The sequence below is a fragment of the Panulirus ornatus genome, chromosome 15, assembly GCF_036320965.1.
Source record: "Panulirus ornatus isolate Po-2019 chromosome 15, ASM3632096v1, whole genome shotgun sequence".
NCBI classification, from domain to species: Eukaryota; Metazoa; Arthropoda; class Malacostraca; order Decapoda; family Palinuridae; genus Panulirus; species Panulirus ornatus.
In genome coordinates, this window is record NC_092238.1 from 24,370,238 (window position 1) to 24,514,416 (window position 144,179).

The window sequence follows — 144,179 nt, forward strand, 5'->3', positions numbered from 1 at the left end:
TTATTATTATTGTTATTATTATTATCATTATACCAAGTACCTGTGCTCTAGACTAAGGTGTGTAAGTACTGTACTGTATTAGTGAAGACAATACTGTAATCAGTAAGTAAATAAAGTCATATCATGACTGAAGTGGTTATTCTTATTCCCGAAATTCAACCATCTCATAAGGAGTTCCTGAGTCTCCTGTGATGTGTCCTACATGTTATCCTCTTACTCCTGTCGCTGGCTTCTTCAACCCGTAGTCTCTTTTGACTTTCCCATCCGAAGAAAAAAGAACAAGTATGCGTATCCATGATATCCTATTTCCATAGTCCATGTCTGTCTGCACTCCACTATCCATGTATTTTGAAATTTTGATATCCATTTAAGTAAGATCAAAGCCCATGTGTCCCCCATCATGGTGACCCCTGCCTGTCCTGGTGGGAACTGTACTAAGCCCACTCACCATTACCATCTAGCTGCTACTCATGAAAACCCAAGTCCGCTTTTCTAATGAGGTATTCCCCCACTTCTAAAAACCCAACACCCTTCATAAGGACTCAGTATCTTCTCATAAGGCTCCAGTCCCCTCATGTCCAGCTAAAGCATGACATTCATTCAAATCTGTTCATTGCTCAGTCTTTAGTCTGACTGCTGCCATGATCAGTGTTCCACTGAGAATAACTTTATCTTAATCCCTGAAACTTTTGACGTTCATATGGTTGACATGTGATGACCTAACCTTGGGTGCTTTACTGGTAACTAATTTCGGACACTACAGGAGACAGTTGTACCCCAGGTACTAGTGTACTTCAGGTACTGTACAGATGGCTATTGTACCTAAGATAAATCATGTCTATATACATGAGGAATAAACTCTTAGAGAAACTGCAGAACAAAGAAAGGGCAGCAAAGGTTTGAAAACACTGCTGGGAACCATTCTGAATGTGTCATGATGATGGTGAAGGAACTTACTGAAAAAAAAAAATTCTTGTGATCCTTAAACCCTTGAGCATCAAACAACCCTTATATATGATGACATGACCCTTGACCTAACCTACAAGAACTAGGGTCATGCCAGTATATCTCAGGGTCGTATCATCGTCTTCAAGGACTTAAGTTAGAGTAAGAAAGTTGAGACCAGGAAATTGAGGATAAGACGTGGAAGTTGCTGGAACTACTACAAAGACCTTGCAGTTCCTGGCAGATGTTAAATCCAAACATAAACGGGAAAAGAGACGTTGTTAAGAATACGAGGAACTAGTTAATGGAATAAAATCGATATTCAGAAAAATACTTGAATGTAAGGTTAATGTGGAGGCTTTGGCTGGTGCAACAAAGAGGCCAACGCTGGTAAATTCTTGTAATGGTCATCTTGCTTGGAAAAGGAAAGAATAACATCAAAAGACAAAGATGCTTTAAAAGACCATCTGCAACATACATGTCAAACATTTAAAAAGAAAGTGTAAAACATTTTTTTTGTTTGTTATCTTAAGTTTGGGATCTCTATGGAGCCAAAACGAGGTGTTATTTGTGATATATCTAATGGCTATTCTCTTGAGCTTTATCATTACCCTAAGAGCCAGAGAAACCACAAGGTACAAGAATCTAACGCTACATGCAGGCATTTCAGTGGAGCACACTAGTGACAGTGAAACAACCATTTCAGTTTCACCATCTTCCTTAAAGACTGACATAAGTTTATAATAATGATTTTTCCCCTCGAGAAAGCGTGTAGATTAATTTCTTCGAACAAAATTCCCCTATCAGCTTTTTTGTTATGATAGATATCTTTTTATTCAAAACTGGCTTATGTACAATTCTTGCATTGAATTCTTGGATAATTCAATTGATATCAGTAATTGAATTCAACACGCTAGAAACTCAAAAGCTCTATGATCCCTGATATACAGTGTGTGCTTAGTTCGCACATACCACTTGTTTGGAATTATCTATCATTGTTTTTAGCGAATATATTTGTCGTCCCTCTTCCCCGCCCCTAGAAGTACATTTCGAGCACTTCCTGGATAAACTCATTACCCCATGTAATAGTAACAGGGGAAAGATTTACAGAATCTATGGAAGTTATTGATAACACTGGGAAGGTTATTGTAGTAGATATAAAGTATGATTTGCACTATCTATAAACATGTAGTGCTTACTAACAGTAGTCCAACAGGTAGATTTTATAAAATCATTCAAATACTGAGAGAAAATTTATGGAAATAAATCAGTGTAATAATTGAGAAAGAACAGAAGCCGTACAACACGGAGACAGAAGTCGCAATAACCTTTTTAAAAAATGGTAGTTCTGAATGTAAATGTATTGCTAGTAAATGTGTGCACGTTTTTCTGGACTGGTGAAGGTTCCGCCGCACGACGCTAGAGGGCAACACTACCGAACATCACAACCGCTACACCACAACCCAGCCTGAGTCACGCGTCTCTATTGGTTGTTTATAGAACTTGAGAGCAATAGAACAACAGCAGCGTACTAGCCGCGTTATTTATCGTGTATTAATTGAATTCTTCCATATTGCAGTTGAAATCAGCCTCCAGGTGAGTGTAAGATGACCACGGGTGACATTAACTGTTAGAACTTGATCATTGTTTATCCCAAAAAGAGAAAGGTGGGACACACTGTCAAGTTGCTACAACTACATTGCCGTGTCATAGGTGTACATGGTAGAGTCTTACTTCAGCTATTTAGTTGAATTTAGGACGTAGTGGCTTGGTTTTTGGGATCATGTCTGTAGCTGGAAGTCTTTGGGTAAAATCTTTTTGATCTGTTCATAGCAAGTCTTGGACTGATATGCGACTTATTAGTCGTTTTCCCTTGGTGTCTGATGGAAGGACAGTAGATCGCATGTATATTTTGACTGAAAAGCAAGGCAAATTTAGATTTTAGGGAAAGGTAGGAAAGGTTTTCGTGTTTCTTTTGATTTCTCGAGGTTTCACCTAGTATAACGCAAGGTTCTTTAAAAGGAGTATGAAACTGAGATGGACCTTAATTGTTTGTATTTGAAGTATACATGACCGCTGTGATATGAAGCATTACCGGTATAACCTATTCTTCAATACTAAGTAAAATGATATGATAGGGACTATTAATGAAGATCAGGGAAAACTTGGTGTGATTAACAGGTAAATGTTCAGCAAACATTTGCATTCGTGTCAACTTTGAATTGAATACTGACTTTGTGATTTACCATGAGGGTTTAGTGTTTAGAGAATACACTAATGATTGCAGAGTATTATTTAGAGCTAAACGTTATACTGGAAATATTAAAAATAAGACAGTTATGGTGTATCAAGTTAAATATAGGGTTAATTAAAGCAAAGGTAGGCAGTGCACTTGTAGAAGTATCAGTGGCGCTTATGAGAACCTCACCTAATGTCTCCCCCTCTTTTTTTAGTTAGCTGAGATGGCACAGGAAATAAAAAGAGTGTGTTTGAGAGAGCAGAAGAGGGTGTGTTGTCACCTAATGTCTCCACCTCTTTTTTAGTTAGCTGAGATGGCACAGGAAATAAAAAGTGTGTTTGAGAGAGCAGAAGAGGGTGTGTTGAAATGGTTTGGTGACATGGAGAGAATGAGTGAGGAAAGATTGACAGAGGATATATGTGTCAGAGGTGGAGGGAACGAGAAGAAGCAGGAGACCAGATTGGAGGTGGAAGGATGGATATTGTTGTCTAAGATTAAACCTCCTTACATCTCAGGAGGTGCGGGCCCTATGTTCTAGGGCAGCCCAACGGTGGTGAGGGACCTAAGCACTGGGCCAAGAGGGTTGGTTGGGCTTGTTATCCCACTTGGAGTGAAAAAGATTTTGAGTGATCGGGGCCTGAACATACAGAAGGGTAAGAGGTGTACAAGGAATAAAGTGAATTGGAATGATATGGTATACCAGAGTCCACATGCTGTCAATGGACTGAACCAGGGCATGTGAAGCATCTGGGGTAAACCATGGAAAGGTCGGTGGGGCCTGGATGTGGATAGGGAGCTGTGGTTTTGGTGCATTACACATGACAGCTAGAGACCGAGTGTGAATGAATGTGGCCTTTTTTTGTCTGTTTTCCTGGTGCTATCTTGCTGAAGCAAAGGTCAGTGATGCTGTTGCCTGTGGGGCAGGGTAGTGACAGAAATGGATGAAGGCAAACAAGTATGAAGAATATGTACATGTATATATATGTATATGTCTGTGTATGGGCATATATATATTTTATTTATATTTATTTTGCTTTGTCGCTGTCTCCCGCGTTAGCGAGGTAGCGCAAGGAAACAGACGAAAGAATGGCCCAACCCACCTACATACACATGTATATACATACACGTCCACACATGCAAATATACATACCAATACATCTCAGCGTATACATATATATACACACACAGACATATACATATATACACATGTACATAATTCATACTGTCTGCCTTTATTCATTCCCATCGCCACCTCGCCACACGAAATAACAACCCCCTCCCCCTTCATGTGTGCGAGGTAGCACTAGGAAAAGACAACAAAGGCCCCATTCGTTTACACTCAGTCTCTAGCTGTCATGTAATAACGCACCAAAACCACAGCTCCCTTTCCACATCCAGGCCCCACAGAACTTTCCATGGTTTACCCCAGATGCTTCACATGCCCTGGTTCAATCCATTGACAGCACGTCGACCCCGGTATACCACAACGTTCCAATTCACTCTATTCCTTGCATGCCTTTCACCCTCCTGCATGTTCAGGCCTCGATCACTCAAATTCTTTTTCACTCCATCTTTCCACCTCCAATTTGGTCTCCCATTTCTCCTCATTCCCTCCACGTCTGACACATATATCCTCTTTGTCAGTCTTTCCTCACTCATTCTCTCCATGTGACCAAACCATTTCAAAACACCCTCTTCTGCTCTCTCAACCACACACTTTTTATTACCACACATCTCTCTTACCCTATTATTACTTACTCGATCAAACCACCTCACACCACATATTGTCTAAACATCTCATTCCAGCACATCCACCCTCCTGCGCACAACTCTATCCATAGCCCATGCCTCGCAACCATACAACATTGTTGGAACCACTATTCCTTCAAACATACCCATTTTTGCTTTACGAGATAATGTCCTTGACTTCCACACATTCTTCAAGGCTTCCAGAATTTTCGCCCCCTCCCCCACCCTATGATTCACTTCCGCTTCCATGGCTCCATCCACTGCCAAATCCACTCCCAGATATCTAAAACACTTCACTTCCTCCAGTTTTTCTCCATTCAAACTTACCTCCCAATTGACTTGACCCTCAACCCTACTGTACCTAATAACCTTGCTCTTATTCACATTTACTCTCAACTTTCTTCTTTCACACTTTTTACTAGACTTGGTCACCAGCTTCTGCAGTTTCTCACATGAATCAGCCACCAGCGCTGTATCATCAGTGAACAACAACTGACTCACTTCCCAAGCTCTCTCATCCACAACAGACTGCATACTTGCCCCTCTTTCCAAAACTCTTGCATTCACCTCCCTAACAACCCCGTCCATAAACAAATTAAACAACCATGGAGACATCACACACCCCTGCCGCAAACCTACATTCACTGAGAACCAATCACTTTCCTCTCTTCCTACACGTACACATGCCTTACATCCTCGATAAAAACTTTTCACTGCTTCTAACAACTTTCCTCCCACACCATATATTCTTAATACCTTCCACAGAGCATCTCTATCAACTCTATCATATGCCTTCTCCAGATATATATATATATATATATATATATATATATATATATATATATATATATATATATATATATATATATATAGATATATATATATATATATATGACTGCCTCAACCAGGATTTGAGCCTATGCTCTCAATCTTGGGCAGCCTGTGAATGCATCGTAGTCAAGAATTTTAACTGCTACATCATTATTTACTTCAATTTTCAATAATGTAGTCAAAATATACTTTGGTGGTCACTCTTGAAAAATTCGCTGCTGAAAATTCGCTACCCACTGAATGTCAACAAACGTATGACAGTTAGTGGCTATGCGATCCTATGTAGATGTGTATAGTGTTGATATATTAACATGATCATTTTGGTTATTCAGTGAAGCTTTTATAGGTTCTCTTGATGTTTTATAAGTGAATTAGGTACTTTTACATTTATTCCACATATTTATTGAGTTATTTATCCTTTCATTGCTATTGCCTTTGTCATTATGAAGTGGCCCTTTATCTAGCATGCTGGCCACATAGTCTGTAAGCTACATACCCAGCATAATGGCTACCTACTCAATGATAGAATTGCTGGCCAGAAACCCGGAAAGTATTTATTAATGCTATATGTGCATATATACATACTTGCATAAATGGTAATTTGTTCATAGTGTGGTATTACAAAAATATCCTCCTTTCAATACTTATAGTTCAGAGGTGTTTTCATTATTGATTACAAATAAAATGTCAAGTAATAATGAGTTGCACAGGAATTGACAAAAAACTATTGAGGCAAAAGGATTATGATTTAAACTATAGTTTAACCATATTTGTCCAAAATTGATCTGAATCATATGTTAAGGCAGTTTGGGTTAGAAAGGACATTTTGTTTTGCAAATGAAAAGCAGTGTTGCTTGGATTTTGCCTGGCTTAAGGCAGACCATGTCACCCTTTAGCAAATTTATAGACTCCAGAGAGATCACCCTCTGTTGTTTTAAGCATGTATATTTTGACATTTTAATAAGTTTAAAATTATTTTTGTCTCCCAACAGTTTATTAAATTTTTCATGGATTTAGCAGTGTATGGCATTTGTGAAACAACATACAAGAGGGTAATGTTTATTGAAAACTGGGTGTACTAGCCTTTTTTTTTTTTAGTATATTTCTTAGATGCCTAGAAAAATGCAATACAAATAAGTTTTACTGTAAAGTCCTGGGCTGTTTGGGCAAACCCAGTCGTTAAGTTTATACTCAGCAGTACAACAATTTTTTAAGTTAGTTGCTTTTTCCCTATTAATTGGTGAGCTGATGAACAAAAATTATAGGAACTCAACATTGATAATTTAGAAAGTACTGTAAGGTATATTTCATACCGTGTAATTTTTTTCCTCATAATTTTTGTTGAAAAATTACATTTTCACATTTAGTTGATAATTGCTTCTGTGGTTGTCTTAACAGAATCAAGGAATATTAGTAGAGATGGCAAGTGACAGTGACAGTTCAGATGATACCCTCATGTCTCAAGCTCTGCCAACAACTAAAATTCCAGACAACTTTGATCCATCATTTCCTCCAGCTTCTGCAGAGGAGTACCTCCAACATGTGGTGTAAGTATCACAAAGCAAATGAGGGAATCTGACCATGATGCTTTTTCCATTACACCTAAAGATTCATATGAGAAGAATATGTCATAGAGATTTGCAATAGGTAAGAATAGCAGTAACATTTCATTGGATGTAATACATTAGTGATATACTGCATCAGTTATGGACAATGCCGTCTGTAGAAGCTCAGAAGCCTGCCATATTTTTATGAAGTTCTGGAGGGTCTTTGGTTCTTTAAGCCTGTCTAGTACAAATAAGCAGATGGGAAGGGGGAGTCAAGTGATTTTTAAGGTGAGGGAAGGTCATCAAATTCAAATTGAATCCACAGAATTGTTGCCATTCTAAAGTCTTTAGATAATTGCAATTGCTCATTTTGAGAATATCAGAACAAGAAGTTACTGTAAACTGATGATATGAAGTGAAAAGGGAAGTTTATCAAAGAAATATAATATGTTAGCATAACTTTGAATTGAAAAGAGAAGTAAAGTAACTTGTAACTGTTGGGCAACAACACCAGCTAGTCTCCTAGTATTTATTTCTTAATAGGTACTATAGGACTCCAGAACTTTTAAGTAAATTTATTTAGACAGGAAAGGGAACAAAAACAGACAGTTGTGCCTAGATCTATAAGGAAGAGCATTTCATGAAGCAGGGAAATAAAAGCTATGGAAAATTTATTTGTTTAAAGTACCCAAGGGCTCTTTTAAGAATGAGTGTTGGTGATACCCAAGATTTCTTTCTAAGTAAGAGTCCTAGTGTTATCCAAGACCTCTTTCTAAGAAATAGTCCTAGTGTTACCCAAGACCTCTTTCTAAGAAAGAGTCTCAGTCTAACCGATGACCTCATTTGAAGAAAGCCCTGGTGTTACCTAAGACCTCTTGCTAAGAAAGATTCTGAGTGTTACTAAAGCCCTCTTTCTAAGAAGAGTCATGGTTTTACCCAGGACCTTTTCATAAGAAAGAGTCCTGGTGTTACCCAGGACCTCTTTCCAGAGGCTCCTGCAGCTCAAAGGTGTGGTACTTACAGTAAAAGAAAGGTGACTGCATTCAGATTGAGAAGCTTTTGATGAGACTGTACTCCCAATGATACTGCCTCGCAAAAAGTGACTTTGCATTCATGGTGTAACACCCTACAGGCAGAGTCTGTTAAAACCTAAATGAAGAATTAAAATTAGTTGCTGTTATTGAGAAACAGGTTCAGAAGTTAATATGGTTGAAGGAGGAAATAATGTAGGTGAGAAATCAAATCAGAGAGCGGAAGTTTCATGATATGGTACGGGAAATTAGGATTCTGAAACATACAGTCAGAGAGCTTGAACAGAGAATCAGATCTGGTAAAGAAATTCAGGTATGCATTATGTAACCAGAGGAAAATAGAGAAAGTATTGTGAAGTGAAAAAGGGGAGAAGGGTCTGTATGGTTGTCCTGAAGACTTTTAGAGAAAAAGCTGGTTCTGGGGTTATTCAATAGACTCAGAGTACAAGTTCAAGCTGTGGAACAGAGATGAGGGGATATTCCATCATTTGTATGCAGGGAAATAATTAAAGTTGTAAAAAGAATATGATCTGTTAGAGATGAAACAACCAAGAAAATGTATGGCCTGGTTGATGGTCGGTTTAGAAAAGTACAGATTATACTGGATCAACATTTGTTAGCTTAAACAATGGAAGACTTGGGGTTTACAAGGAGTGTGTGATATTACAGTTAAAGGGGTTGGTATGAGAGGAAGACCATTAGTGACATGGGCAAATAGTGTAACAGTACTGGAGAGAGAAAAATGATGGAAGAATGTGTTGAATGGTGTATGCAAGGAAGGCATATAAGGACAGGAATACATGGAGATGCTTTTTCCTTGGCCACCCCTTGATAGGAGTTCCCAGAGGGAATGGGCATCAGAGATATGGATAGATAGATAGAAAATGAGAGTTGGGGTGAGAGAGTATCATTAAATTTTAGGAAGAATAAAAAGATGTTTTGGAAGGAGGTAAATAGAGTGCATAAGACAAGGGAGCAAATGGGAACTTCAGTGAAGGGGGCTAATGGGGAGGTGATAACAAGTAGTGGTGATGTGAGAAGGAGATGGAGCGAGTATTTTAAAGGTTTGTTGAATGTGTTTGATGATAGAGTGGCAGATATAGGGTGTTTTGGTCGAGGTGATGTGCAAAGTGAGAGGGTTAGGGAAAATGATTTGGTAAACAGAGAAGAGGTAGTAAAAGGTGTGGGAGATGAAAGCTGGCAAGGCAGCAGGTTTGGATGGTATTGCAGTGGAATTTATTAAAAAAGGGGGTGACTGTATTGTTGACTGGTTGGTAAGGTTACTTAATGTATGTATGATTCATGGTGAGATGCCTGAGGATTGGCAGAATGCTTGCATAGTGCCATTGTACAAAGGGGTTAAGAGTGAGTGCTCAAATTATAGAGGTATAAGTTTGTTGAGTATTCCTGGTAAATTATATGGGAGGGTATTGATTGAGAGGGTGAAGGCATGTACAGAGCATCAGATTGGGGAAGAGCAGTGTTGTTTCAGAAGTGGTAGAGGATGTGTGGATCAGGTGTTTGCTTTGAGGAATGTATGTGAGAAATACTTAGAAAAGCAAATGGATTTGTATGTAGCATTTATGGATCTGGAGAAGGCATATGATAGAGTTGATAGAGATGCTCTGTGGAAGGTATTAAGAATATATGGTATGGGAGGCAAGTTGTTAGATGCAGTGAAAAGTTTTTATCGAGAATGTAAGGCATGTGTACCTGTAGGAAGAGAGGAAAGTGATTGGTTCTCAGTGAATGTAGGTTTGCAGCAGGGGTGTGTGATGTCTCCATGATTGTTTAATTTGTTTATGGATGGGGTTGTTAGGGAGGTGAATGCAAGAGTTTTGGAAAGAGGGGCAAGTATGCAGTCTGTTGTGGATGAGAGAGCTTGGGAAGTGAGTCAGTTGTTGTTCGCTGATGGTACAGCGCTGGTGGCTGATTCATGTGAGAAACTGCAGAAGCTGGTGACTGAGTTTGGTCAAGTGTGTGAAAGAAGAAAGTTAAGAGTAAATGTGAATAAGAGCAAGGTTATTAGGTACAGTAGGGTTGAGGGTCAAGTCATTTGGGAGGTAAGTTTGAATGGAGAAAAACTGGAGGAAGTAAAGTGTTTTAGATATCTGGGAGTGGATTTGGCAGCAGATGGAACCATGGAAGCGGAAGTGAATCATAGGGTGGGGGAGGGGGCGAAAATTCTGGGAGCCTTGAAGAATGTTTGGAAGTCTAGAACATTATCTCGGAAAGCAAAAATGGGTATGTTTGAAAGAATTGTGGTTCCAACAATGATGTATGGTTGCGAGGCGTGGGCTATGGATAGAGTTGTGCGCAGGAGGGTGGATGTGCGGGAAATGAGATGTTTGAGGACAATATGTGGTATGAGGTGGTTTGATCGAGTAAGTAATGTAAGGGTAAGAGAGATGTGTGGAAAGAAAAAGAGTGTGGTTGAGAGAGCAGAAGAGGGTGTTTTGAAATGGTTTGGTCACATGGAGAGAATGAGTGAGGAAAGGTTGACCAAGAGGATATATGTGTCAGAGGTGGAGGGAACGAGGAGAAGTGGGAGACCAAATTGGAGGTGGAAAGATGGAATGAAAAAGATTTTGAGTGATCGGGGCCTAAACATGCAGGAGGGTGAAAGGCGTGCAAGGAATAGAGTGAATTGGAACGATGTGGTATACTGGGGGTCGACGTGCTGTCAATGGATTGAACCAGGGCATGTGAAGTGTCTGGAGTAAACCATGGAAAGTTCTGTGGGGCCTGGATGTGGAAAGGGAGCTGTGGTTTCGGTGCATTATTGCATGACAGCTAGAGACTGAGTGTAAATGAATGGGGCCTTTGTCTTTTCCTAGCGCTACCTCGCACACATGAGGGGGAAGGGGGTTGTTATTCCATGTGTGGCGGGGTGGCGATAGGAATAAATAAAGGCAGACAGTATGAATTGTGTACATGTGTATATATGTATATGTCTGTGTGTGTATATATATATGTACATTGAGATGTATAGGTATGTATATTTGCGTGTGTGGATGTGTATGTATATACATGTGTATATGGGTGGGTTGGGCCATTCTTTCGTCTGTTTCCTTGCACTACCTCACTAACACTGGAGACAGCGACAAAGCAAAATAAAATAAATTAGATAGAAAAGGGAGGTATTAGAAACAGTAGGAGATATGGAAGTCGGTAATTCAGCAATAAAGAATTTAGCTGAAAAGTGGATGGCATCAAAATTGGAAAAATTAGCAAAGCCTGAGGCAAGTAAACACAATATGCTGATTGTTTTTGCATTGGAAGATCATGCACCTGAGAAAGAGACTTCTAATTCTGTTTCCTCAAAATAAATGACCTGTGTTGTGATAACCCATGCCACTCCCCTCAGCTTGCTGCTAGTTTCTGTAGTCTCCCTGTTTTCACAATCTCTTTGGACAGCCCACTGTAAAAATTACAAAAGAAATAAACCATATTTTCATTAATCCATAGTAAAAACTCCTTTATAAACTCAAGATAGCACTCAAAGCAAGCAAAAAGACCTGCAGGAGACATCTTTGTAAATATCATTCATCTCACACTTAGAAAGTGCACAGCAGAGTCACATATATGACCAAGGTCAGGATGTTGAATACCACAAAGTCACCGAGGGGAAAGTAACTGAAATACTCTGTGATAGACAAAAGACTGATATTTACACAATGCCACCCGCATCATTTTTGAAAGCAGGTGTCCTTATGTGTATCATCTGAGGTGTATGGGAAAAATTGAGATAGTCTGTATGTACAGCATGTAGTGAAAGGGTTGACAGCACATGCATATGAACAGCATCACCGTCTGCCACTTCAGATTTCCCTCTATCACTTGTCTATAACTTTCTCCCTGGGGATGTTTTTCATTAAACATACAGTGCAACTTTTCATACGTAGAGTGTACAACCATTTCATATCATCTTGTCTCCTATTAATTGTAAAGTAAGTAAGTCTCTCTCTCTCTCTCTCTCTCTCTCTCTCTCTCTCTCTCTCTCTCTCTCTCGTTTCATTTCATCACCATGAATGAGTTACATTTTTAGTAATCACAGTCTGTAGATGATTTGTTGCTAACATTGAGCACTCCTTCTCTGTTATCACTGCAGCTATCCAAAGTAGTTCATCTTTTGTTAGGAGTCTTTCGTCGTCTTCTTGCTGCCTTTGGATGATCTTATGTATTTTATTTATAATAACTCCAGGACTCCTAAGAAGAGGTCTTAGTGTTGCCCAGGATCTTTCCAGAGGCTCCTGCAGCCAAGCACTACTTCCAGTAGCAAGGAAATGATGGACTCCTTTGGAGTAAGAAGGTCTGTGACAAGGCTGTACTCCCAATAATTCAGCCTTACCATAAGTGACTTTTCTCACTCAATGTACCTTCATCCCATCGGAGTCCAGTAACACCTCTTTTGATAATCAGGTAATACATAGACTAAGTTGATTCATCATATGAGACCACATTCACCATTCACAAACTGATAAACACTTAAACAGTGGGCATGGTCTCAGACAGCACACAGAAAGGTGTATCACTACGAGTATATTCGCCTTGTCCAACACTAAGTGAGCATCCAGAGAGAGTTTGAATGATTTGTTTGACAGAAGTGATGTTTGCTTCTTTTTATTGAGCTTGCTTTGTGTCTGTTTTTTCCCATACACAGGCATCATGTTGATGTTTAGAAATTTAAGTATACTTAAAAGTGTTACACCTGTCTTACTAATGTTCTTGATGAAGGAGATTGGCTGGCAAGTGTGGGGAGGATATTGAGGGGTTTGTGTATTTATACTGAACTCTGCTTTAATTTCATACACACTTCTCCATGCAAATGCATGGTGTTGTTAGTGAATAACACTGATTTAAGTAGAAGTGTTCCATCTTTCACACTGCAAACAAGCTTGAGAACATTGAATGGCTGGCGTATTTGGGAGGGTCTTCTAGCTCTTTGCATTTCAAGTGTTACGAAAACCATCTGTTAGCTCCATGATTTCACGAAAAGAAATTGGGCTTCATTGTTACTTAATTTCCAGCCCTGGAGTTCACCTGTTATGGAGACTTTTGCCATGGCCACCCCCTTGAGGGAGGTCCCATAGGGAACAGGTGTCAGAGATAAAAGATAGATAATTACTTACTTTCCTCCACAGGTGCAAGGTCGGTGAGGATGCCTCTCTTGCAGGCCTCTCTCCTTCATGCATAATTCCACAAAAATCTCTTAAAGTTGCATATCTTCACATTTCTCTTGCTATTCCTCTATTTACTCCCTAACTGATAAGTAAAGTAAATTTTTCTCCAGGTTAGTAACTTAGGTCAGCAAACAGTCTGCATATTTTTCAAAGGGTCCCATGCATGCACAACCTTTGGCTGAATGGTGGTTCTAAGGGTACTGAGGAGAGCAGAGTTTTTCCCATCACTTTCCAAGTGAATGAAGAAACCTTTATAAGCTACTTTTGTTATGATAAGTGGCAGGAAAAGTAAGCACATCAATTGTTGTAGCTGCCATTCTGTAAGAGCACATCAGTCATTGTCAGCTGCCATTTCAAGATGACATTCTAAGATTAGGTTAATATTTCATAGTTTTTTATTACTCCCATCTTGGAAATTTGACATTATTATTTTTTGTGTAAGTTTGTAAATGCACTGATAGATTGACTTTTATAATGATATTTAAGGCAGTTTTTCTGTATCTTTCGAACAGATGGGAGGCCAGGAATTGCCAAGAAGTTGTAACAGTTAATGTGGACAGGCAGAAACTTAAGAAACCAGGGAATATCATTAAGGTTAGTTGGGTACCTATTTCTTTATCTGTCTTTAGGGTGTATGCAAGGGTCTTAAAGCAAGTGGTAGTTCTGCAGTATGCTGCATTTGGGGAGGGCATGGGAAGTGAATCAATTACTGTTTGCAGATGACATGGATCTGATGGGAGACTCCAGAGAAATGCCAGAAGCTGGTGACAGTAAACTCAGTCACCAGCCTCAGGCTCGTAATGCCCCATCTCCTGAACATTCTCACCTATCATACAATTATTTAATTTTTTGTATGCTATCTGGATTTACCATTTTGTCATTCATTTAATTAGTTCATTCATGAATTGTATAATTTACAAATACCTCACATCTTTCTTATCAAGTTGCTTGATTAATTTCATATGTCCTCTATTTGTTTTATCCCAACATCTCTCAAAGAGGTGTTTTTTCTGTAAGTGTCATCAGTCTGTTTGAAAAATTTAAAGGTTATTATCAGGACACCCCACACTCTTTTCACTTTCAAGGCAGGCAATTTAAGGTTTCTTACTTTTCCCTGTAACACCCCTGTAACTCATCACTTAATTCCAGTATCATCTGTATTACTTTCCTGTGGACCTCTCCTGTTAGTTTATTATGTTTCTTTAGGTGTGCAGACCAAAATTTAGAAGATTAATCTAGTTTTGTCCTTGTGTAAGATGTGAACAGCTTGCTGAATGTTTCCATATCAACAAACTTAAATGCAATACTGATAATTAATCTCACACACTTGGTTTGTTCAGGTGGGACTCTGACAAGAAGTTGGGGATGATCTCAAGTCTTTCTCATACACAAATTCCAGCAGCTTATTTTCTACTTGATGATAATCATATCAAGGCCTTCTTTTGGCAAAACCTATCTTCATTACTTTGCATACATTTATATGGGTTGAATTTTGTCAGCCATGTACTAAACCAACTTTGGAGACTGTTTAGGTCCATCCACTCATTTCATTTACCTCATAACCTTTGCATCATCTGCGAACATATTTACATAGTTCATATCATCTGGCAAGTCATTTACTTTGAATAGTAGAAGTAATGGTCTCAAGACAGAACACTAATAGTAATCTGTAGGTAACCTCATTTTGAGAAGGCTCTTTTGAGATGTCATTTTTACCTACCTTATCTATCCATCGAAAGAGTCTTCCTTTTCCTATGGTGATACATCTTCTTATGAGTCACTCTTGCAGTATAGTTTTAGATGCTTTCTAGCAGTCTAGATACAAACAGTTTGCATAGCTTTCCCTTTTGTTTAAGAGAACTAGTTCCCTCTTAGAAATATAAGAGGTTCTTACACATGACCTCTTTTCTCTGAAACCATGTTCTCACTCCTCTAGGTAATGTCTCATATGTGGAAAGACATCCCTTTGTTATTTATTACCTTTTCCAGAACCTAACAGACCACATTTAACAGTGAGGCCAGTTTGTAATTCAGTGCCTCTTCCCAGTTTGCTTTTTTCAACTCTAAGGGCACTTTTCTTCTTTCCAATGACATTTTGAACAGCATTTCAAGAGGTTTGCATATTATATCAGCATCTATCTTCAGTACATGGTGAATGTTCTTTGAGACCATAGGCCTTATATAGGTCAAGATCATTTAGTATTCTCTCAGTATCTAATATATATCCTGGTGTTTTCTACAGCCTTCTCTCTACTTCATCTCTTCTGTGTTGGGGCTGTTGTTTCATTCACCATAAAAACACTTTTAAACTTAGTTATACGGCTCCCCTACAACTCTTCCCTCAGAATCCCTTAACAAGATTAGTAGCTCTTTATCTGAAGATTTCTTTCTGATGGATTTATGAAAGAGTTTTGGATTTTGTCCCGACTTACCTACAGAATTCTTTTCAAAGTTTCTTTGTTCCTTCCTTGTTTTTTTTTTTTTTTTTTTTTTTTTTTTATACTTTGTCGCTGTCTCTCGCGTTTGCGAGGTAGCGCAAGGAAACAGACGAAAGAAATGGCCCAACCCCCCCCCATACACATGTACATACACACGTCCACACACGCAAATATACATACCTACACAGCTTTCCATGGTTTACCCCAGACGCTTCACATGCCTTGATTCACTCCACTGACAGCACGTCAACCCCTGTATACCACATCGCTCCAATTCACTCTATTCCTTGCCCTCCTTTCACCCTCCTGCATGTTCAGGCCCCGATCACACAAAATCTTTTTCACTCCATCTTTCCACCTCCAATTTGGTCTCCCTCTTCTCCTCGTTCCCTCCACCTCCGACACATATATCCTCTTGGTCAATCTTTCCTCACTCATTCTCTCCATGTGCCCAAACCATTTCAAAACACCCTCTTCTGCTCTCTCAACCACGCTCTTTTTATTTCCACACATCTCTCTTACCCTTACGTTACTTACTCGATCAAACCACCTCACACCACACATTGTCCTCAAACATCTCATTTCCAGCACATCCATCCTCCTGCGCACAACTCTATCCATAGCCCACGCCTCGCAACCATACAACATTGTTGGAACCACTATTCCTTCAAACATACCCATTTTTGCTTTCCAAGATAATGTTCTCGACTTCCACACATTTTTCAAGGCTCCCAAAATTTTCGCCCCCTCCCCCACCCTATGATCCACTTCCGCTTCCATGGTTCCATCCGCTGACAGATCCACTCCCAGATATCTAAAACACTTCACTTCCTCCAGTTTTTCTCCATTCAAACTCACCTCCCAATTGACTTGACCCTCAACCCTACTGTACCTAATAACCTTGCTCTTATTCACATTTACTCTTAACTTTCTTCTTCCACACACTTTACCAAACTCAGTCACCAGCTTCTGCAGTTTCTCACATGAATCCTTCCTTGTTATCTTGCAGTTATCTCATTGCAAATGCTGGCTGGCTGGAGTGCCACTGCATAGTTTGAAACTCCTTTTCTTTTTTAATCTTTTATTAAACCATTCCTTCCCCTTAACATTCTCTCTGTATCTGTTATGTGGTTTCCCTCATATGTACTCTTGCAAATTTTTCATAATGTCTCATACAATATCTGATTCTCCCTCATGTAATTTTGGCATTTGAGACCACCAACAAACCTTATATTTCAGAAACTGGTTAAAGCCACAGCTCCACAGGGGTATGCACCATCCTCTGAAACCCAGCAGGAACTTTTAGCAGCATTTTCCAAACTCCGATCACAAATCACAAATTTGCGAACTTCAAAGCAGATTCCCCCATCTCCTGTTCCTTTGGTAAGGTGCTCCTTGGGTAATTGAGAATTTTTTGGTCTCGTGATGGAAGCATAACAACATAGATAAGAAGAACCTGTTTGAATTTAGTGACAAATTATTGATGTGCTGTTGGTAAGAAAAATTTGATTCATGGAACATTTTCATGTTGTCCATGGAAAACTCAAAATGAATTCAAATAAATACTCATTGCAGCATAGTTCTAACATGTTGGAGGGGCGGGGTTTGGCTTGTTTCCTCCCTCTCAGAGAAACCACGTCAGGTCTTTCATTAATTGAGTGCTGTTGCTTTTTTTCAGTTATTTAAGTCTGCATGGTTGTTTTGTATTACCACTGATATTATCTCTGGTAATATACACCTGAATGGACAATGTACACACTTAGCACATAAATTGGATTATCCCGAAAGTAGGTCTGTGTAGGACTTGAACCTATTATTTCAAAATTTGCAGTTGGGCACTGTTAGTGACATTAATGATGCATATATTGAATATTTAGTTTTTTCATTATCAAGTGAGTAAGACATCTTTTTTTTCCTTATGATTAATGTTTCATCAATTCCATTTGGTGGTTTCTATGTTTTATCCAATAGCCACGTATCAAAGATCGTGAGGAGTGGTGTAAGCTGTGTTTTGGCAATAGTTTCCAGTTGGCCTTATTGAAGCATTCCAGTAATGATGCAGCCAAACCCCCACTGGTGGAGGGTCAGCAACCACTTCTTAGTATTGTCCTTAATATTAAACAGGTTGGTTAATTAGTGTGATCATGTTATCTAAGTAGTTAACAAAATTTTATTTGTCCCATCCTGCTTGGAATGGGGCTAAAAAGCCTTTCACCCTCCTGCATGTTCAGGCCCCGATCACTCAAAATCTTTTTCACTCCATCCTTCCACCTCCAGTTTAGTCTCCCACTTCTCGTTCCCTCCACCTCTGACACATATATCCTCCTTGTCAATCTTTCCTCACTCATTCTCTCCAAGTGACCAAACCATTTCAAAACACCCTCTTCTGCTCTCTCAGCCACACTTTTTATTACCACACATCTCTCTTACCCTTTCATTACTTAATCAAACCACCTCACACCACATATTGTCCTCAAACATCTCATTTCCAACACATCCACCCTCCTCCGCACAACTCTACCTATAGCCCACACCTCGCAACCATGCAACATTGTTGGAACCACTATTCCTTCAAACATACCCATTTTTGCTTTCCGAGATAATGTTCTCGCCTTCCCGCCTTCCACACATTTTTCAACATTCCCAGAACTTTTGCCTTCTCCTCCACCCTCTGACCCACTTCGGCTTCCATGGTTCCATCCACTGCCAAATCCACTCTCAGGTATCTAAAACACTTCACTTCCTCCAGTTTTTCTCCATTTAAACTTACCTCCCAATTGACTTGCCCTCAACCCTACTGTACCAAATAACCTTGCTGTTATTCACATTTACTCTCAGCTTTCTTCTTTCACACACTTTACCAAACTCAGTCACCAGCTTCTGCAATTTCTCACCCGAATCAGCTACCAGCACTGTATCATCAGCGAACAACAACTGACTCACTTCCCAAGCTCTCTCATCCACAACAGACTGCATACCTGCCCCTCTCCCCAAAGCTCTTGCATTCACCTCCCTAACAACCCCATCTATAAACAAATTAAACAACCTTGGAGACATCACATACCCCTGCCGCAAACCGACATTCACTGAGAACCAATTGCTTTCCTCTCTTCCTACTCATGCACATGCCTTACATCCTTGATAAAAACTTTTCACTGCTTCTAACAACTTGCCTCCCACACCATATATTCTTAATACCTTCCACAGAGCAACTCTAGCATATGTCTTGTCCAGATCCATAAATGCTACATTTGTTTTTCTATGTATTTCTCACATACATTCTTCAAAGCAAACACCTGATCCACACATCCTCTACCACTTCTGAAACCACACTGCTCTTCCCCAATCTGATGCTCTGTACATGCATTCACCCTCTCAATCACTCAATATATATTCACTCAATATATATATATATATATATATATATATATATATCCTCGATAAAAACTTTTCACTGCTTCTAACAACTTTCCTCCCACACCATATATTCTTAATACCTTCCACAGAGCATCTCTATCAACTCTATCATATGCCTTCTCCAGATCCATAAATGCTACATACAAATCCATTTGCTTTTCTAAGTATTTCTCACATACATTCTTCAAAGCAAACACCTGATCCACACATCCTCTACCACTTCTGAAACCACACTGCTCTTCCCCAATCTGATGCTCTGTACATGCCTTCACCCTCTCAATCAATACCCTCCCATATAATTTACCAGGAATACTCAACAAACTTATACCTCTGTAATTTGAGCACTCACTCTTATCCCCTTTGCCTTTGTACAAAGGCACTATGCACGCATTCCGCCAATCCTCAGGCACCTCACCATGAGTCATACATACATTAAATAACCTTACCAACCAGTCAACAATACAGTCACCCCCTTTTTTAATAAATTCCACTGCAATACCATCCAAACCTGCTGCCTTGCCGGCTTTCATCTTCCGCAAAGCTTTCACTACCTCTTCTCTGTTTACCAAATCATTTTCCCTAACCCTCTCACTTTGCACACCACCTCGACCAAAACACCCTATATCTGCCTCTCTATCATCAAACACATATAAAAAATATATCTATATATATTTTTTTTTTTTTTTTTTTGCTTTGTCGCTGTCTCCCGCGTTTGCGAGGTAGCGCAAGGAAACAGACGAAAGAAATGGCCCAACCCACCCCCATACACATGTATATACATACGTCCACACACGCAAATATACATACCTACACAGCTTTCCATGGTTTACCCCAGACGCTTCACATGCCTTGATTCAATCCACTGACAGCACGTCAACCCCGGTATACCACATCGCTCCAGTTCACTCTATTCCTTGCCCTCCTTTCACCCTCCTGCATGTTCAGGCCCCGATCACACAAAATCTTATTCACTCCATTTTTCCACCTCCAATTAGGTCTCCCACTTCTCCTCGTTCCCTCCACCTCCGACACATATATCCTCTTGGTCAATCTTTCCTCACTCATTCTCTCCATGTGCCCAAACCATTTCAAAACACCCTCTTCTGCTCTCTCAACCACGCTCTTTTTATTTCCACACATCTCTCTTACCCTTACGTTACTTACTCGATCAAACCACCTCACACCACACATTGTCCTCAAACATCTCATTTCCAGCACATCTACCCTCCTGCGCACAACTCTATCCATAGCCCACGCCTCGCAACCATACAACATTGTTGGAACCACTATTCCTTCAAACATACCCATTTTTGCTTTCCGAGATAAGTATCTTGACTTCCACACATTCTTCAAGGCTCCCAGGATTTTCGCCCCCTCCCCCACCCTATGATTCACTTCCGCTTCCATGGTTCCATCTGCTGCCAGATCCACTCCCAGATATCTAAAACACTTTATTTCCTCCAGTTTTTCTCCATTCAAACTTACCTCCCAATTGACTTGACCCTCAACCCTACTGTACCTAAGAACCTTGCTCTTATTCACATTTACTCTTAACTTTCTTCTTTCACACACTTTACCAAACTCAGTCACCAGCTTCTGCAATTTCTCACCCGAATCAGCTACCAGCACTGTATCATCAGCGAACAACAACTGACTCACTTCCCAAGCTCTCTCATCCACAACAGACTGCATACCTGCCCCTCTCCCCAAAGCTCTTGCATTCACCTCCCTAACAACCCCATCTATAAACAAATTAAACAACCTTGGAGACATCACATACCCCTGCCGCAAACCGACATTCACTGAGAACCAATTGCTTTCCTCTCTTCCTACTCATGCACATGCCTTACATCCTTGATAAAAACTTTTCACTGCTTCTAACAACTTGCCTCCCACACCATATATTCTTAATACCTTCCACAGAGCAACTCTAGCATATGTCTTGTCCAGATCCATAAATGCTACATTTGTTTTTCTATGTATTTCTCACATACATTCTTCAAAGCAAACACCTGATCCACACATCCTCTACCACTTCTGAAACCACACTGCTCTTCCCCAATCTGATGCTCTGTACATGCATTCACCCTCTCAATCACTCAATATATATTCACTCAATATATATATATATATATATATATATATATATATCCTCGATAAAAACTTTTCACTGCTTCTAACAACTTTCCTCCCACACCATATATTCTTAATACCTTCCACAGAGCATCTCTATCAACTCTATCATATGCCTTCTCCAGATCCATAAATGCTACATACAAATCCATTTGCTTTTCTAAGTATTTCTCACATACATTCTTCAAAGCAAACACCTGATCCACACATCCTCTACCACTTCTGAAACCACACTGCTCTTCCCCAATCTGATGCTCTGTACATGCCTTCACCCTCTCAATCAATACCCTCCCATATAATTTACCAGGAATACTCAACAAACTTATACCTCTGTAATTTGAGCACTCACTCTTATCCCCTTTGCCTTTGTACAAAGGCACTATGCACGCATTCCGCCAATCCTCAGGCACCTCACCATGAGTCATACATACATTAAATAACCTTACCAACCAGTCAACAATACAGTCACCCCCTTTTTTAATAAATTCCACTGCAATACCATCCAAACCTGCTGCCTTGCCGGCTTTCATCTTCCGCAAAGCTTTCACTACCTCTTCTCTGTTTACCAAATCATTTTCCCTAACCCTCTCACTTTGCACACCACCTCGACCAAAACACCCTATATCTGCCTCTCTATCATCAAACACATATAAAAAATATATCTATATATATTTTTTTTTTTTTTTTTTTGCTTTGTCGCTGTCTCCCGCGTTTGCGAGGTAGCGCAAGGAAACAGACGAAAGAAATGGCCCAACCCACCCCCATACACATGTATATACATACGTCCACACACGCAAATATACATACCTACACAGCTTTCCATGGTTTACCCCAGACGCTTCACATGCCTTGATTCAATCCACTGACAGCACGTCAACCCCGGTATACCACATCGCTCCAGTTCACTCTATTCCTTGCCCTCCTTTCACCCTCCTGCATGTTCAGGCCCCGATCACACAAAATCTTATTCACTCCATTTTTCCACCTCCAATTAGGTCTCCCACTTCTCCTCGTTCCCTCCACCTCCGACACATATATCCTCTTGGTCAATCTTTCCTCACTCATTCTCTCCATGTGCCCAAACCATTTCAAAACACCCTCTTCTGCTCTCTCAACCACGCTCTTTTTATTTCCACACATCTCTCTTACCCTTACGTTACTTACTCGATCAAACCACCTCACACCACACATTGTCCTCAAACATCTCATTTCCAGCACATCTACCCTCCTGCGCACAACTCTATCCATAGCCCACGCCTCGCAACCATACAACATTGTTGGAACCACTATTCCTTCAAACATACCCATTTTTGCTTTCCGAGATAAGTATCTTGACTTCCACACATTCTTCAAGGCTCCCAGGATTTTCGCCCCCTCCCCCACCCTATGATTCACTTCCGCTTCCATGGTTCCATCTGCTGCCAGATCCACTCCCAGATATCTAAAACACTTTATTTCCTCCAGTTTTTCTCCATTCAAACTTACCTCCCAATTGACTTGACCCTCAACCCTACTGTACCTAAGAACCTTGCTCTTATTCACATTTACTCTTAACTTTCTTCTTTCACACACTTTACCAAACTCAGTCACCAGCTTCTGCAGTTTCTCACATGAATCAGCCACCAGCGCTGTATCATCAGCGAACAACAACTGACTCACTTCCCAAGCTCTCTCATCGACAACAGACTTCATACTTGCCCCTCTTTCCAAAACTCTTCCATTCACCTCCCTAACAACCCCATCCATAAACAAATTAAACAACCATGGAGACATCACACACCCCTGCCGCAAACCTACATTCACTGAGAACCAATCACTTTCCTCTCTTCCTACACGTACACATGCCTTACATCCTCGATAAAAACTTTTCACTGCTTCTAACAACTTGCTTCCCACACCATATATTCTTAATACCTTCCACAGAGCATCTCTATCAACTCTACCATATGCCGTCTCTAGATCCATAAATGCTACATACAAATCCATTTGCTTTTCTAAGTATTTCTCACATACATTCTTCAAAGCAAACACCTGATCCACACATCCTCTACCACTTCTGAAACCACACTGCTCTTCCCCAATCTGATGCTCTGTACATGCCTTCACCCTCTCAATCAATACCCTCCCATATAATTTACCAGGAATACTCAACAAACTTATACCTCTGTAATTTGAGCACTCACTCTTATCCCCTTTGCCTTTGTACAATGGCACTATGCACGCATTCCGCCAATCCTCAGGCACCTCACCATGAGTCATACATTAAATAACCTTACCAACCAGTCAACAATACAGTCACCCCCTTTTTTAATAAATTCCACTGCAATACCATCCAAACCTGCTGCCTTGCCGGCTTTCATCTTCCGCAAAGCTTTTACTACCTCTTCTCCGTTCACCAAATAATTTTCCCTAACCCTCTCACTTTGCACACCACCTCGACCAAAACACCCTATATCTGCCACTCTATCAACAAACACATTCAACAAACCTTCATAATACTCACTCCATCTCCCTCTCACATCACCACTACTTGTTATCACTTCCCCATTTGCGCCCTTCACTGAAGTTCCCATTTGCTCCCTTGTCTTACGCACTTTATTTACCTCCTTCCAGAACATCTTTTTATTGTCCCTAAAATTTAATGATACTCTCTCACCCCAACTCACCTTTCTCTTGACCTCCTGTCTCTTTCTTTTATACATCTCCCACTCAATTTCATTTTTTCCCTGCAAAAATTGTCCAAATGCCTCTCTCTTCTCTTTCACTAATATTGTTACTTCTTCATCCCACCACTCACTACCCTTTCTAATCAACCCACCTCCCACGCTTCTCATGCCACAAGCATCTTTTGCGCAATCCATCACTGATTCCCTAAATACATCCCATTCCTCCCCCACTCCCCTTACTTCCATTGTTCTCACCTTTTTCCATTCTGTACTCAGTCTCTCCTGGTACTTCCTCACACAAGTCTCCTTCCCAAGCTCACTTACTTTCACCACCCTCTTCACCCCAACATTCACTCTTCTTTTCTGAAAACCCATACAAATCTTCACCTTATATATATATATATATATATATATATATATATATATATATATATATATATATATATATATATATATATATATAAATATATATATATATATATATATATATATATACAAGTAGTGGTGATGTGAGAAGGAGATGGAGTGAGTATTTTGAAGGTTTGTTGAATGTGGTTGATGATAGAGTGGCAGATATAGGGTGTTTTGGTCGAGGTGGTGTGCAAAGTGAGAGGGTTAGGGAAAATGATTTGGTGAACGGAGAAGAGGTAGTAAAAGCTTTGCGGAAGATGAAAGCCGGCAAGGCAGCAGGTTTGGATGGTATTGCAGTGGAATTTATTAAAAAAGGGGGTGACTGTATTGTTGACTGGTTGGTAAGGTTATTTAATGTATGTATGACTCATGGTGAGGTGCCTGAGGATTGGCGGAATGCGTGCATAGTGCCATTGTACAAAGGCAAAGGGGATAAGAGTGAGTGCTCAAATTACAGAGGTATAGGTTTGTTGAGTATTCCTGGCAAATTATATGGGAGGGTATTGATTGAGAGGGTGAAGGCATGTACAGAGCATCAGATTGGGGAAGAGCAGTGTGGTTTCAGAAGTGGTAGAGGATGTGTGGATCAGGTGTTTGCTTTGAAGAATGTATGTGAGAAATACTTAGAAAAGCAAATGGATTTGTATGTAGCATTTATGGATCTGGAGAAGGCATATGATAGAGTTGATAGAGATGCTCTGTGGAAGGTATTAAGAATATATGGTGTGGGAGGCAAGTTGTTAGAAGCAGTGAAAAGTTTTTATCGAGGATGTAAGGCATGTGTACGTGTAGGAAGAGAGGAAAGTGATTGGTTCTCAGTGAATGTAGGTTTGCAGCAGGGGTGTGTGATGTTTATGGATGGGGTTGTTAGGGAGGTGAATGCAAGAGTTTTGGAAAGAGGGGCAAGTATGAAGTCTGTTGGGGATGAGAGAGCTTGGGAAGTGAGTCAGTTGTTGTTCGCTGATGATACAGTGCTGGTGGCTGATTCATGTGAGAAACTGCAGAAGCTGGTGACTGAGTTTGGTAAAGTGTGTGAAAGAAAAAAGTTAAGAGTAAATGTGAATAAGAGCAAGGTTATTAGGTACAGTAGGGTTGAGGGTCAATTCAATTGGGAGGTGAGTTTGAATGGAGAAAAACTGGAGGAAGTGAAGTGTTTTAGATATCTGGGAGTGGATCTGGCAGCGGATGGAACCATGGAAGCGGAAGTGGATCATAGGGTGGGGGAGGGGGCGAAAATTCTGGGAGCCTTGAAGAATGTGTGGAAGTCGAGAACATTATCTCGGAAAGCAAAAATGGGTATGTTTGAAGGAATAGTGGTTCCAACAATGTTGTATGGTTGCGAGGCGTGGACTATGGATAGAGTTGTGCGCAGGAGGATGGATGTGCTGGAAATGAGATGTTTGAGGACAATGTGTGGTGTGAGGTGGTTTGATCGAGTAAGTAACGTAAGGGTAAGAGAGATGTGTGGAAATAAAAAGAGCGTGGTTGAGAGAGCAGAAGAGGGTGTTTTGAAATGGTTTGGTCACATGGAGAGAATGAGTGAGGAAAGATTGACCAAGAGGATATATGTGTCGGAGGTGGAGGGAACGAGGAGAAGAGGGAGACCAAATTGGAGGTGGAAAGATGGAGTGAAAAAGATTTTGTGTGATCGGGGCCTGAACATGCAGGAGGGTGAAAGGAGGGCAAAGAATAGAGTGAATTGGAGCGATGTGGTATACCGGGGTTGACGTGCTGTCAGTGGATTGAATCAAGGCATGTGAAGCGTCTGGGGTAAACCATGGAAAGCTGTGTAGGTATGTATATTTGCGTGTGTGGACGTATGTATATACATGTGTATGGGGGGGTTGGGCCATTTCTTTCGTCTGTATCCTTGCGCTACCTCGCAAATGCGGGAGACAGCGACAAAGTATAATAATAATAATAAAATATATATATATATATATATATATATATATATATATATATATATATATATATATATATATATATATATATATATATTATTTATTTTATTTATTATACTTTGTCACTGTCTCCCGCGTTAGCGAGGTAGCGCAAGGAAAGAATGGCCCAACCCACCCACATACACATGTATATACATACACATCCACACACGCACGTATACATTCCTATACATTTCAACTATACATACTTATACATACACAGACATATACATATACACACAGGTACATATCCATACTTGCTGCCTTCATCCATTCCAGTTGCCACCCTGCCACTCATGAATTGGCACCCCCCCTCCCCCACGTGCGCACGAGGTAGCACTAGGAAAAGACAACAAAGGCCACATTCGTTCTTACTCAAGTCTCTAGCTGTCATGTGTATTGCACCGAAACCACAGCTCCCTTTCCACATCCAGGCCCCACAGAAGTTTCCATGGTTTACCCCAGATGCTTCACATGCTCTGGTTCAATCCATTTCTACTGAACTCAGTAGAAATTTAAGAACATGAGTTAGACAGTGTTGAGAATACAGAATTTTTTCTCTTTAAAAACTATTTTTCTACTTCTTCATGGCCTTTTTTTCCCGTGTGGTTAGGAACCAGTCATCTTTCATCGTTTAATAATTACATTAGAAGCATGAGCAGGATTTTCAAATGAATGATAGATAGCTTTTTACTGTCTTTTGAACTGTCTTGTATCCTCAGGATCATTAAAGCTGGCTAATGTATTTGTATATTTTTATGTGCCACCTGTTTCTGTGTTACACATCATAGATAGGTAAATCTATATATTTTTTTTTAATTCCCTTTCCCTCTCACCTTTACATGCACAGAGAGGCCTTCAAAACTTGCTGGAATGGCATGCCCAGTGGCTGGAAGTGTTGGGGTTCTCAGAAGCACAGGGGCGCTGGTTTTACGCTCTTCTTGCTTGCCTGGAGAAGCCTCTCACTCCTGAGAGTTGCTCACAGATACGAGACATTGCCAGTATGTGTGTGCAAATCAGATCATCTTTAGTAAGTGCTTTTATTTATTCATATATTTATTTATTTTTTTTTTACAAATTGCTGAAAACCTATATGATATAAAAATGCAAGAAAAGTTTGTAAATTCCATAAATGCCTTCTGGCACTTTTATGTTCCCCTTCATAAATCATATTATTGGTACTTGTGTGCCTTATATAAATGTCTTGTTTGGGAAATATGGCATGACATCAGCTCAGTTTCCAAGTGTTGCTTGCTTCTGAATGTATTGAAATTTTATAAAAATTTGCTAATTTTAAACCCTTTTGAAATCACGTGAATTACATACAACTTTGCAATCATGACTTGGCCCAGAAAAAGTCATCAGATTTATTGTTTCTTATCATGCAGTACCTCGCACACATGAGGGGGGAGGGGGATGTTATTGCATGTGTGGCGAGGTGGCGATGGGAATAAATAAAGGCAGACTATGAATTATGTACTTTTTTTTTTTTGGTCGCAGTCTCCCGCGTTTGCGAGGTAGCGCAAGGAAACAGACGAAAGAAATGGCCCAACCCACCCCCATACAACATGTATATACATACGTCCACACACGCAAATATACATACCTACACAGCTTTCCATGGTTTACCCCAGACGCTTCACATGCCCTGATTCAATCCACTGACAGCACATCAACCCCGGTATACCACATCGATCCAATTCACTCTATTCCTTGCCCTCCTTTCACCCTCCTGCATGTTCAGGCCCCGATCACACAAAATCTTTTTCACTCCATCTTTCCACCTCCAATTTGGTCTCCCACTTCTCCTCGTTCCCTCCACCTCCGACACATGTATCCTCTTGGTCAATCTTTCCACACTCATTCTCTCCATGTGCCCAAACCATTTAAAAACACCCTCTTCTGCTCTCTCAACCAAGCTCTTTTTATTTCCACACATCTCTCTTACCCTTACGTTACTTACTCGATCAAACCACCTCACACCACACATTGTCCTCAAACATCTCATTTCCAGCACATCCATCCTCCTGCGCACAACTCTATCCATAGCCCATGCCTCGCAACCATACAACATTGTTGGAACCACTATTCCTTCAAACATACCCATTTTTGCTTTCCGAGATAATGTTCTCGACTTCCACACATTCTTCAAGGCTCCCAGGATTTTCGCCCCCTCCCCCACCCTATGATCCACTTCCGCTTCCATGGTTCCATCCGCTGCCAGATCCACTCCCAGATTTCTAAAACACTTTACTTCCTCCAGTTTTTCTCCATTCAAACTTACCTCCCAATTGACTTGACCCTCAACCCTACTGTACCTAATAACCTTGCTCTTATTCACATTTACTCTTAACTTTCTTCTTTCACACACTTTACCAAACTCAGTCACCAGCTTCTGCAGTTTCTCACATGAATCAGCCACCAGTGCTGTATCATCAGCGAACAACAACTGACTAACTTCCCAAGCTCTCTCATCCCCAACAGACTTCATACTTGCCCCTCTTTCCAAAACTCTTGCATTCACCTCCCTAACAACCCCATCCATAAACAAATTAAACAACCATGGAGACATCACACACCCGTGCCGCAAACCTACATTCACTGAGAACCAATCAGTTTCCTCTCTTCCCACACGTACACATGCCTTACATCCTCGATAAAAACTTTTCACTGCTTCTAACAACTTGCCTCCCACACCATATATTCTTAATACCTTCCACAGAGCATCTATATATATATATATATATATATATATATATATATATATATATATATATATATATATATATATATATATATATACTTTGAAATGTATAGGTATGTATATGTGCATGTGTTGACGTGTATGTATGTGTTTGTGTATGTGGGTGGGTTGGGCCATTCTTTCGTCTGTTTCCTTGCGCGGCCTCGCTAACATGGGAAAAAGCGACAAAGTATGATAAAGTATGATATATAATAAAATCATGAAATTAAATGAATACATGAACAAGTAAAGGATATGTACAAATGAGATCTAACACAACGTATATGGTCATGGTATAATGACAAATGTAACGTATAGATCACCCATTAGAGGCAGTGGTTTGTTGGTTGAGGATTAATAAGGAATGAGCCCTCAAACAAATTTAATGATGACGCTTATTACCATTTAAGAAAGAAATGCATCTAAATGATTTTACATAAAGTTAGCTAACATAATTTGCATGACCATGGTATAATGCTAAAATAATGCATAGATCTCCCAAGATAGGTGATGGAGGAGGTGATTGAAGGTGCAGCAGAAGTAGAGTAATATTACTTATCACTGTGTATGGGTACTATGTACACTTTTTTTAATGCTGGTTTGCCATTTCCCATATTAGTGAGGTAGTGCCAGGAATAGACAATGAAATGGCCTCATTCACTCACATCTCTTGCTTTTATGAATAATGCACCAAAATCACATCCCCTTATATAGAACCAGACCCCAAAAACCTTTTCTTGCTTTCCCTGATTATTTTGTATCCTCTGTTTTTGCACATAACCCACCCTATGGTAATGGGAATGTAATTAGTACATGGGTAGAAAATATGGCAACCAAAAATCTACTTAATGAAATAATCTACGTAATGAAAGATTTGAGCATTCAAAGTTCCCGCTGCTATGTTCACTGAGCATTGTCACCAGTGCTTGACCCATAACTACCACCAAGTCAAACATTAGTCTTCAATTAGTCTTGGTTCAAAACTCTGTGTTCAAAATATTTATATGATTGATAATACTGTAAAATATATTTTTCAAATATTTTTTCTCCACGGTTCTTTTTATTAGTTTCTTGACTAGTGCTTGAATTATTGATTATCTATATAATCAGTAAGATTTTTGAGAAAATAGGTGAAAGATGGATTTTTTTAGTTCACAAACATCCTACTTCAAAATATTCAAATTATAATGTGAATAATAGTCCTATTTTTTCTATATTTTGTTACACATTCTCTTCAGTTGGTTATTTCCTAACTCAGCAACTAATAATAATTCATGTAATTAGAAAAATATCGGTGAAAATAGGTGTACTAATGGAAGTGTTACATGGAACATGAATGCTTTCAATCCCAGAGGCTAACATCACCAACAGCTAAAACCATTCAACTTAGTGAATGATACAGTAAATGTATTCCTCATACAATTTTTCTTCCCATTTTTCTTCAGTAGAATCTTCCATAATGTATGAATAAATAAAGTACAAATTAAGAACTTTTTTCATACTTGATTGCCATTTCTCACAGTGAGGCAGCCCTGGAACAGATGAAGAAAGGCCATCTGTTTACATCTAGCTCTCATGTGTAATGCACTGAAAGTACAGCTCCCTATCACATCCAGGCCCTACAGACCTTTCTGTGATTTACCCCAGATGCTTCACATGTCCAGGTTCAGTCCATTGACAACATATTGACCCCAGTATACTCCATCATTCCAATTCACTCTATCCTGAGCATGCCTTTCAGAAAAATATAAGAGAAAATAGCTGAAATAAAATTCTATCTTAGCTTATATCTCCGTCAGTTCAGAACCATCGAGGTATAATCGATGATTCACATGGTAAATTTTATTTTTCATGCAATTAAGTTTAAATTTATAATTCTCTTTAGTAAGCTCTTACTCAATGCATGATTTAATGATTATCTATGTGTTCAGTAACATTTACGAGAAAATTGCTGAAATATTTAGAATTTTATCCATCTCTCACTCGTCTTGTGTTCCAGTAGGTTCTTCCCCAAGTCTGTCTGTCTGTTTATATGTCTGACACCCATTTCCTCAAGGGGGATGACCATGGCAAAAGAGCGTCCATAACTGGTGAACTCTAGTGCTGTTTTGTTGCCTTCTGTGCATCACCTTTAACAGGCCACTAGCAGAGGGCAATTCTAGCACAGTGTTTCCAGAGGCTCCTATTTAATGTTCTTAACAAGTGAGTCAGTTGTTGCTTGCTGATGAGACAGCGCTGTTGGCTGATTCGAGTGAGAAACTGCAGAGGTTGATGACTGAGTTTGGAAAAGTGTGTGAAAGGAGAAAGTTGAGAGTAAATGTAAATAACAGCAACATTATTTGCTTCTGCAGGGTTGAGGAACAAGTAATTTGGGACGTAAGTTTAAGTGGAGAAAATTTAGAAGAAGTGGAGTGTGTTAGATATCTTGGAGTGGACTTGGTAGTGAATGGAACCATGGAAGCAGAAGTGCGTCACAGGGTGGGGGAGGGGGCGAAGGTTTTGGGAGTGATGAAGAATGGGTGGAAGGAGAGTAGGTTATCTCAGAGAGCAAAATGGGTATGTTTGAAGGAATAGTGGTTCCAACAATGTTATATGGTTGCGAGTCATGGGCTATAGATAGGGTTGTGCGGTGGAGGGTGGATGTGTTGGAAATTAAATGTTTGCGGACGATATGTAGTGTGAGGTGGTTAGATTGAATATGTAACAAAAGAGTATGAGAGATGTGTGGTAATCAAAAGAGCAGTTGAGAGAGCAGAAGAGGGTGTGTTGAAATGGTTGGTCACATGGAGAGAAAGAGTGAGGAAAGATTGACCAAGAGGATATGTGTGCCTGTGGTGGAGGGAACAAGGATAAGCGGGAGACCTAATTGGAGGTGGAAGGATAGGGTGAAAAAGATTTTGAGCGATTGGGGCCTAAACATACAGGAGAGTGAGAGGAATAGAGTGAATTGGAACGATGTGGTATACCAGGGTCGAAGTGCTGTCAATGGACTGAACCAGAGCATGTGAAATGGTTAGGGTAAACCATGGAAAGGTCTGTGGGGCCTGGAAGTGGATAGGGAGCTGTGGTTTCAGTCCATTACACATGACAGCTAGAGACTGTGTGAATGAATGTGGCCTTTTTTGTCAGTTTTCCTGGCACTACCTGGCTGAAGTAGGGGGGTAGCGATGCTGTTTCCTGTTGGGCAGAGTAGTGTCAGGAATGCATAAAGGCAAGCAAGTATGTATAAGTACATGTGTATGTATGTGTATGTCTGTGTAAATGTGTGTATATGTGCATGTATGGGCATTTATGTATATGCATGTGTATATGAGTGTATGGGCCATTCTTCATCTGTTTCCTGGCACTACCTTGCTGATGCAGGAGACGGCGATCAAGTATAATAAAATATAATACAGAGTTCTTTTACCTAATGTATCTACCTAATATATCTCTGTGGTATTTCTGACTAATGCTCCTGCCTAATTTTCGTACCTACTACTACTCCCTAATGCTCTTGCCTGATGTTCTTACCTACTACTTCTATATATTGCTCCTACCATTTTGTCAGAAGGCAGGGCAAGAGCATAGCACTCATCACAGTAAAATCTAAAGTTATGAAGAATTAGTTGTGTGAGTTCAGTGTTGTAACACAGAGAGATTGTATATTTATGTACAGAATGCCAGCAGTCCACATTTGTGTGAGGTAGCTTGACAACCCCAGATGTGCTGGCTTGCTAGACAGCCATCACGAAAAGATAATAGGAAAATAGATAACTTCATGGGAAGTGGTAGCTGTATTAGGGTGAAAAATGAATTGTGTTATAGTCAGATTCTTATGATGTTTCCTAATTTCCAGACATCTTCCGACCACCCACATCTGCCTCATCTTAATGTGATCATCTGTATTGTGGCCAGATACTTTAACCAAGAGGATCTTGCTGATGGATAACTTGTGGAAGATAATATAAACCGTTGTATATGCTTTCTTGTCCTTTGATACTGTAGCATTCATATCAGATACTATAAGATGATGATACATATGGAAAAGTTTGTGTTTTGATATAAAGAAAGATTTTGATGATTCATCTTTTTGTGGAAGATGCATCGTCATTTAAATTGTAAACTTAGCTTTGAGTGCTTTAGAAGTAAAAGAATGTATTTTCAAAGGCTCCTGCAGCCAAAGGTTGTATTACTTCACGTAACAGGTAAATGCAGACTCCTTTGGAGTGAAAAGTTCTTAGATGAGACTCTGTGCCTGACAATACAGCCTTGCTAAAGGTGACATTTCAGTAGTGTTGTATCCTCTTGCCATTTTTGCATGTTTGTGAGGTAGTACCAGGAACAGATGAAGAAAGACCTTATGTACTCCATTCTCTAGCTGTCACTGAAACCACAGCCCCCTGTCCACAACCAGGCCCCACACACTCTGTTTCCCTTGGCTCCTTGATATTCTCTGGTTCAGTATAATAGTAGCACATTGGCCCCTTTCTACCCCTGTTTATTATGTTCCATGAATGCTTTTCACCCTCCTGCATGTCCAGGGCCTTAGCACTCAGAATCTTTTCACTCCATCCTTCCATCTCCAATTTGGTCTCGCCCCTTCTCTCTCTCTCCCCCCAACTCATAAATTTTTTTTGACCTCTCTCATTCTTTCCATATCCAGACCACTTCAGTATGTGCTCCTCAATCCTCAGAGATGGGGAGAAAGCATACTACCCACATATTTCCTGTGTATGTTCTGGATGTTATGGCTATGAGTTAAACAAAGCTCAAGGGTAAAGGGAAAGAATGGTTTGGAAGTGTCTTAGGAGTAAAGTCAGGGTTGGTGAGAGGACATTAACTAAGGAAGGAGTAGCATTACTACTGAAGAGGGTGTGTGTTAGAATGTAAAGAAGTAAATTTTTGATTGATATGGGTTAAATTGAAAGTGAGCAGTGATGATATGATTGATTATTAGTGATTATGCACCTGGCTGTGAGAAGAAAGATCATGAGAGGCAAGTGTTTTGGGAACAGTCAGCAGTTTTAATGTAAAATACTAGGTCTTGAAGAATGTGTGGAAGTCGAGAACATTATCTCGGAAAGCAAAAATGGGTATGTTTGAAGGAATAGTGGTTCCAACAATGTTCTATGGTTGCGAGGCGTGGGCTATGGATAGAGTTGTGCGCAGGAGGATGGATGTGCTGGAAATGAGATGTTTGAGGACAATATGTGGTGTGAGGTGGTTTGATCGAGTGAGTAACGTAAGGGTAAGAGAGATGTGTGGAAATAAAAAGAGCGTGGTTGAGAGAGCAGAAGAGGGTGTTTTGAAGTGGTTTGGGCACATGGAGAGAATGAGTGAGGAAAGATTGACCAAGAGGATATATGTGTCGGAGGTGGAGGGAACGAGGAGAAGAGGGAGACCAAATTGGAGGTGGAAAGATGGAGTGAAAAAGATTTTGTGTGATCGGGGCCTGAACATGCAGGAGGGTGAAAGGAGGGCAAGGAATAGAGTGGATTGGAGCGATGTGGTATACCGGGGTTGACGTGCTGTCAGTGGATTGAATCAAGGCATGGGGTAAACCATGGAAAGCTGTGTAGGTATGTATATTTGCGTGTGTGGACGTATGTATATACATGTGTATGGGGGGGTTGGGCCATTTCTTTCGTCTGTTTCCTTGCGCTACCTCGCAAACGCGGGAGACAGCGACAAAGTATAATAATAATAATAAAAAAAATATATATATATATATATATATATTATTTATTTTATTTATTATACTTTGTCACTGTCTCCCGCGTTAGCGAGGTAGCGCAAGGAAAGAATGGCCCAACCCACCCACATACACATGTATATACATACACATCCACACACGCACGTATACATTCCTATACATTTCAACTATACATACTTATACATTTTTTTTTTTTTTTTTTTTTTTTTATACATACACAGACATATATATATATATACACACAGGTACATATCCATACTTGCTGCCTTCATCCATTCCAGTTGCCACCCTGCCACTCATGAATTGGCACCCCCCCTCCCCCACATGCGCACGAGGTAGCACTAGGAAAAGACAACAAAGGCCACATTCGTTCACACTCAAGTCTAGCTGTCATGTGTATTGCACCGAAACCACAGCTCCCTTTCCACATCCAGGCCCCACAGAAGTTTCCATGGTTTACCCCAGATGCTTCACATGCTCTGGTTCAATCCATTTCTACTGAACTCAGTAGAAATTTAAGAACATGAGTTAGACAGTGTTGAGAATACAGAATTTTTTCTCTTAAAAAAACTATTTTTCTACTTCTTCATGGCCTTTTTTTTCCGTGTAGTTAGGAACCAGTCATCTTTCATCGTTTAATAATTACATTAGAAGCATGAGCAGGATTTTGAAATGAATGATAGATAGCTTTTTACTGTCTTTTGAACTGTCTTGTATCCTCAGGATCATTAAAGCTGGCTAATGTATTTGTATATTTTTATGTGCCACCTGTTTCTGTGTTACACATCATAGATAGGTAAATCTATATATTTTTTTTTAATTCCCTTTCCCTCTCACCTTTACATGCACAGAGAGGCCTTCAAAACTTGCTGGAATGGCATGCCCAGTGGCTGGAAGTGTTGGGGTTCTCAGAAGCACAGGGGCGCTGGTTTTACGCTCTTCTTGCTTGCCTGGAGAAGCCTCTCACTCCTGAGAGTTGTTCACAGATACGAGACATTGCCAGTATGTGTGCGCAAATCAGATCATCTTTAGTAAGTGCTTTTATTTATTCATATATTTATTTATTTTTTTTTTACAAATTGCTGAAAACCTATATGATATAAAAATGCAAGAAAAGTTTGTAAATTCCATAAATGCCTTCTGGCACTTTTATGTTCCCCTTCATAAATCATATTATTGGTACTTGTGTGCCTTATATAAATGTCTTGTTTGGGAAATATGGCATGACATCAGCTCAGTTTCCAAGTGTTTCTTGCTTCTGAATGTATTGAAATTTTATAAAAATTTGCTAATTTTAAACCCTTTTGAAATCACGTGAATTACATACAACTTTGCAATCATGACTTGGCCCAGAAAAAGTCATCAGATTTATTGTTTCTTATCATGCAGTACCTCGCACACATGAGGGGGGAGGGGGATGTTATTGCATGTGTGGCGAGGTGGCGATGGGAATAAATAAAGGCAGACTATGAATTATGTACTTTTTTTTTTTGGTCGCAGTCTCCCGCGTTTGCGAGGTAGCGCAAGGAAACAGACGAAAGAAATGGCCCAACCCACCCCCATATAACATGTATATACATACGTCCACACACGCAAATATACATACCTACACAGCTTTCCATGGTTTACCCCAGACGCTTCACATGCCCTGATTCAATCCACTGACAGCACATCAACCCCGGTATACCACATCGATCCAATTCACTCTATTCCTTGCCCTCCTTTCACCCTCCTGCATGTTCAGGCCCCGATCACACAAAATCTTTTTCACTCCATCTTTCCACCTCCAATTTGGTCTCCCACTTCTCCTCGTTCCCTCCACCTCCGACACATATATCCTCTTGGTCAATCTTTCCTCACTCATTCTCTCCATGTGCCCAAACCATTTAAAAACACCCTCTTCTGCTCTCTCAACCAAGCTCTTTTTATTTCCACACATCTCTCTTACCCTTACGTTACTTACTCGATCAAACCACCTCACACCACACATTGTCCTCAAACATCTCATTTCCAGCACATCCATCCTCCTGCGCACAACTCTATCCATAGCCCATGCCTCGCAACCATACAACATTGTTGGAACCACTATTCCTTCAAACATACCCATTTTTGCTTTCCGAGATAATGTTCTCGACTTCCACACTTTCTTCAAGGCTCCCAGGATTTTCGCCCCCTCCCCCACCCTATGATCCACTTCCGCTTCCATGGTTCCATCCGCTGCCAGATCCACTCCCAGATTTCTAAAACACTTTACTTCCTCCAGTTTTTCTCCATTCAAACTTACCTCCCAATTGACTTGACCCTCAACCCTACTGTACCTAATTACCTTGCTCTTATTCACATTTACTCTTAACTTTCTTCTTTCACACACTTTACCAAACTCAGTCACCAGCTTCTGCAGTTTCTCACATGAATCAGCCACCAGCGCTGTATCATCAGCGAACAACAACTGACTAACTTCCCAAGCTCTCTCATCCCCAACAGACTTCATACTTGCCCCTCTTTCCAAAACTCTTGCATTCACCTCCCTAACAACCCCATCCATAAACAAATTAAACAACCATGGAGACATCACACACCCGTGCCGCAAACCTACATTCACTGAGAACCAATCAGTTTCCTCTCTTCCCACACGTACACATGCCTTACATCCTCGATAAAAACTTTTCACTGCTTCTAACAACTTGCCTCCCACACCATATATTCTTAATACCTTCCACAGAGCATCTATATATATATATATATATATATATATATATATACTTTGAAATGTATAGGTATGTATATGTGCATGTGTGGACGTGTATGTATGTGTTTGTGTATGTGGGTGGGTTGGGCCATTCTTTCGTCTGTTTCCTTGCGCGACCTCGCTAACATGGGAAAAAGCGACAAAGTATGATAAAGTATGATATATAATAAAATCATGAAATTAAATGAATACATGAACAAGTAAAGGATATGTACAAATGAGATCTAACACAACGTATATGGTCATGGTATAATGACAAATGTAACGTATAGATCACCCATTAGAGGCAGTGGTTTGTTGGTTTAGGATTAATAAGGAATGAGCCCTCAAACAAATTTAATGATGACGCTTATTACCATTTAAGAAAGAAATGCATCTAAATGATTTTACATAAAGTTAGCTAACATAATTTGCATGACCATGGTATAATGCTAAAATAATGCATAGATCTCCCAAGATAGGTGATGGAGGAGGTGATTGAAGGTGCAGCAGAAGTAGAGTAATATTACTTATCACTGTGTATGGGTACTATTTACACTTTTTTAATGCTGGTTTGCCATTTCCCATATTAGTGAGGTAGTGCCAGGAATAGACAATGAAATGGCCTCATTCACTCACATCTCTTGCTTTTATGAATAATGCACCAAAATCACATCCCCTTATATAGAACCGGACCCCAAAAACCTTTTCTTGCTTTCCCTGATTATTTTGTATCCTCTGTTTTTGCACATAACCCACCCTATGGTAATGGGAATGTAATTAGTACATGGGTAGAAAATATGGCAACCAAAAATCTACTTAATGAAATAATCTACGTAATGAAAGATTTGAGCATTCAAAGTTCCCGCTGCTATGTTCACTGAGCATTGTCACCAGTGCTTGACCCATAACTACCACCAAGTCAAACATTAGTCTTCAATTAGTCTTGGTTCAAAACTCTGTGTTCAAAATATTTATATGATTGATAATACTGTAAAATATATTTTTCAAATATTTTTTCTCCACGGTTCTTTTTATTAGTTTCTTGACTAGTGCTTGAATTATTGATTATCTATATAATCAGTAAGATTTTTGAGAAAATAGGTGAAAGATGGATTTTGTTAGTTCACAAACATCCTACTTCAAAATATTCAAATTATAATGTGAATAATAGTCCTATTTTTTCTATATTTTGTTACACATTCTCTTCAGTTGGTTATTTCCTAACTCAGCAACTAATAATAATTCATGTAATTAGAAAAATATCGGTGAAAATAGGTGTACTAATGGAAGTGTTACATGGAACATGAATGCTTTCAATCCCAGAGGCTAACATCACCAACAGCTAAAACCATTCAACTTAGTGAATGATACAGTAAATGTATTCCTCATACAATTTTTCTTCCCGTTTTTCTTCAGTAGAATCTTCCATAATGTATGAATAAATAAAGTACATATTAAGAACTTTTTTCATACTTGATTGCCATTTCTCACAGTGAGGCAGCCCTGGAACAGATGAAGAAAGGCCATCTGTTTACATCTAGCTCTCATGTGTAATGCACTGAAAGTACAGCTCCCTATCACATCCAGGCCCTACAGACCTTTCTGTGATTTACCCCAGATGTTTCACATGTCCAGGTTCAGTCCATTGACAACATATTGACCCCAGTATACTCCATCATTCCAATTCACTCTATCCTGAGCATGCCTTTCAGAAAAATATAAGAGAAAATAGCTGAAATAAAATTCTATCTTAGCTTACATCTCCGTCAGTTCAGAACCATCGAGGTATAATCGATGATTCACATGGTAAATTTTATTTTTCATGCAATTAAGTTTAAATTTATAATTCTCTTTAGTAAGCTCTTACTCAATGCATGATTTAATGATTATCTATGTGTTCAGTAACATTTACGAGAAAATTGCTGAAATATTTAGAATTTTTATCCATCTCTCACTCGTCTTGTGTTCCAGTAGGTTCTTCCCCAAGTCTGTCTGTCTGTTTATATCTCTGACACCCATTTCCTCAAGGGGGATGACCATGGCAAAAGAGCGTCCATAACTGGTGAACTCTAGTGCTGTTTTGTTGCCTTCTGTGCATCACCTTTAACAGGCCACTAGCAGAGGGCAATTCTAGCACAGTGTTTCCAGAGGCTCCTATTTAATGTTCTTAACAAGTGAGTCAGTTGTTGCTTGCTGATGAGACAGCTCTGTTGGCTGATTTGAGTGAGAAACTGCAGAGGTTGATGACTGAGTTTGGAAAAGTGTGTGAAAGGAGAAAGTTGAGAGTAAATGTAAATAACAGCAACATTATTTGCTTCTGCAGGGTTGAGGAACAAGTAATTTGGGACGTAAGTTTAAGTGGAGAAAATTTAGAAGAAGTGGAGTGTGTTAGATATCTTGGAGTGGACTTGGTAGTGAATGGAACCATGGAAGCAGAAGTGCGTCACAGGGTGGGGAAGGGGGCGAAGGTTTTGGGAGTGATGAAGAATGGGTGGAAGGAGAGTAGGTTATCTCAGAGAGCAAAATGGGTATGTTTGAAGGAATAGTGGTTCCAACAATGTTATATGGTTGCGAGTCATGGGCTATAGATAGGGTTGTGCGGTGGAGGGGGGATGTGTTGGAAATTAAATGTTTGAGGACAATATGTGGTGTGAGGTGGTTAGATTGAATATGTAACAAAAGAGTATGAGAGATGTGTGGTAATCAAAAGAACAGTTGAGAGAGCAGAAGAGGGTGTGTTGAAATGGTTGGTCACATGGAGAGAAAGAGTGAGGAAAGATTGACCAAGAGGATATGTGTGCCTGTGGTGGAGGGAACAAGGATAAGCGGGAGACCTAATTGGAGGTGGAAGGATAGGGTGAAAAAGATTTTGAGCGATTGGGGCCTAAACATACAGGAGAGTGAGAGGAATAGAGTGAATTGGAACGATGTGGTATACCAGGGTCGAAGTGCTGTCAATGGACTGAACCAGAGCATGTGAAATGGTTGGGGTAAACCATGGAAAGGTCTGTGGGGCCTGGAAGTGGATAGGGAGCTGTGGTTTCAGTCCATTACACATGACAGCTAGAGACTGTGTGAATGAATGTGGCCTTTTTTGTCAGTTTTCCTGGCACTACCTGGCTGAAGTAGGGGGTAGCGATGCTGTTTCCTGTTGGGCAGAGTAGTGTCAGGAATGCATAAAGGCAAGCAAGTATGTATAAGTACATGTGTATGTATGTGTATGTCTGTGTAAATGTGTGTATATGTGCATGTATGGGCATTTATGTATATACATGTGTATATGAGTGTATGGGCCATTCTTCATCTGTTTCCTGGCACTACCTTGCTGATGCAGGAGACGGCGATCAAGTATAATAAAATATAATACAGAGTTCTTTTACCTAATGTATCTACCTAATATATCTCTGTGGTATTTCTGACTAATGCTCCTGCCTAATTTTCGTACCTACTACTACTCCCTAATGCTCTTGCCTGATGTTCTTACCTACTACTTCTATATATTGCTCCTACCATTTTGTCAGAAGGCAGGGCAAGAGCATAGCACTCATCACAGTAAAATCTAAAGTTATGAAGAATTAGTTGTGTGAGTTCAGTGTTGTAACACAGAGAGATTGTATATTTATGTACAGAATGCCAGCAGTCCACATTTGTGTGAGGTAGCTTGACAACCCCAGATGTGCTGGCTTGCTAGACAGCCATCACTAAAAGATAATAGGAAAATAGATAACTTCATGGGAAGTGGTAGCTGTATTAGGGTGAAAAATGAATTGTGTTATAGTCAGATTCTTATGATGTTTCCTAATTTCCAGACATCTTCCGACCACCCACATCTGCCTCATCTTAATGTGATCATCTGTATTGTGGCCAGATACTTTAACCAAGAGGATCTTGCTGATGGATAACTTGTGGAAGATAATATAAACCGTTGTATATGCTTTCTTGTCCTTTGATACTGTAGCATTCATATCAGATACTATAAGATGATGATACATATGGAAAAGTTTGTGTTTTGATATAAAGAAAGATTTTGATGATTCATCTTTTTGTGGAAGATGCATCGTCATTTAAATTGTAAACTTAGCTTTGAGTGCTTTAGAAGTAAAAGAATGTATTTTCAAAGGCTCGTGCAGCCAAAGGTTGTATTACTTCACGTAACAGGTAAATGCAGACTCCTTTGGAGTGAAAAGTTCTTAGATGAGACTCTGTGCCTGACAATACAGCCTTGCTAAAGGTGACATTTCAGTAGTGTTGTATCCTCTTGCCATTTTTGCATGTTTGTGAGGTAGTACCAGGAACAGATGAAGAAAGACCTTATGTACTCCATTCTCTAGCTGTCACTGAAACCACAGCCCCCTGTCCACAACCAGGCCCCACACACTCTGTTTCCCTTGGCTCCTTGATATTCTCTGGTTCAGTATAATAGTAGCACATTGGCCCCTTTCTACCCCTGTTTATTATGTTCCATGAATGCTTTTCACCCTCCTGCATGTCCAGGGCCTTAGCACTCAGAATCTTTTCACTCCATCCTTCCATCTCCAATTTGGTCTCGCCCCTTCTCTCTCTCTCCCCCCGACTCATAAATTTTTTTTGACCTCTCTCATTCTTTCCATATCCAGACCACTTCAGTATGTGCTCCTCAATCCTCAGAGATGGGGGAGAAAGCATACTACCCACATATTTCCTGTGTATGTTCTGGATGTTATGGCTATGAGTTAAACAAAGCTCAAGGGTAAAGGGAAAGAATGGTTTGGAAGTGTCTTAGGAGTAAAGTCAGGGGTTGGTGAGAGGACATTAACTTAGGAAGGAGTAGCATTACTACTGAAGCAGGAGTGTGTGATAGAATGTAAAGAAGTAAATTCTTGATTGATATGGGTTAAATTGAAAGTGAGCAGGTGATGAATGATTGATTATTAGTGATTATGCACCTGGCTGTGAGAAGAAAGATCATGAGAGGCAAGTGTTTTGGGAACAGTCAGCAGTTTTAATGTAAAATACTAGGTCTTGAAGAATGTGTGGAAGTCGAGAACATTATCTCGGAAGCAAAAATGGCTATGTTTGAAGGAATAGTGGTTCCAACAATGTTGTATGGTTGCGAGGCATGGGCTATGGATAGAGTTGTGCGCAGGAGGGTGGATGTGCTGGAAATGAGATGTTTGAGGACAATATGTGGTGTGAGGTGGTTTGATCGAGTAAGTAATGTAAGGGTAAGAGAGATGTGTGAAAATAAAAAGAGCGTGGATGAGAGAGCAGAAGAGGGTGTTTTAAAATGGTTTGGGCACATGGAGAGAATGAGTGAGGAAAGATTGACCAAGAGGATATATGTGTCGGAGGTGGAGGGAACGAGAAGTGGGAGACCAAATTGGAGGTGGAAAGATGGAGTGAAAAAGATTTTGAGTGATCGGGGCCAGATCATGAAGGAGGGTGAAAGGCGGGCAAGGAATAGAGTGAATTGGATCGATGTGGTATACCGGGGTTGATGTGCTGTCAGTGGATTGAATCAGGGCATGTGAAGCGTCTGGGGTAAACCATGGAAAGTTGTGTGGGGCCTGGATGTGGAGAGGGAGCTGTGGTTTCGGGCATTATTGCATGACAGCTAGAGACTGAGTGTGAACGAATGTGGCCTTTATTGTCTTTTCCTAGCGCTACCTCACACACATGAGGGGGGAGGGGGATGGTATTCCATGTGTGGCGAGGTGGCGATGGGAATGAATAAAGGCAGTCAGTGCGAATTGTGTGCATGGGTATATATGTATGTGTCTGTGTGTGTATATATATGTGTACATTGAGATGTATAGGTATGTATATTTGCGTGTGTGGACGTGTATGTATATACCTGTGTATGGGGGTGGGTTGGGCCATTTCTTTCGTCTGTTTCCTTGCGCTACCTCGCAAACGCGGGAGACAGCGACAAAGCAAAATAAATAGATAACTAGGTCTTAGTGATGGGCGATTTAAATGCAAAGGTGAGTAATGTGGCAGCTGATGGTATAAGTAGTGAAGGGCATGGGATATTTAATGATATGAATGGAACTGATGGACAGCTTATGGAGTTGTGTGCTGAAAAAGGGCCACTCTCTGAAAAAGTCTTGTTGTTGTCTGGGAAGTTTTGTAAAGCCACCTTTGGTGTGGTTGTATTGTCATCACTTAAAAGAGAATACTCTCATCAAAGGACTTCTCATTTCAAAGAAGTCCTACACATTATTGCCACCTGAGTGTAGCGTAGCCTTCTAGCTACAGGATCCTGGGTAAAACCAGGACCCTTTCAAAATGTGGCACTGGAGTTCACAGTCTACAGAGACACTGGTGCCTTGGCCACTCTCTTAAAGGGATTTCCAGTTAGGAACAAGCATCAGCTATAGAGTCATGGAGTGATTATAAGTTGAAATATATATTTAGCCGTTTCCAGATCATGCCTGAATGTGGATAAACAGCGTGGAAGAAGTTGCTCACAGTGAGGTGGTCTTATAGGCTCTAAAAGATTTTTTTTTTTCCATGCTACTGTAGCAAGAGCAACTTCAAATTTAAAGGATCCTAGAGTTGTAAAATAAAATATTTTTATTTATACTTCTGATTAGGGCTCTGGTTGCATTATATATGACAGCTATAAGCACAATAGGCAGGTAAGAAAAAAATGTACACTGGTCATATTCCAACTTAATTGAACATGTTAGCAAATCAAGTACACTATGCTTTTGTTCTTGGCTTTCTAATGACAGTGTACTTAAGGAATTCTATTAGTATTTTTGTTTTATCAGTTTATCATACTAAAATCCTTCCTCTATTCACTTCATGCCACTGAGAGTGTTGTTATAAAACATTAAATCCAAAGACTGTCACTGCATCATGTTTTAAAATGTAGGACTTTACTCTTCAATTGTGATGATTGGGAGTAAGTAAATCAGAACACATTTGGCTGATAAAATGCTCAACACCTAATACCTTGTAATTGATTTTTAAAAGCATCTTGACTATTATATTTCATTTGACAATATTTATGTACATGATTTTGGTGTAAACAAAAATTGGATAACCTCTACTTATAAATATTTGAACTGATGTAAATTTACATAACATTGGCATAGACTATTATAGTCTGAATATTAAAATATATGGTTTGTCTACCAGTAGCTTCATTACCTTCAAGAATCTCCTGTGCCTTTTTCTGAGAATAAACTAGAAGGGATTAAGGTTGTCTTTTTATATTTTTTTTTTTTTTTTTTTTTTTAGAAATTTGCTACTTTGCCAGATGTAAAACATGCAAAAAGTTGGAGCAATGGTAAAAAGATTTTGGAAAAGTATAAGAAAAACCAAACCCTGAAGACACAGAAGGAAGAAAGAATAGTTCCTATGTATCTTCCATGTTGTAAAAGGTAAGAAAGAAGGGGGATGGAAATTTTTCTCAATATATTGCTTGAACTGAGGAAGGCCATGAGGATTTGTCCTCTTAAAGCTCAAAAGTTTTTCCGATTCTATGGGGCCTTTGTTATCTTTTCCTAGCGCTACCTCGCACACATGAGGGGGGGAGGGGGTTGTTATTTCATGTGTGGCAACGTGGCGATGGGAATGAATAAAGGCAGACAGCATGAATTATGTACATGTGTATATATGTATATGTCTGTGTGTGTGTGTGTATGTATATATGCGTGTGTGGGCGTGTATGTATATACATGTGTATGTGGGTGGGTTGGGCCATTCTTTCGTCTGTTTCCTTGCGCTACCTTGCTAACGCGGGAGACAGCGATAAAGCAAATAAATATAGCGAGATGTATAGGTATGTATATTTGTGTGTGTGGACGTGTATGTATATACATGTGTATATGGGTGGGTTGGGCCATTCTTTCATCTGTTTCCTTGTGCTACCTCACTAACGCGGGAGACAGCGACAAAGCAAAATAAATAAATAATGCTAAAGAAGATTGTTGGATGAAAAGACTTGGTTGTTGGAAAGTGGCTTATTTTAGACAATTTAATGTTGCTGAAAAAATAGAGTGAAGATAACAGAAGGTAGTGAATGAGTTTCAGACTGTATGTGTACGTAGCTCTCATCACAAGAAAACTTACAGTTATGAAGAATGAGCTATGTGAGTTAAGTGTTAAGGTTATGCATGATATGTTTGTGGACAGAATGCCAGTAGTCCACATGTGGGTGAATGAAAGAAAAGACAGCTATCTGGGTCAGAGGAGCACATCTTGACAACCACTGAACTGCTGGCTCACTATGCAGCTGTCACTAACCCTCCCAATACCCAGACAGGTAGTACTGGCAATATACCTCCCTGGTCACTTAGTATATCGAAGTAACCAGCTAACTAAGCCATGCTATGGAACTGAACCTAATTTCCAGAGCAGGGAAGTAAAGGCATTACTACACATCCACCACATTCCTTTTCTAACTTAATGCTACCACCTTCCTTTTCTACCCGATACTTTAAACTACAATTTCACTAATATCATATCTATAAAAATAACTGGCTATTCCATTTTACTAACAATTATAACAGTACTGAAAGGTAATAAAACCTACATACAACCTTTATGAAAAGAAATTACAATACAACAAAGAATATACAAAATAGAATTTTAAATCATCAAGCAAACCATTCGGATTTTGGAAATTTATCATTTTGTGAATCTTGATAAATACTAAAGTTGTACCTTTTATAAACCTTATCTAAATTTCAGCTTCAGGATGTTCCACTGGTCCTCCCTTCTGAACCCAGTCCTCAAAAGACCCAGCATAAACCCTGTTTGAACAAAATATTTCATAAGTTAATCAAAAGCTTTCATCAAATGCATGATTTATCTCACACCAACTATATTAATCAGAATTATACTGGTAAATATGGCTTACATTACTTCTAACCATATGATGGGAAAACATATTAAAGAATAAAGAAGTTAGCTTCTTTAGTCTTTCTTTTATTTTCAATCCAGTTTCAGCCTTTTTTCATCAAAGCCATTTAATTATCTCAAACTGAAAAATGTCAAGCAAGAAAAAGAGTAATGCTAATTTAGAATAGTGCAATTTTTCTAATCTTTCCTAAAGATACTTTAAACATACAAACCATCAGTTTAAAACCCGACTTCGTATGATGTATTTCCTGAGTGATATCTTTATTAGCATCTGTTCTTCCAACATGGGGCTCATGGGCTGAGGAAGAAACTCCATAGCTTGAGTTAGAGTTAATGTGCATCACAGGCACACACTAATCTCTAGGTAAGGATTGGCACTGGATGAAAGGAAGTACAACCAGAGAACTCACTCCAATGTAACCAATCACTTCCCTACAACTAATTGTAGCACAGCCTTGAAGCTACAATGGTACTGGGGTTGCATCATTAGAAATTCAGTATTGTATACTTTTATATCGAGTAGGATACATGTAGATACTAATTTAGTAATAATTTAATCATGTTTGGCCTGGTTGAGTAGTCAACTAATAGAGTGGCAGACGACTGAGGTAGTGGCAACCACTTTGTTTGGCAGTATAACTCTTGTTTTACTGTAACTGTCTAGAAAGGCCAGATGTATGTGAAAAATACTGAAAAAATTAGACATCTTTCTCGACATAAGCAAGGCTTATGGTCCTGATAGCATCCATCCCAGTGTACTGAAACAGTGAGCCTCTGAACTTGCAACTGTGCATGCTCATCTGTTCTGTTTCTGCTTATAAACCAAAACTTTTCCTTCTCCTTGGAAACATGCACTGATACATCCCATTCCTAAGAAGGATGACCATTCTGACCTGTCTAACTATCATCCTATTGTTCTGACATCTACCATTCCCAGAGTCTTTAAACCCTCAACTTCCATATCCTTAAACACCTCAAAAATCACAGTATTCTCTCTGATCACCAGTATGGCTTCTGTAAGGCAAGAACCACAGGTGATATTCTTTCCAATCTTACTAATGTTTAGCCATCATCCCTGAAAGATTTTGGGAAGTCAGTGTACTTGCCCTAGACATATCTAAGGCTTTTGATATGATGTGGCACCAGGGTCTCATCTCTAACTCCCATCTTTTGGCTTCCCTCCCTCACTTTGCTCCTTGATATCTAGCTTCCTCTCCAGCTGATCTATCTTTGTGGTTGTTGACGGATCAGCCTCCCCCCTTTTCTCCAACAACAGCGGTGTCCCTCTAGGTTCTGTCCTGCCCCATACACTTTTTCTCCTTTTTTCACTTATTTTCCTCTCCTCCACAAATAATCCAATGCACTCATACGCTGATGACTTAACACTGCATGCATCCACATCCTTCAATTCTGCTCAATCTGCATCTCATCTTAACACAACTTCCTCAATAAACTCAGATTTGGACAGGATACCTCAGTGTAACAGACAAAATCTTGTTAAGATTTATGCCTCCCAAGACCCAATTTCTATCCATCTCTCTATCAAAAATTTACAATTCTTGTCTCTCCTTTAACAGTTCTGTAAGTCCACCTCTTGACTCAATGAACATACTTGGTATTACTGTAACATCCACTTTTTCCTGGTAATCCCACATTACAGGAATACATAGCAGAGTTTGCCTTAAGAAACTGGGTGAACTGTTTAGATGCTCCTTTTATACAAGGAAATTACTTGTCCGTGTATGGAGTAATGCTCTCACATTTAGGGTGGTTCTAGCTCTGTATGCTTCCATGACAGAGGTAAGTCAAAAGGGATTCAATTTATAAATTGTCCCAGGCTAACTTCCAAACCTGATACCCTTGCCCTATGCCACAATATTGGTTCACTTTCCCCTCTTCTATAGGAAGTACTTTGGTTTTTGCTCCCAAGAGCTGGCTGCTCGTGTGCCCACAACACTAGCTAGACTACACAATACTCGACAAGCTGCTGCATCACAATTATTGTGTGGCCATCAGCAACTCAAGGGTGGGCTGTTTTGATACCTGCTTCTTTCCCTGTACATCGAAGCTATGGAACTCGCTACCTTCTCATGTCTTTCCCAAAAACTATGACCTGGCACATATCAAAAGACAGGTCTTTCACTTCCTCCAAAATATGTAAATACTTTCCCTTGCCTTTTCTTTTTCCATTTCATAATCCTCTCTATATTTCAATTAAGGCCTGGCTTTGATGTGGACTTCTGTCCATGACTGGAGCCTTCAACATAAAAAAAAAAGTTTTAGCTTCCTTTTATGTGTTTACCTGGAAAAGGATGAGAATCCAGTCTCACCAAGCTACCATAAGTAGCTTTTATGGTTGTTAAAATATTCAAATTTGACTTGCATGACATGAGATACTGACAGAGAGTGGGTGTGGACCAAATTAAGCTATACATGCCTTCTAGTTACAACATTATATGTATTTATTTATTCATTTATTTTGCTTTGTCGCTGTCTCCCGCGTTGGCGAGGTAGCGCAAGGAAACAGACGAAAGAAATGGCCCAACCCACCCCCATACACAAATGTATACACACACACGTCCACACGTCAACCCCAATATACCACATCAATCCAATTCACTCTATTCCTTGCCCTCCTTTCACCCTCCTGCATGTTCAGGCCCCGATCACACAAAATCTTTTTCACTCCATCTTTCCACCTTATATGTATAAGCCACTAAACTTATTCTTACCTGACATTGTTGTAGCCATATGCCATCATTGCTAACTGAGCAGTTCTGGCACGGATACCAGCCAGACAAGAAACAACAATAGGCTCATCCAGTGAAGGCTTCTCAAATCCAAGTTGCACTGCAAACTCTTCATCCGGAAGAAGGATTTGTGGTCCAAGTGTCTGCACTGTAATTATATATTAACAAATAACTTTACACTATCTAACTTCCAAAAGGTCACCTCTTACCTTTACAAAGAAGATTCTAAAACCCCAGATGCATAACAAAAAAAAGCAGCTTCATGGTTATCAAAGTTTTACAATTAAAATAACGGCATAAAAATTGCTATATATGTGTCAGAAGTGGTAGAGACAAGAAGTAGACCAAATTGGAGATAAAAAGGATGGAGTGAAAAAGATTCTAAGTGATCTGGACCTGAGCATGCAGGAGGGTGAAATGCATGCATAGGACAGAGTGAATTGGAATGATGTAGCATACAAGGATCGACATGCTATCACTGGACTGAATCAAGACGTAAGGTGGCCGGGGAAAACCATGGAAAGATCTGTGGGCCATGATTATGGATGGGGGTTCTGGTTTCATTGCATTACACATGACAGCTACTGAATGGATGTCAGTGGAAGCAGCCATTTTTTGTCTGTTTGTGGCACTACCTTGCTAATGAAGGAAAAAGGTGAATGTGAAAAAAAACGGTTATTTATTTGTTTATGATGTTACCTTTCCAAGGCAGGGATGGCAAGCATTCAAAATGTGCATGAAATCAAAGCTACAGAACTTTGTCATACACAATACCCCAACCCCATATCATACTACCTCATACTACAACAAAACTATGTAAACAAGAAGCACATACCACAAGGCCATAAAAAGAAATATGACCCAAACTTCTTACAAGTAGTTGACATCATAAAACAAAGAATCATGCTGATACAAAACCACCTACCACCAACAGAGATCACAGAACAAACAAAAATCCTAAACATCATCACTGACAAATAAAAAGCAAACTGACACTCCTCCCTGAGCACTGTGAACCACAAAATGCACGGCAACCAACTATGGCAAATGACAGAAAAATTCCACACCAACAAAACCTCATTCCCTACACTTGAAGCACTTTTGACACAATACAACAATAATGCTTCTGTTTGTCCACTGATGATGATACATCTTTTCCAGAATGACTTTCCACTCATAGTATAAAGTTATGCAGGCCTTTGGCTACACCAAAAGGATATCTGGCAAACAAGCATGCCAAGCTGCATCAAACCCAACGATAACCAGCTCCAGGAAAAAAGTAAAAAGCCATGGACAACTGCTGGCCATCGTGGGACTTAGCCCTACACCAAGTTTCCTGCCCCAAATGAGTCCTGTATTCCCTGCTTCCACTTAGAGCACAAAAAGGAGAAAAAAGAGGAAAACTGACTGTAAAAATTACAGAAAAATAAGTTTCCTCAGCATAGCCAGCATGGTGTACATATAAGTCCCAACAACAAGATTTTGCCAGAATAGGAGGATTAGCATGTACCACTCATCACATGTCTTGCTTGCTGACTTATACTGTTCCTGTCTGCTCCCACTCTGTGTAACAATCAATGCGAGGGACATCAGATTATTATCTTCAACCAAGAAACTAGTTTTCCCTTAAATTTTTTGTTGTCACTCCAATCATATTTTTTATTCATACAGGTACTTCATCATCCCTTTGGATGCATACACAACTAGACTTCCGGAGATTCTGGCAGCAATGTTTTAAATTCACAAATGATATCATGACTCCATCTCATCTACAGATGTCATTAGCAACCTATTAAAACAGTTGGAAAAAATACTATGCATCAAAGTCACCCATAAACTAATAAAAGAGAGTGTAATTGCATCATCAGGGAAAGTAGCCAGATTTACACAGAAACTACTGTAGTCAATTTTATCACAGAAGAAACAATTTCTGTTTTAGTGTCTATATATTTGATAAAAATTGTTTTTTTCATTTATTCATATCAAAAGCATTTTGTAATGTATCTATCTATCTATCTATATCTCTGATGTCTGTTCCCTCCATGAACTCCCTCAAGGGGGTGGCCACAGCAAAAGAGACTCCATAATTGGTGAATTCCATTGCTGTTTCTTAGCATTTAGTGCTTTCCCCTTAACAGGCCACTGGCAGAGGGCAACTCTAGTGCAGTGTTTCCAGAGGCTCCCACCTAATGTTTCAACTGACTACTACCGAATGTTTCTGACCAATTTTCCAACCTATATGATATGTTTATTGCTCCTATCATTTTGCCAAAAGGAAGGGCTCATGCATAGCACTGACCTTAGGAAAATCTAGTTACAAAGAAAAAGTAGCTGTCAAGTATTATGTGTGAGAAGGAGAGACCGCATGTTCATGGACAGAGAGCGAGCAATCCACATGTGGATGAGGCAGAAAGAAAAGACAGCTACCTGGGTCAGAGGAGTGTAACTGAACAACCACTGAAGTGCTGCCTCACTATACAGCCATCAGTAACCTTCCCAATACCCATGTGGGTAGTACCAGTAATATACCTCCCTGGTTGGTGGCTGCCTACCAAAAGAAGGAACAAAGAAGAGGGCTACGTGCGGTATTTCCCTCTTAGGCTCAGTCCTCTGTTCTTAACACTACCTCACTAATACAGGAAATGGTGAATAAATATGAATAAATAAATAAATATATATTTATATTTATCTATTTTGCTTTGTTGCTGTCTCCTGCGTTTGCGAGGTAGCGCAAGGAAACAGACGAAAGAATGGCCCAACCCACCCACATACACATGTATATACATACACGTCCACACACGCAAATATACATACCCATACATCTTAACGTATACATATATATATACTCACACAGACATATACATATATACACATGTACATAATTCATACTGTCTGCCTTTATTCATTCCCATCGCCACCTCGTCACACACAAAATGACAACCCCCTACCCCCTCATGTGTGCGAGGTAGCGCTAGGAAAAGACAAAAAAGGCCACATTCGTTCACACTCAGTCTCTAGCTGTCATGTAATAATGCATCAAAACCACAGCTCCCTTTCCACATCCAGGCCCCACAGAACTTTCCATGGTTTACCCCAGACGCTTCACATGCCCTGGTTCAATCCACTGACAACACGTCGACCCCAGTATACCACATCGTTCCAATTCACTCTATTCCTTGCACGCCTTTCACCCTCCTGCATGTTCAGGCCCCCATCACTCAAAATCTTTTTCACTCCATCTTTCCACCTTGGTCTCTCACTTCTCCTCGTTCCCTCCACCTCTGACACATATATCGACTTGGTCAATCCTTTCCTCACTCATTCTCTCCATGTGACCAAACCATTTCAAAACACCCTCTTCTGCTCTCTCAACCACACTCTTTTTATTAGCACACATCTCTCTTACCCTTACATTACTTACTCAATCAAACCACCTCATACCACATATTGTCCTCAAACATCTCATTTCCAGAAAATCCACCCTCCTGCACACAACTATATCCATAGCCCACACCTCGCAACCATACAACACTGTTGGAACCACTATTCCTTCAAACATAGCCAATTTTGCTTTCCGAGATAATGTTCTCGACTTCCACACATTCTTCAACGTTCCCAGAACTTTCGCCCCCTCCCCCACCCTATGATTCACTTCCGCTTCCATGGTTCCATCCGCTGCCAGATCCACTCCTAGATATCTAAAACACTTCACTTCCTCCAGTTTTTCTCCATTCAAACTTACTTCCCAATTGACTTGACCCTCAACCCTACTAAACCTAATAACCTTGCTCTTATTCACATTTACTCTCAACTTTCTTCTTTCACACACTTTACCAAACTCAGTCACCAGCTTCTGCAGTTTCTCACATGAATCAGCCACCAGTGGTGTATCATCAGCGAACAACAACTGACTCACTTCCCAAGCTCTCTCATCCACAACAGACTGCATACTTGCCCCTCTTTCCAAAACTCTTCCATTCACCTCCCTAACAACCCCATCCATAAACAAATTAAACAACCATGGAGACATCACACACCCCTGCCGCAAACCTACATTCACTGAGAACCAATCACTTTCCTCTCTTCCTACACGTACACATGCCTTACATCCTCGATAAAAACTTTTCACTGCTTCTAACAACTTGCCTCCCACACCATATATTCTTAATACCTTCCACAGAGCATCTCTAACAACTCTATCATATGCCTTCTCCAGATCCATAAATGCTACATACAAATCCATTTGCTTTTCGAAGTATTTCTCACATACATTCTTCAAAGCAAACACCTGATTCACACATCCTCTACCACTTCTGAAACACACTGCTCTTCCCCAATCTGATGCTCTGTACATGCCTTCACCCTCTCAATCAATACCCTCCCATATAATTTTCCAGGAATACTCAACAAACTTATACCTCTGTAATTTGAGCACTCAAGAGAAAGGTGCAAGAGGAGAAAAAGAGGGCAAATGAGAGTTCGGGTGAGAGATTGTCATTATATTTTAGGGAGAATAAAAAGATGTTTTGGAAGGAGGTAAATAAAGTGCATAAGACAAGGGAAAAAATGGGAACTTCAGTGAAGGGAGCAAATGGAGAGGTGATAACAAGTAGTGGTGATGTGAGAAGGAGATGGAGTGAGTATTTTGAAGGTTTGTTAAATGTGTTTGATGATAGAGTGGCAGATATAGGGTGTTTTGATTGAGGTGATGTGCAAAGTGAGAGGGTTAGGGAAAATGATTTGGTAAACAGAGAAGAGGTAGTAAAAGCTTTGCTGGCTTTCATCTTCCACAAAGCTTTTACTACCTCTTCTCTGTTTACCAAAACATTCTCCTTAACCCTCTCACTTTGCACACCACCTCGACCAAAACACCCTATATCTGCCACTCTATCATCAAACATTCAACAAACCTTCAAAATACTCACTCCATCTCCTTCTCACATCACCACTAATTGTTATCACCTCCCCATTAGCCCCCTTCACTGAAGTTCCCATTTGTTCCCTTGTTACCCACTTTATTTACCTCCTTCCAAAACATCTTTTTATTCTCCCTAAAATCTAATGATACTCTCACCCCAACTATCATTTGCCCTCTTTTTCACCTCTTGCACCTTTCTCTTGACCTCCTGCCTCTTTCTTTTATACATCTCCCACTCATTTGCATTATTCCCCTGCAAAAATCGTCCAAATGCCTCTCTCTTCTCTTTCACTTATAATCTTACTTCTCCATCCCACCACTCACTACCTTTTCTAATCTGCTCACCTCCCATGCTTTTCATGCCACAAGCATCTTTTGTGCAAGCCATCACTGCTTCCCTAAATACATCCCATTCCTACCCCACTCCCCTTATGTCCTTTGTTCTAACCTTTTTCCATTCTGTACTCAGTCTCTCCTGGTACTATACTAAAATACTAACTCCATCTCCCTCTCACATTATCACTACCTGTTATTACTTCCCCCTTACCCCCTTCACTGATGTTCCCATTTATTCTCATGTCTTATGCATGATATTCACCTCTTTCAAAAACATCTTTTTATTCTCCCTATAGTTTAATGATACTCTCTCACCCTAACTCTCATTTGCCCTCTTTTTCAACCCCAGCAACTTCCTCTTGACCACCTGCTGCTTTCTTTTATACATCTCCCTGTCATTTCCACTCCTTCCTAGTAAGTACTGTCCAAAAAAAAGCCTCTCTTTTCTCTTTCACTAAAAACTTTACTTCTTCATCCCACCACTCACTACCCTTTCTAATCTGCCCACTTCCTACATTTCTCATGCCTGATGCATCTTTTGCACATGCCATCACTGCTTCCCTAAATACATCCCATTCCTCACCCACTCGCCTCTAGTCATTTGCTCTCAACTTTTGCCATTCTACGCTCAATCTTTCCTAGTACTTCCTCACACAAGTCTCCACTGGTCACCACTGTCTCCCCTCGCCCCATCCTCCAGGGTGCAATCTCGCAGGGTCACATCACCTTGCACTCAAATTTGAGTTTTTCTCAGCACTGCACCATAGGCACTCCCTTTCTTAATAAACTCAACTGCAATACCATCCACTCTTGCCACATTTCATCTTAAGCAAGGCTTTAACCACCTCTTCACCAAACCACTCTTCATTAGTCTCTCCTATATACCACCATGACCCAAACACCCTATACCTGCCACTCTATCATCAAATACCTTTAAAGGGATTTCAAAATGCTCACTCCATCTCATCACTTCACTACCTATTTTGACTTCCCCTTCTGCCCCCTCACCAATTTTCCCTTTGGTTCTCTTGTCTTTCACACATCTCAATTCCTTCCAAAACATGAATGTGAATGTAATAATGGACAAAAATTACTGACACTAGGGGTAAATGTGAATCTGATAATGGACAAAAATCACTGACACTTGTTAGGAAAATGAAATATGCATGAAAAAATAATGCTTTCTTGTTGTAAGATTAGATAATATGGCAGATCATTTTTGTTATACAGCACACCTATCCCTCACTTTATGCATGATCACTACTTGCCATTTTGCTATTCTGCAAGGAACCTGCTTCTACCAGTCCCTCTTTTTATGTGGTCAAAAGTCACTACTTTGCAGGTGTATGCAGTAGAAAGTGTGCCATAACTTCAATGAGGGTTGGCAGATGGAGTAAGCATGGGTTATGGGCTTATTGGTTCACTACATGCAATTTCTCTTTGAACAAAGTCTTCACAGAACATAATCCATATATAAAATGAAGGATGGATGTAATTGTTATACTGTTAACCGCTAGTGAGGTTGTCCTTTATGGTGGCTCTGGGGTCACTCCACAAACTGTTTTATAAACTTACCATAAAATCTATTCTAAAACTGTAAGATTCACAAGAGAGAATTATTGTATGTATACCTTGCAACATATCCTTTAAATTCTATGCAACCAAAACATGCCTCTTATACATACAAATAATATTTTTGGATTTGGGAATCCTGCCAACTTTATGAAGTTCTCTTGGTACACGAACATCAATCAAGGTCACCTTGTTGTCCTCAAGTTTTTGCTTCAGTTCCTCAAAATCTATATCTGAAATAAAAATTCTTAGTAAATAAATGATAATCAAATGCACTATTTCTGAATACAACACTCCAACCTATAATCTAATTCATACAAAAGTGCCATGCTGAGAGGCTCAAGCTTTTCAACTTAAGATAAACGTCAAAAAAAAATCACATGGAAATTGTCAGATATCAGGTCAAAATAAAAATACTCACCCGCAAGATACTGTTTGGGAGATTTAAGTATTTCTATTACCCTGCGTCTAGCATGTGATACGTTACTGATCATTCTATATACGTTTGTCTACTCCTATTGCCAGTTAGTCCTAATCATCTCCTCTCTTACACTTTGACAAGGGCCATATCCCTTCATCCTCGTCTACATTTCTGAGACACTAGTACACATTTCTGAGACACTAGTATACATTTCTGAGACACTAATATACCAGGACATGAGCCATTAGCACAAGCTGTAAATGGTATGTCAAAGATCCTCCTCAACATATCTATGAAATATGCAATCACAAATGATGCTGTTTTTTCATACCATCCACTAAATGAACAAGTTGTAATAATAGTATATTCCATTATTTGCTGGGAAACACTGAATCACATTTCTGTTAAGTCATAATGGGTATTTCATCTTCCAAATCAGCTAATTTCATTTTCTACCCTACATGTGGTAATACTTTAGTCCTACAGCTATGCAGTCAAGCTCCAACATTTCAACTACAGAAAAACTCAAAATATCATTTGATCAACCTATCCCTAAACATACATTCAGCATAACTATACCATCCTAAAAGACTTCAATTAAAGTGTCTTTCTAACGATTTCTTCATATCATATACCCATCTCATATCTTTATTCTTTTTCAGTCCTGCTTATGTGAACTATGTTGTGTTACAAATCTCTTTAGTTCTTTTTTAAATTATCCTGGCCTTTATATATACTCAAGTTTCACATCCAAATGTAAGAGTTGGAACAATTACTCCATATAGGCCTCTTGTGCACTCTACACTTAAACGCCTTCCCTTCACCAATGTTTTTTGCACACTTCCAATTTTTCTTCCTTATACATCTCTCTCAACTGAAGCTCTCCCATTATCACATTTACTGAACTTTACACCGAAAATCCTAAATATTCTGCAGCTTCCAGTTCTCATTACTCAAACCATCATAACACTAAGACATCTAATATCCTTCAAAAACTATAGCTTTATTCTTAATCACAAGTAAATTCAGCATAGTCCACCTACATCCACAGTCAATGCTACCCATCATTCTATGCACCTCCTTCTCTGATTCTACTGAAAGCAGAGCATCATCTGTGGACAACTGTGGGAACTTCCATTGTTTCAACATGATTTAGTGGTACTACATGACAATCAGCCCATCATGCTCACATCTCATATAAAGACATCCATAAAACTTCAAACAACCAATGGTGATGTCATACAACCTTGAGACATCCCACATTTATTTCAAAACCATTCATACCACCCTTTACTATGACACATGCATTCTATTCATTATGAAAGTTCTTTACAGCATTAAAAGATCAGAACTTACTACATAACCTTCCAATTCACTCTACCATATTACATTTTTTAAATTTCTGAATGTCACAAACACTTCAGAACTTACTATATAACTCTCCAATTCATTTTATCATATTCCATTTTTTAAATTCCTGAATGTTACATACACTTCCAACTTCTTCCCAAAACTTTTCTCAACAAACAGTGCAAGAAATCTAGTTTACACACCCTCTTCCCTTCCTAAAGCCACTCCATTCCTTACCTATAGGAAATTCACTTACCCTCTTTAAAAAGTAAATCACCATACCACCATACTTAATATTAAGACATTCCTTTCCAATTCTCAGTCACTTTTATTCCATTCATCTTTATACAAATAAACAATTACCATCCTCATCTGACTGTCAGGCACACTTATGCTTATATAAACTTCCATACATACTTTCCACATCTGCTCAGCATCAACTGCAGATTCATTCCGCCTTTTCCCTCACCATTTCATTGATATCATCAGCTTTTTCATCTTTTAAATGCACTTTTAATTTTTATGTAGCTTTCTATCTCTAGTTTCACTTTATGAAAAATACTTGGCTGTTTCAAGCTCCTGGGTATATCTTAGATTCTAACACCATCTATTTCTGACCATCTGACCCTCCCTAATAACTCACATGCACTGACTATTAATGACATGCATTTTAACCTCCCTAAATTTTCGACACTGTCATTGTAAAACTCCTTGCGTTTATCCAGTTTCTATAGCCTTCTACTAATGCAGCTTTTCTGTGGACCAATCTGGACCTTCCCAATTCATCTCCTTCCCTGATGTTCTCATTCGTTGCTTTGCTTACATTATGAATCTCATTTCATAATAATTTTTTTCTTATCTCTGAAGTTTGCTGATACCTGCTCACCCTAGCTCATATTTGTGCTCATTTTCAGCCCTGCTTGTTCTCATTTTTCAGTCTCCTCTTAACCTCCACCTTCCTTCTAATCAATGAAACATCAAATCTAATCTAAAATGCAACTCATTCCTCCATCTAGAAGTAAAACAACTAAATGAAATAAAGAAATAAGGGGCTCATGGTGAGGTGCCTGAGGATCGGCAGAATGTATGCATAGTGAAATTGTACAAGGGCATAGGGGATAAAGGTGAGTGTTCAAATTACAGAGATATAAGTTTGTTGAGTATTCCTGGGAAATAATATGGGAGGGCATTGACTGAGAGGGTAAAGGCATGTACAGAGCATCAGATTGGCGAATAGCAATGTGGTTTCAGAAGTGGCAGAGGTAAAGGATGTGTGGATCAGGTGTTTGCGTTTGAAGAATGTATGTGAGAAATACTTAGAAAAACAGATGGATTTGTATGTAGCATTTATGGATCTGGAGAGGGCATATGATAGTATTGAGAGGGATGCTTTGTGGAAGGTATTAAGAGTACACGGTGTGGGAGGTAAGTTGCCAGAAGCAGTGAAAGGTTTTTACCAAGGATTTAAGGCATGTGTATGAGTAGGAGGATAGGAAAGTGATTGGTTCCCAGTGAATGTTGATTTGTGGCAGAGGTGCACGATGTCTCCATGGTTGCTTAATTTGTTTATGGATGGGGTGTTTTGGGAGGTAAATGGAAGAGTTTTGGAAAGAGGGGCAAGGATGCAGTCTGTTGTGGATGAGAGGGCTTGAGAAGTGAGTCAGTTGTTGTTTGCTGATGATACAGTGCTGGTGGCTGATTCAGGTGAAAAACTGCAGAAGTTGGTGACTGAGTTTGGTAAAGTGTGTGAAAGAAGAAAACTGAGAGTAAATGTGAATACAAGGAAGGTTATCAGGTTCAGTAGAGTTGAGGGACAAGTTAACTGGGAGGTGAGTTTGAATAGAGAAAAACTGGAGGAAGTGAAGTGTTTTAGATATCTGGGAGTGAACTTAGCAGCAGGAGGAACCATGGAAGTAGATGTGAGTCACAGGGTGGGGGAGGGGGCGAAAATTCTGGGAGCATTAAAGAATGTACTTATGTCGGAGAGCAAAAATGGGTATGTTTGAAGGAATAGTAGTTCCAACAATGGTATATGGTTGCGACGCATGGGCTATAGATAGGGTTGTGCGGAGGAGGGTGATTGTGTTGGAAATGAGATGTCTGAGGACAATATCTAGTGTGAGGTGTGTTGATCGAGTAAGTAATGAAAGGGTAAGAGAGATGTGTGGTAATAAATAGAGTGTGGTTGACAGAGCAGGAGAGGGCATGTTGAAATGGTTTGGACACATGGAGAGAATGAGTGAGGAAGGATTGATGAAGAGGATATATGTGTCAGAGGTGGAGGGAAGAAAGAGAAGCGGGAGACCAAATTGGATGTGGAAGAATGGAGTGTAAAAGATTTTAAGCGATTAGGGCCTGAACGTACAGGAGAGTGAAAGGCATGCAAGGAATAGAGTGAATTGGAATGATGTGGTATACTTGGGTAGACATGCAGTCAATGGACTGAATCAGTACATATGAAGCATCTGGGGCAAACCATGGAAGGGTCTGTGGGGTTTGGATGTGGAAAGGGGGCTGTGGTTTCGGTGCATTACATATGACAGCTAGAGACTGAGTGTGAATGAATGTGGCCATTTTTGTCTTTTCCTGGCACTACCTTGCCTGGGGGGGGATGCTATTTCATGTGCAGCGGGTTGGCAATGGGAATGGATAAAGACAACAAGTATGAATATGTACATGTGTATGTATGTATATGCCTGTGTATGTATATGTATGTCTACATTGAAATGTATAGGTATGTATATGTGCGTGTATTGGCGTTCATGTATATACGTGTATGTGGGTGGGTTGAGCTATTCTTTCGTCTGTTTCCTTGCACTACCTTGCTAGCATGGGAGATGGCCATTAAGTATAATAAAAAAAATAATGTACCATTAATTTATCTAACATACTTGGTTGCCTTTTCTCAAGTCAATGAGATAGCACCAGGAAACAGACAAAAAATGGCCCATTCACTCATATACACATGTGCAGACATACATATATAGACATGTACATATTCATACTTGCCTGCCCTCATCCACTCCTGGTGCTACCCCACTCCACAGGAAACAGCATGTAAATTTCTTTTTTCATTTCATATACAATATAAGTTCTCTAGAACCTCTCTCTAAAGGTTCCTGCAATCTAAGTCTTCTGCAAGATAGATTTTAAGCTTGATTATACTGTATACTGCCTTTGTGAACCCATGCCAAGCTACAATGCTGATTATTTACGTGACTTATGTTTGTCATCTACATAAAGAGCCAGGGAACAGCTCTTTTGCATTAAGTCTTTTCTAAACATCTCAAAAAGGCACTGACCTGGTGGGAGTGTGACAGAAACAGTGGAGTATCTGGAGGCACTGGTTAGGAAAGGGGCACACAATCGATGACCAGGCCTCAAGGCAACTCTTGGCAACTGAGGTAGCCAGTTCATTTCAAAAATAATTCTGTAAAATGTTATCATAATGTTACAGTTCCATAGCATACACTTTAGTAATTGCAATTCACCCTATAATGCCATAAATATGAAACCTGGGAAAACTCCACAACAATGATATGGATATTCAGCATAAGGGGTGGGAGCAGTATTCATTTGAAATACTCAAAAGGACTGAAGCCTTCACTCCACTGGATTTACCGTGCTGAAAAATCAATTTTCACTAGGTAATCTATACTATAAAAAGGCACTCCTGTTTGTTCAGTGTGTAGACATATCAAAGTATCATTACACACAATGACTGAACACAATGATGCCTAATATTCATTCATATTCTCATGGAATAGAAACTGTTGGCTGCTGGGGGTGATAAATTTTCAGGAAAATATTTCACTTTTAAGCAGGAAGACTTTGCCAGCAACATGGGAGACATAAAGAGACAAAAAATATTCTCATATTTCATGGACAAGGATAAACGTGGAGCAGTGACAAACTTACATACATGTTTTGGTGAAAACAGTAAACAGTAATAAAATATATGTAAATAATGCATTAGATTAAGAGAGCATCAACGAAGATGTGTTGAAAATGAGAAAGAAATTACACCATTTTGAAGAAAAGTACATTAAGAGTGCAAAATCTAACTTACACTAATGAAAATCATGGTAGATTATGTCTTACTTATTACAACATTTGTGGACAAATGGTTTACTTTTAAGAAAATCTGATAGTAAGGCAAATCTCACAAAAACAGTAGGCAAGGCACTGATGGAGAGAGAAAATGAGAGATCAGACAATGTAAAACATCAAAAAATAACACTAGATATGCATAGAACCAGTGAAAACCTCACCCAATTTATCCTAGGCCACAATCTTCTATAGTTTCAATATCTTATATGTTATTATACTTGATCACCGTGCGTCAGTAAGGTAGTGCCAAGATACAAATGAAAAACAACCCAACAACCCATCCACTAATATACACACACACACATATATATATATATATATATATATATATATATATATATATATATATATATATATATATATATATTTTTTTTTTTTTTTTTTATACTTTGTCGCTGTCTCCCGCGTTTGCGAGGTAGCGCAAGGAAACAGACGAAAGAAATGGCCCAACCCCCCCCATACACATGTACATACACACGTCCACACACGCAAATATACATACCTACACAGCTTTCCATGGTTTACCCCAGACGCTTCACATGCCTTGATTCAATCCACTGACAGCACGTCAACCCCTGTATACCACATCGCTCCAATTCACTCTATTCCTTGCTCTCCTTTCACCCTCCTGCATGTTCAGGCCCCGATCACACAAAATCCTTTTCACTCCATCTTTCCACCTCCAATTTGGTCTCCCTCTTCTCCTCGTTCCCTCCACCTCCGACACATATATCCTCTTGGTCAATCTTTCCTCACTCATTCTCTCCATGTGCCCAAACCATTTCAAAACACCCTCTTCTGCTCTCTCAACCACGCTCTTTTTATTTCCACACATCTCTCTCACCCTTACGTTACTTACTCGATCAAACCACCTCACACCACACATTTTCCTCAAACATCTCATTTCCAGCACATCCATCCTCCTGCGCACATCTCTATCCATAGCCCACGCCTCGCAACCATACAACATTGTTGGAACTACTATTCCTTCAAACATACCCATTTTTGCTTTCCGAGATAATGTTCTCAACTTCCACACATTTTTCAAGGCTCCCAAAATTTTCGCCCCCTCCCCCACCCTATGATCCACTTCCACTTCCATGGTTCCATCCGCTGACAGATCCACTCCCAGATATCTAAAACACTTCACTTCCTCCAGTTTTTCTCCATTCAAACTCACCTCCCAATTGACTTGACCCTCACCCCTACTGTACCTAATAACCTTGCTCTTATTCACATTTACTCTTAACTTTCTTCTTCCACACACTTTACCAAACTCCGTCACCAGCTTCTGCAGTTTCTCACATGAATCCGCCACCAGCGCTGTATCATCAGCGAACAACAACTGACTCACTTCCCAAGCTCTCTCATCCCCAACAGACTTCATACTTGCCCCTCTTTCCAAGGACTCTTGCATTTACCTCCCTAACAACCCCAATAGTTTAAAAGAAAGAAAATATATATATATATATATATATATATATATATATATATATATATATATATATATATATATATATATATATATTTTCTTTCTTTTAAACTATTCGCCATTTCCCGCGTTAGCGAGGTAGCGTTAGGAACAGAGGACTGGGCCTTTTTTGGAATATTCTCACCTGGCCCCCTCTGTTCCTTCTTTTGGAAAATTAAAAAAAAAAAAAAAAAAAAAACGAGAGGGGAGGATTTCCAGCCCCCCGCTCCCTCCCCTTTTAGTCGCCTTCTACGACACGCAGGGAATACGTGGGAAGTATTCTTAATCCCCTATCCCCAGGGATATATATATATATATATATATATATAGAAAAGAGGAGTGAATGTTGGGGTGAAGAAGGTGGTGAGAGTAAGTGAGCTTGGGAAGGAGACCTGTGTGGGGAAGTACCAGGAGAGACTGTGTACAGAATGGAAAAAGGTGAGAACAATGGAAGTAAGGGGAGTCGGGGAGGAATGGGATGTATTTAGGGAATCAGTGATGGATTGCGCAAAAGATGCTTGTGGCATGAGAAGAGTGGGAGGTGGGCTGTTTAGAAAGGGTAGTGTGTGGTGGGATGAAGAAGTAAGAGTATTAGTGAAAGAGAAGAGAGAGGCATTTGGACGATTTTTGCAGGGAAAAATGCAATTGAGTGGGAGAAGTATAAAAGAAAGAGACAGGAGGTCAAGAGAAAGGTGCAAGAGGTGAAAAAAAGGGCAAATGAGAGTTGGGGTGAGAGACTATCAGTAAATTTTAGGGAGAATAAAAAGATGTTCTGGAAGGAGGTAAATAGGGTGCGTAAGACAAGGGAGCAAATGGGAACTTCAGTGAAGGGCGTAAATGGGGAGGTGATAACAAGTAGCGGTGATGTGAGAAGGAGATGGAATGAGTATTTTGAAGGTTTGTTGAATGTGTCTGATGACAGAGTGGCAGATATAGGGTGTTTTGGTCGAGGTGGTGTGCAAAGTGAGAGGGTTAGGGAAAATGATTTGGTAAACAGAGAAGAGGTAGTAAAAGCTTTGCGGAAGATGAAAGCCGGCAAGGCAGCAGGTTTGGATGGTATTGCAGTGGAATATATTAAGAAAGGGGGTGACTGTATTGTTGACTGGTTGGTAAGGTTATTTAATGTATGTATGACTCATGGTGAGGTGCCTGAGGATTGGCGGAATGCGTGCATAGTGCCATTGTACAAAGGCAAAGGGGATAAGAGTGAGTGCTCAAATTACAGAGGTATAAGTTTGTTGAGTATTCCTGGTAAATTATATGGGAGGGTATTGATTGAGAGGGTGAAGGCATGTACAGAGCATCAGATTGGGGAAGAGCAGTGCGGTTTCAGAAGTGGTAGAGGATGTGTGGATCAGGTGTTTGCTTTGAAGAATGTATGTGAGAAATACTTAGAAAAGCAAATGGATTTGTATGTAGCATTTATGGATCTGGAGAAGGCATATGATAGAGTTGATAGAGATGCTCTGTGGAAGGTATTAAGAATATATGGTGTGGGAGGCAAGTTGTTAGAAGCAGTGAAAAGTTTTTATCGAGGATGTAAGGCATGTGTACGTGTAGGAAGAGAGGAAAGTGATTGGTTCTCAGTGAATGTAGGTTTGCGGCAGGGGTGTGTGATGTCTCCATGGTTGTTTAATTTGTTTATGGATGGGGTTGTAAAGGAGGTAAATGCAAGAGTCCTGGAAAGAGGGGCAAGTATGAAGTCTGTTGGGGATGAGAGAGCTTGGGAAGTGAGTCAATTGTTGTTCGCTGATGATACAGCGCTGGTGGCTGATTCATGTGAGAAACTGCAGAAGCTGGTGACTGAGTTTGGTAAAGTGTGTGGAAGAAGAAAGTTGAGAGTAAATGTGAATAAGAGCAAGGTTATTAGGTACAGTAGGGGTGAGGGTCAAGTCAATTGGGAGGTGAGTTTGAATGGAGAAAAACTGGAGGAAGTGAAGTGTTTTAGATATCTGGGAGTGGATCTGTCAGCGGATGGAACCATGGTAGCGGAAGTGGATCATAGGGTGGGGGAGGGGGCGAAAATTTTGGGAGCCTTGAAAAATGTGTGGAAGTCGAGAACATTATCTCGGAAAGCAAAAATGGGTATGTTTGAGGGAATAGTGGTTCCAACAATGCTGTATGGTTGCGAGGCGTGGGCTATGGATAGAGATGTGCGCAGGAGGACGGATGTGCTGGAAATGAGATGTTTGAGGACAATGTGTGGTGTGAGGTGGTTTGATCGAGTAAGTAACGTAAGGGTAAGAGAGATGTGTGGAAATAAAAAGAGCGTGGTTGAGAGAGCAGAAGAGGGTGTTTTGAAATGGTTTGGGCACATGGAGAGAATGAGTGAGGAGAGATTGACCAAGAGGATGTATGTGTCGGAGGTGGAGGGAACGAGGAGAAGAGGGAGACCAAATTGGAGGTGGAAAGATGGAGTGAAAAAGATTTTGTGTGATCGGGGCCTGAACATGCAGGAGGGTGAAAGGAGGGCAAGAAATAGAGTGAATTGGAGTCATGTGGTATACAGGGGTTGACGTGCTGTCAGTGGATTGAAGCAGGGCATGTGAAGCGTCTGGGGTAAACCATGGAAAGCTGTGTAGGTATGTATATTTGCGTGTGTGGACGTGTGTATGTACATGTGTATGGGGGGGGGGGGGGGGTTGGGCCATTTCTTTCGTCTGTTTCCTTGCGCTACCTCGCAAACGCGGGAGACAGCGACAAAGTATAAAAAAAAAAAAAAAAAAAAAAAAAATATATATATATATATATATATATATATTATATTTATTTATTTATTTTGCTTTGTCGCTGTCTCCCGCGTTTGCGAGGTAGCGTAAGGAAACAGACAAAAGAAATGGCCCAACCCACCCCATACACATGTATATACATACACGTCCCCACACGCAAATATACATACCTATACATCTCAATGTACACATATACATACACACACAGACATATACATATATACACATGCACACAATTCACACTGTCTGCCTTTATTCATTCCCATCGCCACCTCGCCACACATGGAATAACATCCCCCTCCCCCCTCATGTGTGCGAGGTAGCACTAAGAAAAGACAACAAAGGCCCCATTCATTCACACTCAGTCTCTAGCTGTCATGCAATAATGCCCGAAACCACAGCTCCCTTTCCACATCCAGGCCCCACAGAACTTTCCATGGTTTACCCTAGACGCTTCACATGCCCTGGTTCAATCCACTGACAGCACGTCAACCCCGGTATACCACATTGTTCCAATTCACTCTATTCCTTGCACACCTTTCAACCTCCTGCATGTTCAGGCCCCGATCACTCAAAATCTTTTTCACTCCATTTTTCCACCTCCAATTTGGTCTCCCACTTCTCGTTCCCTCCACCTCTGACACATATATCCTCTTGGTCAATCTTTCCTCACTCATTCTCTTCATGTGACCAAACCATTTCAAAACACCCTCTTCTGCTCTCTCAACCACACTCTTTTAATTGCCAAACATCTCTCTTACCTTATTATTACTTAATCAAACCACCTCACACCACATATTGTACTCAAACATCTCATTTCCAGCACATCCACCCTCCTCCACACAACTCTATCCATAGCCCATGCCTCGCAACCATATAACATTGTTGGAACCTCTACTCCTTCAAACATACCCATTTTTGCTTTCTGAGATAATGTTCTCGACTTCCACACATTCTTCAACACTCCCAGAACTTTCGCCCCCTCCCCCACCCTGTGACTCACTTCCACTTCCATGGTTCCACCCGCTGCTGAGTCCACACCCGGATATCTAAAACATTTCACTTCCTCTAGTTTTTCTCCATTCAGTCTTACCTCCCATTAAATTGTCCCTCAACCTTTGATCGAGTAAGTAATCAAAGAGTAAGAGAGATGTGTGGTAAAAAAAAAAAGAGTGTGGTTGAGAGAGCAGAAGAGGGTGTGTTAAAATGGTTTGGTCACATGGAGAGAATGAGTGAGGAAAGATTGACAAAGATGATATATGTGTCTGAGGTGTAGGGAACAAGGAGAAGCAGGAGACCATATTGGAGGAAAGATGGAGTGAAAAAGATTTCGAGTGATCTAGGCCTGAACATACAGGAGGGTAAGAGGTGTGAAAGGAATACAGTGAAATGGAACGATGTGGTATACTGGAGTTGACATGCTGTCAATGGATTGAACCAGGGCGTGTGAAGCATCTGGGGTAAACCATGCAAAGGTCTGTGGGGCCTGCATGTGGAAAGGGAGCTGAGGTTTCCGTGCATTAGTCATAACAATGAGGGCATGTTCAAAGTTATTTCCTTATATAATTTTAACCTAAATTTCATGAAATCACTCTTCTTAATAAGACAAACAACAACTGGTCTTTTCTGAATAACTCCTATGCAAAAATTGCAATAACTCTCAATGGACTTAATGTTAAGCAAATATTTCCCCAAACCTACAAATTACAACTCTTACAAAAGAAAGTTCCTCCACTCATTGACCAAATGCGGATGAAAGTGGCATAAAAAAATCAATTACACACTTTTAATATACTATACCTCTGAAAAATCACGTAAACCTCTAGCACAAAAGAAATAATGGTGAGTTATGAATATCAAGAAAAATGCAAGGTTAATCAATGTAATTATATGTGATACTCTTGTAAGTGATAAAAAGAACCTTTGAAAAATTTACTTAACCTCCATAACAGACAAGATCTATCTTACTTTCCAGCATTTTAGTTGAAATAAACTAGACACAGCTATGACTGAGCATCACGCCAACAGCAAGTGAATGTTACCAAACAGGTGACAGACCAAGCAGCCATCCATGCCAATGCCCAACATCTCCCAGAAATGACATTCTACATGGTTCCTAGCAAAATACCTTCAGCATCACTTTCTTCATTTTGGTAAAATACCCTATAATGCTCCAAACCAGGCTCTACAGCCTATACTCTGTTCTTTAAACATTATACCACTGCAGCAGATCAAAATCACCCAATATCCAAAGTTAGTTTCGATATGGCTAGACGGGTAATCTCCCACATGAATTTGTTAAAATTCCAAAGAAATCTGTCAGCACAATCTTTTAAGTTTTAAAGAAATTGTCAGCTCAAAAGCCTTGGTAAAGCTGACTCTTTTTCATAAGTCACATCTACCATGAAATTACCTCCTACAGCAGAATTAAGTAACACTACTTTCACGGTACCACAAAGACAGATCATGGCTTTGGAAGAATACATGACAACGTGGAGGGGTACAAAGATTTGAAAAATGTGGGGTTTATTAATGAAAAAGTAGGTATAGCATTTGTAGAAATAAAAAGAACTTAGGAAAAGATCACTTAACCTCCCAAAGAAACAAGAATAAAGAGAAGAAACATACCACCAATGACGTATAACTTCCCCTAGCATAACGTGGTACGCTGCTGGGGAATGTGAAGAATGGCTACTTGCTTGGATTTTGGAGGTGACACGAACAGCCACTTAGTCTCTTGGCACAATGCTCAGTCATAGTAGTGTCTAGTATTTCAACTAAAATTTTGAAAATTAATATAATTCTTATTATCTTGGCTGCTATGAAACTCTGGTAAGGTTTTCATAAGTTCTGTTGAGTATTTTACATGTTTCACCCTAACTAACTCCACATATTCCCTGATACCCTGATATTCATAACCCTCACCAGAAAAAAATACCTGGGAGTGGACATGGCAGGAGATGAAACGATGGTAGCTGAAGTGAGTTGGAGGGTGGGAGAGGGAAAAAAGGTCTTGGGTGCATTGACAAGAGTAAGGAAGTTATTGTCTGTAAGTGTGAAGATGGGTTTTCAAGGTACAGCAGTCCCATCTGTATTGCATGGATGTGACCTTGAATGCAAAAGGATGTGTGTGGATATATGGAAAGGATGAGTGAAGAAATTCTGACAAAAAGGACTTATGTGGCAGAAGAACAGAGAGTAAGAGGGAGGGGGAAGAATGAGAAGGAGACAGAAAGATGGCATGAAATAGGCTATGAGGTTTCAGAGCCTGAGCATTCAGGAGGAAGAAAGGCATACATGGTATAGAGCAAATTGAAGCAATGAAGTTTATGGGAAAAATGTCCTCAACTTGGACTCATGAAATGGTCAGTAGAAACATTTTATGGTGGCTCCTGGTTTAGATGTAAAATACATGACAGCTAAAGAGTGTATGTAAGCAACTGAAGTTGCTTTATCTGTTACAGGTGCTACCTCATTAGAATAGGAAAAAGTGAATAAGCATGAATAAAATAATACTGTAATTCATCAGTTCCCCTCAAATCAAAATTAGCTATGGATACAATATTGAGTTATTTCTTTGTGCACTGTCAGAGTAATGGTTAGAAAATAACAAAAGGGTTGCACAGTATGAAATGAAGCATCATATTTCATTCTGCAATACTAGATTAAGTGATAGCAGAGAGGTAGGAATATCAGGAAAATGGAGTAATTAATATAATGAAAGAGTTAATAGAAAAAGTCAAAAACTTTTACAGAATCTGAGAAAAACCTCACCCAACCGGTTGCTAAGCTGTTGAGATGTACCTTAATATTTGAATATCTAGTCCAAATTTGAATAACATTTAGCTGTTGATGAATGTCAATAAACAGATAACAGACCAAGCAGCCACGTCTCCCACCACCCAACCTCCTAACAATCAGCCATCTCATGCAGTTCCCAGTAGCAAACAAAGGAAGCCACAGTATACTTCAATAAGACCACTGAAAATCAAAGTAAATATTGACAACTAATTAGCTAGAGTGAGGTTTTCATAAGTTCTGTTATTTTTTTTTCTTAAAGTGTTTTACATACTTTTACCTTAAGTAATCCTACATTTTCTCTGATATACCACTTAGATAGTATAATGCTCTACAACTGTTCTAATATTCTCAAAACACAACACTAATGTTGCAGGCAAAAATCATTCAAAATTCAAAGGTACTAGCAATGCAAAGCTAATCTGGTAAATGACCATTCCCACTACCATCGACTCGGTGGAGCTGTGGTTAGCACCACTGACAATTAATTTACTGGCCAAGAGGCTGACACACAAGCAAGAAGAAAGGACATAACTCATACAACTGTTCAATCTCACCCTAGCTGGCAGAAATATAGGTAACATCTTCAGTGAGACAGGCCTAACCAGCTGATGGCTTGTAACTCAATCAGAATTAACATAAGGAAGTCCAAATCTAGAATTATGGCTTGTACTAACAAGCTAGTGAGTCTACAGAAAGTTAGTACTTTACTACTATTGCCTTAATTGATATCATGCAAAATCCACGGCTAGTTCTGAAACAGGAGTAAACTAGTAAATCACCTGAAATACAATACTCCAAATGTTCTGAAATTTTTGTTCTATTCCTAAGCATTACATCTTTGAAAAAACATTATCCAAAGCAAAATCTGATGCATACCTAACCTAACTAAATCCAGTGAAATAATGGATGCATCTAATACATTTCAATTATAACAGTAGAAATTAAGGTATATCTCAGTACTAGAAATAAGTATTCACAATAAAATTAATTAAAGATGGTCTAAGAAACTTGGAATGCATCAATGGAGTGGGAAACGAAACTGTGATAGAAATGATAAACAGACTGGCCATAGTTGTAAGTTGTTTCGTGTGTATGGATGATTCAATAACTCGCAAATAACAAAAGGAATGCATGAAAGTGAAGACAAGTACACCTTTTTCATCTTACAGTATATAGTCATGGAAATGACTCTGAAGGTGATTAACATAGAACATAGTAATTAAAATAAGGATATATCTGCTATCCAGGATGGGAGTTGTAACACAAACTTACTTAGTTAAATGCATTTGCATTGACATTAAATTCACATATGAATAATTGGCATGCATTAAGGCAGCTCAGAATCAAAAGGAATATGGGAACCCAGCTCTCTCTTCAAGGAAAACACACACACACACCATTTGTAATATGACTGACATTAATGTATCTTTTTGTTTTGTTTCTGTATTGGTTTAGCACTTCAACTGATGTAGAGAAATAATAATATGCATCAAAAAAGAGAATCAAAATCTAAGTGAACAAAAAATTCATATCAAACAGGGAATGTAAGGGTATTTGTAATTCTTATTCAAAGTCAACAATACTTTTTCAGAACTCACGTACAGCCCTGTGGGTAGTCTGTTAAGAAAAATCATACCATTAATCTATAATTCAGCAAGTCATTTCCATCTTGAGATATACTCATCAAACAAGAATACAAAGCATATCTTGAATATATGTCATCATGATTTTACTTCAGATAATTAATTCTATTCCTGGGGACAGGGCAGAAAGAATACAGCAATGATTTAATCGACATGATATATATTGTACTAAATATCTAATTTGAATACACCACAAATAAAGCTCTCATCAATAGTATTATCATCACTTAAAAACAGTCATATCAATAACGAAAGAGCTAAAACCATACTGTCATGTCATCATCTTGCTTATTTCCAAATATTGTTTTGTGTTTCTAGGTATGAGTGAAGTAAAATGAATAATCAGACAAACTAACAATCTATTATCAGTCCAAAATGATTTATAGAAATAAGGATAGGCCGAGAAATCATCTTCAGATGTAGTGGAAACATGTTTAACAAGGTGGACTTTATCAATACAAAGAAGAAAATATCAAAGTGACACCACCTGGGGAGACCTGTCAACATCAGTCTAATTAACGTTTTCCATCATCTTCCCAGTACATCTTACCCAAAGGTAATTTCTCCATGGAAGAGTTAAGGCCTACACCACTTGCGTTTTGGCTGTTTCATTAATCACACCCAATGTCTATTTATTTCAAGTTTTTTTTTTTTTTCAACTTTTCAAGTTTGTCATCCATGATGTTTATATTGGTTTGGGAGGACTAAATCGCGACACAATCGAACCGATTTTTTTTCTTTGACTAGCTGTAAATCGTTTCTATATCGCACAATATTTTCCCAGATTGACATGCACAGACATTCTGGTGTATCTTGGCTAATTTTAGCACATTTTGGGGTTTTGTCGTACCGGCCGGTTCCCTTCTACAAAAGTTTCACGAGCGCTTTCACGCTTTCATACATATTTCTTCCAAACCTGTGGTGCCTCTCAGTAAAACATATTTATTCAAAATCATTCCAAAATAATCAGATTATGTACTCAAGATAATTCAACGAAAGCACAATAAGACCCTACGTGTCACAGGTATATTTCCACACCGGGAGAACTGTACCGCACTAAACGTAATAAATGTGCCAGATGCACGAATAAGTAACAATCGACTATCGTACGTCTATCTATTTGTTACTGTCCTTAGCAATAAATATGAATAAGGGAAAAAAGAGGGAAAAGAGGAGGAAATTAAAAGATGATACAGATTATATTTATACAATGGACCAGTATACGACTCAGAGTAGTAATTGATACGATATACAGGAAGGGGTTGATAAAAAGACAACCTGCCAGGCTGTGACATGACTCACAAGCTGAAAACCTTTATGTAGGAGACTTCAACGTACACCATAGAAAGTAGTCGAATTCTTATACAAATCGTGGGTGGGATAGAGCCCTTACATTCTCCAATCTTAATTATCTAGAGCAAACCATCATCTAGGTGACCCAAAGTCCTGAACGATGTGACCACAAAAACGAGACTGACTATCTATGACTCCAAACCAACGGTCATAGAATTATTTTAGAAATATAATATGCTTCTTTGATTTACTATACACCAAAGGGATCTGATGGATTTGGTTTGAAGAAAACTCTCCCTCCCTACGACTCCCACTCGGCAATTTATTCATCACTACACTGAATCATTGCAAGCGTGTTATCCTTAAGACAAACGTGTGAAAAATACTGAGAAACAAGATTCTGTATGTAACATTTGTAGACTCGGGGAAAGTATGATAAAGTTCATAGAGATGCTTTGTGGAAGGTATCACGAACAACTGGGAGTGGGACTCGGTAGGAAAGCTGCAGAAAGGTTTACCGAGTTTTTATTCAGGTAGTAAGGCGCGTGTGTGAGTAGGAAGAGGAGGGCGAGACGTTCCATGTAAAGGAGAGTCTGCAGCAAGGAAGTGTGGTGTTATCTTGGCTGTTCAATCTGTTTATGGATATTGTTGTGCGGGAAGTTGAATGCCAGGGTTTTGGGCCCGGAAAAGGTTGGTCTCCTATCTAGCACGGTTGGAAGTGCTTGATAGGAGAGTCATTTATTGTTTTCCGATGACATGTCATTGGTGGCAGAATCGAATCAGTAACTGTAGAATTTTGTTTCCGAAGTCGGGAAAGTGTGTTTAAAGAGATACTTGACTGTAAATATGAATACAAGCAAGTCATTAGGTTTAGCACTGGAAAGAAACAGGTTAGTTGAGGTGTGAGTTTGAAGGGAGAAAAGTAGGAGGAAGTAGGGAGGGTATTTTAGATAGTTGGGAAAGGTCATGGCAACAAATGTAACCATAGAAGCAGAGGTGAGTCATAGGGTGGGTTTCAGGTGGCAACGTTCTGGGAGCATTTAGGAATATACAGATAGAGAATGGGCGAGATGCTATCCAGAGTGAACAAGAGTACATGAAGCAATCGGGGGAAACCGTAGAAAAGTCTGTGGGGGCTGGTTGTGGAGCTGTGGTTTCGGTGCATTACATATGACAGTTTGAGAATAGATGTGAGCGAATGCGGCCTTTCTTCGGCTGTTCCTGGCGCTACTTCACAAACACGGGAAACAGCGATCAAGTATGAAAGAGAAAACAGGATTATATTTCTTTTATGTTAGCTGAGGCGGCACGAGCAGCTGAGGCCCAAATCAAGGCCATCCCATAAAAGCTTCGTGATGCAACTCCACTGACTTCACTGCAGTAGTGGGTCCAATTGGGGCAAAGTTTATTATCATACCTGGCTTCAAGATGCCATTATCAACGCGGCCACTGGCACTGTATCAATGCCACCAATCTTATACGCATCTTGCACAGAAGACGAGCAGGTTTGTCTACAGGTTGGGCTGGAGGGTCAACGTTATCCAAATCATCAAACAAGGTGGAATACTTGTATGACCTGCTCTTGAAGTCGATTGATTCCTGGGTCCACCAAGGTTGTTTTCAGATTTTTCAATCATGTTGTCACCACTAAAGCCAGAGATTGGGATGATAGGCACTGTAACAGGGTTGTAGCCAACCTTCTTAACATAAGCGACCAATTCCTTTTTGATTTCATCGAAACGATCCTTCCAGTACTTGGGCTTTGTGCTGTCCATCTTGTTAACTGCGATGATGAGCTGTTTGACACCTAGTGTGAAACAAAACAGAGTATGCTCACGGGGCCTTTCCGTTCTTTGAGATACCAGCTTCAAAGTCTCGAGTACCAGCAGCAGGAGAAAGGTGGAATGTGGGCTGATTAGAAAGGGTAGAGTGGTGCGACGAAGAAGTAAAGTAGTTAGTGAAAGAGAAAAGAGAGGCATTTGGACGATACTTACAAGGAAGGACTGCAAATAATTGGGAGATGTACAAAAGAAGGTGGCAGGAGGTCAATAAGAAGGTGCAAGGGTTGAAAAAGAGGGGAAATGAGAGTTGGTGTGAGAGAGTATCATTAAACTTTTGGAAGAAGGTAAATAACGTTCATAAGAAAAGAGAACAAATGCAAACATCAGTGAAAGGGGAAGTAATAACAGAGTGATGAAGAAAGGGAGATAGAGTGAGCATTTTAAAGGTTTATGTCTTCAATTAACAGGTTAATTGAAAGTCGTAAAGACGACTAAACGATAATTCACCATATGTGTATTCAGCATGAAAAATACTTCATAAAATGAGTTTGTAAAGGAAATCTATTTTTCCGAAGAAAATGTCAAAAACCGAAGGTAATACTTCAGGGTATTTTTTGGTTCTAAAAACTTTTTGTTTCAAAATTGAAAAATAGAATACTCAAACACTTCTATACATGAATTAAACATGGAAAATATATCATAATGCTCTGAGTTGCCGATTCATACCACGTAAATATGATACAAAGGACAAGAAAGCATTTCAAAATTGACTCCATTTAACACCATAATTGAATGTCTTAAAGAAGACTAATCGGTATTTTAACATCAGTTTTGTAATTAGCATGAAAAATTCTTCTTATAATGACTTTTTAAAGGAAATCTATGCTTCTGACGAAAATGCCAAAAACAGAAGGCAATATATTCTTCCGGGTATTTTTTGGCTCCAAAATCTTTTTCTTTCAAAACTGAAAAATGGAATACTCAAACTCTTCTATACATGAATCAAACATGAAAATATATCATAATGCTTTGAGTTACCGATACATACCCAGTAAAAATAATACAAAGGACAAGACGCTATTTCAAAATTGACTTCATTTAACATCTTGATTGAATGTCATAATAACGACTAATCGGTATTTATACATCAGATTTTTATTTACTATGTAAAATACTTCTCATAATGAGTTTTAGAGAAAATCTATTTTTTTGAGAAAAGTGCCAAAATTGAAAGACAGAATCTTCAAAAATTTCTATATATGAATTAAACATGGAAAATATGTCATAATGCTCTGAGTTGCCGATACATACCCAGAACGTATAATAGAAGGACATGAAAGTATTTGAAAATTGACTTCACTTAAGACCTAAATTGAATATCATAAAGACGACTAATCGGTATTTTAACATCAGATTTGTATTTAGCATGAAAGAGTCTTCTTATACTGAGTTTTTAAAGGAAATCTATTTTTCTGACGAAAATGCCAAAAACCGAAGGTAATACTTCACGGTATATTTTAGCTCCAAAAAGTTTTGTTTCAAAACTGAAAAATAGAATATTCAAACACTTCCATACATGAATTGAACATGGAAAATATATCATAATGCTCTGAGTTACGATGCAAAGGAGAAAAAATATTTTAGAATTGACTTCATTTAACAGCTTAAATGAATGTCATAAAGACGACTAATCGATATTTGTACATCAGATTTGTATTTAGTATGAAAAATTCTTCTTATAATGAGTTTTTAAAGGAAATCTATTTTTTCTGAGAAAAATGCCAAAAACCGAAGGTAATACTTCAGGGGATTTTTTGGCTCCAAAAACTTTTTGTTTCAGAATTGAAAAATAGAATACTCAAACACCTCTATACATGAATTAAACATGAAAATATATCATAATGCTCTGAGTTACCGATACATACCCAGTAAATATAATACAAAGGACAAGAAACTATTTCAAAATTGACTTCATTTAACAGCTTAATGGAATGTCATAAAGACGACTAATCGATATTTCTACATCAGATTTCTATTCACCATGAAAAATACGTCTTATCAGGAGTTTTTAAAGGAAATCTATTTTTCTGACGAAAATGCCAAAAACCGAAGGTAATACTTCAGGGTATTCATTGGCTCCAAAAACTTTTTCTTTCAAAATTGAAAAATAGAATACTTAAACACCTCTATACATGAATTAAACATGGAAAATATATCATAATGCTTTGAGTTACCGATACATATCCAGAAATTATGATACAAAGGACAAGAAAGTATGTCAAAATTGACTTCATTTAACAGCTTAAATGGATGTCATAAAGACGACTAATCGATATTTGTACATCATATTTGTATTTAGCATGAAAAATACTTCTTATAATAACTTTTTTAAAGGAAATCTAATTTTCTGAGAAAAATGCCAAAAACTGAAGGTAATACTTCAGAGAATTTTTTGGCTCCAAAAACTTTTTGTTTCAAAATTGAAAAATAGAGTACTCAGACACTTCTATACATGAATTAAACATGGAAAATATATCATAATGCTCTGAGGTACCGATACATACCCAGTAAATACGATGCAAAGGAGTAGAAAATATTTTAGAATTGACTTCATTTAACAGCTTAATGGAATGTCATAAAGACGACTAATCGATATTTTTACATCAGATTTCTATTCAGCATGAAAAATACTTCTTATAATGAGTTTTTAAAGGAAATCTATTTTTCTGAGAAAAATGCCAAAAACCGAAGGTAATACTTCAGGGTATTTCTTGGCTACAAAAACGTTTTGTCTCAAAATTGAAAAACAGAATACCCTAAGCAATTTTATACATGAATTAAACATGGAAAATATATCATAATTGTCTGAGTTACCGATACATACCCAGTAAATATGATACAAAGGACAAGAAAGTATTTAAATATTGACTTCACTTAACACCTTAATTGAACGTCATAAAGACGACTAATCGGTATTTTAACATCATTTTTGTATTTAGCATGAAAAGGTCTTCTTGTAATGAGTTTTTAAAGGAAATCTATTTTTTTGAGAAAAATGCCAAAAACCGAAGGTAATACTTCAGGAGATTTTTTGGCTTCAAAAACTTTTTGTATCAAAATTGAAAAATAGAATTCTCAAACACCTTCATACAAAAATTAAACATGGAAAATATATCATAATCCTCTGAGGTATCGATACATACCCAGTAAATATGATAAAAATGACAAGAAGCATTTCAAAATTGACTTCACTTAACACCTTAATTGAATGTCATAAACACGACTAATCGATATTTTAACATCAGATTTGTATTTAGCATGAAAAATTCTTCTTATAACGAGTTTTTAAAGGAAATCTATTTTTCTGACGAAAATGCCAAAAACCGAAGGTATTACCTCAGGGTATTTTTTGGCTCCAAAAACTTTTTCTTTCAAAATTGAAAGACAGAATATTCAAACATTTCTATACATGAATTAAACATGGAAAATGTGTTATAATGCTCTGAGTTACAGATACATAAGCAGTAAATATAATAACAGAACAAGAAAGTACTTATAACTGAATATATTTAACAGCTTAACTGAATGTCATCAAGACGACTAAACGATATTTTAACACCAGATTTGTATTCAGCATTCAATATACTTCTCATAATGAGTTTTTAAAGGAAATCAATTTTTCTGAGAAAATGCCAAAAATTGAAGGTAATACTTCAAGGTACTTCTTGGATCCAAAAACCTTTTGCTTCAAAATTGAAAGATGAAATATTCAAACACTTCTATACACGGTATAATCATGGAAAATATATCATAATGCTTTTACCGCTACATACCCAGTAAAGATGATGCAAAGAGAAATATTTGAAAATTGACTTCATTGAACAGCTTAATTGAATGTCATAAAGAGGACTAAACGATATGTTAACACCAGATTTGTATTCGGCATGAAAAATACTTCTTATAATGAGTTTTTAAAGGAAATACATTTTTCTGAGAAAAATGCCAAAAATTGAAGGTTCACGAGATAATTTACCTCGAAAAACTTTTTGTTTTAGAATTGAAAGATGAGATATTCAAACACATCTATACTTGAAATAATCATGGAAATATATATCATAATGCTCTTACCGCTACATACCCAGTAAATACGATGGAAAGGAACAAGAAATATTTCAAAACTAATTTAACAGCTTAATTGAATGTCATGAAGACGACTAAACGATATTTCAACACCAGATTCGTATTCAGCGTATAATATGCTTCTCATAATGAGTTTTTAAAGGAAATAAATTTTTCTGAGAAGAAGCCAAAAATTGAAGGTAATTACTTCAAGGTACCTTTTCGCTCCAAAAAATTTTGTTTCAAAATTGAAAGAAGAAATATTCAAACACTTCTATACAAGAAATAATTATAAAAAATATATCATAATGCTCTCAGTTCCCGATATATACTCAGTAAATAAGATGCAAAGAAGAAATATTTTAAAATTGACTTCATTTAACAACTTAATTGAGTGTCATTAAGAGGACTAAACGGTATTTTAACACCAGCATGAAAGACACTTATAATGAGTTTTTAAAGGAAATCTATCTGAGAAAAATGCCAAAAATTGAAGGTAACAGTTCAAGGTATTCTTTTAGCCCAAAAAATTCTTAGTTTCAAAATTGAAAGATGAAATATTCAAACACTTCTACTTTTTTTTTTTTTTATTATACTTTGTCGCTGTCTCCCGCGTTTGCGAGGTAGCGCAAGGAAACAGACGAAAGAAATGGCCCAACCCCCCCCCCCCCCATACACATGTATATACATACGTCCACACACGCAAATATACATACCTACACAGCTTTCCATGGTTTACCCCAGACGCTTCACATGCCCCGATTCAATCCACTGACAGCACGTCAACCCCGGTATACCACATCGCTCCAATTCACTCTATTCCTTGCCCTCCTTTCACCCTCCTGCATGTTCAGGCCCCGATCACACAAAATCTTTCTCACTCCATCTTTCCACCTCCAATTTGGTCTCCCTCTTCTCCTTGTTCCCTCCACCTCCGACACATATATCCTCTTGGTCAATCTTTCCTCACTCATCCTCTCCATGTGCCCAAACCACTTCAAAACACCCTCTTCTGCTCTCTCAACCATGCTCTTTTTATTTCCACACATCTCTCTTACCCTTACGTTACTCACTCGATCAAACCACCTCACACCACACATTGTCCTCAAACATCTCATTTCCAGCACATCCACCCTCCTATGCACAACTCTATCCATAGCCCACGCCTCGCAACCATACAACATTGTTTGAACCACTATTCCTTCAAACATACCCATTTTTGCTTTCCGAGATAATGTTCTCGACTTCCACACATTCTTCAAGGCCCCCAGGATTTTCGCCCCCTCCCCCACCCTATGATCCACTTCCGCTTCCATGGTTCCATCCGCTGCCAGATCCACTCCCAGATATCTAAAACACTTCACTTCTTCCAGTTTTTCTCCATTCAAACTCACCTCCCAATTGACTTGACCCTCAACCCTACTGTACCTAATAACCTTGCTCTTATTCACATTTACTCTTAACTTTCTTCTTCCACACACTTTTCCAAACTCAGTCACCAGCTTCTGCAGTTTCTCACATGAATCAGCCACCAGCGCTGTATCATCAGCGAACAACAACTGACTCACTTCCCAAGCTCTCTCATCCCCAACAGACTTCATACTTGCCCCTCTTTCCAAAACTCTTGCATTCACCTCCCTAACAACCCCATCCATAAACAAATTAAACAACCATGGAGACATCACACACCCCTGCCGCAAACCTACATTCACTGAGAACCAATCACTTTCCTCTCTTCCTACACGTACACATGCCTTACATTCTCGATAAAAACTTTTCACTGCTTCTAACAACTTTCCTCCCACACCATATATTCTTAATACCTTCCACAGAGCATCTCTATCAACTCTATCATATGCCTTCTCCAGATCCATAAATGCTACATACAAATCCATTTGCTTTTCTAAGTATTTCTCACATACATTCTTCAAAGCAAACACCTGATCCACACATCCTCTACCACTTCTGAAACCACACTGCTCTTCCCCAATCTGATGCTCTGTACATGCCTTCACCCTCTCAATCAATACCCTCCCATATAATTTACCAGGAATACTCAACAAACTTATACCTCTGTAATTTGAGCACTCACTCTTATCCCCTTTGCCTTTGTACAATGGCACTATGCACGCATTCCGCCAATCCTCAGGCACCTCACCATGAGTCATACATACATTAAATAACTTCTACTTATCTATCTATTATACTTTGTCGATGTCTCCCACATTAGCGAGGTAGCGTAAGGAAACAGACGAAAGAATGGCACAACCCATCCACATACACATGCATAGACATACACATCCACACACGCACATATATATACCTATACATTTCATCGTATACATATATATATATATATATATATATATATATATATATATATATATATATATATATATATATATATATATACACACAGAGCATCTCTATCAACCCTATCATATGCCTTCTCCAGATCCATAAATGCTACATTCAAATCCATCTGTTTTTCTATGAATTTCTCGCATACATTCTTCAAAGCAAACACCTGATCCACACATCCTCTACCACTTCTGAAACCACACTGCTCTTCCCAATCTGATGTTCTGTACATGCCTTCACCCTCTCAATCAATACCCTCCCATACAATTTCCCAGGAATACCCAACAAACTTATACCTCTGTAATTTGAGCACTCACTTTTATCCCCTTTGCCTTTGTACAATGGCAATATGCATGCATTCCACCAATCATCAGGCACTTCACCATGAGCCATACATACACTGAATATCCTCACCAACCAGTCAACAACACAGTCACCCCCTTTTTTAATAAATTCCACTGCAATATCATCCAAACCCGCCACCTTGCCGGCTTTCATCTTCCGCAAAGCTTTCACTACCTCTTCTCTGTTTACCAAATCATTCTCCCTGACCCTCTCACTTCGCACACCACTTCGACCAAGATACCCTATATCTGCCACGCTATCTTCTAACACACTCAACAAACCTTCAAAATACTCACTCCATCTCCTTCTCACATCACCACTACTTGTTATTACTTCCCCATTAGCCCCTTTCATCGATGTTCCCATTTGTTCTCTCGTCTTACGCACTTTATTTACCTCCTTCCAAAATATCTTTCAATTCTCCCTAAGATTTAATGATACTTTCTCACCCCAACTCTCATTTGCCCTCTTTTTCACCTCTTGCACCTTTCTCTTGACCTCCTGCCTCTTCCTTTTATATATCTACCAGTCATTTGCACTATTTCCCTGCAAAAATTGTCCAAGTGCCTCTCTCTTCTCTTTCACTTATAATCTTACTTCTTCATCCCACCACTCACTACCCTTTCTAATCTGCCCACCTCCCACACTTCTCACGCTACAAGCATCTTTTGCGCAAGCCATCACGGCTTCCCTAAATACATCTCATTCCTCCCCCACTCCCCTTACCTCCTTTGCTCTCACCTTTTTCCATTCTGCACTCAGTCTCTCCTGGTACTTTCCTCACACAAGTCTCCTTTCCAAGCTCATTTACTCTCACCACTCTCTTCTATTCTGAAAACCTCTACAAATGTTCACCTTCACCTCCACAAGATAATGATCAGATATCCCAACAGTTGCCCCTCTCAGCACATTAACATAAAAAAGTCTCTCTTTTCACGCACCTATCAATTAACATGTAATCCAATAATGCTCTCTGGCCATCTCTCCTACTTACATATGCATACTTATGTATATCTCGCTTTTTAAACCAGGTATTCCTAATCACCATTCCCTTTTCAGCACACAAATCTACAAGCTCTTAACCATTTCCATTTACAACACTGAACACACCATGTACACCAATCAATCCCTCAACTGCCACATTACTCACCTTTGCATTCAAATCACCCATCACTATAACCCAGTCTCATGCATCAAAACTGCTAACACACTCACTCAGCTGCTCCCAAAACACTCGCCTTTCATGATCTTTCTTCTCATGCCCAGGTGCATAGGCCCCAATAATCACCCATCTCTCTCCATCCACTTTCAGTTTTACCCATATCAATCTAAAGTTTACTTTCTTACACTCTATCACATACTCCCAAAACTCCTGTTTCAGGAGTAGTGCTACTCCTTCCTTTGCTCTTGTCCTCTCACCAACCTCTGACTTTACTCCCAAAACATTCCCAAACCACTCTGTCATGTAATAATGCACCGAAACCACAGCTCCCTTTCCACATCCAGGCCACACACAACTTTCAATGGTTTACCTCAAACGCTTCACATGCCCTGGTTCAATCCATTGACAGCACGTCGACCCCAGTATACCACATCATTCCAATTCACTCTATTCCTTCCATGCCTTTCACCCTCACTTCTACTTTTTTTTTTTTTATTATACTTTGTCGCTGTCTCCCGCGTTTGCGAGGTAGCGCAAGGAAACAGACGAAAGAAATGGCCCAACCCCCCCCCATACACATGTATATACATACGTCCACACACGCAAATATACATACCTACACAGCTTTCCATGGTTTACCCCAGACGCTTCACATGCCCTGATTCAATCCACTGACAGCACGTCAACCCCGGTATACCACATCGCTCCAATTCACTCTATTCCTTGCCCTCCTTTCACCCTCCTGCATGTTCAGGCCCCGATCACACAAAATCTTTTTCACTCCATCTTTCCACCTCCAATTTGGTCTCCCACTTCTCCTCGTTCCCTCCACCTCCAACACATATATCCTCTTGGTCAATCTTTCCTCACTCATTCTCTCCATGTGACCAAACCATTTCAAAACACCCTCTTCTGCTCTCTCAACCACACTCTTTTTATTTCCACACATCTCTCTTACCCTTACATTACTTACTCGATCAAACCACCTCACACCATATATTGTCTTCAAACATCTCATTTCCAGCACATCCACCCTTCTGCGCACAACTCTATCCATAGCCCATGCCTCGCAACCATCCAACATTGTTGGAACCACTATTCCTTCAAACATACCCATTTTTGCTTTCCGAGATAATGTTCTCGACTTCCACACATTCTTCAAGGCTCCAAGAATTTTCGCCCCCTCCCCCACCCTATGATTCACTTCCACTTCCATGGTTCCATCCGCTGCCAGATCCACTCCCAGATATCTAAAACACTTTACTTCCTCCACTTTTTCTCCTTTCAAACTTACCTCCCAATTGACTTGACCCTCAACCCTACTGTACCTAATAACCTTGCTCTTATTCACATTTACTCTTAACTTTCTTCTTTCACACACTTTACCAAACTCAGTCACCAGCTTCTGCAGTTTCTTACATGAATCAGCCACCAGTGCTGTATCATCAGCGAACAACAACTGACTCACTTCCCAAGCTCTCTCATCCACAACAGACTGCATACTTGCCCCTCTTTCCAAAACTCTTGCATTCACCTCCCTACCAACCCCATCCATAAACAAATTAAACAACCATGGAGACATCACACACCCCTGCCGCAAACCTACATTCACTGAGAACCAATCACTTAAAATAATCCTTTAATATATATCATAATGCTCTCAGTTACCAATTCATACCCAGTAAATACGATGCATAGGATCAGAAAACATTTTCAAATTGGATTCAATTAACAGCTTAACTGAATGTCGTAAAGAAAACTAAACGATATTTTAACACCAAATTTGTATTCAGCATGGAAAATAATTCTTATAATGAACAAAGGCAGCAAGTATGAATTATGTACATGTGTATATATGTATATGTCTGCGTATGTATATATATGTATACGTTGAAATGTATAGGTATGTATATGTGCATGTGGAAGTGTATATATATACATGTTTTAAAGGATATCTATTTTTCTGAGAAAAATGCCTAAAATTGAAGGTATTTTTTAGCTCAAAAAAATTTTTGTTTCAAAATTGAAACATGAGATATTCAAACACTTCTATACTTAAAATAATCATGAAAAAATTTATCATAATGCTCTCAGTCATTGATACATACTCAGTAAATACGATGCAAAGGAAAAGAAATTTCTTAAAACTGACTTCATTTAACAGCTAAATTGAGAGTCATTAAGAGGACTGAATGTTATTTTAACACCAGATTTGAATAGATAAAAACTGGAGGAAGTGAAGTGTTTTAGATATCTGGGAGTGCATTTGGCAGCAGATGGAACCATGGAAGAGGAAGTGAGTCACAGGGTGGGGTAGGGGGTAAAAGTTCTGGGAGCATTGATAAATGTGTGGAAAGCGAGAACATTATCTCGGAAATCAGAAATGGGTATGTTTAAAGGAACAGTGGTTCCAACAGTGTTGCGAGGCGTGGGCTATAGATAGAGTAGTGCGGAGGAGGGTGGATGTGTTGGAAATGAGATGTTTGAGGACAATATGTGGTGTGAGGTGGTTTGATCGAGTAAGTAATGAAAAGGTAAGAGAGATGTGTGGTAATAAAAGAGTGTGGGTGAGAGAGCAGAAGAGGGTGTTTTGAAATGGTTTGGTCACATGGAGAGAATGAGTGAGGAAAGATTGAAAAAGAGGATATATATGTGTCAGAGGTGGAGGGAATGAGGAGAAGTGGGTGACCAAATTGGAGGTGGAAAGATGAAGTGAAAAAAGATTTTGAGCGATCGGGGCCTGAACATGCAGGAGGGTGAAAGGTGTGCAAGGAATAGAGTGAATTGGAACGATGTGGTATACCAGGGTCGACATGCTGTCAATGGATTGAGCCAGGGCATGTGGAGCGTCTGGGGTAAACCATGGGAAGTTTTGTTTGGCCTGGATGTGGAAAGGAAGCTGTGGTTTCGGTGCATTATACATGATAGCTACAGACTGTGAACGAATGTGGCCTTTGTTATCTTTTCCTGGCGCTACCTCTTGCACGTGCGGGAGAAGGGGGTTGTCATTTCATGAGTGGCGGGATGGCGACGGAAATAAATAAAGGAAGCAAGTATGAATTATGTACATGTGTATGTATGTATATGTCTGTGTATGTATATATATGTACATGTTGAAATGTATAGGTATGTATATGTACGTATGTGGACATGCATGTATATACATGTGTATATGGGTGGTTGGGCCATTCTTTCGTCTGTTTCCTTGCGCTACCTAGCTAACACGGGAGACAGCGACAAAGTATAATCAAAAAGAATATGAATATTGCATTCAGTATCAGAAATACTTCTTATAATGAGTTTATACAGGAAATCTTTTTTCTGAGAAAATTATCAAAAACTGTAGGTACTAGTTCAGGATATTTTTTGGCACCAAAAACATTTTGTTTCAAAATTGAAAGATAAGATATTCAAACACTTCTATACTTGAAATAATCATGAAAAACATATCATAATGCTATCAGTTACCGATACATACTCAGTAAATATGATGCAAAGTAACAGAAATATTTTAAAAGTGACTTCATTTAACAGTTTAATTGAGTTTTATTATAAGGACTAAATGTCATTTAACACCATATTTGTATTCAGAATGAAAAATAATTCTTATATAATGAGTTTTAGAGGAAATTTATTTTTCTGAAAAAATACCAAAAATAGAAGGGTATTTTTTGGCTCCAAAAACTTTTGTTTCAGAACTGAAAGATAAGATATTCAAAAACTTCCATACTTGAAATGATCAATGAAAATATATCATAATGTTCTCAGTTAATGATACATACCTAGTAAATTCGAAGCAAGGGAGCAGAACATATTGTAAAATTGACTTCATTTAACAGCTTACATGAACGTCATAATGACAAGTAAATGATATTTTAACACAAGATTTGTATTCAGCATGAAAAATACTTCTCATAATGAGTTTTCAAAGGAATTCTACTTTTCTGAGAAAAATGCCAAAAATTGAAGGTTATTTTTCAGCTCAAACATTTTTGTTTTAAAACTGAAAGATATGATATCTAAACGCTTCTATCCTTGAAATAATCATGGAAAATATATCACAATGCTCTTAGCCACCGATACATAACCAGTAAATATGATGCAAAGGATCAGAAAATATTTAAAATTGAATTCATTTAACCACTTAATTGAATTTTTTTTTTCGCCCCCTCCCCCAAAATTCTGGGGGCCTTGAAGAATGTGTGGAAGTCGAGAACATTATCTCGGAAAGCAAAAATGGGTATGTTTGAAGGAATAGTGGTTCCAACAATGTTGTATGGCTGCGAGGCGTGGGCTATGGATAGAGTTGTGCGCAGGAGGATGGATGTGCTGGAAATGAGATGTTTGAGGACAATGTGTGGTGTGAGGTGGTTTGATCGAGTGAGTAACGTAAGGGTAAGAGAGATGTGTGGAAATAAAAAGAGCGTGGTTGAGAGAGCAGAAGAGGGTGTTTTGAAGTGGTTTGGGCACATGGAGAGAATGAGTGAGGAAAGATTGACCAAGAGGATATATGTGTCGGAGGTGGAGGGAACGAGAAGAGGGAGACCAAATTGGAGGTGGAAAGATGGAGTGAAAAAGATTTTGTGTGATCGGGGCCTGAACATGCAGGAGGGTGAAAGGAGGGCAAGGAATAGAGTGAATTGGAGCGATGTGGTATACCGGGGTTGACGTGCTGTCAGTGGATTGAATCAAGGCATGTGAAGCGTCTGGGGTAAACCATGGAAAGCTGTGTAGGTATGTATATTTGCATGTGTGGACGTATGTATATACATGTGTATGGGGGGGGTTGGGCCATTTCTTTCGTCTGTTTCCTTGCGCTACCTCGCAAACGCGGGAGACAGCGACAAAGTATAATAATAATATAAAATACTTAATTGAATGTCATAAAGATGACAAAACAATATTCTAACACCAGATTTTTATTCAGCATAAAACATACTTCTCATAATGAGTTTTTAAAGGAAATCTATTTTTCTGAGAAAAATGCCAAAAATGCCCGGGTACTTTTTGGCCCCAAAAACATTTTGTTTCAAAATTGAAAGATAAAATATTCAAAAACTTCTACACTTGATATAATAATGGAAAATATATCATAATGCTCTCAGTTACCGATACATACCCAGTAAATATGATGCAAATGGGCAGAAAATATTTTGAAATTGACTTCATTTAACAGCTTAATTAGGTGTCATTAAGAGGACTAAGTGTTATTCTACACCAGATTTGTATTCAGCACAAAAAAATTGAAGGTAGACGTTACAATGGCTTATCCAGGGTATGGCAGGTAGCGCAGGTGCCCTAGGCACCACTTGAAGGGGGTGCCACTCAATGGGTTTGTTTTTGACATATGCTGCCCGATTGACATTTTCTAACGGTTTGGTTTTGTGAGATAAAAAAGAAACTCATCTACTTTTCAACTATAGAAATATTTTGCTACTATCAGTTGCATTACCGCTTCTATGTTACAATTTTGATCAAATAAGTCTTTAAGAGTTCATATAAATTTAAGTTTGGCCTAACTCTTCAACAGTTTATAATTACACTATATATATTTCTTTATACATCTACTGTATGTACATTTCTAATCGAGCCAGGGGCGCAATATCAGTGCGTACTATAGGCACTATTTCCCCTTGATACGCCCCTGGCTGCTAGAAGTGGTGAAAAGTTTTTACCAAGGATCTAAGGCATGTGTAGAAGTACGAAGAGAGGAGAGTGATTGGTTCCCAGTGAAGGTCAGTCTGCAGCTGGGGTGTGTGATGTCCCCATGGCTGTTTAATCTGTTTATGGAAGGGGTGGTTAGGGAGGTGAATGCAAGTTTTGGAGAGAGGGATGAGTATCCAGTCTGTTGGAGAAGAAAGAGCCTGAGAAGTGTCTCAGGTGTTGTTCGCCAAAGATTTAACACCATATTTGTATTCAGAATGAGAAATAATTCTTATATAATGAGTTTTAGAGGAAATTTATATTTCTGAAAAAATACCAAAAATAGAAGGGTAGCTGATTCAACTGAGAAACTGCCAAGTTGGTGACTGAGTTTGGAAAAAAGTGCGAAAGGAGAAAGTTGAGAGTAAATGTGAACAAAAGCAAGGTTATTAGGTTCAGTATGGTTGAAGGACAAGTTAATTGGGATGTAAGTTTAAACGGAGAAAAATTGGAGAAAGTGAAGTGTTTTAGATATCTGGGAGTGGACTTAGTAGCAAATGGAACCATGAAAGCGGAAGTGAGTCACTGGGTGGGGTAGGGGGCGAAGGTTCTCAGAGCAACGATGAGTGCGTGGAAGGGGAGAACATTATTGCAGAGAGCAAAAATGGGTATGTTTGAGAGAATAGCAGTTCCAACAATGTTATATGGTTGCAAGGCATGGGCTATAGATAGGGCTGTGCACAGGAAGGTGGATATGTTGGAAATGAAATGGTTGAGGACAATATTTGGTGTAGGGTGGTTTGATTAAGTAATGAAAGGGTAAGAGAGATGTGTGGAAATAAAAAGAGTGTGGTTGAGAGAGCAGATGAGGGTGTGTTGAAATGGTTTGGACATATGGAGAGAATGAGTGAAGAAAGAGTGGCAAAGAGGATATATGTGTCAGAGGTGGAGGGATCAAGGAGAAGTGGGAGACCAAACTGGAGGTGGAAGGATGGAGTGAAAAAGATTTTAAGCGATTGGGGCCTGAACAGGCAGGAGGGTGAGAGATGTGCAAGGAATAGAGTGAATTGGAACAATGTCGTATACTGGGGTTGATTTTCTGTCAATGGACTGAACCTGGGCATGTGAAATGTCTGGGGTAAACCATGGAAAGGTCTGTAGGGTATGGAAGTGGAGAGGGAGCTGTGGTTTCAGAGCATTACACATGACAGCTAGAGACTAAGCGTGAATGAATGTGACCTTTTTTGCCTGTTTTCCTGGCGCTACCTTGCTGAAGCAGGGGGTAGCAATGCTGTTTCCTGTGGGGCAGGGTAGTGCCAGAAATGGATGAAGGCAAGCAAGTATGAATATGTATATGCATATATATATTTGCATATATCTACATGTATGTATATATATGTATATGTGTATATGTTGATATGTATGCATTTGTGCATGTATGGGCATTTATGTACATGTATGTGTCTAAGAGTGGATGGGCCATTTGTCATCTGTAAAATGATAAAGATGAGTAATCACACTACAGATGTACAAGTTTGTATAAAGTAACTGGTAAGTTGTATAGGAGGGTAGTGATTGAGAGAAGAAAGGCAATACAGAGCTTAAGATTGGAACAGTGTGGCTTCAGAATTGGTAAAGGATGTGTGAACCAGGTGTTTGCTTTGGAGAATGTGTGTGAGAAATTAGAAAATAGATGGCTTTGTATGTGGCATTCATGGATCTTATATATATCACTATCTTACAATTCTTTTGTCATCTCAACCATTACCAGTCACCTGCACATCCCTTATCATATCTCCACCACTTTCTTGTCCCACATCTCTGCCTAAAAGAACAGAGTAGAAAAACTACAAGATCAATAATCTATCCTTTATATCATACGATAATAGCACTTTTAACCAAGCTTTAGATGTGAAATTTTATCCATTCTACAAATGCTGTCATACATTAGGAATATTTTTCATTTAAAAGAAATAATTTTACAAGTCGATCTTCACTGAAAAGTTTACCAAAATGAAAATCTAACATGAGAGATACTGTCTTTCCACAGTACTTCATCCAAAATACAGGCACAAGCAAGATTATGGAATCAGTAAACATTAATGACGTTAGCTAAAACATTGACATAATAAATTATTTACAGATTCTCTTGTCCTAGAACTATGTATAAATATTCAAATTTTGACATCCAACATTTTATGCAGAAAGCATTACATATATATCTATGACTTTAACATGAGATGGCGTTACATAAGACGTGAATAATACATCAAATTTGACCACATAAGTACTGTCAGGCATTTCCAATGTTGTAATCATATGACACACCAATCCAAGTCAATAATCCAACAAACATACCATATGCCAACAACTGCCACCAATAACACAGAGATATCATAAAATAACATATGCTAATAATGGAAGAAGTATACCACACCCAAAAGTATGATATAAACATATCACATTCAAGCATATGCTACAATCATTCCAAACACCAACCCACTAAAAGAGCATACCACAATGATATCAAACATCAATCTATACCACAGGCATATTATACATCAACTATGCCATAGTCATATTGTTTATGCATAATTTTTGTATTACAAGATGGCATTAACCATTTATGCATTGTTTCACAAATGGAAACCTCCAGTTGAAAATACATACAAAATTTTCATACAAAACATTTCAAATTGTTTTGCTTAATAGTCTTACATCATTGGAAGTGACTAATGATACTGTGTGATCAATCATCTATAAAAACTGCAAGTTTCAAGTTGTTGACCCTCCACTGCCACCTCCTTGCTGTTCAACTGAAGGGAAGAAAGAGGAATTGAAATATTCATATAATAAAACTTAAAATTTCATACTCATCATAATGTCAAATTCAGTTTTTTAAAGTTTTATTCTACATCAGAGATGTTACTGGATTCCACTTAAGAACTATAATTGATCACAAGAAATCAGCAGCACTTCCATCCAGCAGTGGGGCTGCAAATGATTGGCATAAGCAATAGTTAGTTGATGACACAAGTGTATCAATGTGATCAAGAGTATGAGCATTTTCACCATAAAGATGTTATGGGTATCACTACAGCCATACATACAGTTGGAGTAGGTATATCATTTATTACAGTATGACATTTGACAGTATGATTGTAAGAATAAATCAACACTGTTCAGACACACAAAATTCACCTTTATAAGCATATTCCAAGGCTGTGGCAATGGTCTGCATGTCAGACTCAATTGCTGTTGCCCAGTTCTGGACATGGCCCACCTCCTTCATGGAATCCGTAAAGGAAGAAATAAGACTCAGCCACTGTGAAGTCTGTCTTTGGAAGTTGGTGGCATTTTGTTCTAGTTGACTCGCTTCACTATCAAGTCGTTTTTGATTAAGGTAAGCCTGGGCAACACTGCAAGCAAACAGGATGAACTACAACCACAAAATATTCATACAGCTACAGTACATAATTTCCTTTAATCACTTCAATAAGTCTTTTCTTAATTCATTATTATCACATCTACAAACCGATGTTCTTAATAAAGTATATTTTTGCACTAAAAATAAATTCCAGGAATTTAGATACTTGCATGGACACTGTTCTCTTTTCATTCTAGTACTCTATCCTTCAAACTGATCAAAAAGAAACTTAACTGTTTGAATACATACCATAAGCAATGAACATTATTAACTATCAGACTTCCAGCTCAATTGCAGACTGTAAAATGAAGGCCTGCTTTTTTCTGTGCTACAGATTTAGTCATATCATTTCAGAGCTTGGCATAACAAAGGAAGTTTTGAAATTGGATAAAGAATAAATGCCATTAATAAGAATGAAAATCACCTGACAAGTTGTTATTAATTAGACATGTGCTAATTTGAATCTAGGAAAAGATATATGCAAAATTTACCATAAGCATAAGTTATGATTGATGCTAGACAAATAATAAACTTATGATCACAGCTAAGAAACAGCTGGAATATAAGTGAGATTCAAGTGTTTTGGCAGGATAGTGTCAGCAAAAGAGTGGAATGAGGAAATTCAAAGGAAATAAAGAATTACAAAAGAAGTAAATGAAAAGTAGAGAAATCAGATCAAATGTAAAAAAAAACAAAAAAACTGCATGGTGAAGAGCAGAATGACTAGTAGAATTAGTATAAGAGAGATGCCTGGCAATGATATGTGAAGGAGGTGGATGGCGAAATGGTAGGGCAGAGTCAAAAAATAAAATCGGTTAAAGAATGCAAGTACAAATGAATATTCATATATATGGTAAGGTATAATGCTCGAAGTTCAAAGTAAAGTGGCAGGTCAGAGGCAAGAATGATGTGCAAGAGTTAAAGTACAGATGAATATGCAGCATGCACTAACTAGCATGCAGGAAAGAATTGCTTTAGATGCAACATCTAGTTTTCTAGATACAAAATGGAAGTCAATCCACAAAGCAATCAGAAAGGTAAGCCCTTCTATGTGAAGATCACACTAAAATCTTTTACAGTACTTCTTTTTTAGTAAATTTCTTATAAAAACCTAATTCAAAAATTCTTAAAAGTATCTAGACAGTTTGGAGAGGTACTTCAAGGGAACAGAAGGGAGGTATAGTTCTCTAGAAATCTTACAAAACACAGTACAAATCCATATGCTGACTATCATTTATAGACACAATCATTTCATTAATTACTTCAAACTTACCCAACATTGAGGTGGTCAACAAGAGCATGTGTGAGGTTACTGCTAGCCTGGACGGCCTCCTTGCGTCGACGTTCTAAAAAAAAGAAAATGACTAGCTGAGATATTGTGATAGTAAATAAAGATTTAATCAAGAGCTTCAAATGTATGGGTGCTCCAGTAATGTAGCAAGACTATGACCCTTGCTTCTCGATGATATCATATGAATTTTTTTACTTAAGCAGTCCTCTCTAATCACATTAGTGTCTCTATCTGCAAACAATATATAGCAGTATCAAAAAACAACACTCATGATACCTGCCAAAGAATCAGGCACAGTAGTTATTATACAGGAGCTTCATATGCAGTCTTTCTATACTTTAGTATAAAAAAGATACCTTTTTAATATTTTATTTATTTTTATATTTTGCTTTGTTCCTGTCTCCCGTGTTTGCGAGGTAGCGCAAGGGAACAGACAAAAGAAATGGCCCAACCCACCCCCATACACATGTATATACATACACGTCCACACACGCAAATATACTTTTTTTTTTTTTTTTTTTTTTTTTTTTTTTTTTTTTTATACTTTGTCGCTGTCTCCCGCGTTTGCGAGGTAGCGCAAGGAAACAGACGAAAGAAATGGCCCAACCCCCCCCCCCATACACATGTACATACACACGTCCACACACGCAAATATACATACCTACACAGCTTTCCATGGTTCACCCCAGACGCTTCACATGCCTTGCTTCAATCCACTGACAGCACGTCAACCCCTGTATACCACATGACTCCAATTCACTCTATTTCTTGCCCTCCTTTCACCCTCCTGCATGTTCAGGCCCCGATCACACAAAATCTTTTTCACTCCATCTTTCCACCTCCAATTTGGTCTCCCTCTTCTCCTCGTTCCCTCCACCTCCGACATACCCATATATCTCAATGTACACATATATATATACACACACAGACACATACATATATACACATGCACACAATTCACACTGTCTGCCTTTACTCATTCCCATCGCCACCTCGCCACACATGGAATAACATCCCCCTTCCCCCTCATGTGTGCGAGGTACCACTAGGAAAAGACAACAAAGGCCCCATTCGTTCACACTCAGTCTCTAGCTGTCATGCAATAATGCATGAAACCACAGCTCCCTTTCCACATCCAGGCCCCACAGAACTTTCCATGGTTTACCGCAAACGCTCCACATGCCCTGATTCAATCCATTGACAGCATGTCGACCCCGGTATACCACATCGATCCAATTCACTCTATTCCTTGCCCGCCTTTCACCCTCCTGCATGTTCAGGCCCCGATCACTCAAAATCTTTTTCACTCCATCTTTCCACCTCCAATTTGGTCTCCCACTTCTCCTCGGTCCCTCCACCTCCAACACATATATCCTCTTGGTCAATCTTTCCTCACTCATTCTCTCCATGTGCCCAAACCATTTCAAAACACCCTCTTCTGCTCTCTCAACCACGCTCTTCTTATTTCCACACATCTCTCTCACCCTTACATTACTTACTCGATCAAACCACCTCACACCATATATTGTCATCAAACATCTCATTTCCAGCACATCCACCCTCCTGCGCACAACTCTATCCATAGCCCACGCCTCGCAACCATACAACATTGCTGGAACCACTATTCCTTCAAACATACCCATTTTTGCTTTCCGAGATAATGTTCTCGACTTCCAAACATTCTTCAAGGCTCCCAGAATTTTCGCCCCCTCCCCCACCCTATGATTCACTTCCGCTTCCATGGTTCCATCCACTGCCAGATCCACTCCCAGATATCTAAAACACTTTAGTTCCTCCCGTTTTTTTCCATGCAAAATATATTCAAAAAAAAAAAAATATATATATATATATATATATATATATATATATATATATATATATATATATATATATATATATATATATATATTTTTTTTTTTTTTTTTTTTTTTTTTTTTTGCTTTGTCGCTGTCTCCCGCGTTTGCGAGGTAGCGCAAGGAAACAGACGAAAGAAATGGCCCAACCCACCCCCATACACATGCCTTGATTCAATCCACTGACAGCACGTCAACCCCGGTATACCACATCGCTCCAATTCACTCTATTCTTTGCCCTCCTTTCACCCTCCTGCATGTTCAGGCCCCGATCACACAAAATCTTTTTCACTCCAAAAAGGGGGTGACTGTATTGTTGACTGGTTGGTAAGGTTATTTAATGTATGTATGACTCATGGTGGGGTGCCTGAGGATTGGCGGAATGCGTGCATAGTGCCATTGTACAAAGGCAAAGGGGATAAGAGTGAGTGCTCAAATTACAGAGGTATAAGTTTGTTGAGTATTCCTGGCAAATTATATGGGAGGGTATTGATTGAGAGGGTGAAGGCATGTACAGAGCATCAGATTGGGGAAGAGCAGTGTGGTTTCAGAAGTGGTAGAGGATGTGTGGATCAGGTGTTTGCTTTGAAGAATGTATGTGAGAAATACTTAGAAAAGCAAATGGATTTGTATGTAGCATTTATGGATCTGGAGAAGGCATATGATAGAGTTGATAGAGATGCTCTGTGGAAGGTATTAAGAATATATGGTGTGGGAGGAAAGTTATTAGAAGCAGTGAAAAGTTTTTATCGAGGATGTAAGGCATGTGTACATGTAGGAAGAGAGGAAAGTGATTGGTTCTCAGTGAATGTAGGTTTGCGGCAGGGGTGTGTGATGTCTCCATGGTTGTTTAATTTGTGTATGGATGGGGTTGTTAGGGAGGTGAATGCAAGAGTTTTGGAAAGAGGGGCAAGTATGAAGTCTGTTGGGGATGAGAGAGCTTGGGAAGTGAGTCAGTTGTTGTTCGCTGATGATACAGCGCTGGTGGCTGATTCATGTGAAAAACTGTAGAAGCTGGTGACTGAGTTTGGTAAAGTGTGTGAAAGAAGAAAGTTAAGAGTAAATGTGAATAAGAGCAAGGTTATTAGGTACAGTAGGGTTGAGGGTCAAGTCAATTGGGAGGTGAGTTTGAATGGAGAAAAACTGGAGGAAGTGAAGTGTTTTAGATATCTGGGAGTGGATCTGGCAGCGGATGGAACCATGGAAGCGGAAGTGGATCATAGGGTGGGGGAGGGGGCGAAAATTCTGGGAGCCTTGAAGAATGTGTGGAAGTCGAGAACATTATCTCGGAGAGCAAAAATGGGTATGTTTGAAGGAATAGTGGTTCCAACAATGTTGTATGGTTGCGAGGCGTGGACTATGGATAGAGTTGTGCGCAGGAGGATGGATGTGCTGGAAATGAGATGTTTGAGGACAATGTGTGGTGTGAGGTGGTTTGATCGAGTAAGTAACGTAAGGGTAAGAGAGATGTGTGGAAATAAAAAGAGCGTGGTTGAGAGAGCAGAAGAGGGTGTTTTGAAATGGTTTGGTCACATGGAGAGAATGAGTGAGGAAAGATTGACCAAGAGGATATATGTGTCGGAGGTGGAGGGAACGAGGAGAAGAGGGAGACCAAATTGGAGGTGGAAAGATGGAGTGAAAAAGATTTTGTGTGATCGGGGCCTGAACATGCAGGAGGGTGAAAGGAGGGCAAGGAATAGAGTGAGTTGGAGCGATGTGGTATACCGGGGTTGACGTGCTGTCAGTGGATTGAATCGGGGCATGTGAAGCGTCTGGGGTAAACCATGGAAAGCTGTGTAGGTATGTATATTTGCGTGTGTGGACGTATGTATATACATGTGTATGGGGGTGGGTTGGGCCATTTCTTTCGTCTGTTTCCTTGCGCTACCTCGCAATATATATATATATATATATATATATATATATATATATATATATTGGTTCTCAGTGAATGTAGGTTTGCAGCAGGGGTGTGTGATGTCTCCATGGTTGTTTAATTTGTTTATGGATGGGGTTGTTAGGGAGGTGAATGCAAGAGTTTTGGAAAGAGGGGCAAGTATGCAGTCTGTTGTGGATGAGAGAGCTTGGGAAGTGAGTCAGTTGTTGTTCGCTGATGATACAGCATTGGTGGCTGATTCACGTGAGAAACTGCAGAAGCTGGCGACTGAGTTTGGTAAAAAGTGTGAAAGAAGAAAGTTGAGAGTAAATGTGAATAAGAGCAAGGTTATTAGGTACAATAGGGTTGAGGGTCAAGTAAATTGGGAGGTAAGTTTGAATGGAGAAAAACTGGATGAAGTTTCCTTGCACTACCTCGCTAACATGGGAGACAGTGACAAAGTATAATAAAATAAAATAAATAATAATAATTATAATGATAATAATAATATAATAATTAGCATTCAAGTTCAAATAACCTTACCACCTTGTTATGTGACCTCTAGAAGTCCAATTCGTATTCAGGTAATGAACTTTGTAGCCAGTATCCATGCTGTAATACCCATTCTCCAAGTCATTAGATACATTAGATGCATTATCCAAACTTAATCAAGAATAAAGCTCTATATGCAGTATCTGTGGTATAGTTTGATCCATATCCACTATCTCAGTCTTCATATAACATGTACTTATTCCACAAGACCTTGTGAGCTTGACCTTTACCCCACTGCCTTGAAAATTCCCTCAGCTATACAGCTCTGTTTGCAGTATCTGTGATACAAATCTAATTCATATTCAGTCTACCATTGTAAGATACTGTGCACACAAGAATTTGGTATCATTTTAGCACACTTGGCCTTGTGACCTTGACCTCTGATCTAATTTCAAAATCTTAACTCAAGTGTAAAAATTCATTATTAGTATCTGTGGTTTTAAGTTTGGGTCATTTCTAATCATCCAGTCATGAGATATCAAGCACAGTACTGTATAATTGCATCTGGTAGCATTTTAGTATAAGACTTTGTGATCTGATAGTTGGCCTCTGCTTCACATTCCAATTAACTATAAAGCTTTGCATCAGCATCTGTGGTACTAGTTTAGTCCATATCTAATCAACTGATTATCTGAAATCATTTACACAAGCTTTTAGGACAATTTTAGTACACAATATCTTTTGTACTTGACCTTTGAACCTTACCTCAAAAACTTAAAAAAGTTTAGGACTATACATGTAGCATCTGTTGTACATGATTGGTCCACAACTGATCAACCAGTCAATTGATGATATTAAGTAAATAAGACTGGGTTGCACATCTGCTTGTCTCTGCATTAAGGAGCATAACAAAGGAAAGTTAAAGAATATTGTACATATCCTACCACAAACAAGAAAATAGAAAACAGCAGTGCAAACCAATGAGTTAGAAAATCAAACAATAATTACCCTAAAAAACATGCAGGATGAGTTATCATAACATAAAGGTACAGCAAGTCAGTAGTTATTTTCAAGATATCAAGAGAGCTGCTCAAATTTCGTTCTCAAACTTGGACTCCAGAACAAACTTTTCCTTACAATTTCTAATAAAAAAAGGATTCTCACCTTGCTCCTCCTTGCGGGCCTGCTGTCTTGTTTGGTGCTCCTTTACCATCGATGACAGCATTATTCTTAATTAAAAACAGCACAACCTAAAAGAAAAACAACATAAGATTACTGAGAAATATTTAGGCAAATGAGTTGTAGCAGTACTGAACATGACTAATTTCATCATATACGACATACTCCGAATGTAAACCTTCAAGACTTTCATTTAACATTAACGTGTACTCTAATCTGAATGCTCATCCTAATACAAATTAGACAAGTGAAAAGGTTCATAAGGGATCATTTTAAAAAGGGGTTATCATGATTACATCACATTTTCCACTGAAATCACGTATAAGGTAGAGAATGTTATTATCAGTTTTGGTCAAAACCTGAGAAATGGTGTAGTTATAAGCAAAAATTATCTCAGACTTAAGAAACTGTAGTTGCTACACAGTGGAATACCTAAACATTACATAATTACCATCTTTGATATTTTTCATGTCAAAATTAAAAACTGAAGAAAGGATGGCACACTTGAAAGATGAATGAAACTGTTGATTAAAACAAATCAAAATTACTAAAACTACCTGATCTTTATATTTTGTGTTTTTCTTGTAATTACCTATTCGTAAAGTCCAAAAAGTAAAACCCCAGCGCATTTCAAGTGTTTGTTTCTAAGAAAAAAAATCAATGCCCTAATAAAAATGAGCAATACTCCCCCTTCTGTTACAATCCTATGGCTGTTATAATGAGGTCATTATGAGAACGCAGGGTTAGGCTTGGATACTCCAGAAAATTACAGTATCTCCTTGAGGATATTGAAATTCACAATTCACAACTTTTCCCAACTTTCATGCCAGTAACACATTAGCAGCATCCCTCCCTCTCCACCTCATTGGTAACAATAATACCAGTGTGCAAAGTTCATATTTAGAGGCCATTCCACTGTTTCTTGAAAGTTTATGAAGTCCCTATGCTAAAGTGCATGACAAGATCACCTTCCAACATGGCAAATTATACTACACTATTGAATACACAACCCCTATGATGCAGTATGTCTAAAGAATCACCAGGTCCAAGCATGGGTTCTTGTCAGAACAGCCTCTTCTTTGGTGTGCCATTACTGACAACAGTTTGGTGAGTGTCTCCGAGTGTATGGATGAATTTAGGTGGATGTCTTTTTTGAGTGATATTTCTTATTCAGCTCATCATTCTAAAGAATGGTAATTTTTACCTTAAAACAAAACCATGTATAAAAGAGCCCTTAAAAATCCCATACACCTTTACTTGTGGTTAAAACAAAAAAAATGACTCTTTTACCACATATGACACATCACCTTTCTTAAACATTAATAACACAAGGAAACAACACATAGTGGTTTCCTACATGCACAGGTCCATTTGTAATTTCCTCAATTCATTGTTTAAAATGCATTGGTGTTATGGCTCATAACTTCCATTCTATTACTGAACACATTTATTACAGTTACTCTCACCTTTCATGCCCTGTCCTTCTTTACTTAATGATTATTATTGTAATTCGTAGATAATCAAGAAAAGTAACACAATATTTGTTATGAAGTATCTTTCCACAGATCCCCCAGGGTCGAAAGCATAGTGCATACATACAGTGCTGGTGGCTGATTCAGGTGAGAAACAGCATGTATATACATAAACACCCACACACACACTTATACATACCCATACATTTCAACGTATACATACATATACATACACAAACATATACATATATACATATGTACATATTCATACATGCTGCCTTCATCCATTCCCACTGCCACACCAAACACATGAAGTGGCACCCCCCTCCCCCTGCATGAGCACGAGGTAGTGCTAGGAAAAGACAACAAAAGCCACATTCGTTCACACTCAGTCTCGAGCTGTCATGTGTAATGCACCAAAACCACTGCTCCCTTTCCACATCTAGTCCCCACAAAACTTTCCATGGTTTACCCTAGAAGCTTCACATGCTCTGGTTCAATCCATTAACAGCACATTGACCCCAGTATACCACATCATTTCAATTCCCACTATTCGTTGCACGCCTTTCAACCTCCTGTATGTTCAGGTCCCAATCGCTCAAAATCTTTTTCACTCCATCTTTCCACCTCCAATCTAGTCTCCCACTTCTCGTTCCCTCCACCTCTGACACATACATCCTCTTTGTCAATCTTTCCTCACTCATTCTCTCCATGTGACCAAACCATTTCAATACATCCTCTTCTGCTCTCTCAACCACACTCTTTTAATTACCACACATCTCTCTTACCCTTTCATTACTTACTCGATCAAACCACCTCACACCACATACTGTCCTCAAACATCTCACTTCCAACACATCCACCTTCCTCCGCACAACCCTATCTATAGCCCATGCCTCTCAACCATATAACATTGTTGGAACTACTGTTCCTTCAAACATACCCATTTTTGCTCTCCGAGATAACGTTCTCACCCTCCACACATTCTTCATCTCTCCTAGAACCTTCGCCTGCTTCCCCACCCTGTGACTCACTTCTGCTTCCATGGTTCCATCCTCTGCCAAATCCACTCCCAGATATCTAAAACACTTCACTTCCTCCAGTTTTTCTCCATTCAAAGTTACCTCCCAGCCACCAACACTGTATCATCAGCGAACAACAACTGGCCCACTTCCCAAGCTCTCTCATCCATAACAGACTGCATATTTGCCCCTCTTTCCAAAACTCTTCCATTCACCTACCTTACAACCCTATCCATAAACAAATTAAACAACCATGAAGACATCACGCACCCCTGCCGCAAACTGACATTCACTGGGAACCAATCACTTTCCTCTCTTCCTACACGTACACATGCCTTACATCCTTAATAAAAACTTTTCACTGCTTCTAGCATCTTACCTTCCACACCATATACTCTTAATACCTTCCACAAAGCATCTCTATCAATACTATCATACGCCTTCTCCAGATCCATAAATGCTACATACAAATCCATCTGTTTTTCTCAGAATTTTTCACATACATTCTTCAAAGCAAGCACCTGTGCCACACATCCTCTACCACTTCTGAAATCACACTGCTCTTCCCCAATCTGATGCTCTGTACATGCTTTCACTCTCTCAATCAATACCCTCCCATATAATTTCCCAGGAATACTCAACAAACTTATACCTTAGTAATTTGAACACTCACGTTATCCCCTTTGCCTTTGTACAATGGTACTATGCATGCATGCTGCCACTGCTCAGGTACTTCACCATGAGCCATACATACAGTGAATATCCTCACCAGCCAGTCAACAACACAGTCACCCCCTTTTTTAATAAATTCTTCAGCAATACCATCCAAACCCAGTGCCTTACTGGCTTTGATCTTCTGCAAAGCTTTCACTACCTCTTCTCTGTTTACCAAATCATTCTCCCTGACCCTCTCACTTCACACACCACCTCGACAAAAACACCCTGTATCTGCCACTCCATCATCAAACACATTCAACAAACCTTCAAAATACTCACTCCATCTCCCTCTCACTTCACCACTACTTGTTATCACCTCCCCATTTGCCCCCTTCACTGATGATCCCATTTGTTCTCTTGTCTTACAAACTTTATCTACCTCCTTCCAAAACATCTTTTCATTCTCCCAAAAGTATAATGATACTCTCTCACCCCAACTCTCATTTGCCCCCTTTTTCACCTCTTGCACCTTTCTTAACCACTTGCCTCTTTCTTTCGTACATCTCCCAGTCATTTGCACTATTTCCCTGCAAAAATCGTCCAAATGCCTCTCTTCTCTTTCATTAACAATCTTACTTCTTCATCCCACTACTCACTACCCTTTCTAATCAGCCCACCTCCCACCTTTCTCATGTCTCAGGCATCTTTTGTGCAAGCCATCACTGCTTCCCTAAATACACCTCATTCCTCCCCTACTCCCCTTATCTCATTTCCTCTCACCTTTTTCCATTCTGCACTCAATCTCTCCTGGTACTTCCTCACTCAAGTCTCCTTTCCAAGCTCACTTACTCTCACCACTCTCTTCACTCCAACATTCTCTTTTCTGAAAACCTCTACATATGTTCACCTTCACCTCCACAAGATAATGATCAGATATCCCAACAGTTGCCCCTCTCAGCACATTACCATCCAAAAGTCTCTCTTTCAAGCGCCTATCAATTAACATGTAATCCAATAATGATCTCTGGCCATCTATCCTACTTACATATGTATACTTATGTATATCTCTCTTTTTAAACCAGGTATTCCCAATCACCAGTCCTTTTTCAGCACACAAATCTACAAGTTCTTCACCATTTCCATTTACAACACTGAAAACCCCATGTACACCAATCATACCCTCAACTGCCACATTATTCACCTTTGCATTCAAATCACCCATCGCTATAACCCGGTTGCGTGCATCAAAGCTGCTAACACACTTAGCTGCTCACAAAACACCTGCCTCTCATGATCTTTCTTCTTATGACCAGGTGCACAGGCACCAATAATCACCCATCTCTCTCCATCCACTTTCAGTTTTACCCATATCAATCTAGAGTTTACTTTCTTACACTCTATCACATACTCCCACAACTCTGCCTTCAGGAATAGTGCTACTCCTTCCTTTGCTCTTGTCCTCTCACCAACCCCTGACTTTACTGCCAAGACATTTCCAAACCACTCTTCCCCTTTACCCTTGAGCTTCGTTTCACTCAGAGCCAAAATATACAGATTTCTTTCTTCAAACATACTACCTATCTCTCCTTTTTTTCTCATCTTGGTTACATCCACACACATTTAGACACCCCAATCTGAGCCTTCGAGGAGGATACGCACTCCCCGCATAACTCCTTCTTCTGTTTCCCCTTTTAGAAAGTTAAAATACAATGAAGGGAGGGTTTCTAGCCCTCACTCCAGTCCCCTTGAGCTGCCTTCAACGACATGCAGGGAATGCATGGGAAGTATTCTTTCTCCCCTATCCCCAGTGATATATATATATATATATATATATATATATATATATATATATATATATATAGCGTTAATAAGACTGCCTTGATTAGGGCCTCAGTTGCCTATGCTGTCACGGCTAACATAAAAAAAAGTCTAACTACAATCCCAATAAAACATACAATACCCAGCTGTAGAAAACGTAATGTTGGTATATTCCTACAACCATTTTGGGAACTTGGTGAGATTTTTAAAGGTTCTGTTGATAACTTACAAATGTATTTGCTAGTTTTAGACCGATCTCACATTTTCGCTGATATACATAAACCTTGCTTATTACAGTTCAAAATACATTGCTCCAAATTATACAACACAACTGTCATTATACTTTTGAATACTGCACAAGTATTTCAGAACAAAATCACTCAACATTCAGAGCAGTTAGCCCTGCAAAGCTAAAATAGTAAATCATCAAAATAAATTAGTCTATTCAATCTAAAAATTTGCTCAAGTAAACGACATTTCTATTACCATTAAAAGTCATATCAATGGATTTACAGTTTGACTTCATTTCTACCTACACTGATCACTTAATTCATGTTAAGCTTTTAGGATGTGTGGTTAGGACAAGTACTTCTGGTAATACATGATAAATATGAAGAGAAATACAATATCAATTCAACCTATCAAAGCCGAAACTAATCCAACTTTTTTCGTTGAAGTAATGGCTGTATGTGGATTAGAGTTCTTACAAACAGTAAGACACCCATCAACATCTAGATTATAATTTAAGATTACATTTACATCCAATCTCAACCTTAATTTCCGTGTACCTTAAGATCACCTTTGTTATATGTATTTCCTATTTTCTGTTTGATCCTCTTTTACTTGGACTTCCTCTTAGGCTGTGCTGGTATCTGGATCCTCAGAGGAAATTTCTTCTTCCTCTTTCGTTCAGTAGTCTAGCAGTTTCCTACAACATTGATGTGCCTGGTGTTGGTGCTGGGCCCCAGTGACTTGTGTTTGTTTTGATCAGCTGACGCGTCAGTGTTGCCAGACAAGTACGTCGGAATTTATAACAAGAAACATCATTCATCATACCTTTATTCTCTATTCTTAATACTAAAGTTCCATACCACTGAGATATCAAGATGATATATGAACGATGTTCTACCGAACATATTCAAGGAAAGTGACCAAGTGTATGAGGGAATGTGGATTTTATTCGCATGATGCTGACGCTGCCTCACTAAAGCGGGAAAAGCAATTGTGCTAACAGGTGTTCATGGATCCTCTTCCGAGTGTGCCAGTGGACTTAGTTGGCCTCCAAAGTCAGAATTCATCACCACTAAGTTGGGTCGTGCGCATGCACCTTTGGGGTTTCATTATCATTATCTTTTTTTCTGAGTTCATTAGCCCACAGCTAATTCAACCTAATTTCGAAGATTTTCCCACTATGCACTTTCGGGAGAGTATCACAGTAGTTCACACCGGTGTGTCCTTTTGTGTTATTCGTATAAAGAATAATGAAGTCAGATAATCTTGAGTAATGACCGCTCTAACCCCCTCTGATTATCTCCCTGTTACTTTGACGTCTACTACATCCAGTCTTTGAATCCCTCCTCAACTCTCATATCCTCAGATGTCTTGAATCTCGGAGTCTTCTCCGTGATCATCAATTTGGTTTCCATGAAGCAAAATCAATTGATGTGCTTTCTTATTTTGCTAATGTCTGGTTATCATTCTTAAAAGATTTGGGGAAATCCCATGAAGTTGCCCTTGGTATACCCAAAGCTTTTGACGATGTGGCATCGGACTTTCATCTCTAAGTTTCCCTCTTTTGACTTCCTTTCCTCACTTTGCTTTCTCTCTGGCCGATCTGTCTCCGTGGTTGTTTATGGATCAGCCTCTCCCTCTTTCTCCATTATTATCAGTATCAAGGCTCTGTCCTATTTCCTACACTTTTTCTCCTTTTTACCAACGGTTTCCTTTCTTCTGCAAGTGAGTAAATGTTCTAATACATTAACGACTCAAAACTCCATTCTTCCACATCCTTCATTTCTGCTCCATCTCTCACCCGATCTGCATTTCATCTCAACACAACTTCCTCAGTAAGCTCAGACTTGGACAAGAGTTTTCAGCAAGGTACACGAAATTTGATTAATGCTTCCAAAACCCACTTCCTACACATCTCTCTATCAAAAATTCCGCACAACGTTTCTTTCTCGAGAAAATCGACTTCTGTACTTCCACCTCTTGACTCAGTGAACATTCTTGGTATTACAGTAAAATCTACACCACCTTGAAAATTCCACTCTACGGAAATAGATAAGACTGCCTTTAAAAAAAGCGGGAGTTCTATTTAGATGCCGGAATTTCTCTTTCTTCCAACCTGTCGTTCCGTTTACACAAAGGACTGATCCGTGCTCGTATGAAGTACTGCTCTCACTTTGCGGATGGTTCTGGCTCTGTATTCACACTTGACGGACCTGAGTCGAAAGCGGAACGACTTATCAACTCCCCAAACTTGACTCTCCAGCCCGACGCAGCAATGCTGGCTCACTTTCCCTTTTATAGGTATTTGGTTTTTGCTCCCGAGAGCTGGGATAAAGGTTTCTTTCCCTACACCTTGAAGCTTTGGAACTCTACCTTCTCGTCTTTTCCAATAACTATGACCTGGTACAATAACTATGACCTGATACAATATAACAGACAAGTTTTTCACTTTTTCCAAAATTCGTAAATACTTTCCCTCGTCTCTTCTTTTTCCATTCCATAATCCATTCTACATTTCAATTAACGTCCGGATGTGGACTTTTGTACGTGACGAGCCTCCAACGTAAAATATATACTGCAATTTAAGAATTAGAGTCGATAATTTTGGCATAGATACTATAAGGGAAAGTTAATTTGTCGTGTATTATGAACCACGTAACGTTTCCCTCAGATATCTGTCGAAGGATGTGTTTTACATGGGACTGTCAGAAACTTCAGAAGGATATAGAGAACATGTATAAATGAACCTCTAAAGTCAATATCTAAATTCTACTAGGACTAGTGAGGAGTTTTGCATAGCGGAAGGACCAAACTATCCGATTTGCTGATACAGATAAAGGTTGAAGAGGCGTGGTTTCCATGTACTTCAGCCATTTTCCATGTTTTCAATAACATCTTTGCTCACGAGTTGGTTTAATTGGTACATTCTACCTTGTTTGTCATCCTAGGATAGAAACAAGCTTGTATGCATGATTTTACTGAGCCTGATCTTAGATGATTAATTGAATCTTTGCGGCTATTGACTAATGAACAATGCGCTTTTCTTCGTCTGTTTGTCCAGTCTTGTATGTCATCAGAACACAACCTTGGTACAGTCAGGGAAGGAAAAGTGTTTTGAAAGTTTTCAGTAGATTGTACAAAATATTGCCTTCTTCAGAAAGTCGGTAAATTCTTTGTTATCCTCCGAAGGTGAGATCATCCAACATAAGGCTGAGATTCTTAATCTGGACGGCTGACATGGTATGATCGACTCAATCATTTTTCTCCAGAATGATTGGTGTATGTGTCATTACTATTTGTGTTAAGGGTGGCGTTTCTTATTGTTGTGTTGCCCTGTCTTCTAACCCAGTTTGTATATCATGCATTTACTCTTTTCTAAACACTGCACTAGCCTATCAGGTGCGACAGAGATTATTGTTTATATTACATATTGATGTTGTATGGTAAGGGAGTTTTACACTCAAGGAAATCCATCTTTTGAACATTCTCAACTATCATCATTCTGCATTAACCGTGTACTTAGTCATCTTATTCCACTCACTCACGGCTCTCATACTATAAAGGTTCTTCTTAACATTTTTTTAAACAAATTTCTTGCTTACTCTCCTGTTATGTCCTCTGGTTGCTCTATCCCTATATATATATATATATATATATATATATATATATATATATATATATATATATATATATATATATATATATACTGGATACATCAAGATTCACAACCCTCAACGTTTTTCTTGATCAGGTAAGGCTATGATCAGTTTGTACACTAACCTGACCAAACCTCGCTAAGAAAAATGCGGTGATGGGAAGGCGATCGTGAGGAGATTCTTAGCGAGGGAGTCGGAAGAGGAATGACAGAGCCTTAGAGAGAGAGAGAGAGAGAGAGAGAGAGAGAGAGAGAGAGAGAGAGAGAGAGAGAGAGAGAGAGAGAGAGAGAGAGAAACCCTACTTGTAAGCTCATTTCGTTCGTTTTTTGTTTCCCATGAAAAACATGGAATCCCAGTTTGAAAAGATTATTTTCAGCGGTTAGACTAGTAGCTTCCCTTGTTTTGTTTTTTTTTCCAAATGTTGCTTGATCATATCAGTAACCAATTCTAGTGAACAACCTAACCTAGAAGTTCCTTACGCCGGCATGTTGTCCCATCTGGAACCAGGCGACACACACCAAACTTCAACAAATTTACAGTTCATTTTCTATTGAACAACAATTATCATTCCAAGCGTATTCATCTAGCATATAGATATCTACAATCAACACGTTCTCTCGGGGTGTTTCAAGACCAGGGTCATTCATAAAGCACCACCATTTAGTAGACATTTAATCAATTCAATTTCATATTTTCTCATACAATTACTTGTGTGTTTCCCCGTACATGATGAGTGGTAGTTCACGCACGTCTTGCTCTTCGCTACCATCGTTCATTTCTCCTCACCAACCATGGGTTCCAGGTTTTTCATCCACCTCACGGTCAAGATACCCTTTCCTTACATCTATCATATTAGTCCTTCTTCCAATTCTCTCCTTTTACCAAACGTTGAATTCATCTGCTAACTCTTAACCATTTCATTCAGTCACTTTCCCAGTATTATTAATTTCATAAGCTGTGTCAAATGACTTTCAAATTGAGTGACACATTAGCTCACTTGAATTTATTCATTCTATCATGGATTTGATATGAAAGTATCAAAAAACACAAAGTTAATTCTAATAACAATAAATCCATAATGGCTCTGTACTCTACGTATGAAAATGACAAATGAAACAAAAATTATTATTGTAATAATTCAAGAGTTATCATTGTAACTAAAAGGCTAACACTTTACTTACAAGTATGTCATAAAGTTGCTAATACTGAGGAGATACATCATGTCTAGTTCATTATCACGGAAGTTATATATTTCTGTACTAAGCCTTCTTATAAAAATGAGCAAAGCAGGCTACCGGTAAAAAAACACACCGATACAAAACAGTGACTGACTAGTTTTACATTCAAAAGAGGAAATGGCATGATTAATGGCTGTAGTAAATGTCTTTTATTTCTTGTATAGGTGACTGAAGGGCACTCTTGACAAAAGCTCCTGCGACAGAAGTTGTCTCTCCCGCCTGGCGCCGCGCAGCACAGCTCTGTTTTCGTTGGCGCGGCGGGAGAGATACGGCATCACTTCCAATAAGCTCCCGGACGGTATTGACTTGTACACCAGGAACCCCTGACCGGCTGCAACACAGGAATATTATCAGAACCACAGTCCAGCTGTAACAGAAAAATATTACCGGAATTCCAACCAAACTGCAACTGAGAAATGTACTAGAACCCCTGCCCGCTGCAACCGAAAATTGTAGCTGGGTCGGGTTACCTTTCTACAGCTGGGTCGGGCTTACCGTTCTACAGCTGGGTCGGGCTTACCGTTCTACAGCTGGGTCGGGTTTCCGTTGATAATTCATTTTAGTAACGAGGTTTCAGTGAGGCTTCTGTGCCACGAATTGCGAGTTGTTTTTTTTCAGTACTTACCTGGGATTCCAGTGGTAGAACGGTAACCCGACCCAGCTGTAGAACGGATATGTTGTAAGTCTGGAACCTGTTCCACCATCGAGGTACGTAAGAACCCCGACCCAGCCACAAAATCATATTGGAGCACAACAGATCACTGGCATCTTCAACTTTTTCAAAGAAAAAACATCAGACTCGAACAATAAATCACTGGAACCACTATCTAGATGTACCAATTGTATGTCAGTAGAACTCTGCCCATGGGAAAATATATAAATCGATCATTCCTGGCTCAGGTGCAAAGCATGCACCACACTGTTCCCAACCCCACTGTAACACCTTTATGATCGGAACTCTGATTTTGCTTTATTTGAAAAACATTAATAGTTAAAAATATATAACTGGAATATCAGCTTAGATTCAGGCGGCGTCATCTTTAACATCGATCCACTGCAAGGCATTGCTGAATGCCGAATCTTACAATATCCTTCTTGAAATCTCATCCACCACTATGTTGGATGAAACTCTACACTTGCAACATAATCATGGTCCGTATACATAAGCGTATGTAGTCTTACATATATCCTAAAGGAGATGTTGAAAGTTTTCCGTTGGTGGCCTATAACTTGATGATGACGGCCGTAAAGACTAGCATCGACAGATCCACAGTACAAGTACCCAGCCAACGATCATAATCAATGACACTAAAAAATAACGTTAGTGGAACCTGGACATTATGACACAATCAATGAAGCCCAGATGCTTTAACACTTATAGGTACTCCGATCCTTGTAACATGATCATTATAGATCTAACTTTTTACTTTAACACACAACTGGATGGCAACGCTCCGACACATTGGAACCCCACACTGGCAGCAACACAACATACCTTAGGTACTCACCCAGAGGGACGGAGATGTTTTCGGCCATGCCGTAAACTTGACCAAAGACGACGTTGCCAGCCCTGGGATCGAGCTCGAGCTGCTCCATCTTGGTAGCAGCCAACTTAACAGAGGACTCGTTATGTGTGGCCACGACAACGGCGCGAGTGAGCGGAGCCTCTGCCACCTCACGGAGCATCACTTCCACCATGCTATACGTAAACACAAACACAGAACACAAAAGTTATCCAGTGCAACTCAAGGTAAACTGTTCAAATCAAAGGTTACATTATTCTACTTATTATAGTGAACCAGAGATTGCTCAATGGTTAACATAATTTACAATCGTTCCTTCCTCGGAATTTACATCATTAAGAAGCAGTTTTCATTATCATCGTCCAATTATATATGCATATTGTTTTCATATATATTCGCCATTTCTCGCGTTAGCAACGTAGCGTCAAGAACGGAGGACTAAGCCTTAGAGGGAAAATCCTCACTTGGCCCCTTTCTTTGTTCCTTCTTTTGGAAAAGTAAAAACTAGAGGGGAGGATTTTCAGCCCCCTCCCCCCTTTTAGTCGCCCTCCACAATACGCAGGGAATACGTGAGTATTCTTTCACCCCTACCCCCAGAGATAAACACACACACACACACACACACACACACACACATATATATATATATATATATATATATATATATATATATATATATATATATGATAGAATTGTTGGACAAGGAGATATCTGACTGCGCAAAAAATGATCTCGCGACCATGTTATCGCGCAAAACAAACACAGACGGAGTCAACAAGAAAGATGGTAGCCAGTTTGTCATATCTATCTAACCTGGATGATAGTTTAGTATTATTGACTCATAGTTGTTATTTGATATGTTGGGAATATCATTCCTTGCAATCACGAATATACATTATTACTAGAACCACTATATGGGGGAGGGAGATCATATGTTGGCAATCCCACGGTGTTGATTGGAGCTCAGGGTCAACACGAGGGGCCGACAGCCAGCCAGCTACTGGCTCCCCATCACATATCTCCCGCGTGGGGGGAGGAGGAGGGGGTGGGGGAGGATGTTAATCATGGGTACTCTTCTAATACTGTTTAGCTAGTAAGGGGCAAAGTGTCATATTGTAAGAATATTGTACGGAATTAACACGTAAAATAACCCCTAGTATGTATCATGAATATTAGCTGTAGGTTACTAATAAAAATCAAATTGTACGGGACATGTCCTCGTCATAGCAGTTTCCATAAAGGATTACGTCATGTGCAAAAGTTTATAATTTACGGTGCTCAGTTAAGAACTTACAGTGATAAAGTTTCAAATAAAAACACCACGAAAATGTATCGTGTGGAAAAGTGACAAAGTGAACTAATTAACCAGAAACAAATGATAGTCTTGGCAACCCAACGTGATTTCAGGTCACGCAGTACACAGACGAGACGCAGTGTCAATCAGTTACCCTACTTCCTTAGAGACAGTTACCCAGCCCGGTGCATCCCCCCCCCCCCCCCCGTAAGAGTAATGAGCCAATAATGTGTCTATGAGACACATACAACTTCGATTCCAACAGGGCAGCTTTTGGGAGGCGAGGAGTGCAGCTTATGAGTCGAGGAGGGCAATTGTGTGAGACGAGAAGTGCAGCTTGTGTTGGACGAGCAGCATGTGTGAATATCAAGGCAAGTGCCTCTGGCGTGATTGACCCAGCGCCGTCGCAGGAAACGTAAGCACGGACCGACCTGACGTGGAGGACGAGGGTCTATTGCCTTGCCATACACGCCCAGAGTTCCCGGCTGCAGTCCAGCTACTAAAATTCCAGCTCAGGCCAAGTGTTACACTCATGTGAACTTTCAGCACCAGTGAACAAGAAGTTCCTTGCAATTGTGAATTAGGATGTTTAGTTACTATTAGCTTTAGATATTTACTGTAATAACGTCCACGGACCCATGCATAATGACTGATTATGTCAGTAGTGTTGCAACCAGTTAGATATTATGATTCCAGTCACTGCGTGCTTACGCGCATTTAATTAATTTAAGTGTACCCACGTCATTCTATTTAGGTATTAAATGTAAGAAAGTTATTCGCATTTTCTTAGCCTACAAGGAAGTGAGTAGTGAAAGTACGCTTGGCAGTCCATTGGCCTAGTTGAGTCATTAATGTCTAAATCAAGGTTCGACTTAAATCATGGCTATAGGCCCCAATGGTAACTTCACTTGAACATCGTCAACTATCAAATAACAATCTCTAGTAAGTACTACTAATAATAATTACGTAACAACGACAGTACCTTGTCGTCTCTTTTTTCGAATCCCTATATAAATATATATATATATATATATATATATATATATATATATATATATATATATGTATATGTGTGTGTGTGTGTGTGTAAATATTAGGCTGACCTCGCTCGGTCTTTATCGCCAGGGTTATGAACCATCACAGTTTGTGGTCATCCAACGCCTCACTCACGTATCGTAGTATTACTGATTACGGACATTCTTGAAAATTTTTTTATTAAGTAGTGAGCAAAAATTCAGATGGTAAGAATAATGAGAGTGACAATGTGACAAAAAAAATGTATCGAGCGTGGAAAAGTGAATTAGTTGAGTAATTAACTAAAGAAACTAAACTAATTGTCTTAGTAACACAAAACCCATCCTGCATTACTCAGATCAGAGATGTTCAAGGGCTTTAGTGAGTATCCACCTACCATGGAGACAGTTGGCACAAACCCAGGTGAGAATAACGCTAACATTTACCAGGGATCCCAGTGTAACGTTATCAGTATATAAACTATAATAACATGTTAACAGATGACATATACTGTGTGCCATGACTTATTTGGAGCAATGCAATGTCTACAATCTCAAGTATGGAAGTAAATTTAAATCACAAAGGATCTAGAAAATAGTTCCTCTCTCGAGCACAATAAATGCATATCTTTTCTCTCTTGTTTTACCCATGAGGTATATCTACACATTGCTCTACCGTAGAGTATTTCACTTTATGAACGTTGTCGTACCATGAGGATGGATCACCTTAGTGTTGGTGTGAATTACTACCTGTTGTAGACGGCGTTTGTGTCCTCGTACGTGTCGTTGACAGGATCTGGGTAGCCCTCTTTCTGGGCAAGGGATCGCTCTTTTTCCAGGTAGGCTCCTCGCACTAACTTGGCGCCGAAGCCCACGCCGCTCCCCAGCGCCCGCACCACGGCCAGGTCGTGCTCCAGGTTTTCGCGTCCTGCCTGTAGTGGATGTCGCCATTACCAGCGCGAACAATAGCAATTTTCAGCATTCTCCAAGGGTCATGACGGGACTATGGTTCAAACTGTTCTACGTCCTATAGGATAGGATAGGGAGCTGTGGTTTCGGTGCATTACATATGACCGCTAGAGACTGCGTGTGAACGAATGTGGCCTTTTCTGTCTGTTTTCATGGCGCTACCTTGCTGAAGTATATATATATATATATATATATATATATATATATATATATATATATATATATATATATATATATATATGAGCGGATGGGCCATTCTTTGCCTGTTTCCTGGTGCTACCTCGCTGACGCGGGAAACGGCCATCAAGTATAATAAATAAATACAGTTGATGCCATTTCCCGCGTTAGCAAGTTAGCGCCAAGAACAGACGAAGAAATGCAACATCCATTCTCAAGCTGTCATGTGCAATGCACCAAAACCATACCTCCCTATACACATCCAAGCCCCATAGACATTTCTATGGTTTACCCCAGACGCTTCACATGCCCTGGTTCAGTCCACTGACAGCACATATACCACTTCGTTCCAATTCACTCTATCCAGTGAACGCCTTTCACCCTCCTGCATGTTCAGGCCCCGATCGCTCAAAATCTTTCTTACTCCATCCTTCCATCTTCAGTTTGGATTCCCCGTTCCCCTTGTTCCCTTCACTTCTGACCCAGAAATCCTCTTTGTCAACCTGTCCTAACTCATTGTCCCCAAATGTCTAAAGCAATTCAGCATACTCTCTCCAGTTAGATCAACCACACTCCCTGTATTACCACACCTCTATCTTAACCTTTCATTCGATCAAACCACCCTACATCATATATTGTCCTCAAATATTTCATTTCCAACACATGAACTCTCCTCCGCACAGCCTTGTCTATAGCCCATGCCTCACATCCATATAATATTGTTGGGATCTATATTCCTTCAAATATATCCATTTTTGCCCTCCCAGATAACGTTCTTTCCGTACATTCTTCAGCGCTCCCAGAGCCTTTCATCCCTTATCCACGATATGACACTTCCGCTTCCATGGTTCCATTCGCTGCAATGTCCCCTCCCATGAATCTAAAACACTTCACTTTCAATCTTTTCCATTCATATTCATATTTAACTCGAATCCGCCACCAGTGCTGTGTAATAAGAAAACAACTGACTCACTTCCCAGGGCCTCTCGTTCCCCACAGAGGCGGCCCTTCTTCAAGACTCTCGCCTTTACCTCCCTCACCACCCCATCCGTTAACAAATCAATCCACCACCATGGTGACATGTACTTGGTGATCGAATACTATCAAGGTGTGAGTGGTGACCGACCTTGAGGTAACCCTGGTAGGTGTTCCAGATGATTGGCGTCGGGGTGTTAAAGACTTTCATCATGGCTAGGGTCACGAGGTTGATGGCCGGGTTGGTATAGGTGTACTCCGCGTCCACCGCCAACACCACACCCTGCTCCACACAACGCTTCCCTGTACACACACATGCACACACACTGTAAAACATTCCACGTGATGCATAAACAGTAATCACACAAATAAGTTATCATAAGACATGACGAGCTTGATGGGCTAAACAAGTTTGTCTGCACTTGCAACACAATGCAACAATTGGTCTAAAGGTTATTGCCCTTCGAAGAATACTGACCGACATTCAGGGAAATGACAAATGAAATGCTGGAACGAACTGTCCAAAACAGCGCACTTGAACAAATGCGGAATATCCAGACTGAAAATGTCATAGCACAATCTCTATATGGGAGGCTTTCTCATATCTGCCAGTAGGTGGGCTGGATATGCTGCCAATTTCACCTTTACGAACAATCTTAATATGTTAAAAATATCTACAAAAAAGTTTGATACTGGCATTGTAGTTTCTCACTTTTTTCATTCCTATCTTTTCTTTCCTCACTTTATGGTATTATGGGAGTTGAAGTAAGCTATAGGGTGGGTGAAGGGTCACCCTTGACTTAATTTCACTTTTTGACCTAACTTCATTACTTTTGAATCATACCTATATATATATATATATATACATATATATATATATATATATATATATATATATATATATACATATATATATATATATATATATATATATATATATATATATATATATATATATATATATATATATATATATATATATATATATATAAGTCAATTGGGAGGTAAGTTTGAATGGAGAAAAACTGGAGGAAGTAAAGTGTTTTAGATATCTGGGAGTGGATCTGGCAGCGGATGGAACCATGGAAGCGGAAGTGGATCATAGGGTGGGGGAGGGGGCGAAAATCCTGGGAGCCTTGAAGAATGTGTGGAAGTCGAGAACATTATCTCGGAAAGCAAAAATGGGTATGTTTGAAGGAATAGTGGTTCCAACAACGTTGTATGGTTGCGAGGCGTGGGCTATGGATAGAGTTGTGCGCAGGAGGGTGGATGTGCTGGAAATGAGATGTTTGAGGACAATGTGTGGTGTGAGGTGGTTTGATCGAGTAAGTAACGTAAGGGTAAGAGAGATGTGTGGAAATAAAAAGAGCGTGGTTGAGAGAGCAGAAAAGGGTGTTTTGAAATGGTTTGGGCACATGGAGAGAATGAGTGAGGAAAGATTGACCAAGGGGATATATGTGTTGGAGGTGGAGGGACCGAGGAGAAGTGGGAGACCAAATTGGAGGTGGAAAGATGGAGTAAAAAAGATTTTGTGTGATCGGGGCCTGAACATGCAGGAGGGTGAAAGGAGGGCAAGGAATAGAGTGAATTGGATCGATGTGGTATACTGGGGTTGACGTGCTGTCAGTGGATTGAATCAGGGCATGTGAAGCGTCTTGGGTAAACCATGGAAAGCTGTGTAGGTATGTATATTTGCGTGTGTGGACGTGTATGTATATACATGTGTATGGGGGTGGGTTGGGCCATTTCTTTCGTCTGTTTCCTTGCGCTACCTCGCAAAGGCGGGAGACAGCGACAAAGCAAAAAAAAAAAAAAAAAAAATATATATATATATATATATATATATATATATATATATATATATATATATATGTGTATATATATATATATATATATATATATATATATATATATATATATATATATATATATATATATATATATATATATATATATATATATATAACGATGTGGTATACCGGGGTTGACGTGCTGTCAATGGATTGAACCAGGGCATGTGAAGCGTCTGGGGTAAACCATGGAAAGTTCTGTGGGGCCTGGATGTGGAAAGGGAGCTGTGGTTTCGGGCATTATTGCATGATAGCTAGAGACTGAGTGTGAACGAATGGGGATTTTGTTGTCTTTTCCTAGCGCTACCTCGCACACATGAGGGGGGAGAGGGATGCTATTCCATGTGTGGCGAGGTGGCGATGGGAATGAATAAGGGCAGACAGTGTGAATTGTGTGCGTGTGTATATATGTAAGTGTCTGTGTGTGTATATATATGTGTACATTGAGATGTATGGGTATGTATATTTGCGTGTGTGGACGTGTATGTATATACATGTGTATTGGGGGTGGGTTGGGCCATTTCTTTCGTCTGTTTCCTTGCGCTACCTCGCAAACGCGGGAGACAGCGACAAAGCAAAATAAAAAGAAAAAAAAAAAAAAAAAAATATATATATATATATATATATATATATATATATATATATATATATATATATATATATATACATATATATATTTTTTTTTTTTTCAAACTATTCGCCATTTCCCGCGTTAGCGAGGTAGCGTTAAGAACAGAGAACTGGGCCACTGAGGGAATATCCTCACCTGGCCCCCTTCTCTGTTCCTTCTTTTGGAAAATTAAAAAAAAATGAGAGGGGAGGATTTCCAGCCCCCCGCTCCCTCCCCTTTTAGTCGCCTTCTACGACACGCAGGGAATACGTGGGAAGTATTCTTTCTCCCCTATCCCCAGGGATAATATATATATATATATATATATATATATATATATATATATATATATATATATATTTTTTTTTTTTTTTTTGCTTTGTCGCTGTCTCCCGCGTTTGCGAGGTATCGCAAGGAAACAGACGAAAGAAATGGCCCAACCCACCCCCATACACATGTATATACATACATCCACACACGCAAATATACATACCTACACAGCTTTCCATGTTTACCCCAGACGCCTCACATGCCTTGATTCAATCCACTGACAGCACGTCAACCCCAGTATACCACATCGCTCCAATTCACTCTATTCCTTGCCCTCCTTTCACCCTCCTGCATGTTCAGGCCCCGATCACAAAATCTTTTCCACTCCATCTTTCCACCTCCAATTTGGTCTCCCTCTTCTCCTCGTTCCCTCCACCTCCGACACATATATTCTCTTGGTCAATCTTTCCTCACTCATTCTCTCCATGTGCCCAAACCATTTCAAAACACCCTCTTCTGCTCTCTCAACCACGCTCTTTTTATTTCCACACATCTCTCTTACCCTTACGTTACTTACTCGATCAAACCACCTCACACCACATATTGTCCTCAAACATCTCATTTCCAGCACATCCATCCTCCTGCGCACAACTCTATCCATAGCCCACGTCTCGCAACCATACAACATTGTTGGAACCACTATTCCTTCAAACATACCCATTTTTGCTTTCCGAGATAATGTTCTCGACTTCCACACATTCTTCAAGGCTCCCAGAATTTTCGCCCCCTCCCCCACCCTATGATCCACTTCCGCTTCCATGGTTCCATCCGCTGCCAGATCCACTCCCAGATATCTAAAACACTTCACTTTCTCCAGTTTTTCTCCATTCAAACTCACCTCCCAATTGACTTGACCCTCAACCCTACTGTACTTAATAACCTTGCTCTTATTCACATTTACTCTTAACTTTCTTCTTTCACACACTTTACCAAACTCAGTCACCAGAAGTGGTTTCAGAATTGGTAGAGGATGTGTGGATCAGGTGTTTGCTTTGAAGAATGTATGTGAGAAATACTTAGAAAAGCAAATGGAATTGTATGTAGCATTTATGGATCTGGAGAAGGCATATGATAGAGTTGATAGAGATGCTCTGTGGAAGGTATTAAGAATATATGGTGTGGGAGGCAAGTTGTTAGAAGCAGTGAAAAGTTTTTATCAAGGATGTAAGGCATGTGTACGTGTAGGAAGAGAGGAAAGTGATTGGTTCTCAGTGAATGTAGGTTTGCGGCAGGGGTGTGTGATGTGTCCATGGCTGTTTAATTTGTTTATGGATGGGGTTGTTAGGGAGGTAAATGCAAGAGTTTTGGAAAGAGGGGCAAGTATGAAGTCTGTTGGGGATGAGAGAGCTTGGGAAGTGAGTCAGTTGTTGTTCGCTGATGATATATATATATATATATATATATATATATATATATATATATATATATATATATATATATATATATATGATTAGTTCTCTGATAAATCTAAATAAATGGGACTGTATAAACCTAGTTTATAGAGGCGTTGAAAACAGTCAATGAAGTCGTGGGCATCTGAAGGACTCGTGAGCAACGGTTGGAGCGACTTTGCGTCGGCGGTCGAGATGCTGTGGCCATTCCCGCCGGCCTGCGACAACAGCGCCGCCACAGATCGCACAGCTTGCACACGACCCTCGAAGTTCAGCGACTGGTAGAGCGTCGAGATTCTCGCCTGTAAAGATTTGTCTTCTTTGAGCGGAATGAAGGTAGTGGCAATAACTAAAAATGAAGTGAGAAACACGCTTGTTTTGACTAAGATACCAAATAGCATATAACTGACCAGAATGTCCGCAGTGAGGTGCGCAGTGATCTTGGTCTGGCAGATGGGTCTGGAGCCTTCCACGACATTGTTCCGGTGGCTGGTGTCGATCAAATGCAACGTCTTGTTCAGGTTCTTGGTGTACATCTCTCGCCTGGGGGTGCACAAGGATAGTTATGAGACTTGAGCTTGGGACGACGTAGGTCAACTTTGTATGGTTTAGTCAGGATGAAATTAGTAACGGGCAAATAATCGACTAGTTTAACGTTAAATAAGCTAGTATATATATATATATATATATATATATATATATATATATATATATATATATATATATATATATATATATATATATATATATATTATTCATTTATTTTGCTCTGTCGCTGTCTCCCGCATTTGCGAGGTAGCGCAAGGAAACAGACGAAAGAAATGGCCCAACCCACCCCCATACACAATGTATACACACACGCGTCCACACACGCAAATATACATACCTATACATCTCAATGTACACATATATATACATACACAGACACATACATATATACCCATGCACACAATTCACACTGTCTGCCCCCATTCACTCCCATCGCCACCTCGCCACACATGGAATACCTTCCCCCTCCCCCCTCATGTGTGCGAGGTAGCACTAGGAAAAGACAACAAAGGCCCCATTCGTTCACACTCAGTCTCTAGCTGCCACGCAATAATGCCCGAGACCACAGCTCCCTTTCCACATCCAGGCCCCACACAACTTTCCATGGTTTACCCCAGACGCTTCACATGCCCTGATTCAATCCACTGACAGCACGTCAACCCCGGTATACCACATCGATCCAATTCGCTCTATTCCTTGCCCGCCTTTCACCCTCCTGCATGTTCAGGCCCCGATCACACAAAATCTTTTTCACTCCATCTTTCCACCTTTAATTTAGTCTCCCACTTCTCCTCGTTCCCTCCACCTCCGACACATATATCCTCTTGGTCAATCTTTCCTCACTCATTCTCTCCATGTGCCCAAACCATTTCAAAACACCCTCTTCTGCTCTCTCAACCACGCTCTTTTTATTTCTACACATCTCTCTTACCCTTACATTACTTACTCGATCAAACCACCTCACACCACACATTGTTCTCAAACATCTCATTTCCAGCACATCCACCCTCCTGCGCACAACTCTATCCATAGCCCACGCCTCGCAACCATACAAAATTGTTGGAACCACTATTCCTTCAAACATACCCATTTTTGCTTTCCGAGATAATGTTCTCGACTTCCACACATTCTTCAAGGCTCCCAGAATTTTCGCCCCCTCCCCCACCCTATGATCCACTTCCGCTTCCATGGTTCCATCCGCTGCCAGATCCACTCCCAGATATCTAAAACACTTTACTTCCTCCAGTTTTTCTCCATTCAAACTTACCTCCCAATTGACTTGACCCTCAACCCTACTGTCCTAATAACCTTCCTCTTATTCACATTTACTCTTAACTTTCTTCTTTCACACACTTTACCAAACTCAGTCACCAGCTTCTGCAGTTTCTCACATGAATCAGCCACCAGCGCTGTATCATCAGCGAACAACAACTGACTCACTTCCCAAGCTCTCTCATCCCCAACAGACTTCATACTTGCCCCTCTTTCCAAAACTCTTGCATTCACCTCCCTAACAACCCCATCCATAAACAAATTAAACAACCATGGAGACATCACACACCCCTGCCGCAAACCTACATTCACTGAGAACCAATCACTTTCCTCTCTTCCTACACGTACACATGCCTTACATCCTCGATATATATGTGTATATATATATATATATATATATATATATATATATATATATATATATATATATATATATATATATATATATATATACTCTGTCGCTGTCTCCCGCGTTAGCGAGGTAGCGCAAGGAAACAGGCAAAAGAATGGCCCAATCCACCCACACATACTTACACGTCCACACACGCACATATACATACCTATACATCTCAACGTATACATATATATACATACACAGACATATACTTATATACACATGTACATAATTCATACTTTCTGCCTTTATCATTTCCCGTCGCCACCCCGCCACACATGATATGTCACTCCACTCCACGCACGCGCGCGAGGTAGCACTACAAAGAGACAACAAAGGCCATATTCGTTCACGCTCAGTCTCTAGCTGTCATGTATAATGCACCAAAACCACAGCTCCCTTTCCACATCCAGGCCCCACAAAACTTTCCATGGTTTACCCCAGACGCTTCACATGCCCTGGTTCAATCCATTGAAGTACAACGACTCCGGTATACCACATCGTTCCAATTCACTCTATTCCTTGCACGCCTTTCACCCTACTGCGTATTCAGGCCCCAATCGCTTAAAATCTTTTTCACTCCATCCTTCCACTTTAAATTTGGTCTCCCTCTTCTCGTTCCCTCCACCTCTGACACATATATCCTCTCTGTCAATCTTTCCTCACTCATTCCCTCCATGTGAGTAAACCCTGGGGATAGGGGAGGAAGAATACTTCCCACGTACTCCCTGCGTGTCGTAGAAGGCGACTGAAAGGGAAGGGAGCGGGGGGCTGGAAATCCTTCCCTCTCGTTTTTAATTTTCCAAAAGAAGGAACAGAGAAGGGGGCCAAGTGAGGATATTCCCTCAAAGGCCTAGTCCTATATATATATATATATATATATATATATATATATATATATATATATATATATAGGAAAGGATCACAATTTTGCGCGTGATCAAGATATTCCAATGAGTCCACGGGGAAAATGAAACACGAAAAGTTCCCAAGTGCACTTTCGTGTAATAATCACATCATCAGGGGAGACACAAGAGAGAAATATAACAGTCAGTTGATATACATCGAAGAGACGAAGCTAGGACGCCATTTGGTAAACCAAATGGCGTCCTAGCTTCGTCAATTCACATCGGTGGATACTACTGACGTGAGGGTTAGTACTCACACATCATGGCCTTCTCCTACGTCCGTCTCCAGCATGGGCGCCACCATGAGGCTGACGCCTACGCTGGCCAGGCGCCTGCTGACAATGCCTAGTTCCTCCTCAGAGTCCCCGGCCACGAACTGGTTGTAGAAAGGAGCCAAAACGTAGCGCAATATCCGTTGCCCCAGGATACGCTGCCCCAGCGTCATCAACTGCAGTAGGAAGAACGGGCAAGCATTGGTGTACACAAGTCGTCACTGAAAATACGACGATGTTTATGATGTCTGTAGAGTTCCTATAATGCAAGAGATATTGGTAATCCACTTTAGGGGCACCACATATATAATGGATTTGGATGAACATCAATGACTTCTATGAATACTAATCAAAACTGATTTATATGGGGGGGGGGGGGGGCGGTTCTTCCCCTACGAAAAGTGATAGTAGGTCTATGATCAACAGGTACAATAAGGGTGAAAATCAATGAAACGCGAATAAACCAGCAGAACCCACGAAAACCTCCCTTAACACGCCTTGGGAAGACATTCACCTGCAAATCAGAATTATCGTCGACATTTGCCAAAGACATCGTCATCTTCCTTCTGTCATGTTGGTATGCATGCACTTGAAAGTTCACAAAACGAATAAACTTCCCATGAACTGAATGCAAACACCATGGCATCTTTTCTTCAAATAACAAAAATACTGTCAATTTAGGTGCTCATGGAGGTCAGATTAGGTTTTCAAAGGTCCTGTTGATATCTAAGACGGTTCCCCTTAATTATACAGAGAGTTTCTCAAGTACTCATGTCCCTCCCCAATATCATAATGCTCCAAATCACGTACTACAGAACTGAAATGTTTCTAAGGTGTTCAATAATTTTTGTCTTTTATCAATCTTATTTTTCTTGAGTAAAAAACTTGGACTTTACCGAAATATTTGATCTAACAAGAGATGTTTTATTCTAAAATAACAGACTTCCTGCAGTAGAGATATAGTGAAATGTGGTACAACAGAAAGAAGGACCCCGTCATGGGAGAGTATAGCTAAATATAACTCGCTAGGACTAACATGACCATAAACATTTTAACTCGTCAATGAGTCTCCTAGGAGGCATAAACACTCTTGAGTAAATAGCCTTGAAGATAATCACCACACGCTCAATACAACAATGTCATCCAACTAGCTAGATAAGTGGCAACATTCTGAGAAATTCATTTTAACACGGTTTGTGAATAACAACATTGAGAAATTCATTCTAATGGTTTGATGAATAAGGCTCTAACGGTGCACCACACACACACGGCTTCCCTGTCTGCTAATGGATTGGAAAACCTTCCGAAATAATACAGTGATTTCAAATAACTTGCCAGTGAACAGAATCAGCTGACTGTTGAAGTTACGAAACTTTGGGGTGAGCGACATGTGACCAGTCAACTACGCACAACGGTTGGCACCAGTTCACCAGTTCAGTGTCGCGCTGAGCGGGCCGTGGTAACAGTTAATTCAATGCGGCCAATGTCCTCTAATCGAGGTAAACTTTTTAAATTACAAAACACCATCACCCTAACTTCACACATTCACCCCCTCAGATGTTAAACTTTGACGTTATTAACCACAAATTTATATATTTAACATCGTGCCTCAGACAGCGGAGTTTGCGACTAACCTTGTAGCTACGGTTGACGAGGGGGTCGAATGCGCATGCATGCAAGACAACAAGGCCACGCAGCAATTCCCTCGCCGTCTTGTGCCTGAATGCTGTGCTGTGGTCCCCGAAATTGAGCTCCGTCACCGCTGACTTCGTTACTAAAGACGAATAAGATTTTCGGTTTAGGAATTATATACGGATGTGCATATGTATCAATGGAAATATATGGAAATATAAGGCATTAAATAAACAAACAGGGTTCTGTTGAGTTACATATAAAATAAAATTATTGTCATATATTCAGCAAAGTCCACTTATCCTTGCTGAACTATACTGAAGCAGACTCAGGCCTTGAACCTCACTTTTGATACGCTCTACCTACAACCTACGTCTTGACAAATACAGAGATTGACCTTTATCACATACTTAATCTCCTGATATCAACACTAATATGAGAAGCACAATTTTGGGATCTGCCCTTTTGATCTTAGGTGCATGCACTATAACAGCCTTATTCTATATATTTGTTTTCTATTCTAGTTCTCGCGCCAGTTTGGCGTGGACAGAGCTTGTTAGTGCCATGGTCGCTTGGTAATAAGGCAATAGCAACTAAACTTTCGCGTCTTTTCTCTTTACAAAACATGTATTCATCGTAGCTGAAAAAAGACCTAAAAAGATTTCAAGATTTTTTCACTTGTCAGGACATTAAATGCAAGATGTGACAGGACACAAGCTAGAACCACACACTGGAGACCACGCAAGAATCCACAGCTCTCATTTGTGGTGTGTATATATGATGCACTTCGTCTGCTGAAAATTAGTTCACTGGTCGTAAACAAAAAGAGGTAATAAAATCTAAAGTTTTGCAATGGCTGAATGTTACAGATGGAGTACTGCAGGGATTCGTCTCCAGATCAGTTCTGAATCGATAGTGAAATGGGCATTATATACTGTAGGATAACAAGATTCACAGATGAATTTGAGTTGAGAGGTAATGCTACAACAGAAATCAAACGACCACAGCGACGTGCTTGGTTGGGATCACAGATTGAAAATGAATTTCATTATCAGTAACTTTAGTTTGACGTACCAGAACTTAGAACGAAAAGTTACAGATTGAACTTTGTTAAGGCACAAAGTAAATAAAGAGAAGGAAAAAGGATCATATGAGGTGAAGTCCAGTAGCAAGGCGTACCCGTAAAAGGACAATAAATTCCAAGCTTTATTAGTCGGGTATTCGAATTCAATAAGTCTTCACTGGTGCGTCCCCTCCTTGAATACTGTGTTCAGCCTTGATTGTGGAACAAGGAAAAAAAGACAGCAGAGGAAGAACAGCGGCGAGCTACCAAGATGATCCTGAAATGAGAAACAGATCTCACGAAAGCTCGCTAGATTATCACACGGAGCTTACAAAATGATTTAATGCAAGTGTCCACAAAATCATCGAAGGTTTCCACAGTTTTCACAAAGTTGTTTTCGACAGTCAATGTGATTTTACTCGAAGTAATGGTTACAGACTCGAGGGCAGTCGTTTTAGTTAGATGAAGTGAAATACTTTTTTGCTTCATTAGGACTGTGGAATGACTTACCAGTTAAGGTAATTGCGAGCAGCGTCATGAATTTGAAAAAAAAAAATAGACGAGACATACCTCAAACAGCATCTTAACAACCCAGTCTATAATACTACTTACATATCTCCCTGTTTCTGTTTGTAGCAACATATAACTGAGTGCAACTCATACATACTAAGGAACATAAACCACTGACTTCCGTTTAACGGGGAGAAAACATAATAGATGACAAAGCTCTTCAATTTTCTTTTCTCAGCGACAAGAAAAAGATGAAGGACGGTGATCCAACGGTCCCACAACTCCAGGCCAGAGGGCAGCAACAGCATCTGCTGGTTTGACGTCATTTATATTAATAAATCAGGGAACAACACCCATTCCCTCTCAGAGTAAGCCCCAGCCAATCCCAGAGAAAGATCAAAATTAGCATTAAGTGACGGTTGTTACCCAAGCAGAGTGGGTCATAATAGTCTGACAAAAGAAACAAACACCATAATTTGGACAGCCTTTGAACATAACTAACACTCAAACAACTGCTTCACACACACACACACACACACACACACACACACACACACACACACACACACACACACACACACACACACATATATATATATATATATATATATATATATATATATATATATATATATATATATATATATATATATATATATATATATATATATATTTTCTGAAAACCCATACAAATCTTCACCTTAGCCTCCACAAGATAATGATCAGACATCCCTCCAGTTGCACCTCTCAGCACATTAACATCCAAAAGTCTCTCTTTCGCGCGTCTGTCAATTAACACGTAATCCAATAACGCTCTCTGGCCATCTCTCCTACTTACATAAGTATACTTATGTATATCTCGCTTTTTAAACCAGGTATTCCCAATCATCAGTCCTTTTTCAGCACATAAATCTACAAGCTCTTCACCATTTCCATTTACAACACTGAACACCCCATGTATACCAATTATTCCCTCAACTGCCACATTACTCACCTTTGCATTCAAATCACCCATCACTATAACCCGGTCTCGTGCATCAAAACCACTAACACACTCATTCAGCTGCTCCCAAAACACTTGCCTCTCATGATCTTTCTTCTCATGCCCAGGTGCATATGCACCAATAATCACCCATCTCTCTCCATCAACTTTCAGTTTTACCCATATTAATCGAGAATTTACTTTCTTACATTCTATCACATACTCCCACAACTCCTGTTTCAGGAGTACTGCTACTCCTTCCCTTGCTCTTGTCCTCTCACTAACCCCTGACTTTACTCCCAAGACATTCCCAAACCACTCTTCCCCTTTACCCTTGAGCTTCGTTTCACTCAGAGCCAAAACATCTAGGTTCCTTTCCTCAAACATACTACCTATCTCTCCTTTTTTCACATCTTGGTTACATCCACACACATTTAGGCACCCCAATCTGAGCCTTCGAGGAGGATGAGCACTCCCCGCGTGACTCCTTCTTCTGTTTCCCATTTTAGAAAGTTAAAAAAATACAAGGAGGGGTGAAGAGGGTGGTGAGAGTAAGTGAGCTTGGGAAGGAGACTTGTGTGAGGAAGTACCAGGAGAGACTGAGTACAGAATGGAAAAAGGTGAGAACAATGGAAGTAAGGGGAGTGGGGGAGGAATGGGATGTATTTAGGGAATCAGTGATGGATTGCGCAAAAGATGCTTGTGGCATGAGAAGAGTGGGAGGTGGGTTGATTAGAAAGGGTAGTGAGTGGTGGGATGAAGAAGTAAGAGTATTAGTGAAAGAGAAGAGAGAGGCATTTGGACGATTTTTGCAGGGAAAAAATGCAATTGAGTGGGAGATGTATAAAAGAAAGAGACAGGAGGTCAAGAGAAAGGTGCAAGAGGTGAAAAAAAGGGCAAATGAGAGTTGGGGTGAGAGACTATCAGTAAATTTTAGGGAGAATAAAAAGATGTTCTGGAAGGAGGTAAATAAAGTGCGTAAGACAAGGGAGCAAATGGGAACTTCAGTGAAGGGCGCTAATGGGGAGGTGATAACAAGTAGTGGTGATGTGAGAAAGAGATGGAGTGAGTATTTTGAAGGTTTGTTGAATGTGTTTGATGATAGAGTGGCAGATATAGGGTGTTTCGGTCGAGGTGGTGTGCAAAGTGAGAGGGTTAGGGAAAATGATTTGGTAAACAGAGAAGAGGTAGTAAAAGCTTTGCGGAAGATGAAAGCCGGCAAGGCAGCAGGTTTGGATGGTATTGCAGTGGAATTTATTAAAAAAGGGGGTGACTGTATTGTTGACTGGTTGGTAAGGTTATTTAATGTATGTATGACTCATGGTGAGGTGCCTGAGGATTGGCGGAATGCGTGCATAGTGCCATTGTACAAAGGCAAAGGGGATAAGAGTGAGTGCTCAAATTACAGAGGTATAAGTTTGTTGAGTATTCCTGGTAAATTATATGGGAGGGTATTGATTGAGAGGGTGAAGGCATGTACAGAGCATCAGATTGGGGAAGAGCAGTGTGGATTCAGAAGTGGTAGAGGATGTGTGGATCAGGTGTTTGCTTTGAAGAATGTATGTGAGAAATACTTAGAAAAGCAAATGGATTTGTATGTAGCATTTATGGATCTGGAGAAGGCATATGATAGAGTTGATAGAGATGCTCTGTGGAAGGTATTAAGAATATATGGTGTGGGAGGAAAGTTGTTAGAAGCAGTGAAAAGTTTTTATGGAGGATGTAAGGCATGTGTACGTGTAGGAAGAGAGGAAAGTGATTGGTTCTCAGTGAATGTAGGTTTGCGGCAGGGGTGTGTGATGTCTCCATGGTTGTTTAATTTGTTTATGGATGGGGTTGTTAGGGAGGTGAATGCAAGAGTTTTGGAAAGAGGGGCAAGTATGAAGTCTGTTGGGGATGAGAGAGCTTGGGAAGTGAGTCAGTTGTTCGCTGATGATACAGCGCTGGTGGCTGATTCATGTGAGAAACTGCAGAAGCTGGTGACTGAGTTTGGTAAAGTGTGTGAAAGAAAAAAGTTAAGAGTAAATGTGAATAAGAGCAAGGTTATTAGGTACAGTAGGGTTGAGGGTCAAGTCAATTGGGAGGTAAGTTTGAATGGAGAAAAACTGGAGGAAGTACAGTGTTTTAGATATCTGGGAGTGGATCTGGCAGCGGATGGAACAATGGAAGCGGAAGTGGATCATAGGGTGGGGGATGGGGCGAAAATTCTGTGAGCCTTGAAGAATGTGTGGAAGTCGAGAACATTATCTCGGAAAGCAAAAATGGGTATGTTTGAAGGAACAGTGGTTCCAACAATGTTGTATGGTTGCGAGGCGTGGGCTATGGATAGAGTTGTGCGCAGGAGGATGGATGTGCTGGAAATGAGATGTTTGAGGACAATGTGTGGTGTGAGGTGGTTTGATCGAGTAAGTAACGTAAGGGTAAGAGAGATGTGTGGAAATAAAAAGAGCGTGGTTGAGAGAGCAGAAGAGGGTGTTTTGAAATGGTTTGGGCACATGGAGAGAATGAGTGAGGAAAGATTGACCAAGAGGATATATGTGTCGGAGGTGGAGGGAACGAGGAGAAGAGGGAGACCAAATTGGAGGTGGAAAGATGGAGTGAAAAAGATTTTGTGTGATCGGGGCCTGAACATGCAGGAGGGTGAAAGGAGGGCAAGGAATAGAGTGAATTGGAGCGATGTGGTATACCGGGGTTGACGTGCTGTCAGTGGATTGAATCAAGGCATGTGAAGCGTCTGGGGTAAACCATGGAAAGCTGTGTAGGTATGTATATTTGCGTGTGTGGACGTATGTATATACATGTGTATGGGGGTGGGTTGGGCCATTTCTTTCGTCTGTTTCCTTGCGCTACCTCGCAAACGCGGGAGACAGCGGAAAAAAAAAAAAAAAAATATATATATATATATATATATATATATATATATATATATATATATATATATATATATATATTCAAGAAACTATCCATCTCTCCTCCGATTACATATTTCGTGCCGAAAAGTCGCCAGATGCCAACAAAATATTGTAAATACTAAAGGTAACAACCACGTTGCCTCCTTGAGGATTGGTCGAACCATTGCTTCTTTCCCTCCAGAGTCAATCTGGAACTCTTTCAACTTCTCATAATTTCAAGTACTTTTTTTCTTCGACTCCTGCAGTCTTTTTTTTTTTAAAAAAAAAAAAACAAATCTCAACACTTTAAAACTGACTTTTCAATTATTTCTTCGAGCGTCCATGTATGATGTAGGGCACCGGTGCCCATGATCCATGATTTTCATGAAAAATGAAAAGGACGAAACCAAATCATAAGCTTCGTCAGGACTTTGTTATCAATCACTCCTTAGAAAATACACTTTTTATCTGATGTTTAAGTCACATCCACAAACATATCTCTCCCACGCTTACGATATATACACCTAGTTCGCCTTTCTCACCAATACATTTACAATCACAAGGAGGCAAATATCTTTCGACCCACAATTTTTGAATAACTCGGGGAAAAGTTTGTCACAACTTTTTTTAATATTTTCCATTTTCCTCTCATTTGAACCTCCTCTTGTCTCCTCAGCCATACCGGATTTACCTGTGCAACAGACATTCTATCTTTCCGCTTAATGCTAGGTTGTGCTACGAACTTTTCCCTTCACCTACGTTCTTCTTTAGACGATCATTACCATCTGCTGATGGCCATAAACATAACTTACATGTTACTCTGTTCATCAGAAGAGAGATCATCATCCTGCAGACTTGGCACTTCACTTCCATGCATATATTTGATCATCTAGTCTTGGTACTGACCTTGAAACATTTACTGCCTCTTGCTACATCTCGAGAGGATGATCATTTTCAACGACCTTGCATCTTTAACAGTATACATGTAATTTTGGCCAATTTCTTTTCTTAGCCCATTAATTCCAGTGGAAATTAGCAAAGACACTGTGGCAAGAATGTGGGGCTGGGTTATAGAATGATTTTGGAAACCTGTGATCGCTAATGCTGTCTCCCTTCGTGACAATGGGGAACTTGATTACTTCCACAACGTCCAGGATGGCATTAATCAATCCTAGTAATCAATCATGAAAATCACACATCTCTAGACTTGCTGATAACCCTCTCAAACCTTAGATTTCTTTTCTTGTTTATGATTTATGCAACGCCTCATCTGGAAGAAGACATGATCGTCATCACATGCAACAGTGTTCCCGGCATAGAGGAGTGTGCGCAGGTCCTCAGTCCCTGACATGGGTGCCCGGTATATATGGGAAAGCAAACAGCAACAAACCATTGCGTCCTTTTAAGGCTCTTTGTGTTTGTAGATGAGACCAGAAATAGATCCTCGCGGTACAAGACTTATACAGCAGGAGGATAACCTAGAAATACCTGTAACTTTCATAACTACCAAGGCGCAAACAAGGTCAGTCGCAGACTGGAAACAATGAAAACAATGTCGTTAAAAGTATCTATGGCTCTGCCTTCAACTGCAGTACCCTTGATGGTAAATCATTCCATACGTTAGCAATCCACTTGAGGAAAATAATCAATTTGCCTCATTTCAAGTAAAACGTTTACCAGCGAGTTTGCTTCCATTACTGTATTTGCTTGTGTCCGGTCCCTGACAAGGAACAGCTGCCAGTAGCGTAGAACGTATGCTAATCCTCTATACCTTGACACCAACCATGCCAGTACTACAAACCTCATCAAAGACCCGCCCTCACTACCAGTCTTCCTGCCCCCTCAGGCCGTCTGCAGCATCATCGTGGTTCCTTGTCCTAATGTCGCTACCGCGGTCGACGCTCCCATGATAACCTAATATCCAGTCAGATGTTAGACGATTTGCTCCCGACATAATAGGTCACATGAGGTACAAATATGTTCCTTTCTCTTAGCGTGTATTGATCTCTCCTTCAGCGAAGCTCTCTCCCTCCACTTCCTCATGGGCCACCTTCTCAAGTATCAAAATAAAACATCAACATACGTTACATCATCAGTATTTTCATCTTCAATGTGCAAGACAAAGTTGCACTTGTATATTACGAAATATATATTACGAAAGGCAGCTACTCCGTCACCATGACGCCGTCCGCACTATAATTGCACTTTACTAAACTCACCCTCTCCGTTACACACTAATCACAATCACCTCAGCTTCAGCAAATTGATATAACCATAGACAATACATATTCTAAGTTCTAGAGGAGACTTCCTTCATAATTCGAAAGTTTATTCTCAAGAGAAAAGGGGTAGGAACCCCATCCAACAGTAAGATGTCCGAGTAGGTTGCCAGCCAGACCACACTGGGTGGGTTGTGGGACCTCGAGAACAGCACCAGAGCGCGTGAGAACGCAGCCACGTGGAGGTTTTGAGCCAATTGTTTGCCTAGACACAGCTCCTTACAAACTGATCATAGAACACTTGTTGAACACATTCTCATACATAAGATTATTTAGCTAAACACAGAGACATCTCGTGGCAGCTCAAGTAACCTATTTTCTCATACCGTGAAGGGTGGTCGTGACTGTGATGATGCCACACTTGTAATCTATCAAAGTCGTTCGATGGCAACCACCGTGTCAGGTCAGGTGTCGTGAGAATACTTTCTCAGAAACACATGGCTTCACGTGATACGAGGAATCTGTCGCGAGTCATTACCAAGTATCTGAAGAATTAAATAACAACCTCCCAAGGTGAAGAGATGGAGTAAGTTCAAAGTTCAAGGTCAAGCGAAGAGCAAAACAGTTGGGATGCCTCAGACAGCAAGCGGTGATGGAGGATAAGTTAGCGCTCTAGTGCTGGATTGTTTCCGAGATGGCAAAATTTACGACTTGGTAAGAAAGAATAGTAATGTCTGGGGCAAGAAGATGAAGACCGCCAGTGGGGATTGTCAAGCCAACATATTTAAGGACTATGAATCAAGATCTACCACTACATATCAGGTCTTACAAAGGATCTCTAAATATACATGAGTCAAGATGCACACGCTGCAGGCAGAAAACACCAAGACCTAACACTAGGATACCAGGCCGTCGTACATCACCATGAACATGGATGATGCCTCAAGGACTGACCACAACCATCGTTGCCAACTCCTGCTTGTAAACGTAGCAAAATTCATCAAAAGTAGTTGAAAATGTTGCTAAGAATACATAAGTGCACATATACTGAACCACAAGATAAATTACACTAACGTCTAAATGATGTCTTTACAAGCAATATGATTGAGAGCAAGAGTCTTAATCAACACTGTTAAAATGAGAATGCAAGACATGCACGACGCCAAATACGACGGCGTTCGCTTCGTAAACCCTGTTTGGTTACAATGCGGGAAATGTATGTTCCTTGACGGCAGACCTCAACTGATTGCATGTTTCTCACCAAATGCAGGAGGCTGTGCTTGTATGCAAAGGTCTCCACATTTCTGTATCAGCAGGATATAATTCGTATACGAGTGAAACAACAAAAAACATAAATATGTATATAAATATCGACAAGAGGATGAATCGTCACAAAGCTGGGAGGAGGCACTGAGGGTAACGAGTCAGGAGCTATTGTGGGTAGTTGGGGGTAGGGCCGCTGTTGCTACGGAATGCTGAGGAGAGCTGGGAGTGGGTCCGACTAGTGGAGTTAGTGAGAGAGAGAGAGAGAGAGAGAGAGAGAGAGAGAGAGAGAGAGAGAGAGAGAGAGAGAGAGAGAGAGAGAGAGAAGTATACTGTAATAACTGGAGAGGTGGGCTAACACAAGAAGCGTTGCGTAAGAAAACGAATATATATATATATATATATATATATATATATATATATATATATATATATATATATATATATATATATATATATATATTCCCTGCGTGTCGTAGAAGGCGACTAAAAGGGAAGGGAGCGGGGGGCTGGAAATCCTCCCCTCTCGTTTTTTTTTAATTTTCCAAAAGAAGGAACAGAGAAGGGGGCCAGGTGAGGATATTCCCTCAAAGGCCCAGTCCTCTGTTCTTAACGCTACCTCGCTATCGCGGGAAATGGCGAATAGTATGAAAAAAAAAAAAAAAATATATATATATATATATATATATATATATATATATATATATATATATATATATAATACAAGTACCAAAGATGTGGCAAAACTGTCAAAATCATCCTGAAGTAGAGTGGGGACCTTGAGACAAATGTCAGCACTTCTGCCGAGTTGAAGAGGACGATACGACCCTGAGCAAGACGATACAACACTCGAGCATAATGACCTACCGTCTGACCTGATCCTTCGTGGCTTATGTTCAAGGGCCGGCGTACCGCCGTGCTCAGTATGATACTAACCTTCCGGACCTTATCTCTTGTATGAACACGACGGACAAGCCCTTAGTGCCATCATAGGCTGCAGGTCTGCTGGTTCGTTGTCTACTGGATTTGCTCTGAACGATTACACAAACTCCAAATCTTTCATTAACATGTTATAAAAGTAACAGAAGACAGAAAGTAAGTCTCCTTACAAATGTACCTCTCTCTCTCTGTTATTCCTAGTCAGCAGGTGTCTGGCAACCACCGACCAGGTGGGTATCGGAAGGGTTAGTGACAGTAAGCCAGCACTAAAGTGGATGTCAAGGTCCTCATCCTGGCCCAGGATGATGTCTTTTCTTTATGCTTCACATAGAAAGTGGCTGTTGGCATTCAGTACGTAAATTCATACATAATACTCGACAATACATAAAACACAGCCCTTTATTCTTACGTAATTTTTCTTGTGGTGATAGCTACGCGTTAGCCCTGCCTGTTCGCAAAAATCTCGTCATAAGCATTTGCAAGAAGGCACAATCTTCTGTCCTTCAACATATAGGCAGGTAACAGCGCTGTGCTACGAGAAGGACCAGATGGATGAACTGTTATTAACTCTCATATACAAGAGCCAGGCCAATAACCGTCCTTCATGGATAATACGTCACAAAAGTCAAAGGTTTGGCTTTCAGGATTCATGTCAACAATCTGGACGTGGGATTTGCATTCTGGAGTCACTGAGAACTGTAATACTAAGTCTCTGCCATGGATTAACGAACTTTAACATAACCTGAATCCCATTACCACCAGCCACAATGTCAGTACTAACATAATTGGAACCAGTGGCAACATGAACAGAACCAGGAGCTTAAGTCATCAAGATCCGTGTCCTGTGATCAGATTCTCATTCCCAGACCAATGATACTACTTGCAGGCCTAACAAAGCCGACACCTACCATGAGAAAAATAAACAAGATACAGTTCTTTCGCAACACGGCCACAGATAAGACGGAAAACTAACTCATTAGTAATCACGCCAAAAAACCCTGCAGTCCAGCAGCTGACATCCTGATTCCAATCAGGACCCAAGGCCAACAGTTTGGCCCCCAAGATCAACAATATATTACCGTTAAACAGCAGTTAACTCTGCGGTCGGCTAGTTAGCTTTTAAATCTACAGGTCATCCAGGTCCGCTACCTGACCTATAAAACCAAAAGTACAAACGATCGCGTTCCACGATCATCATGACGAGTTAAGCTTAAACCAGTAGCTGACACAGTTCTGTCTGAAGTCTGGTTCCTGAGACCAGAAGCAGGTGCAACATCACCAGTTATGTCTAGCTTCTACTAGTTTAGTCTTACACATTAGATCGGTGGTCGAGAATAAAAATCACAAGTATAGTCCGAGAACTAGTGTCCTAGCCTATCTAATGATCTATTCATCTGCATTACTTAATTCTTAATATAACAGGAAGGATCAGGTACATACATACAGCCTCAGCAACGAGGCCACATGAACCTTTCGTCAATAATAATGGCAGAACCGAGGAACTAACCCCAGCCCAGCGGGGTATAGTTTTGTAAATACTGAAGTGCAGGCTGACCTTAATATAAACAATATTGATTCTTGCATAAGTTTTCGTACTTTTTCTTAACAAAGATGATTTCAGTGGAAATTGCTTCGTTTATGAGTTTTAGCAATGCTTGTATGATGACCTGCTTCAAGAACTGGTAAAGAACCGTCTGGTGATTGGGATGAAAGCTGGAGAATGAGTACTGGGCAAAGTACTTTCTTTAGTGATGCAGGGAAAAATGTATTTTCCCAAAAACAAAATACAGCCATCAAGTCAACATATGGACCAAAGTTTTAAGAGAAGCAAATCTGAAATGCGTTTGTTCGTCGGACTTATTCAGTTCTAGCCACCCTCGCCAGCTGACATTTTGAAGACAGTAAAATTGAATAAATAATTAAACCCATGAAAGTGGCAGAGTGCCCTAAGGTCGCCTTCCCTGTCCTGACCTGGTCTGGCCTAACTTATTCTGACCTAGTCCGTCCTGACTTGGCCTTCTCTACCTTCGTCTGACCTAACTCACCGTCTTTCTTCTGAGGTTGTCTGGCGGTGCCCGGGTTGGCGGTGGCAGCCACACTGACGTATTCCCGACTCTGGCGAACTGACACTGCAGCCGGACAGTGCACGGCCACACCTCGCACAGGTAGCAATTGGCGGATGACCCGTACGCAGCGTAAGACAGACGCCGCCATTGAAGACGATGAAACGATGAATATCACACGACGACGCTTTACAGACCACTGTTTCCCCTTAAAGGGCCAATTGTGTTGACAACTGGTGGTCAGATCATCAGATGGTTGTTGCTGGACCAGGATTTTGTGTCTGAAGACAGCACCATTCACAAGCTTTTTCTTACTTCGGGGAAGATCTTGTATTTGGGGCTGCAGAACACATATTTAAGATCATTCTTTGAGTAAACAGAAAATGAATATTCTAAAAATTGTGTTGAAAATTCTAGAATATTAGAGTACAGGAAATTTCTATTTTCGAAAAAGTTTATAACATGAAACATATGTTCCAAGTATCATCTAACGATTATTACGGAGACAACATCTTGAAAGTTTCACCCACTAAACATTAATGGATTTGGTGGATCAACACAAACTTCAGCAGCGAACACCAACAGTTTCTGCTGTCACCAAACCAAGTTTCTGTGGAATCACCAGCACTAACGTCTGTAGTCACAAGAGCAAGATTCAGTGGCATCACCGCCACATTCTTTCGTAGGATCACCACTACAAAAGTGTTAATCAAGACTAACCTGAACCACCGGTTCCAGTAATGGTATACAAGTCCTGAGGGAATCTGTTTTGAGCTGCGGCGGGAAGACCGGCGCCACCAGCAGACTGACTGACTCTGGACTGTCGTCACAATGAGCGATACTTCTCGGCCTGGGTGGGGAGAGAGCGGGAGGGTAAGGGGGTGGAAGGGCGATTAAGTAGAAGGAGGGGACAAAGGGGGTAATAGGTTTAGGGAGGAGAGGGAGATGGACCGTGGTTAGTGTTCTTCCTGGCGAATCTTTCATGAAACTATACCGACTGACGCAGCTTGAAAAAACGTAAAGTTGGTAGCCAACCTACTGCAAGCAAAACAGCATTAAACAGCCTATCGCAAGCAAAAACCACTAAGTAATCCAGCGACAAAAATAAAATGAGTCTTGCCCGCGACTGCCACCATCCATGTCACTGCCACTAGCCCTACTGCTCTGCCAACACCCTAACTGCCACTACCATCACATCGACTGTTCCTACCAACTTTCCTCCTGCTACTGCCACTACACATACAACCGCTACCTCCAGTACTACTGACATTCTTGTTCATTTCTCTGATGATGGAAATATGTCGATATTAAGGACAAGTTTTAACCGAAATGTGAAAGTTTTGAGCCATAGAAATACTAAAAAACAAGGGGGGGGGGGGATAATGAGTTTTGAAGTGATTAAAAAAATCTGGCGGTTGTCAAGACAAACCTGAGAAGACAGTTCCAAAGCAGTGAGGCGGAAGGATAGAGACAGACATTACCACGTCCTACCTCTGAAGCAGAAGCATATTTAACGAGTCAAACCACTCGGTGTAAATCTCTTCCTGTCCGTATGTCATAATAAGCGATAAAAACATTCGAATGTTGTTTCAGAATCAAGATATTAAAAGAAAAAATGGAAATTATTAGTCTTTAATATCTCCGTTTGCTCTTACTAATGCCGAGACAAAACAATCAAAACTCATATTGTTTTGTATTTCTGAAAAAGGCGCTTCATCGTCTTTCGACTTATGGAACTGATTATTCTGACAAGATTCCATATATATCCCAAACAGAAAAACTAAAATGGGTTTTGCTCGTAAAGTTCGGACCCATAGTACCGAAGATTCATTGGTCCGATTACGATGTTAATTACATAAACGTATGACTTAAGTTGAAACCGGCCATAATCACGTAACGTTGTGCTTTGATGATTACCAAGTGGACTTTTTTTCTTTTCTTTTTATGTCGGAGGCTCCAGTCACGGTCAAAAGTCCACACCAAAGCCGGGCCTTAACTTAAATATAGAGAGGGTTATGAAAGGAAAAAAAGAAAAGACAAGGGAAAGTAATTCCGAATTTTGGAGGAAGTGAAAATCATCTTTTAAAATGTGCCAGGTCATTTATTGGGAAAGACATGAGAAGGAAGAGTTCCAGAAGTGGAGGCACAAGGAGCCAGCTCTAAGGAGCAAAAACCAAAGTAATGCCTACAGAAATAGGGAAAGTGAACCAGCATTGCGACAGAGAAAGAGGGGTCAAATGTGTAAGTTAGCCAGGGAGAACATATGACGGATGGTTTTCTACTCAACTCTTGTCAAGTAGGATGCAGAGCTTCAACCACCTCAGATGTGAGAGCATTACTCCATACAAGAACGAATTAATCCTTTGCATAAACGGAACAACTATTCAGAAGAAAAGGTTTCCACAACTAAACAGGAAACTCAGTTTCTTAGAGGAATACTTAGCTATTTCCGTAACGTGAGGTTTCCAAGAGAGGGTGGATGTTACAGTAATACCTCTATATTCAAGGAATAAAGAGGTAGAATTACAGAGCCGTTAAAGGAGAGACGAGAGTTGTGAGTTTTCGATAAGATGGGTAAAAACTGGGTCTTGGAGGCATGAAACTAGATCTCGTGTATCCCACTGACATATCTGTGTCAAAACGAGTGCAGATCGAGTGAAAGAAGTACAACTGAAGGATGTTGATGAATGCAGTGTTGAGTAGTCAGCGTATGAGTGCATTTGGTTATATGTGGAAGAGAGGAAATCGTTGAAAAGACAGAAATTGTTAGAGACAGGACAGAACCGTATGAGACACCGCTGCTGATATAGAAAGGGAAGGAGGCTGATCCATCAGCAACCAAAGACAATCAGCAGGAGAGGAGGCTAGATATGAAGGAGCAAAGTGAAGGGGGGGGGGGGGGAGCCAAAAGAGGGCAACTTAGAGATAAGACCCCGATGCCACAAAAGTTTTGGGTAAATCGAGGACAACCACACATGACTACCCAAAATTCAGAGATGATGACCAGAAATTAGTAAGACAGGAAACAATATCACCACAGGATCTCACCTTTCGGAAGCCATACTGGGATGAGAAAGAAGATTGCGAGTTTCAGGGTGTCTAATGATATGACGAGTTGAAGAGTGATTCAAAGACTCGGGAAGTAGTAAATGTCAAAGCAACGACAGTTTGAGGGGTCAGAACGCTCACCCGTCTCACGGATGGGATATAATAATGCATGCTTCCAAGAAGGAAAAGTTTTGGTTTTTAAACAGAAACGGAACAGACGAGCAAGCACAGAACCTTATCGCTGGGACGTATAAGAAGCCAATCCTTGGTAGCAGCAAGCAGAATGATATTTTCCAAAGGGAAAGAGGACAAAAATTATCGGTGTTGGGCAAGTGCATCATGGTTTGATGTCAGCTTATGGAGTAGATAAGTGGGATCTTCCTGGACTTGCCTTTATCAAGCTAGAGCATGAGTGCAAGGACACATTAGTACTCAGCATTACCAAAGTAAGCTTTCAAAATAAAAGAATTTGGCATCTTAGCAGGATTGTTTCCATGGGGTTGACTTGGATATCTTGTGAAAACGTGGTTTTAACACTATCACATCCTTCATGTCATTTTGTACCACTGATCAAACGCTTTTGATCAGTTTCATTATCATCACATCCTTGCTGTCCTCCGATAGCACTGGCACCACACATACTCCCAGTTATCCAGAACCATTACCAACACGCCTACTTCTACTGTCAGTGGCCATGAGAACTTAAGCAATACCAGTGCACAAATCTGTATCATCTGGTTAAAGCTGATCATTAATCTGGCTTCATCAGTGGGCCAGCAAAGCTGCGGTTATCCATTACCACTAAACTTTTAATATTTAGCGGTAATACTTAAGTTTTGATGCAATGGATATGAATAGTTGGAAACATAGCCAAATTGCTCGTCATTTTTTCCTCAAAAGTATCACTACATTGAAAAAGTATATTTTAACAAGATATATATGGTAGTGTTATAAGGACGTCTCTGAGAGAGCAGAAGAGGGTGTTTTGAAATGGTTTGGGCACATGGAGAGAATGAGTGAGGAAAGATTGACCAAGAGGATATATGTGTCAGGGGTGGAGGGAACGAGGAGAAGTGGGAGACCAAATTGGAGGTGGAAAGATGGAGTGAAAAAGATTTTGAGTGATCAGGGCCTGAACATGCAGGAGGGTGAAAGGCGGGCAAGGAATAGAGTGAATTGGAGCGATGTGGTATACCGGGGTTGACGTGCTGTCAGTGGATTGAAGCAGGGCATGTGAAGCGTCTGGGGTAAACCATGGAAAGCTGTGTAGGTATGTATATTTGCGTGTGTGGACGTATGTATATACATGTGTATGGGGGGGGGGGGGCCATTTCTTTCGTCTGTTTCCTTGCGCTACCTCGCAAACGCGGGAGACAGCGACAAAGTATAAAAAAAAATAATATATATATATATATATATATATATATATATATATATATATATATATATATATATATATATATATATATAATAGAACGTAACAAAACGAAAATAAACGTTAAAGAATTCCTTCTCATGAAATAATTACTACTCTTTTACGGATCAATGGAAAGTCAGCCATCACCGGAGTTCAATAATATTCCCGTGTTACGTTTGCCAAATCACTTTTTCTTACATGTAAACAGTTATGATCAGCCGTGGGAACAAATGTAGTTAGTACATTCTAAAATCCCACCTTGTGCGAAGCGGTCACTACAATATATATATATATATATATATATATATATATATATATATATATATATATATATATATATATATATATATATATATAATCATACAAAATTTCGCTTCCCATAGAACTGAACTATAATCTATCATTCAGTAGTTGGTGCGCATCCCGCATTTCCTCCACATTCCGGTCGACCCAAACAAACAGACGACGTCAAACGCAAATAAAGTAGGCAGATCAAGAGGTTACCTCGCTGCCTTGATTACGTAAAGGTATTTATTAGTCAAATCAGAGAAAAGATGGAGGACGACCTAGAGTACTACATAACTTTCCCTACACCAACTCCGAAAGAGACACAGAGGAGGACTGACACAGGGTCAGTACTGAATGTAACGTAGCTGTCCATTTGTTACTAAAGTCATTTCTCTCGGTACCAGCTGTTAAATCGGCAGAAGAAAATTTGAGTGTAAATAAGAAACAACGCAAAACTACAGTGAATATCAACTAAAACAGGATTTAATAATGGCAAGATGTATAAAGGATTGTCAGAGCTTATCAAACAGAACACATATTGTTTATATATAAAATATGTAGCTATAATAACCTAAACTCTTTTCTTTAATTGCGGGGTGATTTTAAGATCAGTATCTATGAAAATCATAGCAATGGATTTATTACAACTGGCACAACACTATCTTACCTTTGTGATCACTTTGAAAATATAGATAAAATAGTTTCATGGGTTGAGACTTCATATTATATGAGCGAAACATAGTAGTCTAACAAATCTAATGTAGCCTAACACTCTTTCACGTGATCTTTGCAGGTGGAACTAACTGTAGTGAATCCATATATATGATTTTCAACAGTACTGATAAGTCAGAACTGCCTTTCCCCCAAAATGATGATTTATGAAACCTCTTCTATAATGAACGGACTAAGGTGATGCCAAGGGTTCCCATCTTGTTTGGCATCAATCATAATGCATGTATGGATACAGGACATTATTATGTTTAACGGTGAATAAGGGTAGAGATGTGATGCCACTGGAGGAGGACTCAGGATTTGTTGGATTTCAGTTATGAGAAAAATGATTACCAGATGCTTATTTATTTGTCTGATGCTTATTCTGATTATAAATTTGACAAATTTGAGGGAGAAGAATGGGATAAAAAATTTAACATAACTTTGGACAGGCTGTAGTTCATGAATATGAATACAATGGAATCTTATAAATTTGAAAATTTAGAATTTGTTCTAATTATGAAAAATGTACTAGATTTTCAGTGATTGTAATTACAATTTAGTCATGACAGTCTTTAGCATATGATTTGATATCTGTGTATTGTATCATGTAAAAGTTAATCTTTTGGCATAATTCTGTTTTATCAAGAAAAACATGAAAAAATACAGGAAGGATCATAAGGGAAATGAGAAGTAAATCTGGAGAAGGAAAGTCAGAATTATAGAGTAGAATCATTGGAAGAGAGTGTTGCTTTATCAGTAGTTATCATGATGGAAAAGAAAGGGAAAGGTGGATTTGCAAGACATGTAATTCAGTGTAAGGAAAAAGACAGGTGGGCACACTCTCTTAGAGAAGTTTTTGACATGGTGGATTGCAAATTTCCACTGATACCCAACAGAAATTAAATGCAGAGTGAGAGTCATATAAAAGGGTGTTTCTCTACTTGATAAGCTCAAGCCAAGGTCAAAATTGAATTATAAAAAACAATGAAATCTAGTCCACTTAAAATAAAAGGCAACTCTACATATTAATGATATAATACACCCTTCTCTAGCCCTTGCATCATGCACATTACATATAAAATTCTTTCTTGCAAGAAGTATATATTTCAATTTTTTTTTTTTTTTACCATTCTCTCAGTACTTGCACCAAGTTATCATGGATATCCATGTGTTAAAGGTGTACATTTGCAATGCCTATACTGTAGTTGCTGATGGACTTTTCACATATCCTTTTTACATTTGTATTCTTCACTTGAAAAACTATGCTTTTTTCAGTTCGACTCACCAACTATCCTAATTTTTGCATGCTAGAAACATATCAGTAATTAGTTGTGCGGAATTCATTGCAGGGATGATGATGATGATGATGACTTTGTATTTGTCAATGGAGCAAATGGGGAGAAAGAACCCGTTGTGTTTCTCTTGGGTTGGCTGGGAGCTGAGGACCGCCACTTGGCAAAATACTGTGGCATATACAATCAAAGAGGGTGAGTTTTCCTTACCTTTCCTTTTGTAACTTAGAATTTGTTAGATATAGATATGAGATAACCTGATAGAACCTTTCCTTTATGGCAGAGTATATAATTTAAGGATAAGGTAATTATGATGCTGAAAGTACACTAACTAATCATGATGTATTTTTTTCTTTGATAGTGAAGAAGGCATATACTTTATGGATTAATTAATAAGAGCTCATGTTAATATCTTGTACACCAGTCCATTTAGTTTATATCAAATTCATGTTTATTTCATAGGTTGAATTATATAGAATCTCCTCTACATTTCTGTAAATACATACATCAGCATATCTACAATCAAACATCACTGCAACATACTCTCTTGTCTGGCTGTTTTATCTAGACCTTGGCCTCTTTTGGTAGATTGTGGTCTTCATCATTTACAGTGCATGTGTACCTTCTTGGACTTTCCTTATCCAGTCTCTTCTACATCATGCAAACTTCTTTAGTTTTCCTTCATATTTTGTTACTTTTGCATTAAACCTTTTTAAGCTGAAAACTGATTGATATAATTACTTTTCAGATATTACAGAGGTTTTGTGTGGGACTGGATATCTCGCACATGGCATCATTTAGGTGACTGGTTGGATTCACTCTCCCAGAAAAAAAATGGCTTTATATGAGTAACATCTCTCTCTGAGGAGATGTGGATGTCAGTCATCTGCTTTAGCATATTTGAATGAATGGTTTTTGCGGCTGTATCTTGTTTACAGGGGTGACAGAACACTTGCACACTTTGATACAGATTTTAACTAACTTACTGCCTACCCAATCACTTTCCTCTGTCTTGATCTACATGTAATGTTTATATCTTCCTTTTGTCACATTAAGGTAGATTTCAGAAACTTAATTACCACACCATAAAGTGTTTCTAGGGACTTACAGCAGTAATCAAACATTTCTTGAAGAAGTGGACATGGCTTGCTTGCATTAAGAAAGCCAAATATGAGAAAAGAGAGCTATCAGCATATAAACATGACAGGAAAATAGAATTATTAGCAAATGAACATGACTTGGGAAAATGGAGCTAACAGTGAAAGAAACGACACTACAAAAATAGAGCTAAGTATGAAAGAAAGGAAATAGTTGAGGTTAAGGAGAATAAAAGGCAAAGCAACAGGAATGCAATAGTGTTTGGAGGTTCATATGGAGGAGAGAATAAGTAATAAACCATCAATGGTGCTGCAGTGAAAATGAAGTTACAGAAATGAACTGCTATTAAGAGAAAGAGGTAACCTTTGCTTTCTCAAACATTAGTACATTTATGGACACTAGGGGTCAACTAATCTGTTACCAAGGGTTACATACAAACATGAATCAGTTGTTAAGCAGTTTGATCCAGTATAATTAGTTCATGGCATCAGTCAGCTGACAGTCTGATATTATAGTCTTTGTAGAGAACTGAGCATCTTAAGGCTTAAAGTTGGTTTTCTTAGTCACAAAAGCACTTACACCTATACTTCTTCCCCAGATGTATTACAATCCGCTACACATCCCCAACATCCTATGTCTTTGTGAGACCAAAAGCCAAGCT

The 144,179-nt window shown here is 39.6% G+C and overlaps 6 protein-coding genes and 1 pseudogene across 17 annotated transcripts in view; 3 read left to right on the plus strand and 4 right to left on the minus strand.

Annotated features, from left to right (window-relative positions):
- The window catches only part of LOC139753760 (synaptotagmin-15-like), a 165,507-nt gene extending 165,381 nt beyond the window's left edge, over positions 1–126 (plus strand). For all 7 annotated transcript variants that reach the window (XM_071670588.1, XM_071670584.1, XM_071670585.1 and 4 more), the window contains one exon: positions 1–126. This exon is cut by the window's left edge. The gene's annotated coding sequence lies outside the window, so the exon portion shown is untranslated.
- A 2,256-nt stretch (positions 127–2,382) lies between these two features.
- Gem2 (Gemin 2) lies at positions 2,383–44,823 on the plus strand. 3 transcript variants are annotated; one of them, XM_071670596.1, is made up of 7 exons: positions 2,383–2,541; positions 7,163–7,311; positions 14,038–14,119; positions 17,203–17,346; positions 17,935–18,087; positions 35,823–36,002; positions 41,512–44,823. In XM_071670596.1, the coding sequence occupies exons 2-7, from the start codon at positions 7,184–7,186 to the stop codon at positions 41,602–41,604; spliced, it is 780 nt and encodes a 259-aa protein (XP_071526697.1). In that variant the 5' UTR covers positions 2,383–2,541; positions 7,163–7,183; the 3' UTR covers positions 41,605–44,823. The 3 variants fall into 3 exon arrangements, with proteins under 3 accessions (XP_071526697.1, XP_071526695.1, XP_071526696.1); XM_071670594.1 differs by lacking the exons at positions 35,823–36,002; positions 41,512–44,823 and adding exons at positions 27,384–27,563; positions 33,115–33,502; XM_071670595.1 differs by lacking the exons at positions 17,935–18,087; positions 35,823–36,002; positions 41,512–44,823 and adding exons at positions 27,384–27,563; positions 33,115–33,502.
- Positions 44,824–44,891: 68 nt separating this feature from the next.
- On the minus strand, positions 44,892–72,765 carry LOC139753764 (rhodanese domain-containing protein CG4456-like). Of its 2 annotated transcripts, none has more exons than XM_071670597.1 (5): positions 72,672–72,765; positions 61,205–61,332; positions 56,245–56,364; positions 49,288–49,453; positions 44,892–46,446 (listed from the first exon to the last, which is right to left on the minus strand). In XM_071670597.1, the coding sequence occupies exons 2-5, from the start codon at positions 61,317–61,319 to the stop codon at positions 46,374–46,376; spliced, it is 474 nt and encodes a 157-aa protein (XP_071526698.1). In that variant the 5' UTR covers positions 61,320–61,332; positions 72,672–72,765; the 3' UTR covers positions 44,892–46,373. The 2 variants fall into 2 exon arrangements, with proteins under 2 accessions (XP_071526698.1, XP_071526699.1); XM_071670598.1 differs by lacking the exon at positions 72,672–72,765 and adding an exon at positions 72,207–72,635.
- Positions 72,766–74,187: 1,422 nt separating this feature from the next.
- On the minus strand, positions 74,188–75,835 carry LOC139753623 (elongation factor 1-alpha 2-like; annotated as a pseudogene).
- A 14,380-nt stretch (positions 75,836–90,215) lies between these two features.
- Positions 90,216–104,448, minus strand: Blos1 (biogenesis of lysosome-related organelles complex 1 subunit 1). 2 transcript variants are annotated; one of them, XM_071670599.1, is made up of 5 exons: positions 104,236–104,448; positions 98,464–98,549; positions 93,061–93,133; positions 91,562–91,779; positions 90,216–91,176 (listed from the first exon to the last, which is right to left on the minus strand). In XM_071670599.1, the coding sequence occupies exons 2-5, from the start codon at positions 98,522–98,524 to the stop codon at positions 91,136–91,138; spliced, it is 393 nt and encodes a 130-aa protein (XP_071526700.1). In that variant the 5' UTR covers positions 98,525–98,549; positions 104,236–104,448; the 3' UTR covers positions 90,216–91,135. The 2 variants fall into 2 exon arrangements, with proteins under 2 accessions (XP_071526700.1, XP_071526701.1); XM_071670600.1 differs by having other exon boundaries at positions 104,247–104,430.
- A 3,541-nt stretch (positions 104,449–107,989) lies between these two features.
- On the minus strand, positions 107,990–136,660 carry LOC139753767 (hydroxyproline dehydrogenase-like). 2 transcript variants are annotated; one of them, XM_071670602.1, is made up of 10 exons: positions 136,382–136,660; positions 135,644–136,001; positions 123,734–123,873; positions 122,085–122,275; positions 119,115–119,247; positions 118,805–119,006; positions 114,675–114,826; positions 113,153–113,334; positions 110,081–110,271; positions 107,990–108,903 (listed from the first exon to the last, which is right to left on the minus strand). In XM_071670602.1, exons 1-10 carry the CDS (start codon positions 136,643–136,645, stop codon positions 108,722–108,724), a joined length of 1,995 nt encoding a protein of 664 aa, XP_071526703.1. In that variant the 5' UTR covers positions 136,646–136,660; the 3' UTR covers positions 107,990–108,721. The 2 variants fall into 2 exon arrangements, with proteins under 2 accessions (XP_071526703.1, XP_071526702.1); XM_071670601.1 differs by having other exon boundaries at positions 110,068–110,271.
- Positions 136,661–140,561: 3,901 nt separating this feature from the next.
- LOC139753769 (transmembrane protein 53) overlaps positions 140,562–144,179 on the plus strand; it is a 9,957-nt gene continuing 6,339 nt past the window's right edge. Inside the window, exons 1-3 of the mRNA XM_071670606.1 lie at positions 140,562–140,757; positions 142,478–142,615; positions 144,117–144,179. The exon at positions 144,117–144,179 is cut by the window's right edge and continues 203 nt beyond it. Coding sequence (XP_071526707.1) covers positions 140,681–140,757; positions 142,478–142,615; positions 144,117–144,179 — 278 coding nt within the window. The 5' untranslated portion in view covers positions 140,562–140,680. The remainder of the gene's footprint in view (positions 140,758–142,477; positions 142,616–144,116) is intronic.

Coding starts and splice junctions, on each gene's coding strand:
- Gem2 (XM_071670596.1), top strand. CDS start 7,184: ATGGCAAGTGACAGTGACAGTTCAGATGATACCCTCATGTCTCAAGCT. Junction 7,312..14,037: donor GAGTACCTCCAACATGTGGT/GTAAGTATCACA, acceptor TCTTTCGAACAG/ATGGGAGGCCAGGAATTGCC. Junction 14,120..17,202: donor AACCAGGGAATATCATTAAG/GTTAGTTGGGTA, acceptor CTTATATTTCAG/AAACTGGTTAAAGCCACAGC.
- LOC139753764 (XM_071670597.1), bottom strand. CDS start 61,319: ATGAACTGGCTACCTCAGTTGCCAAGAGTTGCCTTGAGGCCTGGTCAT. Junction 56,365..61,204: donor TTCTGTCACACTCCCACCAG/GTCAGTGCCTTT, acceptor TTTTTATTTCAG/ATATAGATTTTGAGGAACTG. Junction 46,447..49,287: donor TATGGCTACAACAATGTCAG/GTAAGAATAAGT, acceptor TTGTTCAAACAG/GGTTTATGCTGGGTCTTTTG.
- Blos1 (XM_071670599.1), bottom strand. CDS start 98,524: ATGCTGTCATCGATGGTAAAGGAGCACCAAACAAGACAGCAGGCCCGC. Junction 91,780..93,060: donor GTTGACCACCTCAATGTTGG/GTAAGTTTGAAG, acceptor GTTTGCTTGCAG/TGTTGCCCAGGCTTACCTTA. Junction 91,177..91,561: donor CTTGGAATATGCTTATAAAG/GTGAATTTTGTG, acceptor TCTTCCCTTCAG/TTGAACAGCAAGGAGGTGGC.
- LOC139753767 (XM_071670601.1), bottom strand. CDS start 136,645: ATGAAAGATTCGCCAGGAAGAACACTAACCACGGTCCATCTCCCTCTC. Junction 136,002..136,381: donor TACTGGAACCGGTGGTTCAG/GTTAGTCTTGAT, acceptor TGTGTTCTGCAG/CCCCAAATACAAGATCTTCC. Junction 114,827..118,804: donor TCAACGCCTCTATAAACTAG/GTTTATACAGTC, acceptor GTGTGTGTACAG/GGAAGCGTTGTGTGGAGCAG.